Source organism: Physcomitrium patens, chromosome 25 (assembly GCF_059467195.1).
Source record: "Physcomitrium patens ecotype Gransden chromosome 25, ASM5946719v1, whole genome shotgun sequence".
Classification (NCBI taxonomy): Eukaryota; Viridiplantae; Streptophyta; class Bryopsida; order Funariales; family Funariaceae; genus Physcomitrium; species Physcomitrium patens.
This window is the reverse complement of record NC_143434.1, coordinates 9,214,288-9,358,466: the sequence shown is the minus strand read 5'-3', so window position 1 is coordinate 9,358,466 and position 144,179 is coordinate 9,214,288. Positions and strand designations below refer to the sequence as shown.

At 33.0% G+C, this 144,179-nt stretch overlaps 8 protein-coding genes, 2 long non-coding RNA genes, 1 other non-coding gene and 1 pseudogene across 45 annotated transcripts; 3 read left to right on the top strand and 9 right to left on the bottom strand.

Annotated features, from left to right (window-relative positions):
* Positions 1–9,313: 9,313 nt before the first annotated feature.
* Positions 9,314–20,374, top strand: LOC112277226 (uncharacterized). Of its 3 annotated transcripts, none has more exons than XM_024509318.3 (21): positions 9,314–10,050; positions 10,452–10,657; positions 11,047–11,175; positions 11,389–11,460; positions 12,528–12,598; positions 12,964–13,063; positions 13,218–13,316; positions 13,426–13,552; positions 13,855–13,988; positions 14,320–14,379; positions 14,498–14,736; positions 14,850–15,282; positions 15,670–15,993; positions 16,104–16,697; positions 16,818–16,997; positions 17,372–17,596; positions 17,804–18,087; positions 18,279–18,581; positions 18,848–18,970; positions 19,124–19,280; positions 19,780–20,374. In XM_024509318.3, the coding sequence occupies exons 2-20, from the start codon at positions 10,508–10,510 to the stop codon at positions 19,272–19,274; spliced, it is 3,798 nt and encodes a 1,265-aa protein (XP_024365086.1). In that variant the 5' UTR covers positions 9,314–10,050; positions 10,452–10,507; the 3' UTR covers positions 19,275–19,280; positions 19,780–20,374. The 3 variants fall into 3 exon arrangements, 2 of the variants coding, with proteins under 2 accessions (XP_024365086.1, XP_024365087.1); XR_016500803.1 differs by having other exon boundaries at positions 9,320–10,050; positions 19,124–19,415; XM_024509319.3 differs by lacking the exon at positions 9,314–10,050 and adding an exon at positions 10,075–10,216.
* Positions 20,375–30,488: 10,114 nt separating this feature from the next.
* On the bottom strand, positions 30,489–32,633 carry LOC112277482 (uncharacterized). The gene is made up of 2 exons (XM_024509868.3): positions 32,023–32,633; positions 30,489–31,242 (listed from the first exon to the last, which is right to left on the bottom strand). Exons 1-2 carry the CDS (start codon positions 32,557–32,559, stop codon positions 30,760–30,762), a joined length of 1,020 nt encoding a protein of 339 aa, XP_024365636.1. The 5' UTR covers positions 32,560–32,633; the 3' UTR covers positions 30,489–30,759.
* A 2,989-nt stretch (positions 32,634–35,622) lies between these two features.
* On the bottom strand, positions 35,623–42,619 carry LOC112277450 (phosphatidylinositol/phosphatidylcholine transfer protein SFH12). 4 transcript variants are annotated; one of them, XM_090247404.1, is made up of 15 exons: positions 42,197–42,619; positions 41,379–41,548; positions 40,863–41,166; positions 39,820–39,919; positions 39,056–39,322; positions 38,876–38,953; positions 38,672–38,773; positions 38,497–38,546; positions 38,180–38,279; positions 37,868–37,963; positions 37,370–37,474; positions 37,168–37,231; positions 36,687–37,003; positions 36,488–36,562; positions 35,623–36,286 (listed from the first exon to the last, which is right to left on the bottom strand). In XM_090247404.1, exons 2-15 carry the CDS (start codon positions 41,395–41,397, stop codon positions 36,251–36,253), a joined length of 1,713 nt encoding a protein of 570 aa, XP_090103530.1. In that variant the 5' UTR covers positions 41,398–41,548; positions 42,197–42,619; the 3' UTR covers positions 35,623–36,250. The 4 variants fall into 4 exon arrangements, with proteins under 4 accessions (XP_090103530.1, XP_090103529.1, XP_024365554.1 ...); XM_090247403.1 differs by having other exon boundaries at positions 41,311–41,548; positions 42,197–42,581; XM_024509786.3 differs by having other exon boundaries at positions 41,379–41,460; positions 42,197–42,338.
* Positions 42,620–66,618: 23,999 nt separating this feature from the next.
* Positions 66,619–74,676, bottom strand: LOC112277534 (bifunctional aspartokinase/homoserine dehydrogenase 1, chloroplastic). The gene is made up of 20 exons (XM_024509988.3): positions 74,621–74,676; positions 74,436–74,446; positions 73,050–73,641; positions 72,519–72,580; positions 71,934–72,296; positions 71,586–71,674; positions 71,028–71,331; positions 70,709–70,761; positions 70,215–70,429; positions 69,853–69,940; positions 69,585–69,698; positions 69,358–69,456; positions 68,902–69,096; positions 68,654–68,736; positions 68,190–68,412; positions 67,956–68,101; positions 67,618–67,753; positions 67,387–67,470; positions 67,194–67,286; positions 66,619–67,090 (listed from the first exon to the last, which is right to left on the bottom strand). The coding sequence occupies exons 1-20, from the start codon at positions 74,674–74,676 to the stop codon at positions 66,842–66,844; spliced, it is 3,255 nt and encodes a 1,084-aa protein (XP_024365756.2). The 3' UTR covers positions 66,619–66,841.
* Positions 74,677–74,717: 41 nt separating this feature from the next.
* On the bottom strand, positions 74,718–78,020 carry LOC112277099 (fasciclin-like arabinogalactan protein 17; annotated as a pseudogene). The gene is made up of 2 exons (XR_016501028.1): positions 75,993–78,020; positions 74,718–75,398 (listed from the first exon to the last, which is right to left on the bottom strand). The product of XR_016501028.1 is annotated as a fasciclin-like arabinogalactan protein 17 (transcript).
* Positions 78,021–78,153: 133 nt separating this feature from the next.
* Positions 78,154–81,859, top strand: LOC112277098 (bifunctional aspartokinase/homoserine dehydrogenase 1, chloroplastic). 3 transcript variants are annotated; one of them, XM_024509053.3, is made up of 10 exons: positions 78,154–78,410; positions 78,898–78,997; positions 79,279–79,365; positions 79,530–79,612; positions 79,875–80,097; positions 80,277–80,422; positions 80,625–80,760; positions 80,928–81,011; positions 81,102–81,194; positions 81,333–81,859. In XM_024509053.3, the coding sequence occupies exons 2-10, from the start codon at positions 78,980–78,982 to the stop codon at positions 81,576–81,578; spliced, it is 1,116 nt and encodes a 371-aa protein (XP_024364821.1). In that variant the 5' UTR covers positions 78,154–78,410; positions 78,898–78,979; the 3' UTR covers positions 81,579–81,859. The 3 variants fall into 3 exon arrangements, with proteins under 3 accessions (XP_024364821.1, XP_024364820.1, XP_024364822.1); XM_024509052.3 differs by having other exon boundaries at positions 78,169–78,472; XM_024509054.3 differs by lacking the exon at positions 78,154–78,410 and adding an exon at positions 78,461–78,598.
* A 145-nt stretch (positions 81,860–82,004) lies between these two features.
* Positions 82,005–94,082, bottom strand: LOC112277142 (uncharacterized). Of its 20 annotated transcripts, none has more exons than XR_012216756.2 (35): positions 93,727–94,082; positions 93,358–93,430; positions 93,008–93,097; positions 92,594–92,714; positions 92,243–92,396; positions 91,855–92,105; positions 91,584–91,677; positions 91,354–91,481; positions 91,082–91,197; positions 90,674–90,761; positions 90,398–90,529; positions 89,963–90,127; positions 89,742–89,800; positions 89,494–89,592; positions 89,257–89,309; positions 88,950–89,004; positions 88,642–88,780; positions 88,457–88,534; positions 88,221–88,304; positions 87,859–88,086; positions 87,577–87,696; positions 87,294–87,380; positions 86,995–87,135; positions 86,622–86,841; positions 86,324–86,420; positions 85,910–86,194; positions 85,391–85,601; positions 85,036–85,161; positions 84,632–84,936; positions 84,202–84,339; positions 83,864–84,023; positions 83,448–83,672; positions 83,155–83,298; positions 82,519–82,705; positions 82,005–82,328 (listed from the first exon to the last, which is right to left on the bottom strand). XR_012216756.2 is itself a non-coding variant. In XM_073531320.2 (35 exons), the coding sequence occupies exons 1-35, from the start codon at positions 93,779–93,781 to the stop codon at positions 82,259–82,261; spliced, it is 4,770 nt and encodes a 1,589-aa protein (XP_073387421.1). In that variant the 5' UTR covers positions 93,782–94,082; the 3' UTR covers positions 82,005–82,258. The 20 variants fall into 20 exon arrangements, 18 of the variants coding, with proteins under 18 accessions (XP_073387421.1, XP_090103848.1, XP_073387422.1 ...); XM_073531320.2 differs by having other exon boundaries at positions 82,519–82,697; XM_090247722.1 differs by having other exon boundaries at positions 82,519–82,697; positions 83,864–83,966.
* A 15,872-nt stretch (positions 94,083–109,954) lies between these two features.
* Positions 109,955–116,965, top strand: LOC112277256 (uncharacterized). 8 transcript variants are annotated; one of them, XR_002968319.3, is made up of 19 exons: positions 110,032–110,899; positions 111,101–111,253; positions 111,453–111,548; positions 111,927–111,994; positions 112,364–112,448; positions 112,618–112,653; positions 112,874–113,032; positions 113,303–113,344; positions 113,590–113,661; positions 113,827–113,961; positions 114,098–114,163; positions 114,299–114,375; positions 114,493–114,532; positions 114,726–114,818; positions 114,990–115,073; positions 115,302–115,430; positions 115,635–115,745; positions 115,935–116,025; positions 116,268–116,965. XR_002968319.3 is itself a non-coding variant. In XM_024509379.3 (18 exons), exons 1-18 carry the CDS (start codon positions 110,756–110,758, stop codon positions 115,971–115,973), a joined length of 1,629 nt encoding a protein of 542 aa, XP_024365147.1. In that variant the 5' UTR covers positions 110,031–110,755; the 3' UTR covers positions 115,974–116,204. The 8 variants fall into 8 exon arrangements, 5 of the variants coding, with proteins under 5 accessions (XP_024365150.1, XP_024365147.1, XP_024365145.1 ...); XR_002968320.3 differs by lacking the exon at positions 115,302–115,430 and having other exon boundaries at positions 109,955–110,899; XM_024509379.3 differs by lacking the exon at positions 116,268–116,965 and having other exon boundaries at positions 110,031–110,899; positions 115,935–116,204.
* LOC141044927 (uncharacterized) lies at positions 116,140–119,574 on the bottom strand. Its single transcript, XR_012216720.2, has 3 exons — positions 118,362–119,574; positions 116,614–116,693; positions 116,140–116,224 (listed from the first exon to the last, which is right to left on the bottom strand). It is a non-coding gene; the product is annotated as an uncharacterized LOC141044927 (long non-coding RNA).
* TRNAS-AGA (transfer RNA serine (anticodon AGA)) lies at positions 118,948–119,029 on the bottom strand. The gene has a single exon. It is a non-coding gene; the product is annotated as a tRNA-Ser (tRNA).
* Positions 119,575–120,474: 900 nt separating the features above from the next.
* Positions 120,475–122,931, bottom strand: LOC112277185 (transmembrane emp24 domain-containing protein p24beta2). The gene is made up of 4 exons (XM_024509242.3): positions 122,074–122,931; positions 121,598–121,790; positions 121,268–121,375; positions 120,475–120,942 (listed from the first exon to the last, which is right to left on the bottom strand). The coding sequence occupies exons 1-4, from the start codon at positions 122,305–122,307 to the stop codon at positions 120,809–120,811; spliced, it is 669 nt and encodes a 222-aa protein (XP_024365010.1). The 5' UTR covers positions 122,308–122,931; the 3' UTR covers positions 120,475–120,808.
* A 6,441-nt stretch (positions 122,932–129,372) lies between these two features.
* Positions 129,373–130,730, bottom strand: LOC149986298 (uncharacterized). The gene is made up of 2 exons (XR_016501024.1): positions 130,421–130,730; positions 129,373–129,844 (listed from the first exon to the last, which is right to left on the bottom strand). It is a non-coding gene; the product is annotated as an uncharacterized LOC149986298 (long non-coding RNA).
* Between the last annotated feature and the right edge of the window lie 13,449 nt (positions 130,731–144,179).

Below are 144,179 nucleotides of genomic sequence, written 5' to 3'. Positions count from 1 at the left end.
TTCATCCAAGTTTTTTCATTTAATAAAAAAATCCATTCAATTTATAAAATAATTATTCTTTACACAAAATATCCTTGAAAATTTTTCACAAAAAGATAATAGTTATGAAGAATAATCCTTGATGGCTCTTAGACTTGCATTCTCCAATTCTCATCCATTTTATAACTTGATGTGTGAGCCCTCTTTATGTAATAAAACATTTGACATGTTGACTACTAGATTGACCACTTCTTTAGGAGTTTATACTTCAGCTCCTAAAGCTCCAACTACTACCTTGCACAATACTACTTTCCTTGATTGTTGGTAACAACAACAAGTAAGGAGAATCAAAACCAACTACTTGATATAATTGTAACAATAGTATGGAAGAAGGATAGAAAATAAAATAAAAATAAAATAAAAATAAAATAAAAATAAAATAAAAATAAAATAAAAAATAAAAAATAATCTATAGCTGGTAATCCTATAGAGCATTTAAGCATATCAAATATTGCTTACAATCCAATAGAAATTATATGGAGGTAGTATATCTATTAATATCAAAGCAACAAAAAGCTTTACAATTCTTGTGAGTCCTATCAATAGATTTTAATTGGTGTAAATGGTGGAATATAGTTTCAAGTCATTTAAATATAATAATATTAAAAGTAAAATTTCATTTTAATTATAATATAAAAATTATTTTTAAATAAAATTTATAAGAATAGAATCTTAGTAAGTCTTGAAAATAACTATTGTAGTTGGTTTAGTAATTATTTTAATGTTAATTATTATTTTTTATTTATTAAGATAAATATATTTATTAGCCTTATATTTATATGGATTAAATATTAAAAAAATAAAATTATTAAATAATAATTAAAAAGAACATAAAAAAGTACTTTATATTTTTTAATTATTTGTGTAAAAAATAAGATTAATAATTGATTTTAAATATTTTTTATTATAAAAAATAATCAAATTAAGAAAATATAGGTTTAAATTGATAGTATTATTATTATTAATTATTAAAGAATATTTAATAATTTATTTTTTAAAAATTAGGAATTTTTAGAAAAAAATTCAAGATTTTGGTAAAATTGATCTTTATCACATATGGAGCTATTATGAAGATATGGAGTAAGATTGAAGGCTATATAAGGTTTTGAGGCTAATTGGGTGTTTTTAAATACCTTGATGAAGTCAAAAAAAAAATTAAAAATAATTCTACTAGTAGAAAATAGGAAGATTAGCAACTAATGTAGTCTTTGTAGGAAGGAAGGTACTTAAGTTCTACATGGGTTGTAGCACCTTGGATGTAGGTCGAAAGATAAGGCTAAAACCTTGAGGCTTTTTTAAGACATCCATATATACTATATGTAAGCTTTAGAAAGGATCAAATCCTTGATTTATAAGTAAATTATCTTTGAAATAAAATATTTATATTTAACTATTTAATTTTTATTTTTAATCTTTAAATCTTTATAATTTATTTATAGTAAATTAGATTTATATGTTTCTTAAGAAATTGAAAAGATAATAAAATTATATATATATATATAATTATTTCATATAATCCTTATTTAATATGTTTATCCATGATTATTGAATGAAATTATTAGATTTGGTGCTGCTATCCTTCATTTGCAAGACAATTGTTTTTAATAAGGTTTAAATTGTATTCATGGAAGAAGCACCCTAATGTCTCAAATAGATATATGTCCAAGGTATTGTCCACAATGATTTAGTATTCAACCTTAAGCATTGTTATTAAATATATATATATATATATATATATATATATATATATGTTTAAATTTTCCTATCAATTAAATTTAAATATATTAAATAAGTCAACTCTATATTATTATATTACATTATAATTTATAATTGTTAAATTATTTGTTGTAAAAGAATTCATTCATTACCACTATTTTTCTTTTGAATGTAAGTTTTTTCTTAGATTAATATAATTTGGCTCTATACACTCATCCAAACTATATTTATTTTACAAATAAAAAATCCATCTACTACTTCAAAATATCTTTTTTTATTGATTTAAATTTCAATATTTTTTCTATATTTTAAAATACAACAAGCCATTAAATCAGCAATGAAATGATTCTTCCATATAATACTACAAGAATCATATATATATATATATATATATATATACTAAATAAAGATTGTATTTTCAATAATTATAGTTTCAAAAAAAATAACTATATAATTTTTTGTAAGATTCTAAGATTATAATCTGATTTATCATCATTTCTTTAGACAAAAATACTTATTGATATTATAATATATTTTTTATTCTTAAACAACATTTTTCTAATTTAAACCTATTTCTAATTTCTAAAATTTTCCAAACACCTCACTTCCAAGTCTTCTATTAAACTTCAAATCTAAATATTAAACCTATAAGATGATATCCAATCTATTCAAAAATCATTTCCATGTATTTGACTAGATTTGTTCCTACTTCATCCAATTTAACTAAGTGAGATTGATTGGTTTAGTCTTTAATAAATTTCTCTTGATTTTTTTATTTTAATATTTTAATATTTTGGTTTTTAGAAATTTTGTAGCAAATAAATAGTCCATTAATCTGTACAGTGTGTCAATCCATTGTTTCTACAACCATAAAATACACTTCATTAATTTATCTTATTGGCTATGTAATGCCATGTGAATATCATATCTTTTTTGTTTTCTTTTTTCTTTTTTAGCATAAAATACCCAATCTAATTCCCAATTTTTGTAAAAATTTTACAACTAATTTTGAGAAGCATTGGTATTTTAGTTGGTATTATTGTAAATCATTTTAATATAATCTATCATGTTATTTTCATGTAGAAGTGCAAAGATGTTGTTTAGAGTGTCAAATAGAATTTAAAAATATGGGCTCTATAAAATTTTCTAAAATATTTCTATAATGTAGTTCTATGCATAATTTACCAAATAAATGAAGAGTTATTTATTTATTTATTTATTTTAAGTTTAAAATTTTGATATTAATTAAGTAAATTCTACCCAGCCATGCATTTTTGTCAATTGAAACTAGCAATTATAAAGTTGCAAAGAATATGAGTTGTGCATTTAAAAACTTCCAAAACCTATGTAGAATTGTTTCAGTTTCTTCAATTTGACCAATTTATAATTAAAATTTTATATTCATGCACATGATATGTTTTGTGCATTATATACTTACTGCTATTTTTAGTGCTAAATAACCCAAGTAAATGTTAATTTTTGAAAACTTTATATTTTTATGATTATTTTTGTTTTCTTTTTTTAATTAATGAAGTGATACTAAACCTACTAATTTTCCATGAGAATCAAGGATAGCACAAGTGACACTCTGTGTGGGATCTGTTAGTTAAGACAGCAGTGAATAAACCTCACTTGTTTCAAAACAAACAATAAAAGAAACAATGAAAAACAAACAAACAGGAAATTTTCCACAGTAAGATAGGACCAACTCTATAAACAAATTGGTTCTTTTGGGTCACCGTGATAGAGGAGCAATCACTTCACGTGGCGGTGGCGGTGCTTTCCTTGACCACCAACACCGCATGGAAAAGTAAAACTGGTTGAAATGCCGCCGCTGCAGCAGCAGAATCATGGCAAGTACGAGAAACGGTGTCTCGATTAGGTTTCGTCACCGAAGCAAGATCGTGGTGGTATAAACCTGGCTGATGCGGTGCTTTCCGGTCATAGAGATGCAGAGTTCCTTGGCATGACCAGGCTCGAACTGATGAAATTTTGCCATCGTCATCGCCTGCACATCACTTGCGGGGCGGCGCCATTGATGCTGCTATACAGCTCACGAGAGTTGAAGTTGCCGCTGGAGGACTAGAGCACTGAGGACCTATATTCCTGCAGCTTGATGAGGCACCGTTGCATGGACCCCCAGGTAGTTTTTCTACTTTCGAGTCACTGCCTGGTCAAGTGAGTGACGTGCACCGTATCCATGTTCCATGGCAGGAATCGTAAGAACCGTCGCCGACGTCTTCTCGAGGATTCGTCGAGGCGGATCCTCGATAAAAAAGGAGCATATCTGAAAGAGTATATACAGCCTCGTTTTCGGAAGATGCAATATCCCTATATGGGGAAACTACCAGGTCAAGCTGCAGTCGGATGGGGGCGCGAAAAGGGTGCACCGGGTGCACCGGGTGCTTGCGATGAGCTACTTCTTCCGAAGGTCGATGCATGAAAACTTATGAAACTTAAACGAGGTCCAGGAGATGAGTCTGTGTCACGACTGCGCTGCCGATGGGCCCACTCCTTCAGTGAGTTATTACCACCACATGTGTCGATCCAGCGAACAGCAGGTATTACAGTTGCAATGAGCGTCGAAGCTGCGACTAGATCAATCCACCTTGAAACATTCATGAGGTCGATGTTGGTGGTCTAAATCTGCGTACCTTGCTCCATCGACTGTTCCTGACATCTAGATCGATAGCTAGATGGTTCACAGCAAAGTTTAACATTTTACAAAGAACATGAGATTCGGGGATAAGTTCAGCTTGTTTGTTGGCTTCTTACAGGATGCGTGCAAAGTTGATGTCATTGTTGTATACCTCGACGTTTTATGTAATGAAGGTTAGATGGGTCATTTTGTTACGGGTTCAACCGAGCATTAAGACTGAAATCCATGGCAAACGTCACAACACGACACGAAAGCAGAAGAAACAACTCTAATGACGTCGTGTTTGTTGCGAAAACTGAAGTGTTGAAGCCTCTCTCACATTGTCATAGATTTACTAGAAACCAGAAGAAGAATTTGTTGTAATTTTGGTTGATAATCTGTTTTTTTTTTTTTTTTTTTTTTTTTTTTTTCAATACCTGAAGTTTTTATGCTTGAAGTGTTAAGAAATTGGTGGCATCATGCTTTTAGAGTTTTTATGAAACATCCTTTTTTTCGTTTCTGTTGTTTTTAAATTATGAGAAAACAATGGCCATCAATTAACTCCTGTTTTCATCCACCTTTTGGTCTTTCCTTTACTGCACTGTAATTTTTATCACAAAGAAGATTATTCGTAGTACAGTTTAACTAAAGTATGCAAGATAGAAATTGTAAAGCAAAAGCCTTGAAGATTATCTCATTTCACTTGCGAGTTTTAAACTACACAACCAAAAAAAAAATTATATTTATATATGCATGCATGCAACCAAATCATGAAAGATGAATAATTAGTTTTATTTATTTATTTAATTTCTTTCCTTCTTCCTTCCAAGCATCATGTATTTTTCTGTGCTTATTTTGTACTAAACCATTTTGCATCTTATTTTTGGTCTTTGATTTGTACTTTGGTATACAATTTTTTATTTAGTAATATTGTATTTCACAATATTTTGCCGTCTACAAAATTAACTAACTTATTTTGTTTTTAAATTCTTTTCAATTGAATGAGAAGTATTCATCCATCAACCACATTTCATCACATGCTCATTACCAATAGTTCTCCTAAGAAGGAGCATTAACCAACTAATCACAAATTGAAAACAATACTAACAACCAATAAAAAGTATCCGGCCAAACTCCAAGTAGACATTAATGCAGGCTCTTCCGCGATGAAGCACAAACAACCGCAAACATGGTGGCGATGCGACAAACAAGAGCTCGGTGTCTCCAAGGATCGAAACACAGATGCATCGACTTCAGCCCCAGACCACAAATCTCCGCAACAATGTTAGACTAAACAAAATGCTCAGCGTTACGCAAAGTCGATGCTCATACTCGGCCTGAACCAAGAGATGGGAATGATGACAAGACTGGCATGACAAATGAAGGATCATGCAAAACTGATCAATCGATAAAACGTTCGTGGCTAGAATAGAGAGAGAGCATTTCGCGAGATGAGCGACGATGAGAATCTCTCGCTAGTGTGCAGGGAACTGATAGAACAAACTATGCACAGTTCTATGTAAAAACAACCCAACAAAGCAAACAAAAAGCATGTGGAGGAGGAGCATTCACTAGGATTCACTGTGAGAGGTTCTGTTTCGAAGAATCGGCAAAGTCGGAGGCGAAAATTGGAAAGTCGACGGGAAAGATTCCCGGCAGCCTTGAATTGAACCTCTGCTGCGCGGGCGGAGAATGAAATGCGTGAGTGGGGAATGGAAAGGGCATGGTCCTGGGGGGAGAATAGAAAGCTGCGATGATCTCCTACACACCATGCCCCTCCCCGAATCGAGAAAACAGCAATCTTGCCCATCCCCGGCACAGCAATGGAGGGCCTCGCCGATTGTCTCGAGACTCTCCTGACGCCGCCACGTGGGGCTTCAGCCCCCCTCCGCTGTGTGAACGCGTCTTTTTCGAAACCCTCGCAGACTCCGGGACTATCCCCTGAAGCTTCCATTCTTCATTCGTCGATTCGTTGGATGGTGATCTCTACTTTCATCCTTCGCTCTTGCACCTCTCTCCATCAAACTGGTTTGTATCTAAAATGATTTTTGCTTCTTCGTTTACTTTTAAATCAATAACAATTTCTACAATAATAGTAAGCTTTGGAGTATCTGTATGGAGGGTACTGAAAATGATACTTTACACTGAATAAATTATAAATGTAATAGCTCTACAAGTTAATCCGGGTGGCTATACAAATGTAGGCTTTGAAAATTATCACCTCATTAGATTGAATTATGTATTAGGCTCAAACATTTGGAATTCGGTACTTCTTTTTTTTTTTTTTTCAAATGTAGAGAAAAAATTGCTGATTGAGATTTTATGAGAATTCTTTAACACAATGATGTGTGATTGATCTTCTTTAATGTAATCATATAGAAGATGGTTATACAATTGTATTTCTCTCACTTGTTTAGTAGGTTTAGTTAAATCATTCAAATTTGAAATTACACACACACACACACACACACACACATATATATATATATATATATATATGTGTGTGTGTGTGTGTTTGTGTGTGTATTTATAAAAAGTATATATTTTTATTACATACAGATATGACATTATTCTTATTTCGAAATACTTAAGTCAAAATGTTTGCATAAGTCATATTTTTACAACATAATCATTGTAACAATCAAAAGTTACATAAATTTAATAACAAATATATATTATTATAATAACATAAAATATGTGTATATTTGAGTATGTAAGTGCACATAAGTACATGCCAGGGAAAGAAATTAAAACACCTCTTTGGTTCTGTTGTGGGGACACAAACTCCACTTGTTCCTTGACGTTCCCACATTTCAAATGAAATCTTTGGAAAACAAGAACAAAAACTAGATGTTTTAACATATATCATATTGTCACATCCATTTGTAAATGAAACAAAAATATAACAATTAAATTTATTCATCCTTTCTTTATTTATTTAGTTTCTACCAAGGATATAATATTCTTGGGTCTAACAGTGTTCTTTATAAATAAATAAATAAATGGAAGGAAGGAAGGAAGGAAGGATGGAAGGATTGAGCATTAACAATTTAACAAATACATTGATTACTTGTAAAGCCCTTCAAAATATTAAAGAAAGTAATTTATTTTATTAAAAAATTATTCAATATCTAAAAACTACAAAGATTGTGAAGTAAGTGTTCAAATTGTAGAATGCGTCTGTATCCAGATAGTACAATTAAAAAGCTTCTTTGATGTTATCCTTATAGTTTATTTTTCCTAATTTTTATTTACTTAAATGATACAAGTAATTATAAAAATCTCTTCTTTCAAAAAAAATTCTACAAAAATTTCTACAATTTGAGTTACTTTACAATTATTAAAGTCTAAAATAGTTCAAATGATATTTTTTATAAACAATAATGTAGATATGAAAATTGAGAATGTTGAACTGAATGTTATTAATTTACTTGCACAAAATTAATAAAAAGTAATTACACAAAATACCAAAAATCAACTTGTCTCCAATCATTCTCACACTTGCACATACATCCTCGTTTTTATTTTTATTTTTATTTTTTTTCATTTTTTTCTTCTCTCTCTCTCTTTCTCTCTCTCTTATAAATATATATATATATATATATATATATTATAATTTCTTGATTTGAATCATGTTGATTGATTCTATGAGTTAAGACTTGACATCATTTTACTTTTGAAAAATGAAACAACACGTGATGCTCTGAAGGAAGGTTATATTTATGGATGTACGAGACAATATAAATACGAAAATGTAATATACATATCATTAACGTAAAATAATACACTTATGAGTGTATATATACGGAAGGAACTGTGTCTGAATTCGCATGAGACAAGCACAGGATGTTTTGGATGGCTCACACGTTCGCTAGTTCCCACGCGTTTCCAACATCCTGATTCTTGTTCACTTAGAGATCAGGTCGAACCCGAACTCTAGATTCTGACGGTGTGAATGTGCAGCAAAGCGCGTTTGGAGCTATTTTAGGGCTGTTCAGGATGTGCATGAACGATCATCCAATATTTAACGGTGCTGCTGAATAGTTTCATCCATCACTCTAAATAGGCACGTGGAAAGCATCCTTTGAAATGGATGAAGAAGCTTGACTCGACATTTTATAACGGCAGAGAAAAGGATGTAGAAGACCGTGGATATCATTATAAGATGAAAAGCTCGGTTTTCATAAAGGACGTGAATAAAATATGGTGCTGAAAAGTTAAATTTAATTTAATCAGCACAAATTCATTTGCATGTGAGTGTGTAGGCAAGACGAAAATTTTGACACTTTCAGTGAGAACACCACCCGGAAATTATTTGAGACTCGACGAGGGCATAAATTAAGATGTACAGGAGTGAAAGAAAAATGTATTGTGTTCAGTTTGTGTACACATTAAAAGAACACCTAAGAGTATTCAACAAACTCATAGTAAACCATCGAAATACACCACTCTAAATTAATTAAGAGGTTGACTGAATAGTCTATATTCAAACAAGGAGGAGGGGGTCCACCCCCCAAGTCAGGGAAGAAGCCCCGAAGCAGGGGGAAGCGGGGAAGGTTTCCCAGGTCGCAGGTCCATCTTTCCAGTCCTCAACTTCTCGGGACTACTACAGTCCAACGAGCAGCCCCCACAGGGCTTTTACCGGTACCTTATAATGGGTCATTTGATTGGAGGAGCACGGCGAAGAGGGGCACAACTTTGTCACCACCACCACTACCTTATCAGATTCCCCTGGTCCACGTTTTTAGGGTACACTCCTCTGGATAGGGCTTGGAGGTGTGAACACACCACCATTGTGAGTTCCCTCCCGACCCATACACGTGCATACTGGAAAAGTGCCCCCATGGCCACAGGCTTCTTTCTGCCTCTCTTTCCTCTTTCTTGTACAATAGCCCTCCCTCCAGCTCTCAAACCGAGAATTCTGTGGTTTGGCCATAGATCTGCCGTGTCTCTGCGTGGGCTCTGGTTAATCAGAGATGGACTCTGTTGCTTCGAGTTGCGAAGTCTCGGCGCTCGGTTTGAATTGCTGCTGCCTTGGTGCAGCCTGCCAGTGTAGCTGTGTGTTCTGGTGATGTGTCTTGGTGATTTGTTTGCAGTGGCGGGCAAGTCTCCTCTTGATTGGTCGCCTCGTTTCGGTTTTTGCTTGTCGTTAGTTATACTCGCGCTGTGGTTGTAACCTACCACTCCCCTCTGTCTCGGCCACTCTCTGCGTCAGCTTCTTCAGCGTAGTTCTGTGTTTTAGAGCATTTATTTTATTTTATTTTACTTTTTTTTTTGGTTTCTTAGGTCATTCTCATCAACGAGCGCGTCGTCGCCGCCAGCTTTGTCTGATTTTTTGCTTGCAATCAACTTCTGCCGAATGTGGATTCTATCTTCCCTCACAAATCGAGTCTAATTTCTTCTCGTCTCGTAACCCTTGGCATCATGTATGTAAAGTTTTTTCACTACTCAAGTTCATCATCGTCATCAAGCTCCTAATTCTACTTACAGATTTCCTCTTTCTAGCGTTTGCGGAAATTTTAGTTGGCTGAAGTAGCCTTTGGTTTGAAGAACAAGGATTTTATTGGCGTGAAGAGTCTCGAGAGGTAGCGTGTGCCAACGTGATTGGAGAAAGCATCCACTTATCCCCCGGTTTCTGCGGCGAAAGAAGACGCTCGGTACGTAAGGGGTTTAACCAAAGACGCAGACGGATAAGCTAGAGGCTGCATTGGATGCATTGGGAAAGGAATGCAATTTTCTGGTGGAAATCTTCACAGTAGTCGCGAGCTACAGTAAAATGTGTTTGGTGGAGTTCGTAGCAGCGTTGAGGACGGTTAAGATAAGGTGGAAGTTGTGGTACAGCGATGTTTTTTGCTGAATGTAGGATAGCGAAATGTAGCTTACTTTGAAGGTAGTTGAAGCTAGAGGCAGCTGCCAATGTTTCCAGACAGGTTTTTCATAGATTTTCTGTAGTAATTGGAATGGGTGACGAAGAGCTTGGTGCATTTACCCGAGACTTGTTCTGTATCTTCTGGTTTTTCTTCCTTTCTTACAGTTCTACACTTCCGGTTTTTTCCAGTGAACAAGCCCTACTTCAAAATAGCTGGTATTGGATCACTTGTAATTCAATGCAACATGGCCGTATCACGAGAACCAGAGAATGTCATCGTTTCAAGACAAGGTTCAGTGCTTGGCAAGAAAACTATCCTCAAGAGTGATCATTTCCCTGGTTGTCAAAACAAGCGTCTATTGCCTCACGTGGAGGGAGCTCCCAATTACAGACAGGTAGATCCTACTGCTTGTTTAGGTTTTTAGGTGCAGAGAGAGCACAACAGCCTGTTCTAGTCTACTTAAAAATTTACATAATGAAAAATATTATACATGAGCACGTATTTTTCGTCCTCATTGATATGCACATGTTCAGCACCTTCCCTCAAGCTAGAGATAATAAAATTTTGTCATCTTACCGTTTAGACGGCTTTGATAAATCACTACCAGGTCACAGTTATTTGCAAATTTTGTGGTATTTTGCTAACACAACACATAAAGGTGTATTCGAGATAATTGATCTGAAACCTGAAAATTTCCTTGTTAAATGGTGTTCTTGCCTTGTCGGAATGCCTTGATTGGCTGAATTAAGCCGCATCTTTTCGTTTTTCGTACGCTGTTGTCAGGTGGGAAACAAACCTGTATATGGCGTGGCCATTCCAACTGTTGATGGCATACGCAGAGTTTTAGAGCTAATAGGAGCTGGTAAATACGAATCTCAACGTGTTTTGTGGCACAACCTACGGGAGGAACCGGTACGTTCTCCTTCTGGGGATAATAGGGTACTTATTTGGTTTATAGTTAAGTTACATTGCGTGATTGATCGTCGTGGATCACTTTCGCCAGCGTACTATATTGTTGTTTATGATGTACTTGAATGAGAACTTTGTGTACAAGGATTTGTAGAACTTATCCACCTTCTCAATGTATTCGAAGGTTTCTAATTTCGTTTGCCGTCTTTTGTTTAGGTTATTTATGTCAATGGCCGTCCGTTCGTGTTGCGAGAAGTGGAGCGGCCTTTCACAAATCTTGAGTATACTGTAAGCTCTTGAAACACAAATTCCTTTTTGTGAAATGAATTCCATCGGTTTGTACGAGATATCCACAGCAATTTTACTTATGCAGAGCTTGACGTATTTTGGGTTGCATCATTTGATACGGCGAGATAATGAAGGCGTGTGACATATCTAAAAGATCTTTAAGTATGCATGTCATTAACTTTTTAACTTTTTTTTATTCTTGTACTGTTTTGTCTTCGTTATGTTATGGTGGTTTAGGAGTCTGCCTTCAGCATGGTGCAGTTCTACGTCTACATATGACGATTCAGTATGGTCTGAGTTTTTGGGTGTGTCAACCTGAGTTTCAATTTCTTAAATATCAGCAAGCGAGGAAGTTCAAGGGTGTAGTTGGTTTTTATAGTTTAGAAGAAACTCGAATTTTAAACGAATTTTGAACTGCTTTTGTGAAAGAATGTATTCCGGGGGATTGCGATTGGTATTCTTGCTTGAACACGTCTTAGCTTTGGATTCCTTCGTCGAGGATATTGGTAGACTGAACGCGTTTAACGTTAGCGTCTTGTACAAAGTTCGTTAGCCACAGGCGCCGTGGACATGGAATCACTATCATAGTGAGCTTGTGCGGTCCAAACTAATTATCCGTAATGGTGTCTGGACCGGGCATTGCTTCAGGCTTCCCAGGGACAAGAACGCCTTAGGAGTTTCCTGCAATTCTCTATTTTGCGAATGCTCACCCGCGGAACCACTTTGTCTGATGGGAATGATTTATTTTCTTAAAAGTTCACAGTAGCGGTCGTCGTCAAGACAATTCTCGAAAATTGATTGTTTTCTAAGATTCTTCTTGAATGGTGACCATCTAAAGTGGATAACATGACTTGTCATTTTGATATCTATTTTGGGCTTAGTTCATATGTTTCATGTTTGCTGGAGTTTCTCAGTTCAACGCATTTTTTTTGGACCACTGAAAGTGGTTTGTCTCAAGAATCCTGTGACACTACCCTCGTTTGCTAGTTTCACGCAATCTTTTCGATATGGTTGATTGATCCAGTGTTCAGCAGACTACTGACTTTAATTGCTTCTTATGTGCTCAGGGAATCAACAGGCAAAGAGTGGAGCAGATGGAAGCTCGTCTTAAGGTAGATGTTCTCCAGGAAGCTGCCAGGTACATCAGATTATATTTCAAGGCATCCATCTTAGCAATCTGAGTTTCAGATTATGTTTGTGGACACATATTGTTACGTATAATGACGCTTTACAGGCGGAAGGTTTTTCAGTAAACCTGAAAGGTGTTGATTGTGTTCGGATAGTCTCTCATGCGTTTGTCGGTGCGGCTGTGTGGGTGTGGCCGTGTGTGTGTACACACACACACTCTCAAAGAATATTTCGGGGTCGAGATATTAGATAAAAATTTAGAATTCCAAGGGGTTTCATGTCTTTGCCGTCTGTGTAGCAGTATATCAACTGGATCGTAAGCTGCAAGCTGCATTTATTGCCTAAGCTGTATTTTCGTGCTGCTGAACAATGCAGGTATTCTAACAAGATTATGGTCAGTGATGAACTCCCTGATGGCCAAATGATAGACCAATGGGAGCCTGTGGGTCCAGACTCCATTCAAACACCTTTTGAGGTATGTCTGGAGCCGCTCTCTCTCTCTCTCTCTCTCTCTGTTTTTTTTTTTTTTTTTGTTTTTTTTTCCCCTTTCCTTGTGATATCAGAGTTATGACTTTTTCAGTATCGTCAGTATTCATGACGGGGGATTATGGATTTTATGATGTCTGCAGGTTTACGTCAGTCTGCAGGCAGAAGGTTACCCGGTCGATTATGAGCGAATTCCAATCACGGACGAGAAGTCACCAAAAGAGCGTGATTTTGATTCTCTTGTGAGTATTTCTTTGTTTTCCTGCTTCAAGATTGATGATTTCAATGTCAGCCCTGTAACGTGGTTTGAATATTACATAATATTTTCTTGATTGATAATGTTGGATTCAGGTACATCGTTTTTCACAAGTTGATGTAGAGACCAAGTTGGTGTTCAACTGCCAAATGGGCCGCGGTCGAACCACCACGGGCATGGTTATTGCGACTTTGATTCATCTTCAGCGTGTCGGAGCTTCAGGTTTTGCGAAAACCTTGTGGATTATTCAGAACAAGCATCTTCGTCTTGGTTTAGGAATTCGAGCAAAGCATTCTTCACTGAGTTTAAGAGACCTGGCTTTGATACGGACTTGGTCCTAAGGATATCTAAGAAACTTTTGGAATGTCTTTTTGGGTATAGCTACTTGAAATCTGACTGCAGATCTTCATATTTAAGAACATCTTAAACATTTTCATGTAGCATTTTCATGTTCAATAAGAAGAACACAGCGTGTGGAAGATACTGGTTGTTTAGAAATTTCTGGCGAACATTGAACGTTGCAGGGCTACCAAGGTCAAGTTCGATGGGGACAATTCATGAGGCTAGGGATGAAATGCTACATGACGTACCGGACACTGAAGAGGCCCTGAGAAGAGGAGAGTACACAGTAATCCGAAGTCTTATCCGCGTGCTGGAGGTAAGTATGCACGGGATAAGCCGTGTTCTGCACGAACTCATTTCTATGAATCTTCTCCATGGATTTTTTTTGTACCTTTGCTTTAATAGTTATTTAATTAAGTAATTGATGCATTGGTTGATTAGACAGGTCAATCAAGAGGTCTGTGAAATCGATCTGTTCATAGCTTATGTTCCTTGGTTTGAAAGCAAGAAGTAGTGAATGCTTTTTGTAGGTAGTTTCAATTCAAAGTTTTACACATGCACATGATTAAAAGTAATTATCCCTGCAGAATCTTCCTTCATTATTATGAGTTTTGGTTTCTAATTCTCGAAGGCATTCATGTTGGCAGGGCGGTGTGGAAGGTAAACGTCAGGTCGATAAAGTAATCGACAGCTGCTCAGCTATGCAGGTACTTTTGACTTTTGTGAGGTTTGTAGATGGAAATACCCTTCTAAAAGTCAATGGCTTTCACCCAGTCCAGATCTGGTTGTCCTTGTTCTAGGGTACTGAAAAATCCTGAATTGCAGAACTTGCGGGAGGCAATCGCTGGTTATCGGAATAGCATTGTCAGGCAAGCCGATGAAAAAAAGCGTGAAGCTGGACTCTCTTTCTTTGTGGAGTACCTAGAGCGATACTACTTCCTTATCTGCTTCGCTGTTTACATTCACACTGATAAGACTTCTTTGGGCTCCTCGCACCGGTCAGGCGCCGGCGGTTTTGAGCAATGGATGCGTGCACGACCGGAACTTTACAGCATCCTTCGCAGGTCCCCTCTCTTTGAGGATTGCTCCTATCATTTGTTTGAGGATTGAATTCAGTATTGTATTTGTTCATTATGAGATTCTCTACTGGTATGTTAACAATGTATTGTTTTCTCAGGTTGCTGAGACGAGATCCTATGGGTGCGCTGGGTTATAGTAATACCCCCGTGGGTGTCATAAAAATGTCTCCAAAAGCTGCGGATGGTCGTCCGAGTAAGATGGAGTATGTTGTGGCCAGTCGGAACGGTGAGGTTTTAGGACGACGGACAATGTTGAAAAGTGATCATTGTCCTGGTTGTCAAAGCCAGTATCTTCCAGAACTTCTGGACGGAGCTCCTAACTTCAGGGAGGTTGGAGGGTTTCCTGTGTATGGAGTTGCTAATCCAACGATTGATGGCATCCGCGCTGTGCTGCAAAGAGTTGGTGAAGGTAGCAGTGAACGACCGGTATTGTGGCACAACATGAGGGAGGAACCTGTCGTATACATTAATGGGAAGCCATTTGTCTTGCGAGAAGTTGAACGTCCCTACAAGAACATGCTCGAATATGAAGTAAGCGTTCATTTATTTGTATTACATATTTGCTAATTGTTTTGGTTTTTATTGTGTTTCTTTATTCTTTAACATTTCTTGCCAAAGTGAGCTTAAGTATGATTATTGTGTTTGAATTGTCACACTTGTTTTACGAAGATATGCTTTTAAAAAAAGTAACTGGTGCTTTAGACTTATGCTATGAGTTTGATTTATTAAATTTGTTAAATTTGATGTGCTCTGTGTCGTTAAATCTGTACTATAACTCTGGGGAGTTCTATAATTCTGTCTTGTACTGAGCTCATTGAACTCCGAGATCAGATCGACTGGGTTGTATGTGCAAGCTTTTGTGGATTGGATATTATGGGAACTGCGTCTTGTAATCGCTTACAGTAAATTTTCGTGCAGGGCATAGAGAGGGCAAGAGTAGAGCAGATGGAAGCCCGATTGAAAGAGGACATATTACGAGAAGCTGAAAGATATTCAGGTGCTATAATGGTGAATCATGAGATGGATGACGGACAGATTTTTGATTCATGGGAGCCTGTTGGTCCTGGTGCAGTTCAGACACCTCTGGAGGTTTATGAATGTTTGAAAGCTGAAGGCTATCAGGTGGAGTATGCTAGGGTTCCTATTACTGATGGCAAGGCTCCCAAAAGTTCCGACTTTGGTGCTCTTGCTTCTCGCATCGCAACTGCTACAAGAGACACCGCTTTTGTCTTCAACTGTCAGGTTAGCTTCTTTCTTTTTCCAAATCATGTGACTTTTTTCATTTGATATAGTTGAAACGATTATTTTTATTTACTTCATCTGTTATGTTACTGAGATTTCTTGTGACCCAGATGGGACGAGGTCGGACCACCACTGGGATGGTGATAGCGTGTCTGGTTCTTCTGCGATGTGAGTATGGCATTCCACTTCGGATGCCTGACCTAATTCCACATGGGGACGAAGCAGACAGTGGATTAAGTAGTGGAGAGGAGGTTAACGGTGACATGCTTGTGGGTAGTCCTGCAAATAGGGTGCAGGATCAAAATTGTATTGCAGGATTTGTGATGGATGATATCCCCATTGTCCGGAAAATAACGCGCCTGCTTGATAATGGGGCGGAATGCCGGGAGGCCTTAGATAGTGTCATTGATCACTGTGCTGCGATGCAAAATTTACGGCAAGCTGTTCTGCATTACCGACGGGCATTCAACGATCAAAAGCTGGAGCATCATGCTCGTCGTGCAGCTTTGAATCGAGGTATTGAGTATCTTGAACGGTACTTGATGTTGATAGCTTTTGCTGCTTACTTGAACAGCAGTTCTTTCGATGGATACTGCCAAGGTGGCTCTGGAACAACCTTCAAGGCGTGGCTTCATCGTCATCCAGAAGTGAGGCAAATGAAATGGAGCATGCGATTGAGACCGACCCGCGTGTTCACTATCAATGTGAGCAATTTTTCCCTTAGTGGAGAGTCTTTGATGTGATAGTTGGAGATGCCTGCCTATTACAGTGTGTTTTTCTGAAAGTTCTCTAATCTGTTGTTATGTGGCTGGTTGACATTTCAGGAGATAGAGTTCAAAGTACATGGAGAGAATAATCAGGAAGACTCTGTAATGGAAGCGGTTGTGAAGTCACGCACTGGTTCCATATTAGGGAAACACTCTCTCCTTAAGATGTACTTTTTCCCGGGACAGAAAACTACTTCAGACCATGTACCAATTACTGGTGCACCCCATGTTTGTAAGGTAATCGATAGGACTTGTTCTCTTCGTTTCGGATATTTTCAGAGGGTTTTGAAGTCGCTTGAACTTTGCATCTGTTTTATTGCTTTCCTTTTATTTATGAGAAGTAGTTTCTTCTGATTCTACTGCCTTGGAAACCTAATCCCCAACAGACGAAAGTTACTTTGTGTGCCCTAAGAACGATTTGATCTATTCACTCTTTCAAATGAGTTCTGTGTTTGTATTCTCTAATGAGAGTCGTGTTCTCATATAATTTTCTGTTCGGCTATGTATCTATTTTGAAAGAGTTTCATCTGTGAATATTTCTGAAGACCAACTGATATCGATTATGGAAGTCTTAAAACTCAAATCAACATCCTTGCGGCTTACTTTGGCAGGTGGAGGGATTTCCTGTGCATAGTATGGCGACTCCTACTATAGAAGGGGCTAAAGCTGTGTTGACTCATCTGTGTGCCGGTCCATCGTCTGGGATGCAGCGGAAAGCTGTTGTAACAGACCTTCGCGAAGAAGTAGTGGTGTATGTGCATGATAATCCATTTGTCCTTCGCGAGGTTGATCAGCCTGCTAGCACCTTAAAACACGTTGGTGTGAAAGCCCACGTGGTAAGTTCTCACTTGTAATTCAAGGGTCAATTCCAAAGTAGTGTTGTTGGTTGTTGTTTAGGTTTTATTGCAAAACGTAAATAGTGTTAAAGGATCAGGGAAATGGTCGTTAGTTAGAGGGTTCTTACGCTTCGTCCCTGTTGAAGACGATAGGTTGCTTATTACCTGTTAGTGACCAGCGAAGGTATTGTGCATCATGTTGAACAGGTTGAACAAATGGAGAGTAGGCTGAAGGAGGATATTTTGGCTGAAGTAGAGCGCACAGGAGGCCGTATGCTTTTGCACAGGGAAGAGTATAGCGTAATCACTGGTCATTCAGACATAATTGGTTATTGGGAAGTAATCAGTGCTGAGGATGTTCAAACCCCTGCCGAGATGTATGCTAATTTACGAGCAGAAGGATATAACCTTGATTACCAGCGTATTCCTCTTACCAGGGAAAGAGCAGCTGTAACTGCTGACGTCGATGCCATCCATCGACGTTTGGACGAGTACGTTTGCTCAAACAAAGCCAATAATAATGCTCCTTTAGAAACTAAGCAGTTGCAATTTTGTGACACTACCATGTATCTGTATTGTGAATGTAACGAGCAGTGTGCTGGAATGTTTTTTTCGTCGGGCTTGTTTTGTACTACTGTTTGCTAATAGTTGTCTTAACATAGTTCTCGCCTTCTTATTGCAGAGCTGGTTCAGGGGTGGAGTATTGCTTCATATCACATACAGGATTTGGAGGTGTTGCCTACGCAATGGCTATGACGTGCCTTAGGTTGCAAGCTGAACAACAATTGGCCAGCTTGTCTTTGTCATCCTCTACGAAAACGGACATCGTTAATTTTCATTTGATGGCAAATAATAAGATGGTCCAAAGGCCTGCTGATGATACGGAGGCCTTTCGACAGGGTGATTACCGTGATATATTAAGTCTCACTCGAGTTTTGGCAAGTGGACCAGCAAGTAAAGACGAAGTCGATGTCGTGATTGACCGGTTTGTACATCTTATTTTCTCTTTGAACATTGTTATTGGCTTGAATGTTATTCGTCTGAATATATTCATATTTGCATATGAAGTGTCGTAATAAAATTTGAATATTCAATACGTTTATCGATCGCGCTGGTTTACTTAGAAGTGATTAATTGCTATTTAGATGAGAGTTTACGGTTTAGGGCTGAAAAAGGAAGAATCTGTAATCGGATTGGGTTTTATACTTCATATCCTGACCGTTCGGGTTTATATTCGTAATATTGCTACAGGTGCGCTGTGGCCGGACATTTACGTGATGACATCTTTGATTACATGTGTCAGTTGAATCACTTCACCAACTTAGAAGATGAGCGTAGATATAATGTTCTTGACATGGGTGTAAATGCTCTAAGGTTAGTGGCCCTCTTGACGTGTTTATCACACGTTTAATTTCTTTATGACCACGTAAGTATAGTGCATTCTTTACTTTTAGATCATTTTGTGTTAAGGTGGTTTCCCCAAAAAATGGATTATTGATGTTTGAAATGTGTGATTGCCTTTTGCAGAAGGTATTTTTTCTTGATTGCCTTCAGGTCTTATCTTTTCAGCAGAGTTGCTCTTCATGGCAATGCTTGCGCGGGCGAAACCTCGTTCAGTGATTGGATGAAAGCTCGGCCTGAACTTGGTCATCTTTATGATAATCTCAAGCTCAAATGATTATGTGTGAGTTCACACTCATTGCTCTAAACAAAGTAGATTAAAGTTTTGGGCAGCATTTCTCGAGTTGTTCTTGATGATGGAACTTGGCCCGAGTGTACAGCTTTTGTAGCTTGCAATGGCAAAAACCAGATATTTCAGGTACCTCTTGTAAGTAGAGAGTTTCTTCTCGTTCAGATAGAATGTTCTAAAATATGAAGCTACTTCATGTATTCTTTTGAGCACTGATTGCCTACGTCTAGGTGCCTCTTCCAACTCTAGTTGATATTTAGGAGGAAGGTTTGTATGCTTTTGAATTATGTCCTTAAGGAAAAGGCTCATAAATCTGATAAACTAGGCGTGAATAGGTGACTACATTCAATTTTCTACCGCTTTCAATAGCCACCTTAGCTTAGGGAGGTTGAAGGAGTTATTCGAGTTGACTTGACATGGTTGATGAGTGCAACAACAAATCCACTTACTAATAAGTTATCTTTTATGTGATTTCTCTTATGGGTGAGAGCAGATTGGGCTGACAGTGCGCTGGACACATTTTATTATTCAGACCATGTAAAGTATGCGTACGAAGCATATGCGCAGGGCTATGCTTCTAACCCTCAAGTATCTCTAGATGAGTTCCTCAAACGCGGCTGTAGTGGTGTTGAGCCTTTTAGTTTTCGAGATATGCACCGTTGAGAGCTTTCCACGGTTGTCTCAGCAAAGTACATAATTTTCAGGCCCTAGCTCGAATCCTTCTTTTGCACGTAACATTTGAGTATGATAGAGAGGCCTTGGCAACTTGGTTGCTGAAGTCTCGCAGCAGAGATCATGTTGTCATCGGAATTCGTGGAGGTAGCCGGGGCCGACCAGTGCTGGGAGGAAGTCACTAAGGAAGCACGAGGTGGAGGGAGAGCTTGCAGACATGAGGGACGACCAAACGTGGAGGATCACACCAGCAGACGCTGGATATATCGGTGTGAGCCCTATGTTTCTATTGCCAGAATTAGGATAACGAGACTTCTATATAATCTACAGCCTCAACTGCGGATACAATCTTATTCTAAGCAATTTGGTTCCACTCTGATCATACTGGGCCAAGGTGGTACCGTATTGCAATCTAATTTCGTTCCAACTACCGCATGTGACTCATATTTTCATCATTACAAAATGAGGGGGGGAAGAGAGAGAGAAATGGGGACCATGCCCGGACCCCTATCGACAGCAGCTTCGCCCCCGAAGGCGAAGGTCTGCAATACCCGGGCAGTCAATACTTAAGCGCCCGGATGTACCCAGACCGTATATAGTTCCGTATGTAATACCATATACGTATCGTATCACATACTACATACAACACATAGTGTATTGGATATAATACGGTATTAGTATGGTATTCAGAACCATATGATATTAGAATTTTTCAATATCCTAGATTTCTTCTGGATGTTCAAAAGATACTAAAAAGATGCTAAAGTGATGTCCAACAAGATGTCTTCTAAATTTGGAATTTTCTATTAGGTTTTCTATATTAAACTATATTTTATTCACTAATGCTAATTCCCTTTATTTGAAATCCTCTAAACTAATCTTCACCTAACAATTGCAATGTTGGTGCTCGAAATGCATTCTTTTGTTCTAAAACAACCAATGGTTTGATTTGATTAATCACAATGACTTTGTAACAAATGTTGTTAAGCTTGATAGATGTAAAAATTAGAATAGAAATCAAAACATATTTTTTTCAAATCTTAAAATTTTTTTTGTAATGGACCTTGAGAGTTTTGAAATTTTGCAATAATGGGTTTAAAATGACAATTTTTTAAAGTATTGTATAAAAGTCTTTTTCAATACTATCTCCTATTAGTTTCTATTTGATATGAGAAAAACATTTCCTCTCTCCTTGTTGCAAATCTTCGAGTTAGTTCAAAACTATCTAAACTTATTTAAAACAAGGTTTTAGGCCAATGTTTGGAGTATTAGCTAAAAAAGCAACTTGCACCTCATGTAATTGCTCTTGAAGTTCAATATGACATCTGGTCTATATAAATAATTATTCTTTACAAAATAATTTGTAAAATGGTATGAAAGTATCTATATAACAAATGAATAATTTTTTGCTATTATGTTAAGACCATATTTCTTGAATTCATTGAAAAATCTAAGGTTTGCTAAAATAATAATTATTTATTTTAAAATTAAAAGCTCTAGATTTAGATTTTGTGATTGAAGGATAAATTATATTTGAAGGTGGTCAAATAGTGTACATTCACTTTTAATACAATATTAATAAATTTGATTTACTTGAAGAAAAAAGAAAGCTTAAATGAAATCTATTTAGCCCTATAAGGACCCCTATACCATCTTTATTCTATTCTTCTAAAAATATTTGGAGAATATTTGTTTAAATGTGTTTGCTATAAAAATGTAAGAATGAAAAAAATTCTAAGAGTTCTTTTTATTTCTAAATATTAATCTTTTGCTTAAAGAAGATTTGTTCTAAGTCTTTTTAACCATATTTTGATCACCACCAAATATAAGTAGAATGTTAGAAGGTAACATTTAAAAATAATAATCCATAAATAATTACAAAGTTTCAAGAATTTAAGAGGATTATTGAGATGTTTCATATTACAAGATAAAAAATTTAAATTCATAAAACATTAGGAGTAGAAAAGTCATTTTTTAATTCTAACTCTATATTATGTAAATCAAATGGGAGGTAAAGATGGAAGCTTGGTTGTCTAAAAAGAGAGTATTTACTTCTATTATTCTTAATTTTATATAGAAAAAGAAGTTTATTTTGTTCTCTTCTCAAGTCAAACTCTTAAGATTTAGATTTTTTACTATATTGAGAGCCTTCCAATTTATTTCTTGTTGCTAAATGATAAAACTTCTACCAATTGCTTTAATAAGCCTAGAGTATGTATAAATAGCTACATTTGTGAAGAGCTTAGCAATCTAATTTCTATCTATACTTGCATCTATATATACTATTATTATTCTTGGTCGTGAAAAAAAATATTCGTCATATATCAAGTATTTATTATTTTCAAAACATACAAGAGAAGTAAAATGTGGGACTAACAATTGAATTGAATTGACTAAAGCTTAGATTTTTGAGCCATCTTCAGCTAAAGCAACTGTTCTAATATCAATTAATTAGTCTTTTTTGTACCTTGTGTTACCTTAGTACTAATATGGTCATTACTTGCCAAATTGAATTGATTGAAAGATCTAAGTCTAACAATGATATAACATCATTGTCCATGGGTTCATTAATTTTTAACCTTTGGATATTACTTCATATTTTTAAAGAATTAAATTTTCTACCTATCCATTATAAGTCTTTTAACCTTATTTATAAATATTTTGTCAATTTATAATCTTTACACTACATATTGTTACTTGTATATTCCAATCTTTTATGAAATCTATTTCATTATGTTAAATTTCTTCATAAATTACATATACAAATGTAATGTCTTCTAAATTCTTTATACAATATTTAGAAAGTAGATCAATTTTTACATCATAATAAGTTTTTAAGTCTTTCAATAACTTTGTATATATATTTTTGTTCTCTATTTAAAAGTTACTTGCTTTACATTAATATGGTTGTTTACAATCTTTTATTAATATGCATATTTTTAATGTTATACACTCAAATTTACAAAATAATAGTTTATATGTGAATCTTTTATTGCTACAAGTTCTTTTACTTTCAAATACTTTGATAATATAATGAAATGTTTTGCTAAGATTTGAGCATTGATTCTTGTTTATAAAGATTGTTTTCTACAATAAACTTCTTATTTCTTTATTGTAAACTCGGCATTGAAAAAGAAATTCTTCAATGTCAAATTATCTTATTTTAACTTAGTTCTAATATTTTGTATAATCTAGTTAAAATATTTTATTACAATTGAATATTCTAATATATAATAAGAAATAAATAACATTAAAAAATACTTTATGAGAAACTTCAAAAGATATACTATAATAATTAATTGAGTAATGTGTATATTTTGCCTTCAACCACACAATCAAAATCCTATCAAAAACTTTGCTCTACTTTCTATCCATTTAAATGACTAAAGTACTTTTTAAATATAATTCAAGTGTTATTAATATATTTTATAAGATTAAAAAAAAAACCTATAATTATGATTTGAGATTGTTCAAAGTAATTTTCTATTATAAACACTCATATTTATTACAACTAATTTTTATATGCTACAAATAAAATTATGTATAAAAACTAACCATCTACATAGTTCTATCATAATTGATGTTTATATCTTCCAAGACAATTGGTATATAATTCTAATAAATTTCTAAAATTTCTTTGATTTTTATTAGGTATTTGAAATATTGCTTAATTTTTAGAAATTTATACAAAAAAATAATATAATTATTTATAAATCAACTTAAAATATCAATCTATTAATATATATCTTTTTTTGATTATTATATTTTTATTTATATATTTAATACATATCTTATCTAGACTTGATTTTACATATCTTACTAAATTAAGAGTATTTCATCTATTAATTTAAAAAAATTAAAAATTTGATATTTAAAAATAATATATTTATTTAATAAAGATATAAAATTTCAGCACCCTTTTACATTAAAGGTAGTCAAAGATGTGATTATGTCCAATTTAATTAGTAATGGTGTCAAACTTGAGTACTAATCCATATTTAACGTAATTAAAGATGTGATGTTAGCTAATTCATTTGGCAATGATATCAACTTTGAGCAATTACTTGTATCTAAGGTTGTCAAAGATGTGAGAATGTCTAATTCATTTGGCAATGATGTCAAGCTTGACCTTTTACTTATGTCTAAGGTAATCAAAGATGTGGGATTGTCTAATTCATTTGATAATGATGTCAAACTTGAATACTTGCTTATATATAAGGTAGTCCAAGATATAAGTTTATCCAATTAATTTGGAAATGATATCAAACTTAACCACTTGCTTATATCTAAGGTAGTCAAAGGTGTGAGATTGTCAAATTTATTTAGCAATGATGTCAAGCTTGAGTACCAACTTATATCTAAGGGAGCAAAGATTTGAGGTTGCTCAATTAATTTGGCAATGATGTCAACCTTGAATACATGTTCATATCTAAGGTAATTAAAGATTAAGGTTTTCCAATTCATTTAATGATGATATCAAGCTTAAACACCAACTTATATCTAAGGTAGTCAAAGATGTGAGGTTTCTGAATTCATTTGGCAATAATGTCAACCTTAAATATATACTCATTTATTAGATAGTTAAAGATGCGAGATTGCCCAATTCATTTGGCAATGATATCAACCTTAAATATATGCTCATATCTAAGGTAGTTAAAGATATGAGGTTGCCCAATTCATTTGGAAATGATTTCAATCATGAGCAATAATCCATATGTAAGATAGTCAAAGATAAGAAATTGCCCAATTTATTTGGCAATGATGTCAAGCTTGAGTGCCTCCATAATTTAAAGGTAGTCAAAGATGTGAAGTTGCTTAATTCATTTAGCAATGATATCAAGCTTAAGCACAATCTTATATCTAAGGTAGTTAAAGACTTGAAGTTGCCCAATTTATTTGGCAATGATATCAACTTTGAGCAATATTCCATATATAAGGTAGTTAAAGATGTGAGGTTTCTCAATTCATTAGCAATGATGTCAAGCATTAGTATCTCCACAATTTAAAGGTAATCAAAGATGTAAGGTTGCTTAATTGATTTAGCAATGATATCAACCTTGATTAATATTCCATATTTAAGGTAGTTAAAGATGTGAGATTGCTTGATTTATTTGGCAATAATATCAAGCTTCAATACTTCCACAATTTAAAGGTAGTCAAAGATGTGATGTTGCCTAATTCATTTGGCAATGATTTCAAGCTTCAACATGATCTTATATGCAAGGTAGTCAAAGATGTGAGGTTTTTCAATTCATTTGGTAATGATGTGAAGCTTTCGTATCTATTTATATCTAAGTTTTTCAAATAAAGAAGACTTCTTATTGATTTTGACAATGATTTTAATTTTATACAATCTTTTAAATTTAGTATTTTCAAAGAAGTCATATTCTCTATTTTATTTGATAGCATGGTTAAGTTTGAGCATCCTTCTAAATCAAATTCCAATAATGTAGCAATTTTCAAGAATGAATTTAGAAAATTTTCTATAAAAGAATAATTTTTTAATTGCAAAAAATTTAAATTCTCAAATTTTATCTAAACATCTTTCTTATCTAGTATTTGCAATACTTTGTATGCTAGTTCTTCTTCTAATTCATATCCTTCTAGCATACCAAGTAAAAATTATTTTAAACTAAAAAAATGCTTTATCAATACAAAAAATATGCTTAGTGTCTTTGCTATATATTTGGATGCAAAATCACCAATATTACAACATAAAAATTGAAGAGATGAAAAAGAAGTACTTCTTATTTTATTATATTTATGTTGTTATAAAATAATCCTTTTAATTATAAACCAACACAATCAAATACACAAAAAGATTAAAATTTCTATATTAGTGATGTACTTCATTAATATATATATATATATATAATTAAAAAATAAATTAAATTTATATATAATATTACTTTATATCAACACACATCTAAAAACCATAATAAAAAATTATATAATACATAAATTAAAAACTCTAACCTTTAAATATCAATTCTTTTTAATTACTATAAGTTTTTTAGATGTCATTTAGATAAAAATTGAATCAAATTACCTTATTTGAAAATCCATGAAATGGAGCTACATTTGTATGAACTTATACTTCCTTTCTTTTTCAACAATCTTTCTATCAATATCTTGTAGTTGATCATGTATTCTTATAATTCCATCTTTATCTACTTTTATTAATGATTGATAAATCAATGTCTCTAACATAAATTCTACATCTTATTTTGATATATTTTTTTGATTACTAGCCTATATTTGGAATGTTCTTTCTTTTGACATGCCTTGTGGAGATACATCATTACAAAAAAAATAACATATGTCCAAAAACATATTCTTCTCTTTAATTTTTAGATCATCAAAGCATATTTTTAATATCATCCAAATTAGATAGTTTCTATTGTTTTCATCTCTATCTAATTCAAATCTCTTTTTCAACTTTTGTAAAGCTTATTTTCAATATCTTAATCTCTTATTCTCTCTTAAAAATACTCTTATAACTTTTAGACTCAATAGTAGGCCATTGCAAGGTCTTAAAATATTTTTGCCAACATCAATAAGTTTGTTAGGAAAATCTTCTTGGCCATAATAATGAGTGATAAATAACTTCATATTTTTTTCTTCATCAAGTTCTTCAATATTAATTTCATAAACTTTTTCACTCCAATATTTTATTGCTTTTGAATCTTAAGTTGTTGCAATCAACATGCTACTATTGTTAGCAAATATGTCATCTATAGGCATAAAATCTTCAATTCGACTTTGATTCTTCACATTTCTAAAGACTATGATAGTTTTATTTTCTATCAAAAAAAGATTTCAATATTTCTAAAACTTTTTTGATTTTTTTTGAAATTTTGTTAATATTAAATTTCTTTAAAATATTACAAAAAGTTGTATATCAATTACCACCACTTTCAATACACTCAATAAAGCATGAAGCTTTATATATATTCTTCACATTATTTAATGTAACCTTTGATATTGTAGTCTTACCTATTCCACCCATTTCAATAAGATATAATGCCTTTACTTCATTTGTGTACTATTGTTTTATTTACAATAAATATTATACTCTACCAAATATTACTTTCTTAAGTAAACCAACCTACAATAAAGATTAAGAAAGAAATAAGAATCATGTATGTACTATATTTTATCCTAAAATTACTAACTTGGATTCATACTAAGGCATCTAAACATCATTGTAGCATAGAAAATTATGCACAAGTAAAAAAAAATAAAAGAAATGCAATTAATTTATTACATATTTTCTATAATATTTAGTATGAATCTTATCAATGGCAATATATTTTGTATTTCATGAATTTTTATATTTTAATGATAATTATTTTTTGATGCTCCAAAATATAGTGCATTTGCTACATCAATTCCAATTATAAATTTTTTCTTTGAATGGTTCAATCTTTTACAAATATTTGCAAACTTTAGCCAATGCAAAAGATTCAACTTCCAACATTTTTGCATAAGTTCATTCAAATCATTATAATTTGAAGGTAATTTTGGTCTTTTATTTTTTTTAGTTCTTTCTAATATCTTTTCTATTAATGCTTCATAGATCCAATTGATAATCATGTGAGCATATAATAAGGATCAAATATTTCTATAGGTCTAATAGAAATAATTAATAGAAACGCTTCAAAGATCCAACTAAATCTTAGAATTTAGGATATTGCACAGATTATTTTATCTACAAATAGACCATTACTAATAGAAATATAGATGTACATGCTACAGAGTATCAACTGTTAGAACAATTGATATTTAATTGCAATTAAAGAATAATTTAAGAATATTCTTAGTATTAGTCATTATGTATAAAAAACTTCAATTTCTTGTGAAGAGATAAAACAACACATAAGTTTGAACATAATTGTTTCAGCTACTTCAATAAATCTACAATCTAAGTTAATCCTAACCCTTTAAACTAAATTCCATGGAACATATAGAAGTTCCATTGTTACCAGTCTTCTAAACTAGCACATATAGAAACCAAAATTGACTGGCATTTTCTTCATAAAAAAGAAATGACAAGATATATTACATTGTCCTTTAAAATGTATATAAATCTATAGTCATAGGTAGCAACATTATATCACGAAGACTGACAATGGTTACTACCAATCTGTATATACCAAGTAAAGAATACAAATTACCTAGTTCAATATTTTAAAATTTTAAAAATAAAAAAATAATAGAATTATAACAAATAATTTGAAGTAGAGAAGATTCTATTCTTTCAACGACTAGCACAACCATCCAAAGAGACTTGAACATAGAAAGTTTGAAGAATATGCTTCTTTTGAAATTACACACATGATAATCAATGCATATGAATTAAGGATTTAATTAATCACTATGCTCAAGCTCTACAACATCCAATAATGTTTGAGTTAATTAGTAGTCTTAGGACCCACTAGTTTGCATAGTGCTATCAACACATGTCAAGCAAGGTGTCATGAAAGTTAATAAATGATTATGATAATTTTGGTTGCAACAATTATTTGGAAGTAGCTTATAAATATTCAAGAGTAGCTAAAAATATGTAGAGCACATGCTAAGAGAGGGAGGTAAGATTGGCACAATATTATTAAGTTAAAGACCAAAAATAAATCAACAAATTTTCAATAGGCTAATTTATGAAAGTGCATATATATAACTTATCACATTGGATGAAGCACAAAAAACTCCAAATAAGTACATGAACATATATACATATATATGATCACTTCCAAATATTCAAATTCCAGATCTAAGTAGTGAAGATAGTGCTACAATAAGATTGAGTAGAGTTGACTGATGCATGTAGAGGAGGTTTTCATGAAGGAAGAAGAGAGGAATCTGACAACGACAACTATGACAAGGTTTAGGATTTAGGGGTTTAAAGTTTAGTTGTCTCCTCAATAATTAACCCCCCTAAAATTAATAACTCCCATTAATTAATAAAAATATCATTTATTATAGAATTAGAAATTTTAATAATGATATCTCAATGGCATATAACAACAAGACTAGTATTCCATTTAACTCGCAGATGGTATTAATATAGAATGCTACAAAGATTAACATATTATTCAATATTCAATACTAACAATTTCAGACTTTATTTTAATATCGGATAATCGAAAATCTCTTCATTCATTTGTTGTGTTTCCTTGAAAATTGTGATTGGTAGTTCGAATGGCCAGTTCGCGTTGAACAAGGATAAATATCATGTCCAAGGTAAAAAGACAAAAATTCTAACATTTGTGAATTGTTTTGGTCATAGACCGACTGGCTTTTGCGTAATTTCCTCATCGAAGCAAAACTTCAAACAAACGAAGCTGTACAACTGAACAATCACTGAAGCGTTTTTGTATTACTGTCAGAGTAGGCAGTTGGTGCAGAACCTCGCCAGACCTTGTCGGAGGAACTTGCACGATGACCGCAGAAATGTGGATCTTTTCAGCCTAACAAGAGTTGGTGGAGAGTAAAGTTTCTGTCTGTATACAAAGTCTCTAGCTCACAAGCTGCAGACTCCAATGTGTCGGTAGCCGGGGCAGCGATCGACCAGGTGCCCAGTGTAAGAGCTGTCAATTCTAGACATGACAGGTCTCTGCTAACTTGTGGAATCCTCTTCGATCCGTCGTCGCATCGGACACTGTTCCTCATCAGAATTCGGGGCTGTGTTCGATTGCTAGAAGTTTGGGGTCGTTTGATGTTGCGCAGAAAATCGGAGAATAGGGTAGTGGAGTAGAAGAATTTACTTCAGAGTCTGGACCATCGAATAGTTAGACTCGTGCCGACGACAATGAGTTAGCCGTGTGAAAAGAGGTACGTGAACTTGCTGGCAACTGCCGATGCTACCTCTCGCTCCGATGACGTTGCACACAAGTAAACGAGGACTAAACACCCTGCCTCAAGGGAGTATATTTGCAGTTGCAGCTGAAGTATGTTTGGATTGATGGTCACAGGTCGCTAACACTGTCACGAGCAGATGCGGTAGGTACACCGCATCGAACGATTCATGTTCCGAAGGTGCTGGGTACATGGTGTCGGTCTTTGGTGATATCTGTCGTGGTATGGAGCTGGTAATGTAGTGCAAGTGGTGAGACGAGGTTGGTTACCGAACTACAAGCTTGGGCGACGAAGAGATGTCTGCTGTGGGAGTAAGTGATTGCGGAAGCTTGGGATACTCAGGCAGTTCTTTTGTTGGGGCTGTGATATTACATTAAAGATGATATACGTATTATTGTTACATTTGCATTCAGTGCATTTTTTTCATTGTTCATTTTCCTGACATTTAGAAAAATATATCGAACTTTTCATGCCGAGTGAAAAAGTGTTCATAATTTACATATGGCACACAATCAAGGTAAGAATCTTAAAATCTTAACTGAAGTATATTGAACTAGATTATACTAGGATGCAAAACTTCAAATCACAGCTCCAACAAAAAAGAGAACTTCCTACAAAATAAGCTCCAAGTTACAAATAACATTCAGTTGAATAGAAATATGGGGCAGTAGCTTTAGTCAAATCCGACTTAAGACTGGAATTGTACGATACAAAATTTGTCAAAATTCATCAACGCACACAGCTTATCGATGTCCTACTTGTGCAACTCTTGATGAAATGGTAACCATGACACACTTCTTGTAGTAATGTAGGATGATGGTTACAATGCAGAGCGGTCAACCCATATCTCAACAAATGATCAATAATTTACCACTACTCTACATTCAAGTATACAATGTCAAAAACAGGGCAAGAGCAGGCGATCAGAGAATCACCTAGCAAACTAAGCCACGGTTGATTGAATCTGCTCACTGTGTGTACACCGAGTGCCAAGGATCGAGACATGCCCATCCATAAATTCTTGGACAGCCATCTTCTTCATTGCCTTCGGATTTTTCCTAGAAAATATTGGCGACTTCCCCCGTGCCGCAGGCTCCCCCTCAGACCGCGAGAATTCGTCCTCTTTTAAGGACTCCTCTTCTGTCCTCACTGAGTTTCCAGTTCGCGGTCTCTTATTATGCGACTCCTTGCGGTTCTGTTCCTCAGAGCTCCGTTTCAAATGCAACTGCACTTTTCCATCTCTGTTTGATCTCGAAGACTTTTGCACCGATTTACTACTCTTACCAACTTCCGCTTTTTTGGGGTCGCGAAGTTTTGAAGGCTTCTCAGCCTGTACGGTGCCCATAGTGCCCTTCCTGACATTACCAAGGTCTTCCTCCTTAACTCTCTCGGTGGGCTTTACATCCTCCATAGTCTCGGGAGAAGCCTGCAAAAAACAAGAGATGCGTCAGAACCCGCATTAAAGTACACAACTATTTATGCCATCTTGCCATATGTTTCAGTCAAAAAAAATCGAAGCACCGCTTTCAACTAACCCATGTTTGCAGATTTCCGCAATTAGGAATTTCTCCGTTCTTCTAGCCCAATAGTTATTTTTAAAGAGAATCTGAAGAAATTAGGCAGAAATTATATAAGAAGGCAGGAATACTGTCACCATATCCCCCTTTCTTAAAACCAACAAACATATTCAAAGAGAGCTTTAGTGACAGTATCGCTAAGAAAGACAAGTGAAATAGTGGTGTCGGAAATTCTGCCACGAGTGACTCGTTAAGTGAGCTCATGGAAAAATGATAACAGCCCAGGCGTGTGTTCAATAATTAGGGATCTTTCTCCAGCGAGGGAATACTGCGAAAGTTCACAAAAATTTCTTTTACGTTCAGTTTAAAAACAGTCCAACCTGTCCACGTAATTAGAGATCGTGTATGGGAGAACTTTAAATACTTAAACCAGCTAATGTTGCATTCAAATAACCAAATAATATGCAAACGGTATGTGAGTTTCCTTTTGATCACATCTGATACTTCAAGGAACACGCAAAACCGATATCAATTTAGTGAGGAGCAAGACGTCAAGACATGCATCCCTTATTGTGACTTCGCAGATAGAACCAACGACACGGTTGTCAGATTACAGGTCCAGTGAGCGATAAGAAATACAAAACAGGAAGTAAAGAGAGGGCACACAAGAAGTAAAGCAAGGAACATACCTCTTTCCTAGAAGACAATAGCGAGAGAAAGCGCTCGAGGGTGTCATCTATACAGGGCAACGACGGGATGTCCTTGCACTTGGTGTGAAACGCTTTCGGCACGTATCCAGTGTACTTCCACAGCTGCTGAGAGAAAACTTTCGAAACGTTCACAAAGAGACTGGGATCTCCTCCGGGGATCCCTTGAACGTGCACACGGTCAAGGATGGGCACTTCGTTGGGCTTACGAACGAGGTCAGTGGTATGTAAAGTGTCTGCGCCGGAGAAAGGAAGGTCCACAGATGGAGCGGCTTCAGGGATCTCGGGCGCTTCTTCGGACTCTTTCTTCTTTTTGCTCTTGCACTTATCACAGACGTAGGTAGTAAGGCCTTTGGGCACACGGCAACACGCTGTGTGCACCCACACGGCACACTCATCGCATTCCACCATCTCCTCGCCATCGTCGAAGCTCACCCCACAAGGGCAATCCACGGTCCATGACTCGTCACCCCAGTAATCAGATTCTGAACTGGAGGGGGGGTGAGCCTTGCCTCCCATCACATCCCACGACTATCTTCTGAAGTAACGGCGCTGAAAGAAGGATTTCAGCGGGATTGGAACCCAGGAGACGAAAGTCCCTGCTCCCCCGGAACAACTCAAAAGCTCTTTCCTTGAGACCTCTGGAACCACAGACATGAGGTACGCTCGGCGCTTCTAAAAAGCCAAGCTACTTAGTTACTGCAAAACGATGGGCACGTACTCACAGGTAACATGGCTCTCTCTTTCTGCCGTAACTGAACCTCTTCACTAAAAAACTTAAACAGTCCTCTTTCCCTTCAAAACACTCTTACCCACAATTTTCAAACTATGCCAAAATTAGAACGCGACAGCTTAAAACCCCAGACACGCTTTCGCTCAACCCAGAAACGCGAACACCATCACCGTCGACACCACTAAACGAACCCTATACAATTCTCACAAACGCACTCCGCGGTTGCATCCTCACTTCCAAACCCTAAACGCCCCACAATAGGCCATAAACCCTAAATCACTCACAACTCGTGGCAAAGGTCGTATCACAGCTCCACGACTTGCTCTCCTTCCACAAAAGAGAACCCAACAGCGCATAATCTCTCCCGACAACGCACACACAAACACACACAAAATCACCTTCAAATCCTCAGGAGGATCGTCGGCACTGCTCCAGCCCGCGCGCAGCGTGATCCCAGACGGCTCTGCAGTGACAAACTCCGCGAGAAGTGAAGAGTCGCAGGAACAGGCGAATTGGGTAATGAAGGATGGTGCGAGAGTTACGATCGAGGGCATTCAGAGTTGCTATATTTGAGATACAAGCCAGAGCGGCGGCGCGCTGTGGCCGCGGGGGAAGCGCCAGAGGCAGCGCGAGCATGGGCTCGCAACGCAGATTAGGTCTACGTGGCCACAGCCTCGAAGCTTCCCTTGCTTGCTTTTTGCATGCATTGTAAGTTCTGGTCTCTATTCACACCGAGCTTTCTAGAACGAATTAATTTGTTGTATTGTTTGTGCTACATGGGTGCCGTACATACATACCCGGATTTTATCAATCTCCCTGCAAATGCTATATATATATATATATATTTTTTGTGTGTGTGTGTGTGTGTGTGTGGATGATGAACTACTAGTGGAAACCCATGCGGTTGGGCACAAGAAAGTGCCTAATAGCAATTATTTGTTAGTGCTTCATGTAGATTTTGATTTCTGATTGATTTAAAGTTGAGTTATTGTTTCACTTTTGATGAAAATAATGAGGTATGCAGCCAATCAAAGATGGTTTTTTTTTTCCTCTAGTTTATCCTCTAAGTTGTTTGATGTGGATGGCTTGTGGATTATGTATGATAAACTCCATTTTGTTGATCTTTTTGTTTGTGAAATTAGGAAATATTGTTTCACATTCAAATAATAAAAATGAAATAAAAAGAAAACGGAAAATGAAAAAATTGTACATATTGATAGAAGATTTTGTTTCTTTAATTCTAATTTTAATTTAATTTTCCTTCATAATAAAGAAATAGACAACAAACATGTTTACACAATTCAAGCACAAGAAAAAAAGTATTAAAATAGTAGATAAACATTTTTTTAAAAAATGGTTTGTGAAACTCAATCAAATCTATAGAAAACAATGTATATTATATCTGTTGCAATTATAAAACACTGAATAACAACATTTTTTTTTTAACAATACTTCTTTTTTTAGTTTATACTTTTCTTTACTTCAGGGTGGTGCAATCAACAAACTATAATTTTACAAATATGAAAATATCCAAAATACTGTCACAGTGGATTTATCAAGCTAAAAATAAGTAGGAACAAAGAAAAAGCTATTGTACAAACAGATCGATACAGACTTCCATGCTTAAGGATCATCTGTTTTACTTCCAACAGGGTCTAGCAAAGTCGACAAAAATCCAGGTTTCCAAACGATAAAATATGGCTCGAAATTACAAGAATTTGAGAAAGCAATAACCTATTTCTAAAAAAAATTATTGCTTATTTGATTACTTATTAATTCATCAATTCTTTTTTCAGTATCATATAAATATATACACACACACACACACACCTAGTATACCCAACGAAGATCATAGACCAATAAAATTACATGTGTATTTGTTATCAAACTATTACATAAATATGTGTATACATAAATTACCTATAGAGATCCTGTCAGTATATTTTGATTCAATAAAAACATATGAAAAGACATCAAAAGAGTAAAAGAAAAACATTGTGCGTATAATGAGTAAGTCATATCCGTATTGTGATGAAACACCAATGCAGAAGTCAGCAAAACTTAAACAAAACTTAAGTAAGTGACTAAATAATTTAATAATAATATATTTGAATACTAATAAAATATTAAAATAAATATATTAATTATGTAAATAAAAAGATCTCTGCAATGGTTGTGTGATATTATAGTGCAATTGATATGCTTACAGGTTATTTTTAGAATCAAGAATAAAAACACTATTTTTTATACTTTACATTACTGAAGAAAGAATTTGATTACAAATATAAATAATGAAACTACAAAGGCCAATTATCTAAAATATAATCTAAGAATTTCTGGCAGTCGTTTATCTTGAATGAAGTTTAAAAAATATTGTGATTATTTTATTTTATTTTACTTCTACGTTTAATTAAAGTTGGAACATTATCATGCATGGTTCAACAAATTACTATGGATTACTTCCTAATATATATATATATATATATATATATACGTATTTCAACAAAACATAACTTATAAAATACAAGAATGCATCTATAGAACATATATTTGAAAAGCTATGATCACCACCCAACTTATCATGAAGTGGAGGGTGTTTTTGGTTGGCTTCATTCCACCCCAGCAAGTTTTTTCTTAAAAAAATCACTTTGTTAAAAATATTCAAGTCCAAACCAGACTGAGATACTGCAACAAACAATGCCAAGCGTGTAGAATATGCATTGATGAAATTTGGGAAATGCAAAAAAAAGAAAAAAAAAAAGAGACGAAGAATACAAACACCACTATTTTCGTGGAATGTGAATTGCAACTACATCTACTAACATCACAGATACATTTCCATAATCACCTGCGGAAAGATTGATACATTTACATGTACAGAACACCGTGAGTTCATAATACATATCCCACTCCAACATAGACTAAACCAAGGACTACGTTCAGTTCTTCAAAACGTGCCCCTTCTATAAGCAAGTAGACTCCTGCTTGTAAACTGTAAACCATATTCGTGTCAGTAAAAAGTGATCCATGCACAACTAGTAACGCAAAATCAATGCTAAAATACTACAAGAACTACGTTTCTGTCCACCTGTCTGGAATCAGGCTATCTTCTAATAGGAAAGGAGAGCATGCTACCTTATCCAAGTCCACACAGACCAGCAGATGCACTAGCACATAGTGTGGAAGCTAAATGCGATGGCTAAAAACTCATTAAATCCACGACCCTCCAAAGGTTACTGAACAATCGAACCTATTTGTTACTTTAGCACCAGCCATGTCTCCATGTTAAGTAATGCTGGATTATGCTGTAAGCAAAACTTTACTTAGGTTTGAGCACCTGCTGGTATTCAAGACGAACAGGAAAAATTATTGGATTCTCAATAATAGTTGCGAAGGCATGAAGGTTAAGACAAAGTCGAAAGCATGGCCTAACATTAATGCATCCCTTCGAACCTTCACTTCGGACAATCCAAGCGCTCACAACAAAAGCAGCCTGTGATGTCGCTTCTTTTTCTGCAAGGCATCCATTCAATCGTCACCGGAGACGTACATCACCAACGCCCAATCATCATGTATCAAGAAACGTCAGCCACATTGAAATGCAACAAATGCAGAACAGCTGTAAACGAGTGATGAGAGTTTTTCACCGAATTTCCTCCTACACGCCCATCTACAAGTCATACACACTTAATCCAAAGCTTTATAGAACCATACCATCATGCGGTACTCCTTCATTTGCTGCAGTTCGTTCATTAGCTCCTCCTGCTTTGCTAACACCTCTTCAATGTTCTGGTTCACCATTCACACAACCCACCATCAGATTTCTGCTTTCTCTCTGGCTCGCTCGCAATCAAAGAAGGGGCCCACCACGATCTGCCACAACCACTACTACCAACAAATTCAACACACCAACCTTCTTTGCTTCTACTATTTCCGCTTCCAGAGCTTGGAACTTTTCTTCGGAAGGATCCACTGGAGGTGATTTGGCAGCTGAATTACACGTTGAAGACAATGTGCTGAAATCTTCCTCAAGCATTGCCACACGATTCGATATAAGCCCCGTCGTTCTCACATACTCATCTAATCTCATCCGCTCCTTTGCCTCTTTCTCGTGCACATTCCTCATCGCAAGCCTCAACGGTCGGCTTAGCCAATCTACCAACGCCCACAGCAGAGACCACAACATCGATCGAGCCTGCATGCCTGTCGTCCACCGAACCCCCGTCTTCTCTGCGAACCACATGCAACCTCGCATCGGTCAGATCGACTGCTACTAATTTCTCATCACAAAACTTTGACTGCATTACCAGCACCACACCATGACCCATAAAACAACGGAACGCTACCGTGCAAACAGGTGCTCCTCAATACCATGCACCCAGCACCTTCAGTACCTGAAGAGTTCGGAGCGGCGTGTTTACCGCATCCGCTCGTGACATCTTTGTTGCCTACGACGACCTGTGACCATCAGTCCAAACAAACTTCAGCTACCAGAGTACATATACTCCCTTAAGACAGGTGATCGTCCTCGTATATCTGTGTGCAACATAATCGGAGTGAGTGAGTGCATCAGCGGTTGCCAGCACGTTCACGTACCTCTTCTTTCACGGTTAACACATCATCGTCGGCACGAGTCTCGTTTTTCTTTGGTCCAGACTCTGCAGTAGATTCTTCTACTCCACTACCCTGGTCTCCGATTTCCTGCGCAACATCAAACGACCCCAGAGTTCTAGTGGTCGAATACAGTCCCGAAATCAGGTTTGCGCCTCGGCTTTCACACTACACACAGGCTCATCCGTGTAGCTTTGCGATCTCGTATACAAAATGTAGCTAAAGGTCAACAGAGCGGGATAATCATCCAAGGCTTCCTAAAATAGACAGTTTATATGCCAGGCAATGGGGAGATTAAGTGGTTGAAAGTTTCAATGTTGGCCAAAGTTGGACGGTGAAGAACTCCAAGTCGAAGACTCTCTAGAATATTTCACGGCAGAGCATGCAAACGGCCTCTTAACTCTCAACGACCATACCCTTCCCTCTTCCAATGAAACATTGAGACGAATGGAATACAATAAAAGCCTTCTACTGCATTGTTACCCTTTTTATGTCGTCAAAATGAGAAGAAGCCGCGTGCTCCCTTGCAGAGGACACACTCTCTCGGCCAACTTTGCTCTGTTCTGCCGCGTTTAAAACCTGCGGATAGCAAGCATAAAATTACTGAATATGGAGAAAGAGCCTAGCACGTATGTAACGAAAAGTCCTCTATAGGTTAACAAGGACTTTCATGTCTAGCTTTGAAACCCCCCAGACACGCCGTTGCTCAATTGTAGGATTGGTTTAAGTCAAAGTGACGTCTTCCAATTGTGAGCAAGGAGATATTATTATGCAAAACGTTAACTGTCCTTTTACCTTCAATATATCAGAATCCTTCCAGGGGCCCTTGTCAGACTGCAAACATCCTCCTTCTGTTTGGCAATTGCAACCTCCGCCCAGAAATTCTGGCAAATTACTGTGCAGATCACCCAATCCAACAGTGAAAAAAACTGTTCCTTAAGGTTTTACTTCGGTGTGGCAACTGTTTGAAAGCTAACCGGTCATAACACCCAAAGTTCACAAATGTTTGTAATACCTTCCTTGGACATAACGTTGTCCTTGTTACACACAAACTAGCTAGTCAAGCTACCAATTGATTTCAAGAAAGACAACAGATGAATGAAGAGACTCACCTTTCATCGATAATCTCAAGAAGTTTCTTTTGATAGTTGGTACCAATGACCTGCCAACGCAAGTGACTTCAGTATTTGAAATAGGGTTATCAGTACATCAAACTGTCCATGCCCCAGTCGGCCTCAGTAGACCTAAAAAGAACACACAAAATGAAAGTCTAGGGCTGATAATTACGTGTATTTTTGCGGCGGTGTTGGGGTCCAAAAAGCCCTTGACTGTGCTCCAAAGCATTTTGAATCCTGGCCCTGCATTGACAATAAATAACCCTGCCAACGTCTGCATTGCAACAATTTCAATAAACCGCAATTAGTACCATTGCTCGATCATTTAATTTCTTAACCAAATCCCTGCAATGTCCAATCCAATATTGACAAGTACCTCTGGATAATTGTCGTTGTCAACTTTCTGGATGGCAAGAATCAGGTCTCGCGCAGGTTTACTGAAGTTTTTTAAGCCCTGCAATACAAGAACAAAGACATTAGATATGGTAAATATCCATGAAGAACAATATATAGTAGCTATGTCATGTCATGTGAAGAGAAATGGAGAATACATTACCACTCCAGATACATCAAGGATGGTGGTGGTGGTATCAATATGTCTGTTTGCGGCGACAGAGCATGCTGGAAACTTCAAGTTAAGCAGCTTCTCAAACTCTTGTACATGAAATTTTAAATACCGCTCAAGTGTAGTAACTTCCAACAAGCTCTGTGCTTGTATTTTGCCAATTCTTTCAATGTAAACAGGCCTGCCTTCTTTATCCACCCCGTGATGCCCTTGTGGATAAAATCTCCTTACTGTGTCAATCTCTGTAAAAAGAAAATCCTGAGCAGGCAAACAAATAACAAAAGAGTTGTGATATAAAAAAGTTCAGCATATGTCGGACAATAATTCACATTGAAGGATACAGTCGCACAGGAATTCCAAATTTCTGATATATTTGAGCTTGATATTTGAACATGAAAAATTCACTGCCTTGAGCAAAGGTCAGATACGTAAAACTGGGTCGAGACTATCCACAAGAAGATGCAGAGGTATCTCAAAAACATTATGTCATTTGGAATGTAAACAAATTATCTACATTAAGCCAAGACTTTATCAAGTTGCCAATACTCCAAGCATCCGACTCTATAATCTCAGCTGAATTTAAAAACCCCTCAAGAACTCTCGCTAAATAGGTTTTGTTGGAATTGCAAGCCCGATCAGCAGTTTCAATCCGCTTACAGAACATGGAAAGAAAAGAAAAGAAAAAAAGAGAAAGAACGAGAACAAGCAAGGCATCACATTCATAATTCATGGTAAGATTGGAAATTAACAAAAACCTCGATAATTGTATCTGTCCTAAAATCTTTGCGCCACGCTAGCATATTTCTCCACATTTCTATGGTCTTCTTGACGTCATATTTCCTTGCCTTCAAAAACCTACAAAGCACGAAACAAAATTTGAAATGCCATCAAATACTGTCACACCGCAGATGGAAAGAGAATATAGATTAAAATATGAACAACCATTGACATGCATCGATACGTGATCAAATATACCGTGGTCTAATGCTTGGACTGTTCAGCTAAACCGCAAAAAGTAAGTTTTCAATCTTAAACTCAAACGACACCGCAGTAAATAACTACAGCGAATTCTTCATGACAACAGGGGCTCCTCGTTCTCACTACAATAAATCCTTGTTACAAAATCATGCAAACGGCGTAATTTAACACAGCTTCTGCCAAGACTAACTTTAAATGCCGAGGTAAATTCGAATCATTATTACAATATTCAAAAATCACTACACAGAATTGTAGTCTCCTTGCACTCCATTATTATAATTTTTGAATGTATTCAGAAACACCCCTGACCAACAAAGCTATTGTCCTCCGTACTCGGCCACCAGCAGGTGACCTTGAAATATTTCAATTCAGTAATCGTTAAAAGATTGAGATTAAGTAGAAGAGCGACATCCAGTGACATTTCACAACGCTTACCAACATCGAGATTGGTCCAGCCATCAAGAACGGTGGCAGAATATGCCACCTAGCAGGGTAGCAACAAAGCTTCCCTAATATTTGACTCGAAACAAACTCAAACGCACATGTATGACAGAACTCATAAGCTCGATTCCGCCATACAGTCATCCTTTCTATACACAACCGAACACAAATAAACGATAAACAATACAATTGGGTCGCATAAGTGAAACATAGAAGAACACGGGCACCATCTGAAAATCACTCATCAGCAAACATTACGGTTAAGATGAAAGATGAGTTCCCGTAACTAGCATATCCTTCAACCTATAACAACTTGTGCAACACAATTTACATTTAAGTGCAAGTGGACATGCTAAGAACTGAACGGTAGGGTACGGACCTCAGAAGGGCGTGGTAATCATCATGCTGTGGAGGAAGCAGATTTTTGTCGAAAAGTTCCTTGCGAAGTTCTTCAACAGCCTTCTGGTCCTTGTCATCACGAATATCCACAATAGGTAGGGCCAAACTTGTTACACGAGTCAAACTGTTACTGCGCCGCTTTTTCAAAGAATTGCGAAACTTGGAGGTGGTGATTATAGCACGGAAAGCTCCTAATTTTGGTTTGCCGCTGCCTCGTGATTCATCGTCGATACTGTTGGATGATGGCGTGTGGCTTAAATGTTTGCCCCGCTCACCATTTGTTTCTAGCAAACCACGGCAGCAATTATAAAATCACAACTGCGAATAATTATTGGTCTTTGCAAGACAAAAGCTTGCATGCTTCAGAGTTCAACCAAATCACTCCAGCTTGAATATGAAAATTATCAATGTAAGCTGTAAGCCTAGACCTTTTGGAGATTCTAAAGCCACCGCATAGTCGGGCATTATTCACAGCATGAGCAGAAACGCAACCAACCATGACTGTGTAACCCCATGTTGACCGATCACGCATTGATCAATTTACACAATCCTCCGCCCCAGACTCCGGGTTATTTCCGCTGCAATAATTGTCCAAGAAATTGTGGTCACGACGGATACATTTCAAGGACTTGAGAACGCTTTAAACCGGTATCGATGAACCAAACCCTGATCACATCCAACACTCATTCAGTACAAAAGTGCGTCTCTCAATGCATGTTTGTCCACAAATTCCTATCACCATCATTGTAGGTTCTGTGAGGAGAAATCAAATTAGGTTTCTTGTTCTAATCTAATAATCCGTGGACGATACAGACTTCCATGCTTAAGGATCATCTGTTTTACGGCCAACAGGGTCTAGCAAAGTCGACAAAAATCCAGGTTTCCAAACGATAAAATATGGCTCGAAATTACAAGAATTTGAGAAAGCGTTTGCATGGCTGCAGAAAGGGAACACATTTCAGCAAATTCTAAGTAAAAATAACAGGAACAGAACGTGCAATCGTCTAGCGCGCGTTCAATACGAAACGCTAGTCACGTTAGAATTATCACCTACATGCAACATAAACTCTCGCCGCTAGAGAAAAACTTTACTTCAAGAACATCCTACGGAATCAACGATAGAACGAATCTACAAAAGCCCATTTATTCAATGCTTACACGTAGCAATATACCCTAACGGTCCTCAAGACTTTTTCAAAAGCATGATCAAACTATACAACCTCCGGATAACCAAATTTCACATCTACAATAGAGTTCCTCAACTCTCTCTCTCTCTCCCTCTCTCCCCCCAGGCTTGAATCAGGCTCAAGTTACCACTCCTGTAATCCTCAATTTGAGAGAGTCGCAGTCCCTGAACGTCAACACAAACTGAACACCACCGCCGTTCTTGCTACGAAACACAAACTCCGCCAGTCACGAAACTCGCAACACCGCATGGCGAACCCGTCGCCGTCCAAGTGCACATCCGAAATCGGCCAACGCACTCAATTCCCCTCTTAAACCACCGCACTGACCACACCGACATCTGCATGCACACACTCCGAAACAGAGTATCATCTTCTCCGCTCCTTCGTCTTCTTCTTCATCTTCATCTTCTTCTGCTTCTTCTTCTTCTTCTTCTTCACAAGAAAGGACTGCACCACGGCGCACTCCGCCTGACCGTCCACGCAGCCCTCGTCAACACAAAAAGTATGCGATGGACACAATCCATGCGGCTACCGATTTCGAATTCGCGGAGACATAGCCAAGAAAGCAGCCACACTCAATCAGTCCGCAATTGTTCTTCATCCTCCCCCGGGCCTGCCTCCACCTAGGCCTTTTTGCAAGTGACAGGTGGAAGCCTAGCTGGCAGTAACCGCCACGTCAGACTCTTCCGTCTCCGTCATCCATCCCTTCTGTGTTCATACACTCCTTTTCCTGTTCATCCATTTGGAGCTTCTCGTTTGTTGATATATTTGTCACTTGTTGCTGAAATTATACCACTTTCCAGACTCATTTTTCTAAGAACGGCGCTACTGGGTAAGACAAGTGGATTTCGATCCTGCAGCTCCTCTGTCCCCACTCGTGGATGCCATCTCGTGTAATATTACATCTTGACGTTGGTTTTACTGTTTGTTTGGTTTTGTTTTTTGTTTTTTGTATTTTACAAGTAGATTAAAAACAACACAATTATTGATACTATTAGACTGTAAATAACTTTTTATACCATCACCAAACATTATTAAAATTGTAGTCTTTAATTATTTCTTGTGTACAAAAAGCTGCACCAGTTTGCTTAAGTAGAAAACCCTCAGCATCTATTTATTTGTTTATTTATTTTTAAATTGTAAAATATCTGTGACATTAAAAACATCTGTTGCATCTAGAAGCTTGAAGAATTAAAAAAAGGTATACTTGCAATTTTTCCAAAAAAAATTACTTTTTGTTCTACTTACACAATTTTGGAGTTACATTCATTTACTTATATAATCTTGTAATAAAAAAATACATTTTTAATATAATTACACAAGTTGTATTCTTTTTCTACACACTTGTGCAAATGACATAAATATCAATAAAAAAATTATTTAAAATAAATTCAACTTAATTTTTACTTAATTAGAAATATATATATATATATATATATATATATATTTAATTTTTTTAAAGTTAAAATATGATAGCATCTAATTTATAAAAGAATTTAGAATATGTTACCTCATTTTGTAAAATTACATCAAAACCACCATCTATCAAGAAGAATAACTTGAAGAATGTTATTAAACATGTAAGATGTGTTTCAAAGAAAGATGATACAAAAAAATTAAAAAAAAAAAATGTATATTCAAGATAAAATTGGAATGACTATTGCCAAAGATAAGAAAACTATAGATTCTTGAAACTAGACTAGAAGCAAGAATGGAGTTGATAAGAGTGAAGAAAGTTTTATTCTTACTTCTATATATTCTATCTAACTAAAGAATTATATGGTGATATTGTAGAAGTCATTCAACATGTGTTTAACTTGCAAGACAAGTTTTTAATATGTGTTCTACATGGCTAACTTGTATGACAAGTGACATACTAATAAAAACGAGTAGTTAATATGTACAACATATAGTCAACTTAGTGGCCTACTTTTTGACCTATCAATTGTTTATAAATACTTATAAAGTCAAATCTATGTCAATGTAGCTTCTACAAATCTACTCTATGAGATATTATTAAGTTTACTTACTTCTATTTAACTACTTCTATTTAAATAAATACTAATATATGTATAATAAGAACCATAGAAATAAAAGACTTTATTTATTCTCATATAGGTGGTGGTTGAAAAATTCCATAAAATCAATGTTAAGAAATTTTTGATCTTCAACAAATATTACATGATTGTACAAAGTCTATAACTACTTTTTATATTTGAAGCCACCAAAATCTTTTAAGATTAACTTTAAGATCTTATTGTATCTAAAATATCTTATAATTAAAAAAACATGACAAGATTGAAGAGCACATAATTCTTTGAAATAGAGAATATTTTCTTTGAATTTAAATTTAGAAATATGATATTTAAAAGTATTATTCTTGATATCTTGTATAAGAAGATCTAAGCACATATTTAATTCTATTTGATTAAAAAATATGAAATTAAAAATCAATACTAATTTCATTGCTTAAAAATATAAATGCTTTGGCTTCAAAAAAATCATTTGTTATTAATTAAAAGTTGCATCTCTTTCTTTTGGTGCAAGATAAGAACATCTAAAAATGGCATCTAGCAAACCTTGTTATTTTCTTGGCTAATAAGTGAATATTATTGCACCTAATGCAATGTTGTACTTGATGCATTTATTTTTATAAAAAATACCTTTAAAAAGTCAACATAATATAAAATTGGTACTATAGTAAAAATCATCTTTGAAGATTTAAATATTACTTTAATTTCTTTATTCTACTCAAGTTTTTCTTTACAAATCAAACATGTAAGTGGAGTTGCAACTTGAAAAAATTTCTTGATGAAAATTTGATAGTAATTAGCACACTTTTAAAAAAATTAGATATTTTTTAATGATCATAGAATCTTTTAATTTATGATAATTTGAATTTTTTAAAGATCCATATGATGGATCCATATGATGGATCCATATGATGGATCCATATGATGGATTCATATGATGGATCCATATGATGGATTCATATGATGGATCCATATGATGGATTCATATGATGGATCCATATGATGGATTCATATGATGGATCCATATGATGGATTCATATGATGGATCCATATGATGGATTCATATGATGGATCCATATGATGGATTCATATGATGGATATATCGTAATAAAATCAACTTGAATTGTATAAAATATATGCTTTTCTATCTTGATATTTAATCTTACCTCTTTACATTTTCGCAATACAAAAAAACATAATATTTATGCTATTTTTTATTCTTAGATTAGATTAAAATGTCATCCAGATAATAAATGACAAAATCACTTAAAAATTATAAAAAATCATTATCTATCAAATATTGGAAAAAAATTAATATATTTTTTAGTAAAAAAAATATCATATTATATTCAAAATATACTTATTTAATTTGAAATATATTTTTTTATCCATCTTATTTTTTAATATATACTTAATTTTATATTTTTTATTATTTTTTTATAGAACTTTAATTGATTTATTCATAAAAAAGTCTTAATATTAATGATAGAAGATATCTACTCTTGATAGAAATTTTGTTTAACCTTCAATAATCAACACACATCTACAATGATTTGTCTTTTTTCTTTACAAATAAGATAAGAACTTTTATTTGAGGTTTTGAATGGCACATAAAGTGCTTAGCCAAGTTTTCATTGATATATTCCTTGAATAAAACTAACTCATTTTATAATAAACTATACATTGATTCAAATAGTAATTGATCTTTTTGAAGATTAATTATGCAATCATACTAACAATGTTCTTGAAGATCAATTAAACAATCATAATGACAATATTCTTGAAAAATATCTACATTATTCTTTTAAAAGATGTCTTGATAATTCTAATATTACATTTGAATGCTACTTGATATCATGGACATGCATATTTATTCCAATAATTACATATATGATTAAATAAAAGTAGATAAAAGTAGAATTATTTCATAATATTTTCTAAAGAAGCTTTGTAGTTGTTGCTTTGACTTTACACATGTTTGTAGTTAATTGATAAGCTAGAAACTTGGTCAACAAATTAGCCACGCGACACATGTGTTAGTAGCTTGTGGAACAAGCTAACTATGTGGTGTACATATAGATAACTTACCTTGCAAGTTAAATCATTTGTCTAACAAAGTCAATACTTATTGGAGGTTCTATAGAATATTGTCATACAGCTCTTAGTTAGAGAGTATATATAGAGGCAAAAATGAAGCCTTTTTTACTCTTATTAATTCTTTTCTAGTCTTTAATGTTATTTTGAGACTTTCTAATTTTCTTATTTTTAACAATAGCCATTATGGTTTAATATATTATCATCTTTGAGTGATTTTTTAGTCTTTTTAAGTCATACAAGAGTGTATTGAGATTTTCTTTCTTTGAGATTTATGTCTTTGGTACTTTGACAGAGTATTAAATCATTATTCTTGTCTTGTTTTAGAAGTGAGTGAATTATTTTACTTCTATTGTTGTAGTTTGAAGGTTGCAAATTATCCATCTTTAAACAAACTATTTAATTTTTTAACATTATATTTTTTTAAAAAAAGATTGGATTACCTCTTTTTGTAGAAATTTTTATTGGATATTAGAGGTTGCAAATAACCTTCTTTTAAATTGAATTGTAGAATTTTTTAAGTTATTTAAAATGAAAGAAAAAATCATAGATGCTATACTTGAAAAAAATAAGAATAGATTTGTAACTATTGCTAATCTTCACAAATTTGTTAATACTCTTAGAGTAGAAATGTCACACATCACCAACGTCAATTACAAAAATACTAATCTTATACCTATAAAAGAAATTTAAAATCTATATCAAGGAATTATGTAACTGAAAGAAGCAAGTAAATCAACCTCACAACCAAATCTATAAAGTTTTATTTCTACAAGTACAATAAGAAGAAAGATTATTATGCCAAAGAAGTTTGATAGAAGAAGATCAAAATTTCAAGGATTTTTGCAATAAGTTAAGTTCTAACTAAGATTGCATCTCTTCTAATATTCTAATGAATTTACTCAAGTCAGCTTCATAGACATACTTGTATCTCAAACTGCTCTCTCTTAATATCTACCTTTGATAAAAAAAATGATTTAAGTTTTTTTTATGTTTTAAATTCATTCTTACAAGTATTTATGGCCATATTTAGATAAAGTAATAAAAAAAGTAATAGAAACCAAATTCTTATTTTTATAAGAAAGATCACAATTAATCACCATATATGCTACTAAATTCCAAAACCTTTCTTGCAATATGGAGTAGAATGATAAAGCCCTTATCAATCAATTTTAGTATAGATTAAAAGATAATAGCAAAGATGTATTAATGACAATGCCAAAAGCAAAATCTTTGAAATAATTTATTGCTGAAGCCATTCTATGTGGTAATTGATTATTTAAAAGGCGTTAAGAATAAAAACTTGGTTGAAGTAGAATAAGCCAAGTAATGATGGCAGCTTTTAAATTTCAAAAACTTATTCATCAATGTTGGAACTAATGCAAATTGATACTCTACGTTTTAAATTCATCACGAAATAGAAAAAGACTTAATATCATCAAAAAGGTTTATGCTTATATTATAAAGAATCTAAGCATACTATTCAATATTTTTGTAAGAAGCAATGCAATCACAAAATAAAGAATACAATCGCCAAAGAAGATAATATGTCAAAAAACAAGTTTTTTCAACTACAATAGTGATTGAATTGCTGAAATCATGTGTAATACATAATAAAGATCCTATTGTCTTCCTAGATCCGTCACCTTGTTTTACAATAAATATATGTTTATGACCTAAAAATCAAAAAATCTTTATATTATTAGATTTGAAAGCCTTAGCCTATTTTATAAACAAAGATTTTATCAAAAAATAAGAAATATTTTTAGTCAAGTAAACTAAACCAATACATATAGAAATTATAGATGGTCATTTTTTGTCTTTTGGAGATGTTATCCATGGAATTTTTATTTTAGACGTAAAAACTAAAGATCATAATAATATAATAGTATTTAATGTCATAAGATCTCTTTTCAATTTAATTATTATAAAATTATTGTGATTAAAAAAAAAAATCTTCAAATAGATTGGATTTTTTATAATCTTAATTTTTCTTTTAGTTTAATCTAAAATCCTATTAGTTAAGTAGAAATATATAAGTATATTACATCCAAATCCTTACTGATAGATGCAAAAACTTTCATGCATGCTACAAAAGAAGGATTATCTTTTGTTATATATGACATGTTCATTTTTTATAGTAGAAAGATGTCAAGTGGTATTTCTAGCTAGTATCAAGATTTCTAAGATGTTTTTGAAAAAAGAATATAAATATTTTTCCAAAGCATCAACCTTATGATTGTTTAATTGATCTATAAGAATAAGCTGAACTATTTGATAAATTCAATTAAGCAAAGATCTATACAAAAATAGATTTATAAAGAATATACAACCTAATTCATATCAAAGAAGGAGATAAATAGAAGACTACTTTTTGAACTAGGTATGGATATTTTGAATATAATGTCATGTATTTTGGATTCATATATATATTACTCACTTTTCAATATCTTATAAATAATATTTTTTATAAGTTTTTTAATAATTTTATTATTTATTATTTAAATGACATTTTAATCTACTCTAAAAATACAAAAGAATATGAACCTCATGTTTGTTGTATGTTATGAAAACTTAGAGATGCAAGATTATATGCCAAGATAAAAAAAAGTGTATGCTATACTATTCAAGTTGACTTTCTAGGATAGATTATTTCTAATAAAGGTCTAATCATGGATCCAAAGAAGGTCTAGAGTATCATAGATTGGAAGATTCCAAAAATACTAAGATTTATGAAATGATTTTTAGAATTTATTAATTACTATAAAATCTTTATCAAGAATTTTTTATAAGTTACAATTTTTTTATATATATTTGACATATAAAGCTAAACTTGAATAAAATAAAGAAACTAAATCAGCTTTTAAAGCCTTAAAGTTAGCGTTTATTTTTGCACCAATTTTGTATCAAATGTATTTTTTCAAGGCATTCTTCATAGAAATAGATGCATCAAATTTTGCTATATGTATCATTTTTTCATAAATGGGAAGAAATGTCAAACTCCACCTAATAGCTTTCTATTTCAAAAAAAATTCAGTAGCCAAGATTAACTATGATATCCATAATAAAGAGCTTCTTTCAATTGTAGATTCATTTTAAGAATGATGTCATTATCTAGAAGATATCCAAGTCTAGTCACTATATATACAAACCACAAGAATATCAAGTACTTTATGTCAATACATATTTTGAATTATTGCTAAGCCAATTGAATCATGTTTTTATTAAGATTTGATTTTAAGATCACTTATTGACTCAAAAAACAATAAGGTTTATTAGACATTCTTATCTTGTATGAAAAGAAAGAAATGTAGCTTTTGATCAACAAAGAATATTTTTCTTAAAGCCAAAGTATTTTCATCTCTGTGCAATAAAATCAATTGATTATTAATTCAATCTTTATCAAGTAAATTCAATCAAGTATGTCCTTTGATCTTCTTATTCATGATATCAAGAATATATATATTTTTTTATTTTCATATAACTTCTAAGTTTAAATTCAAGAATAATATACTTTATTTTGAAAGATGATTATATATTCTAAAAGGTGAAGCATAATTACATGTTCTTCAAGCTTATCATAATTTTTTAGTATTTGGACATTTTTGATACAATAAGACGTTATAGCTAATATACAAAGATTTTTAGTAGTCTCAAATGTGGAAGGAAATTAAAGACTTTATACAATCATGCAATTTTTTTTTTAAGATAAAAAACTCCTCTTTATTATCTTTATAGACTTCTTCAATCATTACTTATTTTGAAACAACCATAGTTTTTATTTCTATAAATTTAGATATTTTAGTCTCAAATTTATATAATTTTATATTTATAATAATATATTTTTTTACTAAGATGGTAAATTTTATATTATATACAAAATCTATTATAAGTGAAGAAACATGTAAGTTTTTTTTGATAATATCTATTGCTATCATAGATTATTCAAAAATATTATATTGGATAAGAAGACTCAATTTGTATCAAGATTTTAAAGAACCCTTTTTAAAATTCTAAAGATAGATATAAAGCTTTCTTTAGCTTTTCATCCTCAAATTAATTGACAAAAAAATAGGTAAATCAAGTTTTAGAGCACTATTGGACGTGTACCATCAACTATCATTAACATGATTGGATAATTTTTTTGCCATAGGCAAAGTTTGCGTATAATAATTCGATATATTATTCTACTCAATAAACACCATTTTTTTGCCAAGTATGGTTATCACCTATAACTTGATACTTTTAATTTTTCAAAAGCTGATAGATTTGAGATAGAAGATTTGGCAAATCATTTGTCAGAACTATATTTAACAATGAAGGCACAATTAAAGAAAGCTCAAAATTGTCAAAAAATCAATGCAAATGCTTATTGCAAAGAATAACCATAATTCAATATAGATGATACAATATAACTTTTCTTATTTATGAACAAATCAATCATATTGCTTATTGATTATATATACCAGAGTCTATGAATATGTATCCTATATTCCAAATATCTCATTTTGAGCTATATAAGATAATAAATATCTTGAAAAGAAAACAAATTCTACTTCTTCATATTGAAGTGGATAATGATAAAACATTTAAGATAGAAGAAGACTTAGATTGAAAGCAGTTCCAAAATAAATTAGAATATCTTATTCATTGATATAGATATGATATTAGTGAATGTACATAAGAGGCAATAAAGAATCTTATAAATGCAGTAAAGAAGATTGAAACTTTTTATTAACGACATCTATTAAAACTAAAAATAAAGAATAACAAATCTTTGCTATAAAAAAAACAAGATATAAAGAAGATAGTATTCTACCTTCTAGTCTTATTTGTAGCTTTTGTATATTTGTGATGCTATAGAGATGAAGAATCAATAACCAACAAATTCAATTCAAGAGCTAATATTTATTAAGTTATTAGATGAGGCATTGCAATTGTCACAACCTTTAAGACAATACAATCAAGATGAAGATCCTCTAGAATGACATGTCCTTCTTCAAATAGATGGTAAGATATAATGTGTTTGATATCACGACCTTTAAAGAGATTTTTAATGTTTAGAGATTGTATTAAAAGTTGAAACAACTCCTAACAATGTTTTAAATGTTATATTTAATAGAAGTTGTGAAGACATCAACAATGATCAAATAATAAGGTGGTCTTTCTACCTTAGTATGAGACACTATCGATAGCTGAGAAGACCAATCACCATCTTCAAAGAGAATAAAGATTAAGGTATTTGGTAAATATAATTTTTTGCATCTTAGATTTTTTCAATGTATAATGGATGTTCTTTATAGAACTTGCCTTTAAAAAAGACGATAATATCATGGATGTATACAGTGATTCAAAAAATTATTTTAATATTGACATATTTCAGAAAGAATGATGTATTATAGATGAATTATAGTGAATAATGATACATAATTTATATAGTAAATAAAATACTCTTTTATAGCTATTAAATGAGCATATGTTGAAAAAAATCCATCAGATAATTGTAGAACTATGATCAATCTAATTTGAAATAGTATCAAAATATTTTTTTGAGTTTGATATTTAATTACATATTAGTATTTTATAGGACCTCTTTTGGCCTTGATAAGTGCTTTCAACCTCTTAGGCATACTTTCTATTAATTTTTGGCACAAAACTACTTCAATATTATTTTATTCCACAGCTATTCTTTTCTATAATTTTCAAACTTCCTTTGGTTTTAATCTTTCAGGTATTGAGTAAGTCTTTGAAGTGCTCTCAAAGATGCTCAATGGGATTAACATTAAAAGAATAAGTAGGCCAATCCATTACTTTAATCCCATGATAATCAAAGCATTTCTATGCTTGTTTTGAGTTATGTTTGAGATCGTTATCTTGCTAAAAAATCACCTCTTCTTCAAAAATGTCAAATTCTATAATACTAGGAAGTAAGTTTTTTTTAAGAATTTCTACGAATTGTTTATCATCCATCCTCTCTTCAACCTTTGCCATCCTCCCAATGCCATTCTATTCCATAAAACCTCATATCATTATATTTCTACCTCCATACTTAGCTATTTTTTGGATCTTTTTGTCAAGCAAAGACAGATCTTTTTGTTTCCACACCTACTTTTTGCCATCTGACTCAAATCTATTGATTTTTATCTCATCTAACTAAATAATGCTCTTCTAATCATCCACAATCCGTTCCTTGTACTTCAGAGTAAAATCCAAGTATTATTTTCAATAGCGGGTAGAAAGTATTAGCTTTTTCTTCTTCACCACAACTTCTATATTTCATTTTTTGAGAATATTTCAAATATTTCGGATTGACACATGATTATTAATAATATTATTAAGATTTTTAGCAACTTCAATAGCATTTTCGGCCTTCTTAGTATTGATTTGGCAAATGATTATCTTTTCATCTACTATAGTGACATTCTTTGGTCTATCTAATTTAAGATTATTTCTATTAAAACATATCTTTTTTGCTAGCTTAAAAATAATAGCTTTATTGTAGCAAAGTTCAAAAGAAATTTGGCCATAAAATTTTTGAGAATGAAGAAAAGCACAGGTGATGTTGTCTTAGAAAGAGCAAAAAATGAGTCTCATATTTATCCAAAGAATTGTAAAAGACACAAGAATGTGATAAAAAAATATATGAAGATTAAAGACAAAGAATGAAATTGATAGTGAAAGTCATTCCAAAGATTCTTATTTATATTATAACAAAGGTTAGAGAAGTCTATAGTAGCTTCTATAGAAGTTTTTAGAAGTCTAAAGAAGCTTCTAGAAGCCTATAGAATTTTCTAAAAGATTTTCGAAGATTCTATAAGTATCTAGAAGGTTCTAAAAATTTGCAAAAGATTTTAGAAGGTCTTAGAATGTGGTAATTTGGAATGTGTTCATGCTAAGAATTGTGATTAAAGATGGTACTTTTATAGATGCTAGTAAATATTACTAATATCATCAAATTAGTAATAATATTATCATAATAAATTTGATGATGATAGAATGCTATAATATTGAATAATTGATAAAATCCATAATTAGACACTATAATCAAAAAATATTTCAATACTATTCCAAATTAGATTAGTCATAGCTTTGTAATTATCTAATGGATTCTTTTCAACCTAGGCTCATTTGGTAGTTGTAAAGGAATACTTTATCTGCTATATAAACCACATGTCATTATTCAGTATAATTCATCTATAATATACCATCTTTTCTAAAATATGTCAACAATGATATATTTTTTTGAATCATTATATCTTTATTCCAATAATTATCTATATGATTAAATAGAAATGTACAAATATAGATTAATTTTATAATATCTTCTAAAAAAGCTTCTTAGAAGCTTTATAGATATTTTTTGATTTTATATAAATTTGAAGTTAATTAATAGGTTAGAAACTTGGTCAACAAGTTAGTCACATGTTACATATGTTTATAACTTGTGGAACAAGTTAACTATGTGGCACACACATAAAGAACTTGCTTTATAAGTTAAGTCATATATCTAATAAAATTAATACATATTGGAGGTCCTATAGAATATTTCTATGTAACTTCTACTTAGAGAATATATATGGAAGCAAAAATGTAGTTTTTTTCACTCTAGTTAATGCCTTTTTAATCCTTAGTCTTGTTTTAAGACTTTCTAGTTTTTTTGTCTTTGACAATAGCCATTCTAGTTTAATATAATATTATCTTTGAGTAATTTCATAGTCTTTTTAAGTAACACAAGAGGGTACTGAAAATTTCTTTTTTCAAGATTTACGTCCTTAACATTTGAATTCTTTTTTTTTGATTAAAAACAAATGTAATATAAATAATAAAAGATGACATTTCTTTTATAGCATGTATAAAAGTTCTTATATTTTTAAGATTAAGAATTTGATGAAAGCAAATAAATGAATGAGACTTTTTCAAAAAAATAAGAAAGATTAAAAATAGAAAATTATGTATATTAAAAAAAAAAACTAAAATAGATATTGACAAAAGATAAAGAAGCTAGAGACTCTTGACTCTAAACTAGAAGCAAGATGGGAGTTGACAAGAATGAAGAAAGCTTCATTCTTGCTATTATATATATTATCTATATAAGAGCTACTTAGCAATATTCTATAGCACTTTCAAAATAAATTGACTTTATTAAATGTGTATTTTAACTTATAAGATAATTTTTCTATATATGCACCACATAGTTAGCTTGTTTCACAAGCTATCAATACGTGTGACATGTACTTAACTTGTTGAACAAGTTTCTAACCTATCAATCAATTAAAAATACATATAAATTCAAAGTAATATCTATGATGATTTTAAAAAGCTTTCTTAGAAGTTATTATGAAATTAATCTATTTTTATTTAATTTTATTTATTCATATTATTTACATAAAAATTATAATAAATATAGATTTGTGATATTATTCCCTCTTTTAAGAATGAGTTTCATAAAGAGTGGTCATTACATATTGAGGAAGTCTACAATGGAGCAAATTATATTTGCCACGTATTGAGATTTTTGTTTCCTTTGAAGGTAATTGATAGGTTCTCTCAACTATTACTAATATTTCATTCTAAGGTAGAAAGACCACCATGTTATTTGATCATTGTTGAGACCTTCGTAACTTTCTTCAAACAAAATATTTGTAACACCATCAATAGTTTTTCATATTTTTAATAAAATCACCAAATAGTAAGACTTTCTTTTCAAGTTATGATATCAAATGTATTGTATCTTGCTATCTATTTAAAGAAGTATATGCCATTTTTAAAGGTCTTCATCCCTATTATATCATCTTAAAGGCTTTAATAATAGTAAAGTTTTGTCCAATAAGTCAAAAAATGATGGCTTTTTAGTTAAATTTGTTGGTTGTTGGTTTTCCATCTTTTTTATACCATAATTATATAAAAATTAAAAATAAAGATAGAAAGTAGAATATAATCTTTTCTAAATTTTGTTTCTTTTATAGCAAAGATTTGCTATCTTTTATCTTGATTTTGATGTATGTTATTGATAAAAAGCTTTGACATTCTTTGCTTCATTTGTAAGATTTTTTTATTAGCTTCCATTTATGTTTGCTAATATTATATTCACTCCAATAAATAAGAGATTCCAACCTACATTAGTACCATTTTGAGTCTGAAATCACTTCTATCTTGAATTCTTTATTATTACCTACTTTTATAAGAGGTGGTGGTATTTATTTTTTTACTAGGATATTCACGGTCCTATATGGCTTCAAAAACAATACATGAAATATAGAATGGATTTTCATAGATTCCAATAGATGTAATCAATAAGCAATTGTATTAATTTATTTACAAATAAAAAATGATCTAAGTTTATGGTAATCCAACTTGTCACAAAAACAAATAGTTTTATTATTACAACAAAGTAACCATACCTTATCACAAACATAGAAATGAGGTTGTTCTTTGCAATAGGCATCTATATTATTCTTTTTTTATTCTTGAGCCTCTTTTAGTTACACCTTTATTACTATATTTAGCTGAGATAAATAATTTATTAAATCATTTGTTATAAGATTATTAATTTTTTAAAAATAAAAAGTATCAATTTATAGATGATAACCATAATTAATAAAGAAAGTTATTTGTTGTATAGAAAAATGTATCTTGTTATTATAAGAAATTTTTTTCAATGACAAAATAGTTGTTCAATCATCTTGTTGGTGGTTGATGGTACACCTCAAACAATGCTCCAAAACTTAATTTATATGCTCTGTTTATTCATTAATTTGATGATGAAAAGCCAAAGATAATTTTATGTCTATCTTAAAAATCTTCATAAGTGTTCTTCAAAATCTTGATATAAATTGAGTTCCTTCATCCAATATAATATCCCTAAGAAATCTATGAAAATGATAGATGTTATCAAGAAAAAGCTTAGATGTTTCTTTTCTTTTGATAGATTTTTTACATGGTACAAAATGTGCCATTTTGATGAAATAATCAACTATAAAAAATATAGAGTCATAAGAACTTAAGATTGAAAGATTTATGATAAAATCCATAGAAACAAAAGACCATGGTTGTTCTAGAATGGATAATGGCTAAAAAAGTGTGTAAGGTTGATGATGAGGAGTTTTTGATCTTGAGCAAATATTACAAGATTATACAAAATCTTTGATTGCCTTGTATATTTGAAGCTACCAAAAATCCTTAGATATTAGTTTCAAAGTCTTATTATATCTAAAATATACTGTTGCTAAAAAGTCATGAGAATTTTGAAGAATACATAATTAAATTTCACCTTTTGAAATATATAAGCACCCTTTAAAATATAATAGATTGTCCTTGAATTCAAACTTAGAAGTATGATGAGAATTTGAAGGATTTTCTTTAATATCACAAATAAAACAATCAAAAGACATATTTAATTGAACTTGCTTAGTAAAAATTGAATCAATAGTTAAAATTAATTTTATTATTCAAAGATGAAGTTGCTTTGGCTTGAAGAGAATTATTTTTTATTGATCAAAAGTAACATCTCATTCCTTTAATATAAGATAAGATTGTTTAGAGAGTGTGTCTAATAAATCTTATTATTTTTTTAGTTTATAAGTGATTTTGAATTCAAATCTAGACAAGAACATGCTTCAGTAGACTTAGTGATAATTCAAAACATGTGCTAATATAAAATACTCAAGATTCTTATGATTCATGTATATGATGATTGGATCAAGAGTACTTTTTAGATAATGGCGCCATTCTTAAAACAAATCCATAATTTCAAGAAGTTCTTTATTATACATCTCGTAGTTGATCTTTGTTATTGGAAATTTCTTTGAATAAAAAGCTAGTAGTTGAAGTTTATTATCTGTTCCTATTTTTGACAATATAATATTTAAAGCAAAGTCTAATACATTTGTTTCCATATAAAATAGCTAAAAGAATTCAATATAGTATAAGATTGGTGCAAAAACAAAGGCCATCTTCAAAGCTTCAAATATTATTTCTGCTTCTTGATTCTATTGAAGTTTGTCTTTATAAGTCAAACGTGTAAGTGGAGTTGCAACTCAAAAGAAGTCCTTGATGAAGATTCAATAATATTTGATAAATTTTAAAAAATATTAAATAACTTTTATTATTTTTGAAATCTTCTAATTTATAATAATTTGAATTTTTTGTAAGATCCATCATAATCCATCATTTGAAATAATGTATCCTAAAAAATTCACTTGAATAGTATTAAATATATACTTTTTTTTTATTTAGGTATAAAGTCCTTTATTATTTAGTTTTTATAATACATAATAAATATGAAGTTCATATTTTTTTATATTCTTAAAATAATTTAAGATGTCGTCTAAATAATAAATAACAAAAAAATCCAAAAATTATTGAAAGAAATCATTCATTAGATATTACAAAAGTACTGGTATATTTTTAAGTCCAAAAGACATGATATTATATTCAAAATTTTTGTACCTGGTTTGAAATGCAATCTTCTATTTATCTCTTTTTTTGATGTGTACCAAATTATATGTCCTTTATAGATCTATTTTTTTATAGATCTTAGGTAGGTTCAATTGATTGAGAAGCCCAAATATCAAAAGTAGCAGATACTTCTTTTTAATGGTGAACTTTTTGAGTCTTTGATAATTAACATACATCTGTAATGATTCATCTTTTTTTTTTCATAAATAAAATTGGAGCTTCTGTTGGAGATTTTGAATGGAATATAAAGTTCTTATCTAGATTTTCTTTAATATATTTTTTGAGTTCAATTAATTCATTTTTTTATAATATCTAGATTGGTCCAAATGATAGTTGAGCTCTTTTTTGAAGGTTAGTTGAGCATTCATAGGGATGATGATTCGAAAGAGTATCTACATTATTTTTTTCAAATACATCTTAAAAATCTTGATATTGGCAGAGAATGCTATTTGAAGTCTTTTCACCACACCTATATTTAATGAAAAGACTTCAAATAGATATGATATAAATAATAGAAGGTGATCCTTCTTTTGCAATATACAAGAAAGTTCTTATACCTATAAATATAAGTTTTATTATATTAGACTTATGAATTTTTATTTAATTAATTACATCCTTAATTATACTTTTAAAAAATTTAAGATTACAAAAAATCCAATCTATTCAAGGATTGTACTTTTTTAATGACAATAAATCTAAAATGATTGAAATAGAAAGAGATCTGATGATATTAAATACCACAAAACTACTATGACCATTACTTACTACTTCTATAAGAAATATTTCATGAATAATTTCTTTAGAGGACAATGGATGAGCATCTATGACTTTTACATGAATAAGTTTTATTTTCTTTACTAAAGATATGATATGTCTTTTAACAGAGACTTCATTTAAAAAATAAGTTGAGGCTCTTGAATCTAACAAGGCAAAGAGTTTGTGATGTTTAGGTCTTAAATTAATATTTATTATAAAATAAGAAGAGGGTTCTAAGAAGAGAATAGGACCTTTATTAGGTATTGTGCAAGGTTTCAGCTGCATACTCTCTATTGTAGCTAGATAAACTTATTTTTTGACATACAGTCTTCTTTGACAATCCTACTTCATATTTTATGATTGTGCTACTTCTTTTGATGTACCTTGGTTCTCTATAATATAAAAATAATTATTTTTGACAATGAGCACTCTTTCCTTGTTTTGTAAAGAATTTTGAAATATACTACATTAATTTGTATATTTTCTATTTTCAAAAATATGTGTTGAAAAGACATTGGTATTACCATTAAATTGTAATAACATTGAGGTCTATTTATATGATTCTTAGATAAAAATTTAATAAGTCAATTGTAACACTTTATAGCAAATCTAATTACTTGACTTAATATTTGAGGATCAAATAAATTGAGCATCAATTTTTTTATCTCATATTATAATCTATAAATAAATTGACTAATGAATGTAACATCATTCCATTTGATATTAATTGAAATTTTTCAAAATTATAAAGCATACAATGTTATAAATTGATTTTCTTATTGCAAAATATAGATCTTATTTATTGTAATACAAATTACATCATGTTTTCCATATATAGATCAAAATTTTACAAAAAAAGCTTTTAAATTATCTAATATTGGATCATGTTGTTTAAAAAAAGATAAAAACTATGATAATACAAAATTAAAAAGTAGTATTCTAATAAACTTGACTTGTGATCCTAGAATTAGATAGTTTTAGCATTGAAGTTCAATTGTCAATTGTACTTGATTTATGGATCCTCAAAACTTGATCTTATACTACCAAATTGCTCAAGTAATGCAATTCTTAGTTTTTTTGTACTTAAATGGTATTCCATTGTAAGAAAAGTGAGATGATATGGTACAGATATTGAAGCAGCTCCAATCATCTCTATATCTCTACTTTTTATTATTTTTATTCCTTTTGATGGTAGTAAATTGAATTGATACATTACAAAGATAAATTCTCTTAATTATTCTTGTATTTGTGCTATTCTACTCTTCATTTTGATAAGCTTTTGCATAATAATACTTAAAAAAAGAAAATATCTAATATTATTGAAGACTAGTAAAAAAAAGAACTTAAAAATAGAAAAAATAATAAAAATAATATTAATTTAGAAGAAGGTAATCTACAACTTTTAATATGCTTATGTCTTATTAAGAGAAAAGGATAATATATTCTTAATCAAAAAAGACAAAGCTTTGATATTATAAGTATACTCTTATGAATTTGTCAAAGATAAGAACTTGATAAAATTAAATAAATAAGTGAGACTTTTTCAAAGAATTATGACAAAATAGAAATAAGAAAGTATATTAGTATAAATCTTGATAATGCTATAAGAAAAATAAAGAATATAAGAAATTCAATCTTTACAAGAATTATGTTTTTTTAATGACAATGAACCTAAAATAATTAAATTAGATAAAGACCTAATAATATTAAATACTACTAAGCTATTAAAGTTTTTTGTTGCTATACCTACAATAATATTTTTATGTGTAATATCTCTAAAAAAACAAAAGACTATTCATGACTTTTATATATATATGATTAGTTTTTTTTACTAAAGATATTTATATCTTTTAATGAAGTCTTTATTTTAAAAGCAGCTTGAGGCTTCTAAATTCAATAATATACAAGCTTTTTAATTTTTAGATCCTATATAAACATCTATTAAAACAAGGTGATGGTTTTAAAGAAAGAATATGACCTTTTCTAGATATTGTATAAGATTTTAGCCACACAATCTTTATTATAGTTAGACAAACTTTTTTTTTAATACATTATCTTTTTTGATAGCCATGCTCCTCATTTTTGTAATTATACTAATTCTTTAAATAATATTAGACAATAAAATTAGGTTCTTTATAATATAAGTAGAATCCTTCTTGACAATATCAAGTCTTTTCTTATTTATGACATATTTAAAACATACCTTATCAATTTTCATATCTTTTACTTTCAAATATATATATTGAAAAGTAATTGGTGTTGTCATTAAATTATAAAGTCATTGATGTATACTTGTGTAGCCTTTGGATCAAAATACAAAAAATTAATTATCACATTTTATCATGAAATCAATTGCTTAATTTAATGTTTGAGAATTGGATAATTTTAGCATCAATTTTTATTTATTTCATATTACAATCCATAGACATATTGATTGATAAGTAGAAAAATATTTAATATTAATTATAATTTTTTTAAAATATAAAGCATATAGTGATATTAAATAATTAATTTGTTGCAAAATAAAATCTTATTAGTTGCAACACAAATTATATCTTGTTCTTTATACATGGATCAAAAGTCTATCAAAAAAGCCTCTAAATCATTTGATATTCTATCATTTTGTTTAAATTTTTTAAAAAAATCATTGTAAAGCTAAAATTAAAAATATTTTTTTAATAAACTTAACTTATAAAAATGAAGCTGGATAATTTTGAGGTTTAATTTCAATCATTAATGATACTTTATTAGCAAATCTCCAAAATTTTGAACTTCTACCATGAAACTTCTCAAGCAAGTCAATATTTGGTTCTGCAATATTTGAACAATATTCTACCACAAGAAAAGTAATATAATTTGGTATATATGATGAAGCAATCCAAATCATTATCTTCACTTCTAACTATTCTTGTTGTTTCATAAGGTTGCAAATTGAGTTGATGCATGCATGCATTAATCATTTCATTTGCTTTTATATTTGTGCAAAAGTATCATTTATTTCAACAAATTTTGCCATAATAATTCAATATAAATGAAGAAATCTTATAATATTTAAAATAAATTTTAAAAAATAAATTAAGAACAAATAAAATTTTAAGAACCATATCAATTTAAAAGTGGATGATTTATAACTTCTAATATACTTATGTCTCATCAAAAAAAGAGATAATCTTCTCTTAATCAAAAAATGATAAAGTTCTAATATTGTAAAAGTAATCATGTCGATTTGTTAAGAAGATGAACTTGAAGAATGTAATTAAACATGTGAGATGTGTCTCAAAAAAAGATGAAATAAAAAATAATGAAAAAGTATGTATATTCAAGATAAAACTTGAATGGCTATTGTCAAATAGAAAAAAACTAAAAATTCTTAAAATTAAATTAGAAGAAAGAAAAGAATTTATAAGAGTAATGAAGGCCTCATTCTTGCTTCTAGATAAGCTATCTAACTAAAGAACTATGTAGCAAAATTCTATAGGTCATTTAAAATGTATCTAACTTATAAAAAAATGTTTCTAACATGTGTTCTACATAATCAACTTGTATAATAAGTATCTAACTTATAAAGCAAGTGGCCACTATTTGCAACATGTAGCCAATTTGTTAGTCAAGTTTTCAACCTATCAATTACCTGCAAATACTTAGGAAGTCAAATATATGTCTAGAAAGCTTCTATAAAGCTTTTTTACAAGATATTATTAAGTTTATCTATTTCTACATGATTTTTTTGTTTAAGAAAATATTGGTATTAATATGTGTATCTATAAAATCTTCATATTATTAATTAATGTTACATTTGTAATAATAATGTCTAAATAATCTATTATCAATATTTTTTTTTATGAGGTCATATCAATGTGGTTGTAAAAAGGTGCTTAAAAATATTAAGAATAGTAATAATAGATTTTTGAAATAATTTATAATATCATTGTTTGATCATGAAGTCAACCATTAAGAGAAAACACAAGTCTTTAGTAAAGCTATCAAAGAGCTTCGTATTACATTTATAATAGCAAAGTTTAATGGCAATCCTAGTCTTGAATTCAAGGAAATTTTTGTTGATAGAATAAATTTGGTATAATACATTATGTTGGATCAAGGCCTTATAAAGGAATTTGTATGGCACATGTTGACTACTTGCTTTATAAATTGGTTACATGCTGCATACATTAGCTACTTGTCAAATAAGTTGGCCATGTGGCACTTATGCTTTGCAAATTAGACATATGTCCTGCAAGTTGGACATGTTAAATAGCTCTTTAATTAGATTATATATATATATACATATATATATATATAAGAAAAAATGATGCCTTCTTCACTCTTTTAAAGGTCTTTATTATATTCTTGTCTTAACTTAAGAATCTCTAATCTTTTTATATTTAAAATAGCAATTCTAGTTTTTTTCTTATATCTATTATTGATTTTTGATTTTTGATTTTTTTTTTTTTAAGTACCATAAGAATATATTTTTCACTTAGAATTTTATTATGATTTAAATTCTTGGCATTTTTTTCTCTCCAATTTATCTCTTGATTGATTTTAATTACATCTTTTTCCTATTGTAATCTTTGGCTTGTAATACTTATCACATATTTCATTCATTTGTTCTAAGCTCTAAAAACAATTAAATAAATCATTTATTTTATTTTATTTTTAAATGGATATAATTTACTATATTTTTTGGCTTGTACGAACTTCCAAGGTAAGATAAAGAAAACAACACCCTGCAAGGATCACTTTTACTTTATATACATGCAATACTATTACAATCCTCTACAAATTCAGTGATATTATAAGTTCACAAAAATATTTTATTTATTTCCATGAAAAGCCAAAAGATGTATATTTTCAAAATAAAGGACATAAAAAGAATTCAAATAGACTAATGATTATTTCTACTAAAAATTCCAAAGTTCCTTTCACTAGTTCTAATTTTCATTGCTCTCTATCTATGATTTTGTTCTTACACCAAAAAGAACTAGTCATGATTCTCTTTATTTTTCAAGGACATGAATTGAAAGAAGATGCATAAACTTTGAAAATCTATGTTAAAAGAAAAGTGAAAAAATAGCAATAAAATAGTATGTATGTTAAAAAGAAATTGGAATGGCTATTGCCAAAAGACAAGGGAACTAGAGACTCTTAAATCTAGACTAGAAGCAGAAAAGGAATTGAGAAGAGTGAAGAGGACTTTATTCTTGCCTCTATATATACTATCTAACTAAGAGCTACATCGCGATGTTCTATAGGACCTCTAATATGTGTTGACTTTGTAGAATACATGCCTTAGCTTACAAGGCAAGTTTCTACATGTGGACTACATAGTTAGCTTGTTCTTCAAGCTACCAACATGTGTGGCACATGGCAAACTTGTTGACCACGTTTCTAACCTAAAAAGTCAATTAAAGATACCTATAAAGTCAAAGCAATATCTATGAAGCTTCTAGAAAGCTTTTATAGAAGATATTATGGAATTAATCTATTTTTATCTACTTTTATCTAAATCATATAGGTAATTATTGGTTTATATGTATATATCTATGACATTATTCCTATGATATACTATTAGACATCATCATTGTTTGTTTGTTTGTTTTTTTGCTTGTTTTTTTTTTATTGTAACCACTCTCAACTTATAAAACACCACACATTAAAAAACATCCTTCTTTCAATGACAAAAATCTCATCCTTATTGCCATACTTCAATACTTTGCCAACTCTTATCTTTCAACAATCCATCTTTTCTTCTTTCTCTTATTATATATTATTTTTTTATTCAATTCCATCTTTTGTTTTGTTATATTCTTTATCTTCTTTTATTTCTTTTAAATTTTCTTTAAAAAAATTATCTTATTTTGATAAAAAAAAAATTAAAATTAAAATTACCAATTTCCTTCAATCTTTTCTTAAAATTTGTTGTAATGGTATTATCAAAGAAATCTACACTATTTTTTCTAATTGTTTTTAGAATTGTTGTTTTGGTTCAACTTACAAATCACCTACAAATACTTGGAAAGTCAAATTTGAGACCATAAAGCTTCTAAGAAGCTTGTTTATAAGATACTATCAAATTTATTTATTTCTACTTATTTCTATTTAATTCTTCTTAAATTTATTAATATCAATGTGTTGATGACAAGAATTGGAAAAGAAAGAAGAAGATTTAGATAGAAATATAAAAAAATATAAATATTGAATAAAAAAATAGAAAAAAATTTGAATAGAAAAGCAAAGAAGAGGCTCTGAAGTAGATATTGAATTTGAAGGAGCTATCAAGGAGCAACATATAAGGTGACTAAGAATTTAATTGATAAAGTCCTAAGGGTAAAATTTTAATGGCAATTTTTTTAAAAAAGAAGTTAATATTGGAATTTTTGCTTCATTTATTCTAAGAATAAAGAATGTAGTTTGTTCTATAAATCAAAAATGTAAAAAATGAAGCTATTAGTTTGATGTAAATAAATGAATTTTTTAGAAAGAATCCTCTTGCTTCTTTAATGTCAACTAGTTGCAGTGGATTTAATAATAAATAAGAGAAATTAGAAATCATAATAAAAGTTGAAGAATTGTATTAAAGACATGTAAATTGATAGGATCTCAACATGAATATATGTAATGGATGTTGGAGTAGTTAGAGCATTTGAAGAGCAAAGGAGAAATATACTTAAAAGAATCTATATGGGTGTTCAATATAAGTAAATTACACTACTAGGATTAAATTGGTTTATTCTTGATCAACATTGAATATTTTGATCATTTCAATAAATTTGAAAAATCAAGGATGAAGTTTTGAAATATCTTAAAAATATGGAATTGTAACTTCAAAGGAGCAATTACAAGAGCTCAATTATTAGACTACTATAAATGCATTTATTACTAAATCTATAAACCAAATATTACAAATGGATAGAATATGGTGTTTAGTTGATTGTTGTGGATTGAGCTTGATACTTTGTAAGATTAGAGCTGATGATTTCAAAGAGTTATTAGAAATTTGAAAGCATTTATTGGAAGTTGATCATTATTGGAGAAATCTCAATATTAGTCATATAAGTAGGAATACAATTTGTTATTTGTTTATGGCTGTAACTTTATGATTTTTGTTCTATTATAGAAGAAGGAATCACCTTTTTATATTTGGAATCACCTTTTTATATTTATATTTACAAATTTTGCCGTAGGATTGTATCTTGTTAAGTCATAGTTAATATTTCATGGTGCCTTGGCATATTTTATTTTGGTCTAAAAATCTTATGATTGGTTACTTGTGATAGCAAATTTAGGATTTTATATCATATTGCATAAGAGATGATGTTTATGAAATTTGGGTGGTATAATTGAAATTCTAATGTTCTTGGCTAATAGAAATTATTGGAAGCAAGGAAGGATTTGAAGGATTTGTAATGAATAAAGCTAATGTTTTGAATTCTAAAGACTTAATGTTGAACTTAGATGCAATTATATGTTAATTAACAAAGGTGAATTATTTTAACAAAATCAAAGTAGATAAGTCATGTTTAGTGTGGATTACACCTAATTAGTGAGCTTGCAATAACTATGACTTAACAAGATGCAATCCTATGGCAAAATTTGTAAGACTTTTAGATTCTATTGGATTCTTATTTGTATCCAATTTATTACAAGCAATTTTATTCTTGTGCCTAATTTGATTGTGCAAAGAGACTTTGTGATTACTTGAGGCAAATTCTTGCCATGACAGGAATTGGATCAAAAGTATCTACATAACAAAACTTTATGGCAATGTTGGCACCAAAGCATAGTTTGCTTGACAAAAAATTAGATCAAACAAATTGAGCCAAATAATTATCAATTGAGCAAACAAGCCAAAAATTACATTTCTTATATTTTAATGAACTTCTTATACCTTGGATTTTTGCCCAATTTCAAGTGGAGTTGTCCAAGGTCCACTCAACCAAACAGCCATAGTGTAGAGTGGCCCTACCAATAATTCAAATGAGATATCACGCTCCTGCAGTGGTTAAACAAGGCAACACTAGTACTAGTATCATAGGAAGCTGTTTTATCTCCAATACCCGCAACTTTGTAAGCATTCACACATCAAACTCACTCATCAAGCTACTTGCAGCTTTGTCAGGTAAATCTCTTCAATATGTAGAGCTAGGATTGTGTCAAGTTCACACTTTGAATCTCAAATGAAGGTCACACTCATTGACGATGACAGATATAGAAAACACGTAGGTGAAGGACCTCCCTCTTTTAAATATTTCAAACTCGGTGCATGAACGCAAGTGGCACAATCCTGCGAAGTGCTATGTGTAGGTAGTCAACTAACCAGAAGTGCCAAAAATGACCTACTGTATCACTTCTGCATCCTGAAAAACGCACTGATTAACTGCACTTTGATGACAAGTCCCGAAAAGGCCATTGAGGCTCTTTCAATTTACAATCTATGAAGGGGCGCCCAAGTAAGAAGCGAGGCGCAACAAATCGCTGAACACGCCAGCCGCAGTGACTTCAGCACCAGCTCCTGGACCTCGCACAATGAGGCGTTGAAGCTTGGAATATCTCGCCGATGTAAAGGCAATAATGTTATCAGTTCCAGAGAGTTGAGCAAATGGATCAGACTTTGAGCGCCTAACCAACTTTACTGCTCCCTTGTTGGCTGTTACGTCCACTATGCCTATAAATCGCAAGACCTGTATAGAGGAATAAATACCATCAGTCTATGCACCAGGTAAATATGGAATGATATATTCGGAGAATACTGATGAGGTATTGGAGAGAAAGAACAGCACGTACCTCCCCTGCCGCATCGGCCTCTTTCCTCCGAGCTTCGATATCTGCGTCAAAGCTTGGAAGTTTCTCCAAGAACTCTTCAACAGAATCTATTGCCTGATAAACAATTGACATTTAAGAACATAATTGGTCATGTTTTAAATCACATTAAGTCTCATCAAACGAGATGATGTTCACAAACGAGTGGAAAACTTACCGAAAGGGATTCTGGAAGCAGCTTGTCTATTTCAATATCACCCAATTCCAACTGCAAGCCACACTCCCGCGCCAGGATAATGACCTGAGACAATCACACAAACATGCTGTGACTTTCTTTAAATATAATTAGAAAGTTGAACTTTTGCTGAGACACATCAGGGCACTTCATTTGCATTAGCTGGTTTTCAAATTGAATTTATCTAATGAAACGTGCTCCTCAGTTCCATACCTTGCGGGCAACGTCCATGCCAGAGAGATCATCCCTAGGATCAGGTTCCGTGTAACCCGAAGCTTTTGCCTCTTTCACGATTTCACTAAACGTTTTCGTTCCGTTGAAGCTATTGAATATGTAGCTCAATGTTCCGCTGCACCAAGACATCTAACTTTCAGAAAAATTTCCATATCATTTGAAATTGTAAAGAATCGTCTTAAAAGTGAACAGAAACAAGCTTTATGCCAATAACCAAGCTCATCATATGAGACTGATGGATATACAACAAGAGACATTAAGAGAATTGCAACGGAATACAACTAATTAAACTAAAAGTCTAGCAAAATCTTACTAACCTGAAAATGCCCTCCACTTTCACAATCTTGTCGCCAGTTTCCACGAGTCCACGTAGAGTGCTGACAATTGGGAGCCCCGCTCCAACAGTAGCTTCGTAGAAATAATGTGTGTATGATTGGCGTTGGAGCTCCTTCAATTTAGCATACTGCAACACAATATTCATATATTCAGGTTGGTGCGGTAAGCACTGGAAGAACTAAGTCATCAACTGAACCACGGCAATGAATCCGCACCTGATCATATGGACCCGAATTGGCTTTTTTATTTGGGGTTATAATGTGCATGCCTTTCTCCATCCATTGATAATAGTTTTCAGCAACTTTCGCACTAGCAGTGCAGTCTATGATGACAGTATTCGGCAAGGAGTGACTTTGCAGATGTGCTGTGAATTTGGACATGTCCGCTGGAACTCCCTTGGTTTCAATCAACTCCCTCCAGTTTGCCAAATCGATACCACTGCAAAACAGAGCAGTGCCTGATTGATTATTATATGTTTACTAGCAAACACACTTTAGGCGGATTTAAGTTCTGACACATGCAGCGGAACATACGAAAAAAATGTTTTTCACTTACAAAGTTCAACAATCTAGCATCACTAATGAGTGTTCAACAAAAGGTCTTCAGTTGATGTGGTACTATAAAAATAACAAACAACTTCTCATAATGAGCATTAATAGAGGATCCAATGTATCCTTACGTGTCATCTAAGTACATGGTATTTGAGTCTGTGATACCCATCACACGCAGGTCAATGTGAAATTCCTCCTTCAAAGACGCAGCCTGGTATCAACAAATCAACCACCTCAACGACTATGATTTGGATACTCCGATATCACGTTCACAATTTGCCCATCTGATGAACCAAGCTGAGGAACTACAACCAATTGTAACTAAACACATTAGATCTTGAGAGGGTCGAAGCAACCATATTTATAAAACACTAACCTGATCCTTGAATTGGTCAAGAAGGGTCTTTCCGATGAGACCAGGGCCAACAAGCCCAACAGCTAAAGGAGTCCTTGAAAGATAAAATCTTGAATGGACAGCCTTGAGAGCCCTGATAGAATCGTTCTGATCCACTACCACTGTAATGTTGTACTCGGAGCATCCTTGAGCGATTGCCCTTACATTGATGTTTGCCTGAAGCGTGTACGCACAAAAACTCAATCAAGATGAGCTGATGTAGTGCAAGACTTAACAGTTGAGCCAATTCAAGGCAAACACGCATAAGTAGAATCCACCAATATAAAAAAGCTTCAAATTGTGATGAGAAACCTGACGTCAACGTTTTACGTACAAGCCCCACAGCCAGTCCAAAGTGTTCCTTAAGAACACCAAATAATTAACTTGATCAATAATAGAAAAATATCCGATATCTCATTTGGATTTGAGTATACGTACTTTAGCAAGTGCAGTAAAAAGAGTTGCACTAACTCCAGGAGTGCTAGCCATTCGCTGCCCGACTGCCGCGAGTATACAACAGTTTTTTACCACCTCCACCTGCGTAGCAAAAGCCCCCATTAATATTTATCAACCTTAACTTCTACCTTGATCTGTTGCGAATAAATACTGCAACAAGATGTCCGTGTCCGCAAACACATTCGGTCATGTTGAAGGACATTCGTTACCTTTGATATGCGTCCGGCGTCAAGGTCTCTGCGGAACCTCGTCAACAATGCTAGACGAACAGTATCCACTTCTTTTTCAGGGACCGCAAAGCACACCGAGTGTTCACTACTAGCCTGTATGACCATATGTTGTCAGTTCGACTTCAACATCTACACTTAAATCTATATGCTAATAGAAACTTTCTTCACATGAAGACTTAAATGACAAATTTCTTCAGCGCAAGCTCTTCACTCAAGAAAAGATATACAGACAAGAGAATGATTTGACCTGCGAGATCATGACCACATTCGCCCCCACACCTTTCACAGTGTCAAAAATGTCACTTGCTGTTCCTGGAACTCCCGCCATGCCTGTTCTGCAGCATTGCCAAGCACATTTTGATACCAGAGTAAGACCAATACGATAGCAAGTGCAGAAAATAACTGACTCAAGTCAGCAGAATCACGCGACCAGCCACGAGCTACAAATTTTAAGAGTATTCTTTGGGACACGTTTAGACAATGATGCTCAAAAGGTCTCGGAGTACAGCACAAATAACTAGTCTTCAGGAATCCTGGCTATCTTTGTGTAAAAGATAGTATAATCCCTCACACTCATAACTCATAAAGGACAACAGATTAGTCATGTACCCCTCCACGTTCACCAGAGCAATATTGTCCACAGTTGTAAATCCCTTGACGAAGTCCATTGTAGCGATAGATTCAAGAGGTTTCGATTCTGAAACCCCTCGAATTTCAGTCCCTGGAGCAGCAACATTAAAAACGTTGCGAATCGTCACAGGAATATTGTGCTTCATTACAGGTATTGTTGTCCGCGGGTGAAGCACGTTAGCTCCAAAGTATGACTGTCAAACGCAATGCATTAAGTTGTGTATAAGTTCCAAAAGTCTCCTAAAATCAGAACTGACGAAGCTGTACCAGTAACCACTTGGTAACAACGACCACAACCAAGACAATACATAGATGTGATTTTTTCTACTAACTTGAAATGGAAACAGCCTCTAATCGCCATAATATCACACACGCCAAAAGGTGCCCGAGGAAATTATGAAGTGGATTGCGGGAAGCGAGCTTCCACAGAGTCGCTAGACGACAATCACAGATTGCTAAACCAAGACACTTACCATCTCCCAGGCCTCTTGATAAGACAAGGATTTAAGGATCACTGCTTCGCTAACTACATGCACAGGAAGAAAAAAGTATTAAGCGTGTTCAGTAACCAGAGAATTTCCAAATTATCCTACAAAAAATATCATGGGAACTCGCACTAGAGAAACAGAACCGATGAATCAAAATGTTAAGATGAAACTTGATGGCAATAGCAGAGTAACATTTTGATTTCAAAACCAGGAATGAGTCCAGCACATGCATGACTTGAATAAGGAATCATTGCTCTGGAAACGTAATGAAATTAACATGACATACAAACAGCGAGCACATTACCTTTCCTTGGGTCAGCACTATAGACGCCATCCACATCAGTCCAGATAGTGACTTTAGAGGCCTTCAAGAGTGCCCCCATTATCGCTGCTGATAAGTCACTGCCATCTCGTTTCAACGTTGTAGGAATGTTGTCCGGAGTGCTAGCGATAAATCCAGTAACGATGACTGTATCAGATGGAAATCGTGAGTACCACTTGTCAAGTTTCTCTTCCGAGGCTTCGAAGTCAGGGTCCACTTGCTGCTTTCCCGTAGGCGTGACCACTATCACATCTCTAGCATCCATCCAGACACACGGCAGGCCCATCTGCAATGCACACATGACACAGGAGATTGAAATTTTGATACGCATCTCCTTAAAAACGTGAACATTCACCACTAATGCCGTCTAAACTCTCATAATGATTCTATAGTCTCCATGGCCACCACAGCCATCACAGGCTCAGCTGCTACGCTTAATAGAATGTTGATAAAATGAAGATCGAAACTCTTCGCCTTCCGCGATAATAGCACACATGTGAGAAGAAAACCATCTATTAATTCCTTCCAAGTTCTTCATACCTTTCGAACTGTTGCAGCAAGCAACTGTGCAGACCACAACTCTCCGTGGCCGACCACCCAATCCTCGAAAGGTTCTGTAGCGTGACCAGCTGTACCCCAATTCATGTAGCGTCAGCGAGGCCAAACCTTAAACAAATATCTTGCACAACTACTTCTGCGATGCTTTTCCTACACCATACTACATGTTCCGGGGGGAAAACAATTATACTGGATATAATTGAACGACACGGCAATGGCATCACCATCAACCAGTGCAGGAGGACATCACATGATAGGAGCGATGAGTAACTAACAAACATTAAAAATCCCGCAGCGTTTTTAACTGAAAGTACAGAGCGTTGAATATACCAATAAAAATAGCCCGAAGCATAGCCCGCAGGTTATTAATGTCTGCTTCCAAGACACCAAGAAACTTATTGAGATCCTGCCCATCCTCAAGAAGAGTAATGGCGGTTTCCTTATGGTTCTTATAAAGTGTATCTAGAGTGGCACTGTAAGAATCATCACGAGCCTGGGCTTTCTGAAGCAGATCATACATCATGTCGGTAACCTTGGACATGGCTGACACAACTGCAACCTTGCGTACTGAAGAATCCTCAACAATGATCTTTGCCACGTTTTGAATGCGCTCGGCATTGCCGACACAAGTGCCACCGAATTTATGAACAGTCCATGACGCCCCACGAGGTAAAACCTGTTCCGTGCTTTTCTCTGTTGACGGCAAATCAACACCGTATGACATTGCGCAAGGCCTCTCAGTTAGCAATTCACGAGACGACAACCGCGTCCTAAACATGGCCCCGTCTATTTCATAATACTACTCTTTAGGGGCAGATGAACCATGTTTTACAGTTCGTTACGCAATCATAAGGAGGGGAGGAGAGAGAGAGCGAGAGAGATAGAAGAAAGAGAAAAAAGTTGGCTGAGGCAAACCTGCGGATGCTGCGACAACGGTTCTTTTGCTTCTTTCCCTCCCAATGCTCTGGCATTGCGATCTGTATCACAGCACATTATTCGAAATTGCGGCAATGCAAGCCACCAAGCCTCCAATACAACCAAAAACAGTTACGAAGGCCACTAGGCATCAAAAAACAATTTCTGCACTCAAAAACTACCCACTAACACACACAACGACAACCATCTCATTCAAACACCTAGAAGGTCAACAGAGATTCCATCCAACCCAAAATTCGAATTCCTTGCCAAATGCGCGCAGAACTCTCTTCAACGCATCTCATCAACAAAATAACATGAATTTCTCACATTCTCTGCCACTCACATTCCCTCTAGAACACGTAAAAGTAAATAAATACACAAAAAATAATTTAAATTTAAAAATTTAAAAAACTTGTAAATAACCCAGAAATCAGAATCCGATAGGAAACTAACGCAACGCTACATCACCAACCCGCAGTGGCAGAGAGAGAGAGAGAGAGAGAGAGAGAGAAGTGAGGATCTGCTTACTTGCAAGGCGAGGGGCGGGGCAAGCGAGTGAAGGACCCAGAAGTGGAAGCTGCCAAAGAGTCGGCTCTGCCCTTAAGAGAAACCAAATGCGGGGACCCCAACACAGAGCGAGTGGGAGTAGAGGCGGCGGAGGAGGAGGAAGAAGAAGGAGAAGAGGAGGAAGGGAGAGAGAGCGACATGGACATCGCCATCGCCATTGCGATACACAGCAATTCCAAAAGAGCAGCAGCAGCAGCAGCCGGGGAAGTGGAAGAGCAGGAGGAGGAGCCCGCAATGAAGAAGACCCCGAAACCCAAAACCCAAAATTCCAAATCCCGGTTGCAGGAGCAAATGCCACAGCCTCGTATCCTCGTAGAGGAGGATGGATTCTTCGTCTCAGAAGGGGAGGGTTTATGGCGTTCGGATAAACCCCCGAGTCGCCGACCCCTCTCGCGTGTTCCCCTCTCGCCCTTCTGTTCCCCTCTAGCCCTTCTGTTCCCACGTTCCCTAACTTGTTCCCACGTTCTTATGTTCCCTATTGCTCCCTTCGATTTCCCTGAGCTTCTGAGTTCCCCTAAGGTTCCCTGTGTCGTGAGCCCGTGAAACTGGGTTTCTGGGAGTGTTCACTACCAGAACATTGGATCTCAGTTGAGGATTGATTCCTTTGCCTTTCTCGTAGCCTTTATTTCTATGCTCCATTGCTATTGTCATGATTTAAAATTTTTAAATTTGTCACTGATGTAGCATCGTTGTTCTGTACATGTATGTATGTATGTATGTATGTATACTTATGTGTGTATAAATGATTTCAGCAAGTAGGGAAAAATTGTTAGCCTTTAAGTGTTAGTTAAAAAGGTGCATTAATTTGTTCAATTGTAAAAAGTTCAATGCTATTTTTATTCTTCTTTTTCTATTTCAATTTCACAAATAAATTCACTGTGTGATTATTGTGTGCACAGTTGTATTACCAAACATGTGCATCTTCTATGTCTAAAAAATATCTAGATGAATTGGACATTTAACAAGTCCAAATACAAATCATTCTTGATTATTATTATTTAACCATCTTCTTAACATTTTTTTGGTGCAAACAACACCAAAGGCAAAATTGATTGTACATCATAATCTAAGAAACTCAAACAATCATGGTATAATTATTGCATTTATTCCAACATGCAAACTTGAATCAAAGCTCATGGGCACATGCCCATTCACAATTACAGCATTTATGCTGCCACTTATTTACTGCATTCATGTATCCATCCATGTATTCTCCAAGCTCTTCTTCAAGGTTTGCAACAATGAAACTTACCGACACGATGATTTATACCAATATTATTATTATTATTATTATTATTTTAACAGCGATGAATATTTCAGGCCCTTCTAAGTTGGTGTGTGGGTGACCAGGAACAAGGCTACACATGGAACATCAAGAGTAAAAAAACAAGAACACATAGGTATGTTTCACAGTATAATCTATGTGAATACTTATTTTATAAAAGCATTGAAAAAAGCAAGAGAGGAAGAAGAAAAAGGAGATGCAGAAGAAGAAGAAGAAGAACCCATAACAAGGATGGCAAAAGAAATACACAAACTCCCAGTGCAAAGCAAAAATGAGAAACTCCCAGTCGTGCTTCAGCGCCATGCACAACAAAACTCAGACATTTACATATCTACATAGATAGATTGATAGATAGGCAGAGAATGCTTCAAAACTTGCACCAGTTACTATTTAAACACCATCACATTCAAAGCTTCTACAAGGCAGACTTGACATGGGGGCTCATGCTGGGATCTCACAGAAAAAAGAGAAAGAAACAAAAAACACAAAAATAAAAACAACAGGGGAATTCCTGTACCTTAGCAAGCTTCCACCGCTACAGATGGGAAGCACTGTAACCGAGATAAGGTGAACAATAAAGCAATTCGCAACATCACACACACACACACTGTACCAAAGGAGCTTTATTCTTCCGCAGCAGACCCTGGGATATGAAACACTCGCTGAGCCTCTACCCGTGGTTTTCTTTGTCGGTGGAGGACCTGGTTTTTATGCGCTGCTGCCGGTATGTGTCTGTGCGGGGGTGCTGGAGCTAGCGATGGTTTCGTCTTTATTGCAGAAGTGAGTGGGTGGGTGGGTGGGTGATATTCCGAATAGCAAGTGATATAAATCTCGCGTAGGGCTGGATTGGTGTCTTGATTGACTGGTGCTCCAGCATGTTTGGTCGTCTGGATCACGCGGATGGACGTTGTACACGGCTGTGGCACGCTGCTAGATTTTGAAGTTGCGCCTCGAATGTAGAGTGGATGATTGATCGTATGCAGGGACGTAATTATCTGTCTCGAGAAGATTTTCTGGAGGATGCTCTGCGACCCGCACAAATCAACACAACGACCACTGTCAGGTACTCTTGTGACTCAACCTACCCAGAAAAAGGCACCGTGATCCAGACTGTGATCTACGAGAGACAGAACAATTGTGATCAGTCCCCACCACGCTCGTAGCTCCACCCAGCCACTCAACTCCAAGCTCACACAATTAGCGTAAGCGTTTGGGTACGTCGAGTTAACACACAGTTCCTTTCCTACTCCTCATTCCCACTGGAGGTAAACAATCTGATGAACGGTCTAAGCATGACAAGAGTAACATTCTTAAGGTTCCGTGGATAGGGCTAAAGTGGCCGCCCTTGTTTCTGTGTCACAAGTTCCGTCACATCACTTAATCGACGGACTCTATGGAACTGACAACCTCAACTGTGTTGCACAATGCTCAAGTGTGTATGATAATTTTCATCAGTCACGAGGTTCACATCGGGTATCGATGATTTTGACTCTTAAAACTGACCTTGTGCAATAGTTTTAAATATGATGTTGAATCCACACAATGCCACGATCCTTATTGTGCAGTTTCACAGCTCTTACGAGCGTTCTGATTTGAAATGGCGTGATCGAAGAACATACCTAAAAAAAGAAAAAAAACGCCGTTGCTCTGCAGTCACGAAGATTCGGTATTGCCTCCCTTAAGGTGGAGGACTGAGCACCCTATTAATTCCTTGAACCGAGATGTGACCTTCGACGTAGATATCGTGATCGCATATATGCGCCGCGCCGTCTCCGTCACCGAATTTCACCGTTCCATCGGACTCCGACGCGATCACCTTGTGCGGGTGCCGAAGAGTGCTGTAGGACTGCTTGCCCAAGCGCTTCACGGCGTTGTACATGCTCTCGTCGGTTTGGTATTCCGACAGGAAGTGGTAGTACAGCAGCGGCTCCATGGGCATGTCCAGCTGCTCGATTGTGAGCTGCTGCATCGCCTGGTCGTTGGGAGCGAGGATAGTGATCTTGTATCCCATGCGCGCTAGCTTGCCTATCTCGATCCCAAGTGTGGTGGCGTTCACCAGTAGCTCCGCCATGTCGTTGTATCCTCCGTAGTTTGTAAGCGCCATCACAAACTGCAGCGTCTCCTCGTCGTCATCCCAGGTAAACCCCGCAATGCCGGGACCGGGAGCGGGCGCAATGGACGGGCCTAGGGATGGACCCAAGGAGGGGGCAGTAACGCTGGTCGTGGGGGGCATCACAGCGCGAAGCAGAGCGTCTGGCACAACGGGTGCATTTTTCTCCAACATGTAGCGCGTCGTGGAAGCGCTCTTGGTTCCTGAGCGAGATTTCCTGGAGACCTTCCTTGAAACAGGGGAGCCACGAGGCTTCTCGTCTGACTGTCCATCACGCTTCAACTCTTGGAACGCCAATGCAACTCCAGGGGGGGATCATGAACCCATCCAGCCCGTGCACAATGCCGTCTTTGCGCACAATCGAGTTCGGCGAGAACACACGCGCAGATTCCACGTACCGTTTCAGGCCATGACTCCTCAACCCCACGACATTCCCGCTCGCCAGCGTCTCCACCGTCCTGTTCTGAAAATCTGCGCCTTCAACTCGCCCAGGAATCACATGGTGCTTCAACAACGTCCGCAGATACGCTTCGTGCCCAGGCCGCATCAAAAACCTCCACAAGTCCGCGTCCACCTGCTGTTCCAAGTAGCTGTTCTTCGGCGCAAACACCGTGATTGCGCCTCGCCGCAGAACCTCCCGCTCCAGCTCCTCCAACATATCTGCCTTGTCCAAGTACAGCACCATCTCTGAGTACTGTGAATCTAGCAGCGCCTGCAGCACGGAGCCTGTCCCCAACCGCACCTCTCGCAATCCTATCACCCTCTTGCTCTCCAGGGGATCAAACCCCTCCACTCCCAATCCCCAACTCACCACCATCGCCGTCATCATCACCTCCATCGTCCACAATCCTACTCCCATCGTCCGCCATCGCCACCCCATGGCTTCCTCACCACGCCGCCCCCTTCACTTACACCTCAGTGGTTCTCCCATGAGAGGTACATCCAGCCGTGCTCTGCATTCGCTGCGAAACGTGGTCGTAGAAACTGGAGGCATCGAGCATCACACAGCTACAGCGTTGAAAGAGGCGGTGTCAAAAGCAAATCAGGGTCCTCAAGTCACAACGGCTGATTGCTTTCACTGGGGGCTTCACTCGTGTTAGTCTTGTGATGGATGACGGTGAAGTCTTCCCAATCATGCACCTAGTTTTCCACACTACGCCTCTCAGTCTCTCGAGCTGGGTGCCGCTACTCCCGTCTTCTGCGATGCTGGCTTCAAGTTTAAAATACCGTATAATCAATTAGCATCGCATCTTCATGGCCGGTTTGGGTATGGGCTGCGCATAACATCCTTCGATGCCCACACTATCAACTATGAGCAAACACAGTGATAGACACCTTTCATGGACTTCTGCTAGTAGAGAAATAACTCGTCGCTTGTAGTCCAATCTTTATTGAATGTATGTAAGTTTTTTAAGTATGCCGAACGATTTTGGTGCCTTAATTGATAGGAACATTCCTACTGGTCACGGCTTTGTATTCCACCATCATGTCTCCTTAATCACACTTTTGATCGAGGAAACGAGACCAATAATGAATATACACAGATTCGAATCCGTTTGAATGGTGCAGTATTCATAATAAGAAAAAATACGTGAATATAAGAAAAAAGGTTTTTGTTGCTTTTGTGAAATACCCATGTGAAGGAATGAAAACGCAACATGTCACAATTCACATGTAGAAACTCGAAGGTGTGACTCTCGGACAGATTCCTCACAGGAATCAATCATTCGTGTTGTTCATTCATCTGGCAACTCCATGCTTGCAACTTTTCAAGCCAACTCCTAGACTAATGAAATCTATGAATTTTCTTATTATCGGGGATTGGACATTGTCACCGTGAGCAGCCAAGTGGTTCTGTGGTAACGTCCAGTTCGACGGCAGGAATCTTTCGGAGTTTTGAAAGCTCAATTCGATTCTTCAACTCGAGGTTGGCTCTGAATTCGTAGCCGTAGTAGCATTGTTGGAGTGTTCAAAGTCTGTTGCTCCGCGGTAAGTGGGTTCGCTCTGGGAGGAAATGGTTTTTGAGGTAGGAAGTGTTAGGGTTTCGTGTCTGTCCAGCGGGATCGAGCTTACGGTGACTTCCGAAAGGTCGAATACAGGGAGTTGTTTCATGAGGTTGTAAATCAGATGATGAATTCATTTATTGTAACTCATGCCTTACTTTTGGTGATCGAGTGAGAATGTTCTGTGTGTTTTTCGATGAAGGAGCATTTGTCTTGTTTCGAGGGGAAATCTGTTGTCTCAATACGTTGTGGTTCTAATGTGCATGTTCTTCATTGTCGGGTGTGTCGAAGGGTTTGTACTGGTGTTTGTGTTGGCGTAATTGTCTCTTCTTTGCTAAGCTAGAGGCTTCACAGTGTACATTGGTCCATTCCGCAGAAGGCAGCTGGAATAATGTGGTGACGTGCTGGCAGGTGAAGTTTTGTGCATTGATTGCGGCGTACTTGCATTTGTCTTGAATCTGTGGGTGGCATTGATTTAACGGAGCTTGTTCCTATGGCGGGATCTTTTGAGGTGAGTCTGAAATAAACTTTGAGATGGAAATGTCCGCGTGAAAATTTAGTTTAGGTGGCCTAATCGGTTAGTTTCTGGGATGTTGAATCTGTTGCTTCTGGCGTGTATCACAGCGGTAAGAAATTTAGATGCAATGCAATTGTGGGTTTCTTCTAAACTCGTTGCAGGGGCGTTTATAAATCTGATGCTCTACTGAGCCTGTAAAATATTGATCGGATGCTAGTGTTGTTGATCCGAATGACTACCAGACTTTGACTAACTATTTGATTGTGTGGAATTAGGGTAATGTTTCGAATACACCATTGGCGATTGGCATTGTTGGTCCCGGCCTGATTGGGAAGACTCTTCTAGACCAATTCGTTAATCAGGTATCACTACCCCTTCGTCCATTAGTACGTTGCTTTAAATCCGTCATTTCGTCCCTCATCGTCTACAGCTCCGGAAATGGACGTCACAGATGAGTCAATGTACCCTGAACACGTTGTCCTCCGTTGGTTTACTGTGAGTGACCTAGTCCGTCGGTTATTCTTAGGTGGCAACGCTGAAGAAGGAGTTCGAAATCGACCTGCGCGTCATGGGAATTATGAACTCGAAGAAGATGTATCTTGATCACACGTGAGTATGCTGTAGTATTTGTCACGATGTATTGGTTTTGAATTGATGCCTACACTGTTCCACTATCCCTCAAGTTTGAATATAGAGAAATAACCCATATGAAACTGAAGAAATGTAATGCAATGACATACTTGTTGAGTCGAGGCTCAAACGTGAGAACTTGGCATACATTCAATCTGCTTGTTTCAGTACTCTGAGCTTCCATAGTAGATTTTGTCAGCACTTTATCCAAGTGTTTTGCTGAGATACCAAGTCTTTGCAGAGGTCTAGAATTGTCAAAATGGGAAGAGTTGCTTCACACGCATGCGGTAGCATCAGACATGTCAAAGTTCACAGCACATTTTGAGAGCCAGGATTTCCCTAATCCTGTAATTATAGATTGCACCGCAAGTGCTCAAGTTTCTCAGATGTACTATGAGTGGATCAACAAGGGTATCCATGTCGTGACTCCTAACAAAAAAGCTAATTCAGGTGCTTTTGATCAGGTGCATCCTCGTCTGTATTCAGCAAGTTCACTGTTTTCGCTAGTATGTAAAGACCTAGTTTATTGTTTGGATAAGTTAGTTCCTCACTCATAAATTATGAGCGGTTGCTTATTGGCTGTATTATGCTGCAATCCCAGCGAGTTGACAATAGACATTATGCATGGTATGTGTTGTCGCAGTATAAGCGAATAAGAGAGCTGCAGCGAAAATCACGCATACATTATTTCTACGAGGCCACTGTAGGGGCGGGGCTGCCCATTATCAGCACCCTGCGTAGTCTCGTTGAAACTGGGGACAAAATTGTGAAGGTGGAAGGTGTTTTCAGGTTAGTGATCAGGCGCGCTAGAACATTTGTCATCCTGAATTCACAACTAGAAATGAAAAAGTTTCAGGTTTCAGGTTGCAGCTCTCTCGTAATCAAAACATCGAAGATGTAATGTGTTAAGTCCTGGGTTATTCGTTTTTCTTCTCTCTTTACTTTTTTCCGTGGACTGCTTGGGGACTTATTGTGGATTCTGTTAATGCAGCGGCACACTGAGCTATATCTTCAACAACTTCAACGGTGAAAAGTCTTTCAGTCAGATTGTATCTGAAGCTAAGGCATCTGGATACACTGAGCCTGATCCTAGAGATGACCTCTCTGGCATGGACGTTGCTCGAAAGGTACGTTTATAATGTTACTATTGCTCGAGTGTATTTACTTTGCAGATCATGCATTTAGAATGTTCAGGCGAGTACATCAGCTGCAATGCCATTCAGTATTGCTCATTGAAAACGATATAATTCTTTGCTTCCTATTGAAGTGACCTAATCATGTTTGAACGATTCAGGTTGTCATTCTTGCTCGAGAGTGCGGGCTGCAGTTGGAGCTTGATGATGTCAAGGTTCAAAGCCTGGTCCCAGAACCACTTCAGGTAATTGTACTCTTTACAAATTCTTTCAAATTAAGCTTGCCCTTTGTCATGCACATGTGACAATACATGTCTTTTGTGTGTGTCTGCCAGGGGTTAACGTCTAGTGACGAATTCTTGAATGAGCTTCCAAACTTTGACGAGGAGATGGAGTTGCGAAGAAAAGGTGCTGAAGTATCTGGAGAGGTGGGTCGAGCTTCTACGTTTTATTTATTTATTTATTTATTTTTATGCTTGTTTAAACAGGATGCAGTTATGTGTTGTGATTGTGTAGAAGATCTAGATTTTTCATTTTGGTGCTTGATACCTTCGGCCTCCTTGCAGGTTTTGCGGTATGTTGGTGTAGTCGACGTGAAGACCAATGAAGGAAGAGTAGAGCTGCAAAGCTTCCCAAAATCGAATGCTTTGGCTCAACTCTCTGGTTCTGACAACCTGGTCTCCTTCACGACGTCAAGATACTTGAGACAACCTCTTATTGTGAGGGGTCCAGGTGCTGGTCCAGAAGTTACGGCCGCTGGTGTATTCAGCGATCTTCTAAGGGTCGCTTTCTACTTGGGTGCGCCTTCGTAGGTAGCATCCACGTCAATTTTGTACGAGTTTGAGTGCAGTTCTGATTTCGCGAGTTCTTACCTATATTTTTTTGTTTTTTCGTGTTTGGCATCAATTACCAAGGAGTGCAGGCTCTCTAGTTATCACATGGGAGATATCTTTACGGTGCCTACTATGTTTTAGGTTATGGGAACCTTCGCTGAGCTTGTGTGAGCAGCTCAAAGTGTTAGTTTATCTTCTTGTGGGAATTATTATACTTCGTTGCTATTGCTGGTGGCAACTTTCTCATGCCAGCACATGCACATTATCTTTGTATGTTGATTACGATTACTCATGTGATGAAACGAGTAAACATATTATTTGTAATAACTTTGTATTATTAAATTATCTTTATTGAATGAGAGGACAGTGTGAAATACTCTTGAGAAATTTCAAAGGACCACAGAATTGTCACCATGTGCCCATGCACACAATCAACATAACAAAAAAATTATGCTCAACACGGTTAGTACAAAAACGTTCACATGTTTACTTCGGGTACAACTGAAGTCTTGAAAATTTCGAAAAGTCTTTCTCAGAAGCTCAGTTATGGCAATCTATCAAAATTGGGCACTTTATTCATGCAATATGCAAGTAAAAAAAAAGGCCATTTAGTAATCCTTTCAGTCAGATTCTTTCCTCCAATTTTTTTGTGATAACAATTAATCTTCTGATGTGTAAAGGTCAGCGAGACGTTCATCATTCTTCAACTTCTCATTCATCTCGGCATACCTGGAAATTTTAAGAACAAATTCAAATGAGTTACACTTTCTTCTTTCACACTTTCTCCATAATTTAAATTTGGATATTCTATTTTTTTATTTATTTATTTTCAAATATTTTGATGAATTTCTGCACATATATTTTAATGCAAGTAAGCATGATTGATAGGAAATGTTTTTTTTAAAGCAATAATCTTTACCTTTTCAGTGATTGTTCTTCATGATAAGCATGGCGTTCTTCTAAGATGCGGATACGAAATATGGCTTGTTCACAAGACTTCTCATATTCTTCTTCTTCGGCAACTGTCATACCTTCTCTATCTCGTTCATAATTTGCTCGTGCCTTTGCAAGTGCTGATGTTTCTTCTTCATAGCGTGCCTGCAATTCTTTTGATGGTTTTTAAAATAAAAATTGAAACAAGCCATCGGTTTACAGTGGATATATATATAAAGCATATTTCATAAGTAATCGGAGTGGTTCTTTCGAAGTTTTGAAAGATAAAACCATAATAATGTATATAATCAGGATGTTTCTTTTCAAAAAGCTTACATGCTCAATTCACTTGTTAATTCTTGGTACTAAGACACTTATTAAATAATTTTATTATATAATTATTTTAACATCCAAAGAAACCCACTTTTTGAATTGGTTCAATCAATTGCAGATTTTGGTTTTGTGATAAATAAAAAAAATACACCAAAAGAATCACACACACACACACCCTTATTTTTATATATATATATATATATATATATTTGTGCTTACTTGGATAATAGCTGACACACACACACACCCTTATTTATATATATATATATATATATATATTTGTGCTTACTTGGATAATAGCTGCACGTGCTACATGTTTATCCCTCAATGCACGTATGCAATTTTCTCTAACAATCAACATTTGTGGACGAGATAGATGCTGCCTTGGTTTAATACCAACAGGGAAATGTGGTGATAAATAATCTGTTTCAACCTATCATTAAAAACAACAACAACATTTAAAATTAATCATTAGAATATCAAATGACAATAGATAATAAGCTAATTGGGAAGGAATGAATTGCAATTCCACATGATAGGAAATTATAATTTTTAATGAGTGGGATTTATGCTAAAAAGTACTTTGGATACTTCTTCAACTAGATCGTCTTTCTTCATTTGGGCAATGTCCGAGAAAGGTGTCATTAGTACAATGCATTGTTCTTCTCGAGCTCGTTGTTCCAATAATTCTATCACATCTTGCTCCGCTTCTCGTACTCCTTGGATGCTTTCCTTTTCAGCTATTTGAAGGTGATGGTACTCATCAATTTGTGCAAAACCTCCCATCTTTTCTAAAAATGGATCAACCTACAAATATTTTTTAAGAGTAAATCATGTATGTATATATATATATATATATATATATATATGTTTATGTTTTAGAAATTATTAACATATTTTAGAGTGATTTTTATTTTGGAATATGAATGAAGCAATAATTTCGTTTGTAATAATCAAATATTATTGTACGTGCATTGAAAAATGAACATATTGCATACATGCATTGATGAATATGAACCATCTTTTTCATAAACTTTGGTGTTATTGGTGATACGGCCATGCACAAAATGGTAATCTACTCTAATCTGCTGTAGAGAGATCCTGAAGACTTTCTTTGCAATATTGTCAGAAGGATTTACATCATTTCTAAATCCATATCTGAGAAATGAAATGGAATGTGGTTAATGTCTACAAATATTTACATGATTAATTTATTTTTTACTTATTTTAGAAAATATATGCACTCCTATTATGATCTTCAAAAATTTTGGCAACAACATGCACAAAATCTTGAAAACAAACATGTTTACATGTCTGTTTTGAAGTTATTTATTACTTTTGAGTTATTTTCACGATTGGTAGCAATTGATCTGATACAATTCCGCAACAAACACTGGAAGCTTGGTTGTTTTTTTTCTCTTGAAGTCTTTGAAGCCTTTCTGCAATTGAAGGCTGTGCTTTGCCTCGTTTCACACTTTCCATCCACAAAAGAAAAAGAATGCTTTATAATTCAAATGTTGATCCAAAATACCACATGAATTGACATTCATGTATGTATTTTGTATTTTGGATTTTATTCATACAACAATTTGGATAAGCCATCCTCCACCCTTATATATCAAATGTAAGTGATTTTTCACCAATTTTTCTATCAACCTTTAAAAAACCTTTAGACCAACATTGGTTGCATTTTCTTTATATATATATATATGTATGTAGTATGACTAGGTGGATGGAAGGATACGTATTATGAAATATATAAGTACCAAATTTTTGATTTGCTTGTCCTTCGCTTGGTAGGAGTGGCTTGAGTGGACTTGCGGTCTTGCATACTTGACCGCTTGCTAACCACACTTCCACGACACACACTCCCCTGGGTCATGCTACCTCTCTCCACCGAGTCACTTCCCTTGGTTGTTCTATCTACAAGTGATGGATCAAAGCTTTGTGTGGTAGAATCCGGCAAGCTTTCATTTGCAATGGGTAGTGATGGTAGAGCGTACACCACACTTCGATACACCATGCCACTTTCCTTGTGCTCAAATGTCTCCTTCACCATCCTTCCTACCACCTACACTCATCTTAATTACCATTTTTTTTATTTTGCTTATTTGATTTAGAAAAGAAAAATACCAAAGAATTTAGAGGTTTGAGAATGGATAATGTTCACCTCTTCTCGTGTTTGAAGCCCGTCAATGCGAGCTTGTGGATAATATTCAAAGCTACGAGATGTCCCTTCAATGATATTTATTATTTTTATGCCGGATGTTGTTCCGGGTCCAAAGACCTCCATAACCTTAACATGAAGAAAGGTGCTATCAAAATTGGATTTGAGAATGTGTATATATAAAATTTTAAAGTTCAATTTGTATATATATATATATGCATGTGTGTATGAAGGAATATAAAACCATGTTGAAAGCAAATTACTTTCATAAAGGAATTGGTGATTGAAAATTAAAATTAAAATAAAAAAATAGAAAAATTTTAAAAAAGAGATATGTTGTTGAATCGAAATATATTACTTTCATTTGTTTGATGAAGTATACTCTCTTTTTGAGCATATCTTTTCGACGTTCATAGAAATCATGACATTCAATTAAGTCTTTGTAGTTGTGGTCTTCATAGTAGACTAAGCGTTCTATGAGTCCATCCCAACGCATGTAATTTCCATAAAAAGCAAACATGATGTGTGCGCAATGGTCATATAATGTCTTTTTGCAACCTTTTGGACACCTTTTGATTTAAGGTTTTGGATTGTTTAAAGATGATTTATAATAAAAAAAAATTCACTCTATGTACATGTATAAATATTTATGTTAAAAATATATGGTTTTCTTATTAGTATCCTATTGTAAAAACAAAAATAAAAATGTAATACATTCATAATTAAAGAAAAAAAGAAAACATAAAAAAACATAAAAATGAAATAGAGATTAATCTTAAACTTAATCACCAAGTTATATAACACTTTTAGATTATTAGATTTTTAGTAAATCAATTCCAAAAAAAGAAGTACACATAAATGAGTAAAAGTATCCAACCTCTTTACATAATTGTCTACCGGAATTTCAAGTTTAGGAATCCATGAAACACCATGAAACCAATGATAACTAGCAATGTCACCATATATATTCTTTTTGATTATGAAATCCTTAGTTTTTTTGGAAGGGGTACTTTGTTCTATTTCATGCTCTTCCTCTGATTTTTTTCCAAAAGCAATAGTAGGATCTATTGCAGGATCTTCAACATACTGTGTTGCCTCATCTAATACCGGCTCCCATAAGTTTATATTCTTCAAATCCCATGATATATCTCCAATGCCTTTTCTAAAACCAACAAACCATGTGTTGCATAAAATCTAAATTACTTATCCATGATGGTTTTTAAAATTTATTTATGTTTTAGATAGTTTTGAATCAAATAATAGAAATTTATTACAAAGACTTGAAAGCCACCTTGTTGAACTAATTTGCATATTTGCCCACAAGTTGGTATGATTCCATGCAAATTCAACACCTTGATATGGTGACTTGTCTAAAGCATATTTTCTACCTAATAACAGTTCAGTACAAATCTTCATAAATATGACTTATTCAATTAAAAATAAGAATAAACACACTTTGACATACTTCTTTTATTTATTTTGTATATATATATGTATAAAGATGCACACATACACATACGCATATAAATATATATATATATATATATATATATTGAAAACAAAAACACAAATTATCTTCATCACAATACCAGTTGTGGGCTCCAAATAAAAGGTATCTGCCATTTCTCGGTCACCCTTAAATATTATGATCCAACAATGCAATCGTTGGGTATCCAAAGGATCCAAAAGTGGAGCATGGACCACTGGATTCGTCTCGTTGATCTCATTTTCTTTGATTGGCAAGTATGCATTCTTTTCTAAGAAGCTTATTAGCAAATCCCCATTATCCGTTTGTCCATCAATCAATGGCTATATTCATTACAATATCAATAGTAAATTCTTGAAATTCAACTTTCTGAACCATATAATAAAATAATAATAAGAAGAAGAAGAATAATAATTGCAATATTCTAACATTAAGAACAGTGAAAAAAAACTAATCTATGATGTTTTAAGAATCACCTCCAAATTAGTGTCATTAAAATCAGCTACAAATTTTTGTCTCAGTAAATTTTGCTCCATTCTTTTCTTTTCCAAGTACATTGCATTGAAAATGGGTTGTACGATAATGTCGTACTTTTTGGGTACATCAGCCAAAGAGACCTGTATACAGAACAAAAAATGTTGAGAAGTTTTCATATTTATACTCTTGAGTTTAAAAAATAGAAAAAAAAATATTATATCAAATTTCATGTACAGCATATTTTTTGCTGAAGAAACACCACATCCAGCACGTATTTGCACAAGTAAAATGATTTTACATGTTTATCATGGTGACCAAGTTTTGTGATTGCTTCAATTTTCTTTGGGGGTGGAGCTAATTTGCTAATATCAAACTTGGTATTTTTCTATAATCAACAGGTACACACAAAAGCTTAAAAACGATGTCAATTCTTAATTTATATGATAATTTAAATTAATTAATTAATTTTTAATTACCATTTTGAATGACATCAATCATATCTGACATTATGAAGAACACAATAAATTACTAAATAAATATATCTAGAAAGATTAAGTATGTGGATTCGATCAATTTCTAACCTCATTGCATGTGGTGATATCTATGGGTGCATAACCACACACACACATTGCATTATACCCAACGCCCAGAAGTAATGAAACCATCACTGTTGCGAAGTCAAATGAATCTGCCTTTGCCCACTGTCATATCAAAAGCACAAGCACAAACTTAACTGAGTATTCCAGAATGAACAAGACAAAGAATTATTACTGCAAAAATCTACACAAAGTTCTGCAATCAAACATTACTAGTATTGCAATTGTTTGTTAGTTTTAACCTAGACATCGAAGATTGCAACTTACTTGGAGAATAGTTGAAGGAGACGGCAAATATTTGGGAAAATCAAGTGGATTCTCCAAAGGCTCGTACTTCAGGAAACCTGGGAGGAAATCGCAAAGGCCCTCCCAGTAGAAGAATTCAGGGTATTTCAATTGCGATGGTCTAATTACGCTGCTGAGGAACTTAGGAATTCCTGCTTCATTCTGGATCACAATCCTCCATGCTCTCCTGTCTCTATAAAGTTGCTCAAACTGTTCATAATTGTTGCCAAAGACTTTTACCATGTCATCACATTGTTTATGATATTCAGATCCGAGGCTCAGTGGATTTCAATCAAACAGAAAAACCGCATCAAATATGGGTACCTTTTTGAAGAGAAACGTACCCGTTTCTGCCACTTTTGCACATGGTCTTGAAGGCGTATATCAGCATCGGTTAGGAATTGGTATGATCTTGGAAGTCCACGAAGCTTTACACAAGCCAAGCAGAAGACGAGGTGTGTTGAGTCATATTCTCTTCCAAGGGTACTCAGAGACTTAAAAAAGCGTGACTGAACAAGAAATCGTAGTCAAAGGCAAATAAAATGTCCAGAATCTTCAAATCGAAAGGCTTACCATGTACCTTAGTTTCATCTGCCAATAATTCTGCCACACGACTTGACTTTGTGTCTGGTGGTTTGGATTTTTTTGGTGGAAGTACCTTTTTTTTTTTTGCACATTCAAAACAAACGCAGCAATTTGGTGAATAAGAATTATAAAAACATAGTGGACCATAATGGTTGTAGGTGTAAATGAGCAATGTCATACTTTTGGCTTAAGAGTTGCAGCATCAGTCTCCAAATAAACGTCCCAAACAGCTGAATCTGCAAAGCCTTCGACCGTGACTTGTTCCTCTGAATCATCACGGTTTTGTAACACCAGAAGCAAGTCCTTATGAAAACAAAAACTGCATAATTAAGAAACACCTTTGTCATTTTAACACTTCAATTTCAAATCCATTTGGTGTACGTGCTATTTGAACTTTAGAACACCTTCAAGGGCTGATGTTAACGATCTAAAATGGTTTGTACTGTACATTCAGAGTCCAATAAATGATACAAACGCCACTAATTTACCTAGATGCGGGTTTTGGTGAGAGCTCGGTGTCTATTTCGATCCAGCTATGTGTCTCTGCACAATCAGTGACAGCACCTCATTTAGATAAAATCTTAACTTGACTTTTATTGAGAAAATTGCAACGTTACGAAGTCGACGTTTGATTGAATAGTTAACTCAAGAGACTAACACATTTACAAGAATAGAGAAACTGTTTAAGTGTCCGCACGAATGAGAACTTGGACAAGAGATCAGGTCAATGCTAACTTACGCAATGTAAGATAAGAATGCAAGGACCGTAGTGTACAAATGAATGGCGCATGTTACCATGGTATGCAAGTTGCATTCTCTCAACAAGCGGTAATAACATTGCCTGCTGGCTGCATATGTCATATGTGACTAAATTAGTATGGAAGTTTAGACAAGAATACGTGACTGGAAGTGCCAGCTGAATCCATGCAGACATGGTTATACAAGATTGAGGTGCTCTTCCAAATCCAAACAATCTCATACATAGAAGTGGAATAAGAGAATGAAACGCAAAAAATTGGAAGTTTTATGTACCTGGTTATCTCCTCGAGATTGTCTACAGGTGGTAATCCCATAAAGAACATACTTGTCTTTGCTGCACCACTTTTACTCATACCTCCCACAATATAGAACCTGTCGAACAGTCAATTGTTGAAATTCCCTCACGCACAGAATTATGTCCTTCCGAATTTTCACGAATACAGCTCGACACCGCACATGTATTTTTCGAATGACTCCAGAACTTATACATGCATTTACTGTAATCAACGAGAAGATCTTACTTATTGTTCATTATTTTGGCAGTGTGTCCATATCTTGGTTCTAATCCTGTTTGATTGACCTGCGAGCATACGGATGAATCATTAAAATCTGATAAAGATCACCATTTGAAAACATGAGAATTCAAACAAACTTGACGTATTAGAACTCGATCCAGTCTTCAAGAGCAAGTGTTTGCAACACGTCAATTATTTGAAAAGAAATCATTGGAAAGGAAGACCACCTTGATCCAAATGAAGTTAACAGTGCTCATGACATACATATCATCAAAAATTAAGTCGGATCTTCCTCCATGAATGTATAAAATGTTATCTTTCACTACCATTGCTGCGTTTTGACGCGGGTTTGGCCTCGATCCTCTTGTTGTCTGAGGGTTCCACGTCCATGTCTATTTACACGCACAACCACTAATTAATAAATAACCTCAAAATGCTTTCACTCGAAATCATATGAAGATTAATAAGGAGTGAGTCGCTAGCTACTGTACTGTTTTATCCATTCGCATATCAGACGAGCTTCATATGAACAATCGTGGTGGTCACCTTCACTTGAAAGCAACGCGGACGTTAGTTCGAGAATCCACTTTCATATAATTAGCAACAAAACACTTTCGTGCAATGCTGCAATTTCTGTCAACGGCTATAAAAGAGAAATTGACCTTAGCATCAAGAATGTGGAGATCATTGAATCTTTGCTTGGCACCACGTCCTCCGAAGATCATAATCTTATCTCCAACTGCTACCATACTCGCACCTTCTCTCGCATGTAGCGACGCTCCTTCCAGTAACGGCTACCACGATAACAGAAGTATTATATAGCATTGATCATAATTAAGGAGCAAGCGATTATTGCATATTGTAAAATTAATTAAACCAATGCTGCGGTCTCATAGAAATATTCTTGGCATCTAAGCTGTTGTGGCAGAAGTAATTACCTTGACCCACGACATACACCGAAGGTCGAGATAATAAAAATCATTCAACAGTTTCTGTTCCTCACTTCTTCCTCCAAAGAAGAATAGTCTGATTGATTAAAAAATAAAAAATCGAAAGTCAATGTCGTGAGCATGGAAAAAATCCCACATTCTGATGAATTTAACTTTCTCTCCAATAGCATTGAATGGAAGGTTTAGATGTCGAGGTCGTGCTTAAAAGGCCACATCCAAAATGTTGAGAAAAAAGCACGAACTGAATCATCTTTAACATCAAAAAGTAATAGGACGTTTCAGGAACTTTACATAACCGAAACTTCTAAAAAATGCAAAGGATCAAATTCAATGATGAAATATTCCATAACGTAGAACGGCCATGATTGAGATATTCGTTATACATTTTGCTATTACCGATGTGTACCATCAAAAGCAGCTGCATGCCCATCGCGACAAGATGGTGGGTCTCCGTTGGTCACAGGTCGTCCCCATATCAGAGTTAAATAATTGATACCATACAGCTCATCAACCTGCCAATCCACACATACATACAGTCAGAAATCAAGCACATATCATCTGCTAGCAAGTACGCTGCTTCTCTTTTCAACGTCAAATTACGAGCATTACTATAAAGTGGTTAAGCAGCTTAGATGTGTCCAAGCTATGACACCAAATTAATGCATTACCCTCCCATATTTGTTGATGAATCCTCCAAACATGTAAGTGACATTAAGGGCTTGAGTGACAGAATGTCCTGTCCTTGCTACTGGCCAGTTATTGAGCTCACTTTTTGTGTAGTATCGCTTGTATGAACCTGATCAATGAAAAAGTTATGTAGATGATCACGCGTATTATGTTCGTACCGGAGGCGTCAAATTTTAAACAAGCAAAACAATAGAAGCAATCTTCCTAGTACCAACAGATTGAGCGCCAGGTCTCTCTATAGCTTTGGACTCAAGTTGCTCTTCTTGAAATTGCGTTCGAAGGTACCCCATGTATGAAAAGAAACCCTGCTTCAAGAGCAAGGAAAGGGGAGAGGGGGGGATGCAGAATCAACATTAAACTGAGTCCAGCAAAACATAATTTAACGTATATATCATATAATGAATGATATCATGGGTACGTAATCAGTCTAGTCAACTCTGGATCATAAGAACAATCGCTACACCTTTATCACAATAACCAACCTGTAGGTAGAGCTGCAAACCAGGCTCGGTCAATGGATTATCCATGCATTCCAAACTCTGCATGTTCTTGAGGTGTCCCAAGGTTGACGGCAAAGCTGTCATCCGGTTCATGTGAACGTCCAGTTCCACCAACTCGCTCAACTTTCCAAGTGATGCTGGCAAACTCGTTAGGTCGTTCTCACTAACATTCAGCTTCATAAGCGATTTTGCCAATTCAATTGAAGCTGGAATCGCAGTTAACTTGTTTTTTGCTGCTCAAGACAAAGATTGGTGAAACTGCAATATTAAAATTATACCTTTGATTACGATACTGAAACTTCTAACGCATAGCAAACAATTACGTACCTATGCTATCATTCACTACGACATCATTAGTGGCAGCACTTACAAACATTGATGCTGATAAGAAATGGCATATTAGACCAGAAGCACGGTAGTGATCCAACAAGAAGATTGTTCGTAAAATCGATTTCTTTAATGTTTGATAAAGAACTCAGCGTCATGTCAATATCTTTGATGAAATTATCTGATGCGTCCAGAACCTACCATTTGCAAAAAAATTCAAAACAATGAACAAAAAAACGACTACAAAAATTACGTTCATAAGTTAAGGTTGTAAACGTCACTGATAATAGAGCGCAAACTGCGTTCAAAACATGAACGGTCAGGACTGATGGTTCTTTTAGTTTAGAAAAGTCGTAAACAACATGTCATTAAAAAGTTACAATAAAAGAATTACCTGTAGTTTATTAAATGTAAAGGCAATGCGAGGAATCTCCGCGAAGCGATTGTTCTTCAAGATCAGAACTCTCATATGCTTCGTCTCTGCCATGTCTAAGGGTAATACTTGGAAATGATTTCTGCAAATTTATCAATAATTCAGAATGTAAAATGAACTCGTAAATCAGATCAGTGGCAATCCATCTTACAATTCTGAGGTTCAGACGGCCTGGGCATTTAAAATAGATAATAGTGATAGACAACCAGCGGTGATCGATTCCTTCTTCAGAGCTAAGCTTTAAACTAGATTATAACCAATAACAGCAATGGTCCACCATCACCATTTCATAGTTTATCCACCAATACATAAATGAGCGTACAATCAAGAGGGAATGAAGAGATTTAAGGCAAATGGATGAGGCTGAGGACGTACTTGGTAAGATTGATTTCGTTTATGAGTGTAATACCAATGTGCTTGGCCATGTGAACGAATTTCAGTGGAATTTCCCACATATTCATGTTACTGCAATGTGCACATTGGATCAAGTCAAACGACGGCATTTTGTTACAGACTCACCACAGGTATTATACACAATTGTTGACACACAACCAAATTGTTTGATTCAGAGCTGAAGCCCTAGATTCTTAGTATCTGGTGCTTGAACATGTATAAGCATGAATAGGTTGATAGGTTCGAAGATTCAAGGCACTTAAAAAATTTGAAGAAAAATTGACTTAACATGCAAAAATCAGCAGAATCATGAGTTCAGACTGAGGATAGACCTGAAATTGAGCTTGAAACTGCGACGGCACTCCACCATCCGCGCTTTTATCTTCTCCATGCTTGGTTTTTTCACTGAGATGTGATCACAAACACATTTTTAAACTAAAAAGTAAGGATAATAAAATAAAATAAAATAAAAGTCTCACTTCCATGTCGTCAACATTGTGCATACGAAATGCACTGATCAGGGCTACACCCACCTGATTCGAACTAGTTCTTTCTCGTCAGACCACTCGATTTCGACCAAGTATGAACACCACAAATCAAAGTAAAACTCCACATGGGAATCGTCGCACAGGTAACAGAAAAACTCAAATTGGTAAACCAATTGCTTAAACCCAAGTGCATGTAACACGCAATTAACTCACATTGTGGAGAACCAGGTCTGCCTGCCAAAGCAGGCGACGGGGGCTTGTTCGACATGCTGATAATTCAACGCCTCCTTTTTCCTCTCACGATGAATGTCCACGCACACAATCCCCCTACCCATGCATCGATTGCGGTTGCGCCGGGCTTGCATGCAGAGGCGTGTTCTACTCTGGCGCCTGTAAAGTGAAATCGACGAATGAGTGTGGCACACCAACCTGCAAGGCTGACAATCACCGAGCGCTGCTTGTGCGCTTCAATTCCTGGGACAGCAAAAAAACACCAGCCGAAGCGCATTGAGCGGCATGCGCTTCTCCGGAACGCGGACCCTTAATTTCACCGACAGAACGACATGCTTTCATCGGGAGATACAGTGCAACAACCGAACTCCTCGCCGAGACGGTTTCGGCCGACACTTCTTCATTCGTCTTCTGGATGGATAGCGTTCGTCGGTCCGTATCTTTCTCATCCCCTCGTCACTGCGTGTCTCTAGAACCCCTAAAAGAGTGGCCGGGAACTGTGGCCCCCTTGATAGTATTTGTTTCTACAAATTGAGTGGGATAGCTTTCTAAAACATTTTAAAGCCCTCTACTAAAATACTTTAATTTTGCATTAATTTTTTTTTTTTTTTTTTTTTTTGTTTTGTTTTGTTTGTTTTTTTTTTCTCTTCTCTTCTCTTCCTTCCATAGTGTAGTCAAACTTTTCCTTGGTTTGAATGAAGAAGACAAAAAATCTTCATATAATAATATATATAGGGGAATGTTAAATAGACCCAGGTTTTTATTAAATTAACCTACCAATGATGAAGAATATGATAATCTTATTGAATGTGGTTGGTTTTCATTGGTTTTGGATCCGATAGTGGAGAAATGAATCTAGATGTCTTTTCTTTTTCTTTTTCTTTTCATGATGGTTAGGATGGATGAGTCAATTTAATAAAAGCTTGAATCTATTCAACATTTTTTTTTTCTCTCTCTCTCTCTCTCTCTCTATATATATATATATATATATATATATATTTGTTTACAACAATATGTCATATATATATATATTATTATTATTATTATTATATTATATATCATATTATTATTATATATTATTATATCTGTTCACAACAATATGTCATATTATTTAAATATTAAACTTATAAATTGATACTTAACAAAGAAATTGAGCATAAGTAAATTATTAAACTCTTATTTTCTTCTTGTTATATTTGATGCATTTTCTATTCTTTTGCAAAATAAATATATATTGTGGTTTAAGTATATAATAAATAATTTTTTTAATCATTTTTTTAATATAGTTTAATAGTAAGGGAATAAAACCTCCAAATATCGTGCGTAACTTATGCTTTGAGCAACCTAAGCAAGGAGTATACACATTCTATAGTCTCTTGTATTAGTGTAATTTGACAAACAATTCAATTCTCTAGTGTATAACCACTTCTAACTAAAAAGATCAATAAAATTATTATTTCAATAAATAAATTTTTACATAATTTATTTGAATTAATTAAATCTTATTTATTTAATTTAATCATGGATTTTAATTCATTGAGAAGAATTAGTAATAATATTAAATCATCTATTTTGATATTATATTTATTTGAAAAAGTTACTTAGCTGATTTTATGTATTTGGACCAATTTTTATTTCATTAATTGAAATACATTGCTTAAGTATGTTTTCAACCTACTTGCCCTCTAACTTGCCATCTTTGTTTGTTCTCTTATATTCTCTTCTATTTTCAAATATCAAATCAATACTTATGATTAAATCTTAGTGGCAGTTACAATCTAATGATCCATGATAATAGAGCTACTGGATTGAGTTGAGAGGTTTTAGAGGCATGTAGTGATAAAAAATGTTAAGGTGATTTGTACTTTGAAAAGATGTAGTTTGGATCAATAATTTGTTTTATTAGATTGCATGTGTCCATAAAGACTTTAATAAGTTTATTTGGATTAAAAATTGATTTTAATAGATTTCATGTATTAATAAAGACTTTGATAAGTTTGCTTCGATCAATAGTTGGTTTTACTAGATTTCATATATTGGTAAGATATTTGATAATTTTTATTGGATTAACAATTGGTTTTATTGGATTATATGTATTGATAAGAATTTTGATAAATATTCTAAAATAATTTGAATTAAGTTAACTTATTTTTAGAAATTATGGCCAAAAAATAAAGATGTCAAAAGAGAGAGAGAAAAAAAAAAAAATAGAGAGAAAGAGAAAAAAAAAAAATAGAGAGAGCTAGACATGTTGTTAGGGCCAATTAGAATTGATAAAGATAGAAATAAAGATATAAAGTAGTATTTCATCTAAGCTTCTATTTTTAATTTCTAAGATCCTATTTGAATTTTAATTATATTTGATTTGATCCTCTAATTAAATTCAATTACACAATATACATCCAAAAAAAATATTTTTACAAATCTACAAATTTTAACTTAAAGATTTGTTGCAAAACTCATTTAATTTAACAAAACATAAGTTTTTTTTATTCAACAAAAAATAAAGTCATCCAAAAAAAACTTAACTTTATAAAGTTCTTATAAATTTATTATAAAATAAAATTACTCAAACTATGCTAAAAGAATCCTATTGTATTTTTTTTCTAATTATGCTCTTCATTGTACAATAAGAAATACAAATTTGCTACAGATATGTATTTTTGTGCCTTAGGATCTGATTTTGATCCTAATTTTGAATTGTTTTCTTTTAACTATCAATTTATGGTTTTTTTAGATAATACTTGCTGAAAGCTATTCTTTACTTTTACCTCAAGTTGTATATAATAATATTTTTTCTAATCTACTTTATTTTTTCTTTTATATTATCAAAAAAATAAATAAAAGTTATTTTATTAAAAAATAGTATTATTACTAAATTATTTAAACTACTATCTCTTTAGGTAATAATAATTTTTTAAAGTAATTTTCTACTATATTTTTAATTAAATACCTCTTTAAGTTATATAATTTTTTTTCTTTCACCAAATAATTTTATAATACTAAAAAATAGATTTTATCATATATAATTTTAATACTAATAAAAAAATATCTATAAACAGATTTTTTATTGACAAATTATATATAATTAATTAAAATCAGAAAAAAATAGAAAGTATATTAATTATATAATAATTTAAAAATTAAAGAATTAACATAAAATTAATATCATGGACAAAAACTCGATGAAAAAGCAATTCAGACAAGTGAGCCTTCACTCAAAGAAAGGTAACAAAATATAAATAAACAAGTATGTATATTGAAAGAGAAACTGGAATGGCTATTGCCAAAAGATAAGAAAACTAGAGACCCTTCAAACTAGACTGGAAGCAAGAAAGGAGTTGACAAGAGTGAAGAAGGCTTCACTCTTGTCTCTATATATACTATCTAATTAGGGGCTACGTGGTGACGTTCTATAAGACCTCCAATATGTATTGACTTTGTAGGATACATGCCTTGACTTACAAGGCAAGTTTTTCTACGTGTGGGCCACATACTTAGTTTGATCTTCAAGCTAATAACATGTGTGGCACATGGCCAACTTGTTGACCACGTTTCTAATCCAAAAAGTCAATTAAAGACACCTATGAATTCAAAGGAGCGTCTATAAAGCTTCTAAGAAGCTTCCATATTAAATACTATAGAATTAACTAACTTTTACCTACTTTTACTTACTTCCACCTATTTCTATATGTAATTAGTAGCTTACATGAGTATGTCCGTGACAGTTAGACTTTTAAAGATTTTTTTTAACTAAGAAATTTGAATAAGAATATATTTTTTCTTTCAAAAAAATCAAATAGAAGTGAAGTGATAGCTCCAACGTTATTAAAACCTATAAAATTATGTCATGTTTTTGAAAACACTTAATTTATTTTTATTTTTAAAAAAATTAAAAAAAAATATATATATATATATATATGATATATAAATCTAATATTAATAGATTAATAATGAATACATATAAAAATATATTTACATAATATAATATAATATGTACTTAATAGAATTTAAATTCTATAATTGTTTTATTTATCATAATAAGATATAATGATTTAAATATCAAATTAATATTATAAATAATTAAATTTAATTGTATAAACTTTAGAATTAGTATAGAATTTTAAAATATATATTTGAATTTTTTATTAATAATATATTGATTTTATAAAAATTGGTATTAAATTATAATTAAAATAATGAAATTGTGGCAAAGATCTTCAATTCGAAATTAAAAGAAGTTAATTTTATTAAATATTAGAATTGCATATATTTATAAAAATATTTTTTATCATTATTATTTTTACAAAGAAGCTTAATGAATAATAAAATTAGATTATTATAAAAAACCTAATTTTTTTGAATAATTAAAATAAGATATTTAACATCAAGAACTTTTCAAAGTTAAAGAAGTTTTTAGTAATTTTAGATTTTGAGTAATTAAAAGAAATTTTTAAATTTTTAAAAAAATTATAAATATTATAGTAGATAGATGAGTGAAATTTTTTGAATTTGTAACTATGTTGGTCTTAAATGTGATTTGAGAATTTAAGATTAATTGAATGATTAGAATAAAGACTATTGGAATTTGATTAGATTAAGGTCTCAAGTATTTTATTTTTAAAATTTATAAAAGTTTTGTGATTTTAAACAATCTACTAATTTGATTGAAGAAAAATTTTGTGAGAGTATATAAATCTTAGTTTTCAATTTTTTTGTTAACTTGGAAAACAATGTAACTTGTCAATAAGAAGGTATTGTTGCTAAAAGATCAACATCAAGACTTAAGAAGAAAGATAATTGACATCCAAAGAAATGAAGAACTTTTTTTATCTAATTATTTAGTTTAATTTTTTTCAAACTTTATATGCTTAATATTTGCTTGAAAATTGAACTTTGAAAAAAAATATTAGCCAAGGTCAATGGTTCAATTAGTAGTTATTAAAATTTTAAGATTATTATAGGAATTTAATTAGGATTTATTTAGGACTTAATTAATTCTTATTTATGATCTAATTAGGAATTTTTAAATTTTCTTTTGGAATTTATTTAGGATTTACTTACGATCATTTAATATTTTTAAAGTTTTTTATTTTTTTATTTTTTTAAAAAATATTTTTCTATAATTTATAATTTCTAGTTTTAATAGTTTTTTATAGTTTATTTAATTTTTTATAATTTATTTAGAATTAATTAAGAATTAATTAGGATTTTTATGTTTTAATTGAGATTTATTTAGAATTATTTTATAGTTTTTAAGACCTTTATTTTTTTCAATTTCCAGATTATCTTCCTCAATCAAGTGATTGATACATTTTCAATCAAAACAACATATTATATAATATTTTTAAATAATAAGAAATGAATTTTTATTATATTTTTTATTATATTATTATAAAGATATAATCTAATACATATAGTCTTATGATATTAAAAAAATGACTCTATAAATTACAAATACATTTATATTCATTGAATTTTTATATAATAGCTTAAGTATTTTATTTAAAAAAAATATAAGATCTTGTATTAAATTTATCAAAAAGATCTATTTTTTTAAACTAATCTTTTTAAATTTAATAATGCATCATAATATCTTATTTTATTTTTTTAACTTTATTTAAATATGAATTTCTTTTATATATTATAAATATATTATTTTCTTGCATATTTTATATTAAAGTTTTTAGAAAGTACTTTATATAATATTTTATTAATTTTTGAAATTTATTATTATTGATATGAAATAAATATCATAGTAATAATTGATAATATAAGCATACAAAAGATTACATATTAAAATATTATATATATATATATATATATATATATATATATATATTTAAAGAATTTTAAACCACATCTTAAACTTTTAATACATGATATTATGTAAACAAAGGTCATTATACACAACATATCAAGTGCTATGTATCAATTACAAAGTATTTAATCTAACTCAAATATGAATATACAATCAACTCACTGCCAAGGAAAGATTAGAAATCTATACCAAACTAAGTCAAGCTATCTCTCACACCACAAAAAGAAAATCTAAAAGTACAAGTATGGAGATAAAAAAAAAATAATAATAATAATAATAATAATAATAATAATAATAATAATAAAAACATTAAAACTTAAATAAATGACTAAATCACCATAGCTAAGCAAATCTTTATAACAAGTTTTTTCTCTCTCAAAAATTACTCATAAGACTTGACTTGAGAAGAATGTTAAGTCAAGGGTTTTTCTTTATTTAAGTATTAAAATCATAGTTGATATGAACAAAGTCAATTAATGGAAAAACTATCAATGGATGAAAAACCACTAATCAAACTAAGTGACATAGATTTGATGGAATTTGGCAACCGATGCCATATCATGTGATAGTTGTTATGTAAACAAAGATCGTTACATACAACACATTTAGTGTTATAAATCAATTACAAAATATGTAGTCTATTTCAAATACAAATATATAATGAAGACACTTTTAAATGCCCCTCCCTAATTGATTAGGAGCCCCTTAAGTTAGCTAAGACTACAAAACATACATCATTGAAGATGAATGCGACAATGATATTATTGCTGAATTGTACTCGGGTACACCATTATTTTAGGAACTAGAATAGTGAAGTGTGTGATAAATATAGTAGAAGAAATCTTCAATTCTTATCAATAGATGAGGCATGGCTAGAAGATTTCCTACAATAAAGACAAATCCAATTTCTTGAAATGGAAGTTGTAAGAGGTAGTATCAAATATGCCATATACTACCCACATTGGCATTAATCAATAAAAAAAAAATGGTAGCAGCTCTTTTTTTCTCACCACATACAAAACAAGAAAGTTCAATCAATACAATTATCAATTCAAGATATATATAATCATCAATAGGAAGATAACAATGAATATAATTTTTTGAATGCTCCTAACACTCTTGATCATCCTTGCCTTATAATAATAAAATACCACTAGATAATACATCAAATATTATAGATACTTCACATTGTAAATACACATAATTTCTTTTGAAGAATCTTTGCAACTAAGATTGATAAGGTCTATTATGAATGTAAGCATATCGTAAAGTATCACAATGTTGAGTAATAGATAAGTTCTTTACAGCCATAAGCATGGTTTTTTTGAAAAGCTCTACTTTATTGTATAGACATTGAGTCCAAATATTTGGAACATCTAAGTCTATAATTAGAATTAGTTTCCCAGATAATGAATTGAATAAGATTGGTTCATATCCATATAATAAAAATTATAAGATGCTAAAGATACTTTTATATTAAAGTAATAATCTATTACAATCCAAGGCAATATCAAATTCCAATCATAATGGTTGCTATGAAGTAATCCATACTTCCATAATTGATGCTTAATAGACTGAACAATCCATTCAATTAAGCCATTTGTCTCAAGATGATTTTTAAAGGTGGTACAATGAGCTATTAAAGCTTTAGCAGGTGCTCTAAAACATGCTAGTATACCATTAAGAAAAGCCATAGCATCTAATTTTGAAGAGTTTTATAATAAAGCTATAAATTTAATATACTTGCTAAAATTCTCTACTATCATCAACATATATTTAGCTCAATATGAAAAAATATCAAATGGTGTGATAAAGTCCATGATAAGTAAAAGCTTCAATTGAGGTAATAAAGTATTAAAGTTGGATCTAATTGAATCACACTTCACACCAAAAAACATGTATAGTCACTTGTTGATACATATTATTCTACCAATATTAATTGCATAATATAAAATATATCATATGTATCTCAAAATATCTAAGCTTCTTATGCACTTGCTGTACTAAAGAGGTTCTTTGATTTGGCCTTAGAACAATGTTCCTAACTCCATCAGGCAACACACAAAATAACACATTTTTCTTTAAAAAAAACCTTGTTATTTGGTGACTAATTCCATTTCTTTTCATGTTAGAGATAGCTAAAAAAATATTCCTTATTGGAGCTTATGCAAGATTACAAGATCCTCTCATATCTTATTAATCACTTAATTCTTGCCTAATTTTTTATTTAAATTTTGATCAAGAACTACAATTGTAGAATCTGATATTAAAGTCAAGTATTCGATTACATGCAATTTTGAAACTGCCTTTCTATTATACTTTCTATACCATAAAGAACTAATTAATTTTTTTTTGAAAGTCTTGGATTACAAGAAAATCCTTTAGCATTCAAATTAATAATTCCTACGCAATAGACAACATTGAAGTTCTATTCTTAAAGCAACAAAGCTCATTTTTTAAGCTTATTAGTAAGCTTCTTTGGCTCTATAAGCCACTTCAAAGGTTGATGGTTAATTACTAATATAAATCATTGATCATACAAATAAGCTTAGAAGTTAGCAATGGTCCAAATTCTTACTAAAGCTTCTTCTTTATAAGATGAGTAATTGGACTTTATATTGTTATTACTTCTAAAAGTAAATGCAATGATATACTCTTAGCCTACATCATTCTTTTATATTTAAGATTACTCCCAATCCTATTACACTCCACTTCGTGTATAATTAAAAAGATATAATGGAATCTAGACATCAAAGCACTAGAGTTAAATCTAACTTTTGCTTCCACATCTCAAATGCATATTATTGCTAATAATTTCAACTCCATAATTGATCATTTTCCATAAGAATAGCTAAAGGCTTGGCAATCAAGCTAAAGTTTTTAACAAAGCTTTGGTCATAGTTTGTCAATTCTAAAAAAGCTTGAAGTCAAGAAATATCACTTGATGCTAAGATTTTCTACAAGGCATCTACCTTTGCTTGCAATACATCAAGACCTCTTGAAATAATCATGTAATTTCAATATGGTAATTATTTATAGAAGAATTTATACTTGCCATGATGCATATTTAATCTTTCTTGCCATAATTGCTCAAACATTGTTTATAAATGCTTCACATAATCTTATAGACTACTACTAAAAATAATAGTATCATCAATATAGCATCTAACAAATGATAAATAAAAATAATACTTAGTCCATCATACATTAAAACTCAGTTGGTGCATTTTTAAGACCAAATAGAAAAAAATTCTAGTAATAGAGTTGATTTTTGCTATCTTAATCAACTTTCAAAAATAACATCTTCATCCAGTCTTCAATAAGTAATAGTAATTGATAATAATCAGTTCTTAAATCCAAAATACTGAATACTTGAAAAAATCTTATTACATCAAATAATTCTTCTAGCATTGGCATTAGATATTAATTAGACTTAGACTTATAATTAATTAAATAATAATTTTTATACATCTACTTCTTTGTCTAGTTGCCAAAAATATCTTTTTTTAAAGACATGACTATTATATAAATATATACACTATCGAAAAGCTTAATTAAGTGTACAACCAATAATTCTTAATAATAAGCCTATACATTAGTTTTTTTTAAGAAACTAAGCTTATAAGATCATCAAAAGATTGGATGATCATCTTCTAATTAGATATGAATATGTTTTCCTCTATAATCTATAAGATCTTTATGACTAAAGATAAAATAATTATAATATAAGTAAGTAAAAGTCCACGTACTTCATGCTTTGGTATTAAAAAGATGTGGTCCTAATTCCAATGGCTAATCATCAAACTTTATGGTTTCTTTTTTCACCAATAGAGCACTATTACATATTGTCATGGCCTTTAATTCCTAATCTATTGAAAAATAATTTCTATGTGTCCAATATCATTGCTTGTGTCCAAATAAAGGGCTTTATTACTACAATGTTTGTATGAATTAGCAAGGTTGGTAGAACATGTATTGCCTTCTAAAAACAAATCTTGTGAAAGAATCACTTCAGCATTTGTTTTTTCCAAGTCTTTGGCAAAAGTAGCAAAGATATGTTAAGCTTATAATTCATCAATTACATGCCACTTTAAGCAAAAAAATGACTCAAATTCTTCAACCTTAATAATTTTAAGATCTACTATCCCTTGACCATTGTTTTTTGACTTCAAAGTACTAAAATGGTCATAAAAATCCTTTTGAACACCAAAGTATATGCCAAAATTTTATGCTAAAGTATTGAGGTCTATATATTGACCAAAGAAAAAATAATGTTGTCTTTTAGTGATATCATAAGTAGTTGTAGTGCTAATTAAAAAGCCCATAATATGTTCTTTTTTTATTGACATTAGATTTTTCATAAGTTTGAAAATTAACATTCCAAACCATTTTAGGGCCACATGTTCAAAATCCAAATGATTCTAAAAATATTACAAAGATAGGAAATGCACCATAAAGTGCCTCTACCTTATTAACTAAGATAAGAGGAGATTCATCAGCCTTAGTCACAACTAAAGAAACTTGATTATCATCCAAGATATCATCAATATGGCATCTAAAAAGTCATTTAATTCTAAAAAATACTTTTATAAGTAGATGAGATAAACTCAGGTTAATTCCAATCAAATAAAGTCAATAGATATAGGAGTCTAAAGCCGCACCATTTAGAAAGATTGAAGTACAAAAGAGTTGATTAATATATTAACTTGACTCCAACACTTATATTCAAGTATCATCTAATGGAGGTATATTTTTAAAAATGTACCTAAGTAAAGTGATTTGATGGATAAACTACTATTTTTTAAGCCACATCAAATCAATAAGTAAATTAGATCAAAGACCATTTAATCCTTGATGTGCTCTAATACATGAATGTCCTTAATAAAGCCATCCAACAATCAATAAATCAATTTTGTCTAATCTCCTTAAATCCTTATTATTAATAAAAGTAATATCTTGAGAGAGTTAGCTAAAACAACCAAGAATGGAAAAAAATTATAATTGCTGAAGGTACCAAATTAATAACCTTTAGAGCTAATGTCTAACTACTTGGTTAGATATAATTTCAATATCCACATGAATGTATTATCTAACAGTAAGCCTAGCCTCTAATATTGTTGCCAAACCTATATCAATGCCTACAAAGAGCTCTATAAAGATGATACCTTTATTTGGTAGATACCAATGAATAGATTGAATAAAGATAGGTAAGAAAGAAGAATTTTATACCTTCAATGTATTCAATAAAGATACAATCTTTTCATAGTGGCAAAAAAATCATGCACATATATTCTATAGAAGAGATGGATCCTTGTAATGTCTTGCATGAACTTTTAAACTTAGTAGTTTATTTGATTTTGTAGGATTGAATATAAATGCTAATATTTCTTTAATAGAACTATTCTATAAGAAAAATCAAATACCAATGCACTACAATCAAATAAGATTTCCACCAATATAATCATAACAATTGCTAGAAATATAAATAAAATGAATTCTTTTCTTCTATCACGAGTAGACTATCTCAATCTAATTCATTTTTCTTCATTTCAATTATCTAGATCAAAACCAAATAGATAAAAAGCTTATTGACCAATTAAAATATCATAGTTGATAGTAGTAATTACTACCTACTTTAGAGATAAGTATGAGTAAAGTGGTCTAGATCTAGTATAAAATATTAATTGTAATGGTTGTTTGATATAGCCAATAGCTCATTCTATACCTCCTATTGAAGTGACAATAACAAAAAGACAATGCTTCAAGTCTATAGGAGTAAAATCTAATTTTTAAGTAAGTTACTTATCAATTATAATTGGTTGGGTTTCAAAATCCATCATGACATATAAAATATGGCATTAGTGGTATTACCACCAATATGGCTAATAACAAGCTTGTTGTTATTATTAACTAATTATAAAATTTTTAGACATAAATTTCAATATTCTTGAATAGATCTAGTTATAATATTAAACAAAAATATTATCTTTGTAGCCAATAGCACCTTACTTGAAAGATTTATGTTTATTTCCTTTAAGTGGCTTTTATCAAATATGGTAATGTTTTCATCTGAAACTTTGCTTATAATTTAGCCAAATCTTCTTTTATTGAAGGCTTTATGACTACTTCAACCACCTGTAATGATGGCATAGATTCTTTGCCTTTTAACATTTTACTAGGTGTTTGAAAGATTCTTATTAATTTAAATTAAGAAGCCAATAAATCAATACTTAAAAACATAGGTATATTCAATACTTTTAAGCCAAAGTATGTGTTGTGTCTTTAATACTAGTATTTCCATCTTATATTGAAGTTGAATTAAAAGGCTTTGCTATAGAAATAATATCTACAAGGCCAAATGATAAAGGCAATTGCACATCAATGTAAGGATCTCCACAATTTCTTAGATGATAAGACTATTTAAAGACTAAAAGAGCAACTTGTGACTATAAACATTATTAAGCTTTATTGTTCATTGGTCATCACCTTCAGATAACTATAAGTCCAAGATATCTATGAATAAAAAGATCTTATCAGCCATCAATTCATGAATTTCATGTAAATTCTAGAAATAAATCAAATTCTTCTTTTTTGGACAATTATTTATTTGGCACATTACAATGATAGTTGTTATTGCCACACATGCACAAACAACAGTAAAAAATAAGGCACCTATAATAAGTGAAGCATAAAAAACTATCAATGGATGAAAAACCACGAATTAAACTAAATTACATACATTTGATAGAATTTGGTACTTGATGCCATATCATGTAATAATGAATAGATTTCGAATTTTTATAAAATAAAAAAATTAATGTTTGATATAATAAAAAAAATTCTAAAATATGAAATTCAATCATAATAGAAGAAGAATCAAAAACTTATCTTCTAAAATTGCTTATATTTGATAATATATATATATATATATATATATATCTATCTATCTATATATATATCTATATATATATTTTGTAGTTCATTGTTTAATATCAAAGGTATAAGCTTCAAATTATAATGTCATAGTCACAATTATATTTCATATTAATTTTTCGCTATATTTTCTTGTAGAATTATAATTCTATCACTCATTTCGTAGAAGTTCTAAATTCCATTTAGTATCTACAATTGATATTTTTGTCAAAAACTATCTGATATTATCAAATCTTTGATATTTAATATAAAAAACTACTTCAATTTGTTAGAAAATCAATATCATTGATTCAAAACTTATGAAGCAATCAATAATGTAGTCAATTTATATTTATATAAAATCAATTTTTTATAACAAAAATATATATATTTGAGAGCATAGATTAAGAATGGAAACTGAGAATAAAAGGATTTGAAATGAGAGCTAGAAACAAGAGAAAGGAAAAGTTGAGATGAGAGTTGAGAAGGGAGAAGAGGGAGGAGGAGGCTGGGAATAAAGAAAGTTAAGATGAAGGCTAGAAATAGAGAGAGTAGGAGCTAAGAATGGGAGAAGTAAGGGCCAAAAACAATAGAGGTTTGGATGAAGGTTAAAAAAAAAAGAGTGGAGGTTGAAAACGAGGGAAGTTGGAATGAAGGTTAGGAATAGAAGGGAATGGGGACTAAAAACAAAGGAGGTTGGAATAAAAATTGAGAATGGAAGGAGCAAGGATTAAGAACAAGGGGGAGTCAAGATAAAGGCTATAATTCTAATAATAGTTTTAAAAAATGATATATTTTATTGATGATAGTTAAGATAGGATGGCTTAATTTAATAAATAGATGGATCAATTTAATATTTTTTTTATATATAAAGGAATGTTAAAGTGATTCATCTATTTGATAAATTGACCCATTTTATTTTAACTAACATTACTCTTATTTCCATTCCTTCGTTTCAAGCCACTGCTTCTATTGTTCTCCACTTCTATTCTAATCCTTCTCAAATCTCTTTGTTTTGTATGTTTTCAATGTTCATCTAATTGCAAGACAAAGCTCAAAGAATCAATATCAATTTGCTAAGCTAAATCAATAAACTAATTATATTCTTGCTCAGTGAGTTGATTGTAGCTTCTCTCACCAACTATAGATGTCATTGTTGAAATAGAGAGAATTTGCCTCAAGAAAGTGTTTGGCTTTTGGCTGTCATTAATTACTCAACCAAGTCTCAAGATTAAAAAAAAAATACCAAGTTTATATATAAATTTTTTCCTATAGGGGCAATTACATCAATACATAAGCCGTAAGTACCAAAGATCACCAAAAATGTAATAAAAATATTATAAAACCATATATATCCTTAAGGTAAATTTTTCTTAACTTTAACAATTCATAGCTCATGATCAGATTGTCCAAACAAAACAAAGCTTTATAAAAAGTACTAATATACTTTTAACAACTACCACAACAAATTTCAATTGTAATTTTTTTATAGATCTTAAGATATTGCCAAAAGCCTAATAGTAGCTTTAAACCCTTGCTTACATACACCCATTTTTAATTTTCTTCATATCTCACAAACCAAGTATTCAAATACCATAAAATTTTGATACATAACTTTTAAACCTAATAACACACACTTTTAAAAATTTTAAGTTAAAAATTTTTCCAAAACTCAAGATATGGCTTCAACCATTACTATCAATAATATGATTTACTTACTACCTTTGAATTACATGTTTTGTCTTCAACACTCTATAACTCCTTCATGCAAACTCCAAATGCAGAAATTCTTTACAAAAAAAGTAGGTCTCAAAATCAGCCTTGTAGCCACACCTCTTGATCTTCAAAAGCTAATGTAAAATTCCTTGTATTCTCAAAAGAGCACAATATATCTTAAAAAGACACCTTAACTTCAAATGGCTATAACTTCATCATCCTAACTCCAAATCCTCTAAAATTTTTATACAAATTGTAGTCCAAATACTAAACCTTATAATTCTTCCTTTTGATTTTCAAATCGTCTTCTTGAAGTTGCTAAAATCCTTTTTATGGTTGCAAACAACCTTCTAAATGCCTATTGGACATGGCCTTTGATCAATAGAGATAAAGATCTTCACCTTTTGCCTTCATGTATCCATACCTTGTTTTCATCCTTCCAAATAAGTTTTTTAGAGGTTTGAATCTTCATCTTTGAGATCCAATCTTTTTCTTAAATTTTATATTGAATATTTAAATCTTATATAATTTAAACATTATAATCAATATTGGTAAATTTCAAAATAAATTTTCTTATATCAACTCTCTTTAAATTAATCTACTAATTACTCTAATATACATCAACACTTTTAAATATATTATATGTTTTAGTTAATTTTTACATATTATAAAATTACAATATTGCTAATTCCAGCCAATTGATAATTTCTTCTTCTTCCAAAGTACTTGCCTTGCAACTTATTGTAAATCAATTGTATTATAAGAATTCAACCGATTGTCCCAAAAAGAATCTTTTCAGTAGTCTACTAGCTTACAATTATGGTCTATCAAGCGATGCAAATCAAAAGTAAGTTTCTACACGTAATTGTGTAAGAACATTATATTATTTAGCTATCTCTTCTTCTATTCCTTTGGCACCACACCTATATAGCAATTCAGTTCAAAGTCCAAATGGGGCTAGCTCCAAAATAATGGCAACAATTCAACTATTTGTAGATGGTAGCACAACCACCTTATCTATACTGTACAAGATAAAGAGGTCATTGATCTTCTTTAGTAGTTCCTTCATCTTCTTGTTCTATGTAGCTACTCAAGAAGTATTGCTCTTGATGTGAGGTCTAATATTAAAACTCACAAGCCCATTTTTAGCTCCTATTGCCTTCACCTTTTTTTTCGAAAGCTAAAAACAAATTTATAATTGTTAGACTCTTAAATACTATCACCTCTATTTTAAACCTAGCCCATGTATGCACCTTCCAATAGCATTGTGTACAACCATTGAAGTTGATGGCATTCTTGCATTGATAGCATACAAATATCAGCCTCTTATACAATTTGAGATATAAGGAAATTGTAGTTTTTGGCACAACTATAGCATTTATGTGAATTTTCAAGGATGCTACAATATGTAGACTTAGAGATCGTATACAAGATCTTGTATGTAATCTTGGCAACTGATTCTTTCCAAAGAGCAAGGACTTGGATAGCAAATAGCTTAAGATAAATAACAATTGCAACAAAGATTTGAATAAAGACTAGACAATAATGCAAATTTACATAAGGCTCAATGTGTATATGAAGATTCAATTACAAGCTTTGCATAAGTCTCATTAGTGAAAATAGAAATGGATAGTGAGTGTAAATAAAAAGTGTCACCTCTCTTCTTTTTGTCCGATCTAACTTGATCAATTTCATGTTGCAATGTAAGGCATTTAGAAAAAGATCAAGTTTAATTGTTCACTTTTTTCTGGTTTTTCACAGGTACAGAAAATGTGTTGTGTGATCAATGGAGCAAGAAGGTAATCATCTATAGTAACGTGATGGCTGACAGCTTGCTACAACACTAGATTCGGGCATATTAGACCTCCATGGATTTTTGAACATCTCGTCTACACCTCGGAAGCTCCGAATGGGGGCTAGGAACGAGGGAAGTTGAGATGAAAGCTGGGAACAGAGGGAACAAGGATTGGGAGCATGGAATGGTTAATGTAGAATGGGTCGATTTTGTAAATGGGTGGATCACTTTAACATTAATATATGTATATACCACATTCACCATGGAGACTTTGAAAAAAGAAAAACATTCACATATTCAATCAGTTAAGAAGCTCAACGGAAGAATTGCTTAACGACCTCCATCACTAAGAAACAAAAAGGGAAACCAAAAAAAAAAACAAAACAAAACAAAACAAACAAAAAAACAAACAAAGAGAAAAAGCAAAAAAGAACAAAATGACAAAAAAAACTCACTCCGTTTCCCGTCAGTTCTGTTTATGCACTGACTGGCAAACCAGTTCCTGAAACTGGTGCTGCAATATCCGGAGCTGCTGAAGCTCTTCTGTGTGATGTTGCCTCACTGTTTCTCAATGTAATTGTGCACAGCTTCTCGTTCATATTCGATTGCAAGAACAGTAGAATTTTGGTTTGTACCCATTGCACTGAAAAGTGCAAAAACCCTCTTGCAACGTGATGAAGACGAAGACGAAGAAGGAGGAGAAGGAGATAGTGTTGTGCGATTGAAGTCGGAGATTGCTGCAAAGACGACGTTGTTGTGCAGCAACAATGGCGAGTCCAGTGGAGGTTATCCCAGGCTGGTCCGATATGAACGATCGCCTGCACAATACTCTTGTTCAACTCAATCGCCTCATGGAACATTACGCAGACGGGCCTCCATCTGATGACCTGCGACACGCCGACGTCGACAAGGTTGTGAGACTGGCCTTGTGAAGTGTATGGAAAATGTGGGTTAACGTTTGTTAGGTTTCTTCGATTATAACGCATGTGGGTTATCTCCTTGCATGATCTGTGATATGGTGTCGCGCTTGTCATTGTGCGGTTACGTAGCACATTGTGTTGCCATTATGTTTGAAGCTGCGCTGAGGTTCAAGTGTTTTGGGTCTTTATCAGCCTGGGTGTGTGTCGGAAGAATGCCTGGAGACTGATATTCAAGACATATTGAAAGAAGCCAAGCAGCGGTTGAAGGACTTCACGGAAGCTATGGGTTCCACGAACGGGATTTCTCTTGGCACGAGCAGACGTGAACGTCAGGAGGCAGAGGAGGTACTAATTCTACAGTATCACCAACGTCTGTGCAAAATTAACATAACTTTCCAACTGTGTCAAAACGTTAATCAGTGTTCGGCACCAGCGATCATAAATGAAAGGATCCAACTCTTTACCTTCCTTCCTTCCTTCCTCTGTTGCTGATCGTCAGTGGATAACCTGAAGAAGGTGAAGGGTGGGATGGGTTTCATTGTAGAAGTCTCAAAGAATTTTGGCAGAATCAGAACACCAGAAAAATTTTCTGAAAGAGGAGCTGGCTCGAGCGCAGCATGAAGTAATCAACCTCCACCAGGTTGGTAATCATCTTTCAGTCTACTGAATCGCAGGTCGTGGTTGTCGAGGATTGTGAATCGTGGCATTCCCTGGCGAGCTTTTTTTTTTTTATTCTATTTTCTTTTGTATGATTTCTGCATACAAACATGGCTACATTAAGTCACTATGCATCTGACAATATTCCAAAAATTCTGTTCCATTTTTGCGAACTTGCAACAAGCCAGTTGTACTCTACATTTCGTTTCAAGCAAAAACTGGAAAATTTAATTACAAGAAACTGGTTCTAGGGTTCCATAGTTGTCACTGCTGCAATTTCGATTCACTGACTACCTCTTGAATGATGATTGCTCGTCCGAAGTATGGATAATGAACCGTAATTGATCGTGTATTATTTCAGAAAATGAGAGGATACGAAGACAGGTTTGCTTGCGAGCAGGCCGGTTTATCTAACGCGAAATTCTCGAGGTACTTCTAACCTTATCAATTTCTGTGATGCTATATTTTTTACTTCTTGGTCTTTGCATGAAAGACCTCCAATTTCGTGGTCTCAGGATCAGTAAACTTCCAAGACAACTCCCTCTTCACCTTTATTCAGTTTTCCAAGTGAACAATACAAGACAAGTAAATTGCAGTACTTTTATATGGGTTACACTTGATCCTCGCCTTAATAGCTCACATCATTTTAGGGTTTTGTGGAGGTTTCCAACCTCATGCCAGCAGATACTTTTTAAATCTACAGCAGGCCAAAAGGTGGGCAGCTGTGACTTCTTCTACTTTGCCTACCTTCAGCATCTTTGTTTACGCTGTTTGTTTTATTCTACTTTTATGATGTAGGGAACTGGAGAGAACCAAGATTGAATTGCTTGAGAAGTCAACAAGGCTCGAGAGTCTTCAAGCTGCAAAAGAGGCTGTTGAAAAGGTAAGTTTCTGGAATTGTTAACGCTAACAAAATCATGCTAACAAAATATTTAAACACCATCAACAATAATAAAACCTCACAGTAATAAATTCTGTGACATAACGAATCAACCAGAATTGCTTCTTGTTGGAGAAATGGGAAAGCTAAAAATGGAGTGGGTACGATGCAGGAATTCTCCGACTACAGAAAAACTCGGAAACAGGAGGTGAGAGCAACCTTGATAACGACCATGATTAATGTTTAGAATCAACCTCGTTCAAGCTTAGAACTAGCACAGTGCTGAAGTTCAAAACTTAAGTCACCTTCTTTTGAGGGCCTCTCTATTCTAAGTTTAAGATTTTAAGCAACTTCATGGTGTTCCACATCGCTTAATCACGACGGAGATCTTCGAAAAACCCACTTCCTGATTGTGGAACTGATCGCAGCTTGAAAGGGAGAAGACGCAGAAACTATTTGAAACAAGACAAATGAAGGAGAATTTCCAGAAGGAAGTGATGAGCGCTACTCAGCAACACCTGGACAGGGAGGTAGAATTGCAAGAATTCTGTCAAAACGAAAGGGACGCACACACGAAAACTGTCGAGGTAGTCAAAACAATCCATTACAACTGCAGATATTTCTGTATGATATGCTTCTCCTTATCAAAGCAAACCTAAAAGACAATATTTAAGGAATAAAATAAAATAAAATGAAAAAAAAAAAAGAGCTATTACTGCTTCTAAATTGAAAGCTGCTATAGGTGCTGGAATTGAAAGCTAGACCACCAAGCACATTCTTTTCAAAAAATAGTAGTTACTCTCAATTTGTTAAAATCCGTTGTGTGGCCCAATTCATGTTTTTATCCTTGAAAATAGGACATGACAACGCTTCATGCCGAGGAAATCAAGAAATTGAAGGTATTTTGGGTGTCATGACCAGTGGTGATTTTAGAAGGTTATCTCTCCTTATCAATGTGTATTCACACATCCACCGAAGCTCTTCGTTAGGAGGGAGAGCAATGCATGTAGATTTGAGTAGTAAAATTTTATCTCTATATTCTCAGGGTCAATTAACTTCATGCTTGTGTTACATCATCATCTAAAAAGGTGGTTTTAATCATCCTGTGCAAGACTTTGTTCTGAACACAGTGGTAAATGCGCAGGCAGAGCATGCAATGAAACTCGAAGAATGTTGTCACAATCACGCTTTCCTTGAGTCGGAATGGTTAGAAAAGGTTTGCCGTTTCGTGAATATACATTTCTCCTGAAATTTGGTTTCTGTTTCCCTTCTGATATTGTGGCTTATATTCACGAAACAAACAGGTCTTATACCGAGGCCACTGTGGCGATGTTCAGTTTAACCCACAAGCTCTAGTATCCTTGTCTTTTCCTACGTTCAGGAGTTTGGGCTCCACAAGCAGATCTCCGGAGCAGTTCAGGAGAAGTCACGCCACATCCAACTGTTGTTTGAGGAGCACCTGAAGCTGCAAAGCCTGGAGACCCAGTTAGCTGCAGCACAGTCAGAGCTCGCCAATGTACGCTTCTCCTCCACACACCCACAGCCATTGCAGAGTACCAACTCTGTGAATCCTTGCAACACTTCTTACCAGTAGCTCTTCTTCTCTTCCTTCTGCATCTTGTTCCTCATCATCTGATTTGTTGGGCATTCAGGAGAAACTGGAGAGAAGCCAAATCGAGAGCGAGCTTAAGTTTGCGAAGGTGGATGTATCGCTTGCGGTAAGAGAATGAATCTCCGAGCTCGATGCTTATAGACAATGACCCAGAGACAACGTCTGTGTACAGATACACTTGTGTAATGTTGACGTTGCTAGTTAAGATTTTGCTTGGCCGCATGGTTTCCCTCCCTTTCAGAATGAGAAAGTGAAGATGGGACTGGAATCGCATGAGCACACTCTCTCCAATCTCACAAATCTCCAAGACGAGATGACGTAATGTTACTCTTCTTATCATCCCATTCTTTCATTGAAGTGTTTTTTAATTGTGCTGCACCTGGTATCACTGACATCGCTCTTTTCCTGATATGCTGGGTTTTTCTTCTGAACCAGGAACTTGAGGCGCACATGTGCTGCTAATATTGCTAAACTGGTACTCTTTATATTTATGTATATATGTAAATATTTTTTTAGTGTGTGTAAATGAATTTGACAACTTGTTATCCATATTGTGGTAATTAGTGAGGAGATAGGCTTAGGAGTGGAAATCAATATTTTCAATGAAATTAACACAAGCATAGAATATAGTGAAAGGGGGAAATGAGAGATGTGTGGAGAATATGCAGGAAGAGAAAGCGTTTGCATTGCAGAAAAATCTGTCATGTGTGACCAACACATGTGTGCAAAATGAACATGAGCTTCACTGCCAGTCAAGGAGGGTATGCTTGCTTGCTTTGTTGTGTCTTTTCCAGGCTCTAGAAAATAAGAAATAGAAAAATATTGTGTTCATGTAGAAGAAAAGAAAAGAAAATAAAATGATGTTATAAAGGGACAAAAATAGATAGGAAAAATAAATAACAGGGTTGTGGTTCTGATCATTTCTCCATCAGGTTGAAGAACTACAAAAGAACATCCACATCAAGCAGAAGGAGCTCATGGCTTCAACCACTGAAGTACAAAGACTACAACAAGAGGTTTTTTTTTTTTTTTTTTTTTTTTTTTTTTTCTCTTCCCTTAATGTCTATCTAACAAAAACTAAATTTACAACAAAAGAATTATTAATCTCTTTCTTTTATCATTGAGATATAGCTTTATTTATTCCTTTATGTATTTGTTTATAATTGGAGGGGAGGGGTTTAGTTGTAACTATTCTTTTAGTCCTTGGTAATAAATTTTTCACATCATGGGGAGTGCATTATCAGATCAAATGTATGCAAAGTGAACTGAACGCCAAAGAAGAGGAAAAACGGGCCATACAGCAAAATTATGATGCTCAATGCCATCAGCTGCAAACACAAATCTTCAAATTACAAATAGATGAAAAACAAAAGGTGGTAGCCAGCACCACAACTCATTGAGAAATAGGGTTTAGGATTTGAGAGCATTTTTATTAATCATGCGAAATGACAAACACCTTAACAATTGCAAATTTAGAAACAAATTAAAACAAGATTCATATACAACTTTTATATTATATTTGAAAAATAATAATAAATTAAATTTAAATTTAAAAAATCCCTTCCTTTCTTGTGCAGTGTGAAGATATGGTAAACAAGACAAAAGACAATCTGGAGACCCAGTTGCTGAGGCAAGCTCAACAGCATACGAAAATTGTGCAGAAACTGCAGAAGCAATTCCGTGCCCAAGTGAAAAAAACTGCCCTTCCTTCATGGATTGATTTTTACTCATCTTTTATCAGTTTTCCGGCACTTTATTTTCTAAAAAAAAAAGGAAAATAAATGTATCAATATATATATATACACACACACACACACACACACACACACATGTATAGTTCATTTAATTTAATTTTTACTTTTGTTGAATGTGAGAAGTGGGAAGAATACACAAAGACTGGAGGACCCTGTTTTTGATGGACCTAGCTGACAGCAAGTGCGGAGGAATTGAAAGAGAGAAGAACTGGAAGTACTAAGTGTTATTGATTAGAAACATGTTTCATATTTTGTTTTATTTTGTATAATTATATTTTTAGTTAGAATTATCACTTTCTTATTCATTTTAAGAGGAACTTATACCTTTAGTTACTATAAACTTAACAATAAGTTTCGGATTTTAAATTGTAAATTGCTCAATCTCATTCTCCATCCCAACTCTACATCAACGCCTGTAATACCACATGTTAACATTCCTATGTCAAATCACTGCAGACCTCAAGATCAGAACGCCGCTACAACAGCTTGCATGTTCATCAAACTCGACAAAACACTCTCTATTTATGGTCTTCTTCGGAAACAGTAGTTTCACACTTCCACGAACCCATGTTCTTGAATTTGCAAGTGGAAAAGAAAGTCACAGTGACAGTGGCATCCTTTGCAATTCCAACACACTGCAAGCAAGCAATGAATAAATGAAGAAATGAATGAAGCCTACTCGGAACAATGAATGTACTGTAATGTAAATTAAAACGTGAAATTTGAAGCACTGCAATGTAAATTAAAATCAAAACGAAAAGAAAATCAGAAGAAAAAAGTAATAACAATAAACAAAAAATACCTCTTGCAAAAAGGTGTTGGAAATTTGCACCGATGGACATCATCAGGTGCCAGCCGTTCCAAAGCATAGTGCCTCCTATTCTGTAAAATTGACGATGCTAAAATCAAAATATAAATTTGAAGCAAACTTTGAAGTAGAAGACCTTCGATTTAAAAGGCATGCATGTGATGTTAAATCGCAAATCAGGAGACAGTGAGAACTTGATAAGTTCAAGAGTTTTAAAATATTTGACAATTCATGCTCAATTACCATATTTGTCATACTTGAATGCTGTAGTTGCTTGTTGAAATGCAAGGTACAGACAACCATCACTACAATGAATATAAATCACTTCAATTTAGAAGTGATTTTTTCATGGGACTTGTAAGGAATGAATATATCTATCTGTATAAAAAAAAAATGAAAAATGCCATTGGCTGGAGTAGGGTGGTAAAACCCAATTATTGCTAAGTTACTTAGTTATTGGAATGGGACGAACTAATTCGAGATGAGACGGCAACAATGGTGGTAGCAGAAGCACATATGAACCCAACCCAGACCTAGCTGACGTGGCGCCAATTTTTGTTTTTTTAATTACAATAAGGGACATTGATTGGTATAATTTGTTTTTCTTATTTTTTTTATTGGCTACCAAAAACGTACTTGATGTTGACAAAGCCAATGGTTTAACCACTAGTATATATATATATATATATATATTAGTTTTTTTAATATTGATTTTGAGAGCTAAAAAGTCATAAAAAAGAAATTGGTAGATAGAGTTTGGAATAGACATCACTTAATTTTGATCAAGACAATGCTTCTAGCCAAATCCACACATTTTATTTTTATAATAATAATAATTTATTGAACATTTTATTGTTTAAACAACTTGATTGCCTCCAGGGTTATTTTTAAATTTTTTGTTTATTTTTTGAACCCTACTAAGTATGAATCAACTCCTAAAGAAGCATTAGTAAGATTTCATCTAAACTGTCTTCCAATGAATATAACATATTTTAGAATATGAGAGAGAAAATTGAAATATGGAAAATAAATAAATAAATAAATAAATAACACACACACACAAAACACAAATAAATAAATAAATAAAACAACAAAAACAAGAACAACAATAAATAAATAGATATAGAACAGAAGACAATATGAGAAAAACAAATATAGATTTATAATGATACAATACTTTGACTCAATTTTTTGTTTGATTTAGATTCTAACATTATATAAAAAGAGACCTGGGTATTCGTTACATTAAATTCAACAATTCTATAAAACATGTATGTGATTTTTAAAACCACATACATTAGATTGACCTGTAGAAAGTTCAAGAAATTCTTCATGACTTTTTAATACTTTCATCTTTAAACTCAGTTTGTCGAAGAGTTTTATTTCCTGATACTACATTTTTTGCATATTTTAAATAAACACACTTCACTTTCATGTGTGTCAACTGTATGTTGTGGCGGATGAATAGGCAATATTGTTTATGTGATAATTTATTTTTGTTTTAAAAATTTTATAATTTGACTAATTCTGACACTAATGTTACTATTTCAATTTAAAAATTAGGTATTTTCTTGATTTAATTGATTTTTGAAATACTGTTTTCAACTACACATTCACCCAAGTGCAATTTCCCAATATACATTCAATCTCAGAGGAAGATTGAGATATGTTTGATGTTATTGTTATAATTAGAATTTAACATTGTTACATTACAAAAATGGAATGAAAATAAAATGTATTACCTTATTTTGGTATTTGATCATTGTAATCTTGTGCATGATTAGCATTGAGTTATTTTATACAATATTGTTTTCAACAAAAATGTAGACCAGAATTGTAATATAAAGATATTGTTAATAATATTTTCATGCCTTTTTTTTTCTTCATTTTTTTATTATCAATACTAGAAAAATTCTTTGAGGTTTTGATTGTAAGTTCTAAGAATAGACTAATATATTAATTATCCAAATATTCTTTGATTGAATATATTAATTGTTTGACAATTATAGAGGACAACATGAAGTTTCTTAGGTTTGTACCTACAGTTGAAATGAATTTAATTAATTTCACTAACTAAAATAATCAAACTAAATACCAAACCAATTCAAATTTAGTCCTAAATTTTTGGTTTAAAGCATGGTTTTGATTTGATTTTCAAATCAAGAAACATATTTTGGAGCAATTGCATGTAACTATAATATTAAATCAAGATAACGCAAATCATTAATCTCTTCTATGGCAAAAAAAATGGCATCTCTGCACGTGCGATTAATTGATGCTATTTTATCAATGCTTACGAAAATCTTAGAATCAACTCAGGGTCGACTTCGTGCTCAGCAGGATTCGAACCTGCGCGGGCAGAGCCCACATGATTTCTAGTCATGCCCGATAACCACTCCGGCATGAGCACGGCGATAGGAGACTCTTCTAAACAGAAAGCTTATACAATATTTATATTGTAATACATATTAGACAAATGTCGTTAGGTGGATGAAAATATCGTTGATCCTTGGACTTCTACTTGATTTGTTGCATGATATGGATTTTGTTTTACATTCGTATCAGATAAATTTATTTAGATAAAAAAAATGTTTTATAATTTTAATAATCTTTTGTTTGTGTGTGTGTGTGTGTGTATATATATATATAGAACAAGGTTGGTTTACAAAAGAAAACCATTTGTTTATAGAAAATTTTGCTACAGGATCTGGCATGGAATTTCTGGTCATGTAATATATTATTTAAAGATGTTCATGCTTATTGTAAAGTAAAAGACAAATGGAGTTTAAAATTTTTATACAGTCTTTTAATTGGAATTTTAAAAACAAAGGTGTCTTTGTGACATTATCGAATTAATTATTTATTAAAAAAATTAAATGTAGCTTATATTATATAGAATTGAAAACGTTGATTTTGGAAGTTTTAAATTGGAGCTTTAATGTCACAAACTTTATCTTATTTTATACATAAATCGTATTTTAGATAAATTAAAAATGTGTATAAAATTATAATTACTTTTGATGTAGTGAATGATTTTAGAATCTCAATATCATAAGGTGTTAATATTTGGTTCAATAGAATTTAACTTGGAAATTCGAATAAAGACTCCTTGATATACAAATATATTTATATATTTATATTAAATTTTTCTTATTCTTCTTAAGTTTTAAATTCTGCATATGATTTTTAAAATCATTATGTTACATGCAATAAATTACTATTTAAACGTTATATATGAATTAGATTATAATTAAATCAACTATACATTCGAAATATGTGTATGTAAGCATCTACCTTTGCTTGGACAAAAACTATGTGGAAATAAATGCAAAACAGACAAATATCAAGAACAATTTAGAAATTTGTGGGTGGTAGTTGCATGCAACAAGGGATTAAAGGTTTATCTGGTGAACATATGTAACGCAGTATGTACTGCAACAGACAACATATACAATAAATACTTTGATGGGTTACTTTTCTGAAGCCCATTCAATGTGGTTGAGTAAATGTTTTGTACATTGTCATTCTATGTGAAAGTTTTTTAAGCACTTTCAGGCACTTTTGAGCACTATAATGGATGTGGTACGTCTATTGCTAAGTCTTGTTACGCCATCCATGACCACAGTTGAATGCCACAGCAAGTTCGACTTCTAGACAAATGAACAGTGAGCACATTGAAATTGTATTATTCACCGAGACTTTTTGCACTATTTATATTGCTACTGATTACACATACTAATGAAGATGAAATTTGTCTCGGTAATGAACACGGATGTAACAAGTTTAGCATGTGACATTAAGTAGATAGAAGCTAACATCGCCAGATCAGAAACAGTTCGAAAATCACTTCAAAAATGGAGCATAAAAGTAGGTGTATATATATATACATATGTTCTGAGAGGAAACAGAAAAAAAATTTCGAATGAACGTATCAACAGACCTCAAGCTGTCCGAAGTTTCGATATTTTAACAAAAAATTGGAAACCAGTTCTGTCACAGGATGATCTCACAAACTCAAGACAGATTGATTGTCCATGCTGGTAGACATGGAAAGATGAACATCCCTTGTGACATCTCATCTGATTGTACTCTATGGGTTCTGCTTCACAGGGAAATTGTAAAATGAGAAATGAAACAAGGAAATGATTTACTAAAATGTTTGATGTACAGCAGGAAGCTGAATCTATATTTAAACTCGTGACTGCCCAAGCTTTTTCTCGAAAAGCCGCCGTAGCAACACAACTTGAAGCACACTGCATCCCATTAAAGCTAGTGCCTCGAGCATCGCCTTGTAGACAACTCGCCTGCTCATTGCTTTGTTAACTGCACCAGATACAAACGCCAAACTCGTAAAGCAACAGAATTTAACGACTTATAGGAAACAAGGCTTGAATAAAGATGTGAAAAAATTAGCATTGTAAGTAGTGCAAAGCTTTACCATCAAGCTCCATTCTATCTATTTTGTGAATTCTCATAAAATATTTGTTTCATGAACGACGATGGTCCATCACCGAAGTTAATCACCGTCGATACAATCTGATGTACTGCATTAATCCTCCAAAGAAGACAATTCAAACCGCAGGTTCATTGCTATTTAGGTACTCTCATCTCCAATTAAAAAGAAAGGAAAAGACTGTAGCAAGCTTACCAATCTCTTGCTGGTCAGTTTGTGCGAGGAGCCAGTGTTGCTCAAACTGGATCGAGTACAGCGATTCCTCTAGGCTCTCAATTTGCATCATCAATGGCTCAATATGCTCTGCAATTCAACCACCTCATTCCAGTTACAACTTTCTACACTGAACTGACCCTGGATTAGCCACTAAACCTATACTTTGCTAAGAATAGGTGGGAATAGAAACAGCATGAACACCTCATAGACGCGAAACTCAAATTTACATATTGAATATTTTTTAAGTGCTGTTAAAAAAATCTTTATCCGTGTCGGCATCAAGGATGCATAGTCAACGAGCACACATACCATCCTTCACATGTTCTTCGTCTGCATTTAAAATGTGGTAGCCAACATGAACATCGAAATCAACGGTTTCATGCATCGAATTCCGGTTGAAGAAGCAAAATTTATACAGTCCTTTGCGCGCTGCTGTGAAGTCGAATTTGTCTTCCACTAGAGCTTTCGAGCTGTGCACCTGGTGACCTGCAGGCCCTTCAACCTGCACATCCCCCTTAGTTTCAGTGCAGTACTGCGAGCGCATACCCGAGGCCCGACTCGATCTCATGCAGCAAGAGCAAGAGACACACACACACCCTTTTCCTAACACTTCGAATTTCCTAAAATCTTCTCTCAGTAAGCACTTGTAAGTTTTGTGACTAAGCACTCTGCTAGCTTCTTCGATTATCTGTTACTTCTAAACTAAACTTGCTTGAAATCACTGAAAACGCAAAAATTTGCCGATCAGGGGCGGTAACAGAGGTGAAAAGAGAGAAGAAACGCACAATCAGATCCAATCCAACCGGGGTGTGCTCGAAGCTCCATGAACTCTCAGACTTGATAACTACGTAAGAAACGCGAACATGATCTCCATCGAAGGGCACTTCGTGCTGAAAGCATTCTTTCTTATCGATCACAAAACGAATCCCCTGCGCCCTCCTCGCCAGTACCAGCCACATCCCAACTATCAAAAGCACTTGACGCCACCACCCACACCTTCTACGACCCATCCCCTCCATTCCCTCCAACCTGCAATCTCTCCTCGTCCCCTCAACTCCCTCTTTTCCTCTTTCTTTTCTTACCCTAAATACCCAAAAAACAAACAGATGCGTTCCTCTTCTTCCTCCCACCTTTGAAAGTTTACCCACGTTCCACCAGCTCTACCTTTCTCTAACCTCACCTGTTACACGAACGCAGTGCTCAATCCAGGTGAGGTAGCACAAAAGCTAGTCAACCGCATGGGAACAATGTTATGAGAGTGAGGGCCATATGAGGGGGAACATATTCGGTGTCAAAGTGCCGATCGATGATGCTTCGTGATGCCACATGCTGCTGCTATAGGGTATGAAGCAGTCCTTGTGCACTTTTCATTAAGCTGCAAATAATGGGTGTCGTCAACCTGGCTTCGCCTAATCACAATTCGGCACCAGCCTCATTAATTGTCCTAAAGACATCACGGTGCCCAATTGTCAAGCGCCGGTTGGTGACGCTACGTATTGCAACCAGTCAGCTTCCGAGCTGACAACGAGTGCCCTGCAAAAGATGAGAGCCCATGTTGGGTTAATCCAAGTCATGCTAGACTTTAAAATAGCCATCTCGTTCTGCTTGACCAAACGACCCTTGATGAATTGAACCCCGATCTTCTCACCATCGAATGCAAGGCCTCCAAGATCCCTCACCCTATTTTTGGAGATTCAGACGTCAAACCAGGTGAGAGGGTGTTCATGAATTCGTACATACGAATTCAGGACGGATTTTCGTTATCCAGATTCACACGACACTGTTAGTTTATGGAGCGTGTGGATTAGTTTCGCAAGGTCGACCAAACAAGTGATTGGAATGGTCAGTTCACTGCCGACGACCACTGAGGGCCCAGTTCCAGCACGCACTGATATTCGGAATCGTTTTTTTTTTTTTTTTTTTTTTTTTTTTTGCGATATTTGAGAGTCTAATAGTAGAGAGTGGAATTACATGCGTGTTCAGTCGCTGCTGCAAAAGATACTATACAACAGAAATGGAAAAATAGTGAGCAACTTTCAAACTTGGAATATCATTTTCAACCGCGGCGTCTCCACCCTGATCACAACAACAGTTTCCAACAAACCTGTTGTTAGTATCTATTTGGAAATCGTATGACGGTGATTTAGGATTCTAGGGTTCCCATTGATTCGGACCAACACGGACTTCTTACCTTTAATTTCGAACACCACCACGTTCGGTGTGTATTGCGAACAAGTTCTTCAGAAGAGCACAACGAGATCACTCTCCCGTGGTCACAGACACGACAATGCACGATTTCGGGCTTGAGGAACTAATGCATGGAGCTACTGGTTCTTAGCAGACCGAGACAAAAATGTTTGTATATAATCTGTGCTGATTTTCCCGTTGCCAACCCGGGAGAGTAGCTCTAATGGTAGAGCAGTGGTAGAGCAGGGCAGAGCGGCGGCGAGGCTCCGTATTTCATGGAACAGCACCCTGACAATCCGAAATTACCAGAACGCTTGTTTTTTGAGTGATTTGTGAGCGGAATAGTTTGAAACAGTCGGAGAAGCACTGCAACACTCTATGAGATTGCAAAGCAGCAATTTGCTGATAGATAATAAATTCGGAGGAAAGACGCTCCAAAGGGAGCTTTGAATTCAGCCTTTCCATTTTCTAATGGAGAGAGTGTTGGCCGACACCACTACAATACGAGCAACATATATTACTGCAAAAAGACAATAGAAATACATTTACTGTCATATTGTATGAAGTCTACTTGAGAATGTACTGGATACCTAGTTGTGGAAGGAAAAATGGAACTTGCAATAGGTTAATCTTAGCAATTCTAATAGAATCCTAAACAAATTCCAATTATATTATAATAATGCTAATTAATCTTTAATTAAATCCAAAAGAAGTCTCAAGAACTTACAAAAGAAACATAAAGAAATCATAAATTAGCCTTAATGAAATATATATAATAAAAAAAACTTAAAGAAATATCAAAAATAGAAATCTTAATTAAATCCTAATCAAATCTTAATCAAATCCTAAATTTTAAACCTAGACCAAACTCTAATGAAATCCTAAATTCTAATCAAATCTTAAATAAATCTTTATCAAATTCTAATCAAATCCTAAATAAATCCTAAACAAATCCTAATGGAACCCTAGACCCTAAACCAACTCTAATCAATCCTTAATCAAATCTTAAATCTTAAACAAATTCTTAACAAATCCTATAGTAGATTGAAAATTCAATAACAAATGCTCAAACTATTGATTTTGATTCAAAATTTGTAAACTTTGCAACAACTAAGCTACCAACAAGCATAAAAAAATTGAAGAAGATTGCACATATCAAATAGATGATACTCTCTAAACTCCACTTGGATGTTGGCTAACCTCCTTTTTCAACATTGATGTTGACATTCTCAAACCACGATCTCTTAATTTCACCATTCAATTGATTCCAAACTTTATACAATTATTTGAAGTCAAGTTAAACACCTTTGAAAAAAATTGTATTTCAATCCAATTAGTGGATTAACAGATATCTTAGAAATTTTCATCAATCTTCTAAATTCCAATTTATAAGACTATAATCTACAAAAACTCTTCTATGCTTCAATCTAACTACTCAATTGATATCAAATTTCTAACACACATTTATAACAAGTACAACAACAAATTGCCAAATTTTTATCTATAAATATGCTATAAAACTCACAAAATCCTCAAATTTTCAAACTGATTTTTATTTCTTAAAATCTAAATCCACCAAATACATCACTAAATTTGAAAATCCATCAAAACTTTAATATTAATCCAAATGATATAGAACTAATTCTCAAAAATCTCTTTTCAAGTTTGCTCTCAAATTCAATTCTTTAATTTGAAAAAGAAAACTGAAAATGGCATATATGCACGGTTTTGTACCTATAGATCTAATTTCAAGCTTGTTTGGCAATTGTTCCTCTCCAAATATCAATACTTGTTTTTTTGAGGTAATTTTTATTAAAATCAACTCCTTACTTCCTTCTACAAATGCTTATATCTTTTATTTTTCTAATCTACCTTATTTTTCTTTATTAATGGCCATATAAAGTAAATAGAATCTATTTTTATAAAAGGCTATTATAATATTATAAGATTTTATTACTTGCCTATCTTTTATCTATATTTTTTTATTATATATTTTTAATTAGGATCCTCTATAATAAAAAAAAAAATCTTTTTTATTTCACCTAATAGCCGTTTTATCATATAACACCACAATAGAGACAAAAATGAACCATCTCATCAATCAACAAGATATTGGAACCACATTAGTTGTTCACACCTTATTCTAGAACCAAAACTCCAACTAGCCAAAAAGGATAGGTAATCCAAGCCATACCAAGGGAAAAAATTCAATACATTATACGATGGATGATCCAATGATTGGAGAAGAGACAACATTATTACATAAGACATTAAAATTGACCCATTATACAATGGAAACTTTCAAGACATTCATAAAATAAACTAAAATAAAATAAAATAAATAAAATTCTACAAAAGACTTTATTTGATCTAATTTTCAATTAAGATTATCATACTAGTACATAATAGAAGAGGAGCTCCTAAAACTCATAGAACAAGTGAAATCGGAAGCAAAGATGTTGATATAAGCATTTAAAATTGACATAGTGATCCTTTATATTCCAAACACATCCATATGAGTAGAACCAAAGATATTACAATTACACCTTGCACACAACACAATCAATATCAATTTTATCCCAAATACAATGTAATAATTGTAGGTATAAATCACACATGAAGAGAGACATATCTTAATAGGGTACTTGAAAAATAATCCAAAAATAAGGATATTCTATGAATGGACCACTTACATCCTTTATAACTCATATTCTTAAACCATAATGCTTAGAGGAGGTTACTTTGAAGTACAATTTACTAACAAATAAGGCACAAAAAAAATATTATTCATACAATACAAATTCAATAACTAAGAATTTTTTTTCACTATGCGGCAAGTTGATTTGGATCCCAAATCTGCGTCAGCCTCTCATCTCACTATATACTCAATCTAGATTCAACTTAGGAGACTAAGCCGTCTATTTTGTATCTCTCAATTTTTCATGAAAGAATTAATAGCATTAAAGAAGTGATTGCTAGGACCCCTCTAAAACTTATAGAAGCAAAGTTGCAAGATTTAGAGTCTACATCTTAGTCAATGACATTACAAAACTCTTCTACTTAGTGGTATTATCCAATTCTTTAGGAAGCAAAAAAGAACATACTATAAAGTACAATGGCTTATCAAAAAAATGCAATAGATGCCAAAGTATCAAGCATCATGCAAAGCATTGTATACTCAATTGAAAAGAAGATAAAAAAACGACTACATAGCAAACCTATCAACTTAAAGAATTTACTAAAAACTAATCGTAATTCATTTAAATTAAATAGAGGAGATAAAGAAATTTCAATAATAATAGGCATAACCATTGCAAAAGATCCACATGAACACTTCAAAAAATAAAATTTATATGGATAAAAACGAAACCAACAAAATAGTTTCAAATAACAAAAAATCTTAATCAACTAAAAGGAATCTTTTCTTATAACTCCATCTTAATACATCCTTGATTTTTGCATACACTAAAAATTGAATATCTATAAGAAAAACCATTGCAAAGGTACATTTTTCTAATGGTGATAAGAATCAAGTTTGATTTCTTTTTTAAAACTTTTGTGCATAAGATTAGAAATGCTTCCTTGCATATGTTGTAGTTGCAATATGCGCTCAATGAACAAGACTAAATAATAACCACAACACAAACATACATGGTCAATTCCACAATGCAAAGACTACGGATTGAAATCACTTATAAAAACAACAAATTTAACTCCTTGAGGCTTTGGATAGATGTACTTTGGCAATTGAGATAGACAATCACAGATACTATTCTAATTTGTGATTAGATGGCCAAAATCTTATTTGACAATCAACTTACAAATACATCCACAACAAGTATTAAAAGCCATTATCCTTCTTAGTAGGCAACCATCAAGATTCCATATTAAAACATATAAATGAAATAACATACTTAGCTTAAAGAGTAGCATTTGACAATTCATACCAAAAAGATCTTAATATAATATTATACTTGACTCTCCTTCTTTGCTTTGAATAAAAACTATAGATAGAAAAAATGAATACAATATATGATTGACATTCTAATTGTGGCATTGTATAATATCCAATGTTTGAGAAAAGAATTAAAAGGTATAAGAAATGTTGAGAATTATGATTTCTCATACAAAAATTGCACCTACAACGAGATATCATTTTGTTACAAGAATATAGATTCACTTAGATTGATTGCCTCAAAAGATTTGCACAACTTGAATTTATAAAAAGACCCTTCTTTTCAAATATAGTAATATATTCAATATTCAATGATAGTATTATAGGTAGACCTATTATACTAACTTCCTCCAAGTTAACAACAAATATATAAGAATATAAAATAATCTTCAAAAGTAGAGTTCAATATGCTATCTTTGAATTTACATTGACTATGAAAGTAGAAAGAATAAATATATAGAACTATAATCACACCAAGCCTAACCTTGAATGTAGCAAAGGATTGCCAATCACCTTCTTTTAATTGCTATCATAGATAGACATATTTACCTAGATAAGCAGTATTAGATAGAAGATAAATATATATATATATATATATATATATATATATATATATATAGATTTGATATTATTTTGTAGCAAAGCTTTTTAGAAGCTTTATAGATTTACATTTGACTTCATAGTAGATTGATAGGTTAGAAACTTAGCCAATAAATTAGCCATGTGCCATATGTATGGATAGCTTGTAGTACAAGCTATTAATGTGGCATGTATAGAAGAAATTTGTTTTATAAGTTATAATATGTGTCTCACAAATTGGATACGTGTTGGAGGTCCTATAAAACGTCGCCACATAACTCTTAGTTAGATAGTATATAGGGAGGGAAGAGTGAAGTCTTCTTCACTCTTATCAACACCTTTCTAATCATTAGTCTTATTTTAAGACCTTTTACTTTTTTTTGTTTTTGGCAATAGCCATTCTAATTTAATATTATTCCATCTTTCAATGATTTTTTAGTTTGTTTGAATGATACAAAAATTTATTGATTATTTAATTTTTTGAAATTTATGTCCCTAAGACTTTGATAAGAGTGCTAACTTGTTGTTCTTGTTTTATTTTAAAAGTGAGTGAATTACCTCACTTCTATTATTATGTTTTGAAGGTTGTAGACTATCTACCTTTAAACTAACTTTTAATTTTCTAAACATTGATTTTTTTTTCTTTAAAGAGAGTAGACTATGCCTTCTTTGTAGAAAATTTTATTTGGTATTAGAAGTTACAGATTACTTTCTTCTAATTTGACTTGTGAATTTATTTGAGTCATCTATAGAAGGAAAAATTATGGATACTACTCACATAGAAGTGAGAATAGATTTGCAACTATTGCAGATCTTCACAAGCTTGTCAAAACTCTTAAGATACAAATCTCATGTATTTCTAATATAAACCATGGAAATACTATTTTTATGCATATGGAAGAAGTCAACAATGAGGTTCAAACTTGTGAGCTAAAATAAACCTCCACTAGTTGGAAGTTTATTCTAGTTCATAACAAATAAATTAACTATGAAAATTTTAGAAATTTTAGCTCTTTTTTAGATCTTAATCAATTCATTCTTAACCTCTTTAAATCACCAAGTGTGAAATAAACAATCTCCTACTAATTAGAAGTTTATTTTAGTTCATAATAAGTGAATTAACTATGCAAGTTTAATAAGCTCTAGCTCTTCTTTAAATTCTAATTAAATCACTTTTTAATCTTTTTAAAACACCTAAAATATTCAACAAAACCTCAACCTTTAACTCACATTCATAATAGCAAATTACTCACCAAATGCATGCCTAAAGAAATTCCTTCTCTTAATTCTTAATTTAATATTTTGTTTGTTTATTTTATTTTATTTTATTAAAATTCATCCATTAACAAAAATCATCCAAGTATAAATTATCATCTACAAATAACTTCTCATCCATGAATAACTTATCATCTATGCTTGGAATTCATCCATGCCAAAACTTCATCCTTGACTAAATCTTCATCCAATTTATTAATTCTTTCATCTATACACAAATCATCCATTTTAACCTAAAATTCTTCTAACCTAATTTTTTCAACCCTATCCTACTCACGACGTCACTGTTCTGGAGTCCTTACCAAGCTGGAGGAATTTGCCGCATAGTTTGACTTGCTGTGAGTCGAGCTCCACCACCTCAGGTTGCTCACCTGCTTGCTCACCTGATTACTGGATGAGCCGCCACTATAATCTGCAGGCTCTTCCCACGATCAGACACCCGAGCTGTAGCACGCACAGCGTCGTTGAAGGCACGGAATAACCAAATTTTTTTCACTGTGCAAACAATAACCACGAACTGCCTTCTTCAACTTGAATTCTATAGCTCCACTTTATGCCCACTGCGCCACCGAACCCAACAGTTGAATTCACTTGCGATTGCAGATTATAATGTGAGTTCCCCCTCCACAATGAAATCCAATGTTGTGAACACACAGAGCCAAAACCTGATGGAAGCCACTTAAACTGGGATTTACTCCTCCATCAAGACAAATATGTGAAAGATGGTGAGCCAACTCTGCTCCACCATTTGCAAAGGGGCATCTAGCGCAAACAAGCCTCCGTTCTTACTGTTTTTTTTTGGCTACTAGAACCTTGCACCAAGCAGCGACTCAAATTCGGATGTTAGAGAGGAGGTAAACACCACCACCACGTGGAAAATGACAGCAGCAATAATACCCCACTACCGGTTCAAAATTGCTGACTCATATGTCAGTGCACGAGACAAACGAATCAACGCCCGATTCACAAATTCAATAATTGTGACCACAATCACGCGCCAAGAATTCAGCAACAATTAAGTAAACCGTGGGTAGCTGATCTATTTGGCCAAAGCCTGATCGTTCAGTTTGAACACTACAGCAACGACCCCAATGCTAATAAATTCCACTGGCCAACAACTGGGTCACTAATCTTACACTCTAATTGTGAAGATGGGAACATTGCATTAGCTTGTTCTGAGTTCACCGATTTACAGGTGGATCAAGGAACCTCGTTGTGTTATCAACCAATGCAATGCGCTTCCCAGCACGAAGATTGTTGCTGTAGCACGAAGCACTCCAACACACCGCACCATGCCTTTCAACAACCGCCATTGCAAGTGAAATGATTCCTGAGCCGCTTCACACTGGTGTCCCATCGTAGACAAAAGAAATCGTAACAGCACCGCCAACTTCAAATTCAGCAACCGCACAAAGAGAATGGAACAAAAACCACAAGAAAATAAGGAAAGGAAGCTTTCGAAATAATTCCACAGATCAGACGTCAATGATGACGCCTCCACCAAGTCGCCACGCCAACAACTTGCTTGATCTGCGGGTCTTCCTATGCACACAATGGAAAAGAGGAACCAGCAACTTTGTTTTTTCACCGCGGCACTGCCACGGTCATACACACTAACAAGAAAGAAAAGAAAAGAAAAAAGAAAAAAGACACCTGGAAACACAGGATCTTTTCTTTTTTTAATATTTATCTCTCTTTTTCTTTTCTCCACATTTGCTTTTCTCTCTCTACTAATTCTTCTCTTTCTCTCATTTTTTCTTTTTCTATTCAATGGGTATAGCTTATTTTATTTGTAAAAATTATTATTATTATTACTATTATTTTTTCTTTTTCTTTTTGGATTGTTTTCATCTAAATTCTTTCTTGATTTCTACCCTAATAAAAATCAATGACAATAAACTATCTTTATTAGACTGATATCTAATATTAGCTAAATTAATAATAATAATAATAATAATAACTTTTCTATCTTAGGAATCCATATCAAAAACTTCTTCTATAGATTGTAATTTGTACTAGTATTTATATATTTTTTTCTAATTGTTTAAGAATTCCTCAAATAACTTTTAAAATGTATGATTTAATAGACAACAAGTGCATTTTTGTACTAAATACCTAAGTGAGTCAATTTTGTGATTTATATATGGCAACTATTGAGAATAACTTAAAGAGGCAAAGAATCCAAAATTCTTGCTCTTGCCAAGGTCTTATCTATATTTAGTCACTTTGGTTTTAATATTCTATTAAGACTAGGAAGAATAGTGCTAAAGGACCAAAATAAATTGTTCATATAAAAGATTGAGATTAGTATTAAGTTCACTTCTACCATGCTACTTCTAATTCCTTTGAGATAGAAGAAGTATTGAAGGAACTAATCGATTTAGTAAAGTAAAGTAATATAATTCTATAATAGAAGAAGAAAGAAAAAGTAAAAAAGGAAGAAAACTAGAAAAGGGAAGAAAAATAAAATATTAGGAGTCAAAAGGTCAAAAAATTAGTATTATGGAATCTTCTTCAAAGGAGAAGGAATTAGCTTAGAAGCCATATAAGCCTACATATCTTCTACATTGCACAAGTTGACCACTTTCCTATTCTAACTCTAACTCATAGAGATAGTATATTATGTGATGTTGATTCAAATCCAAATCACCTTATACATAATGACTTTTGTGGCCAACTACCCAATAATCCAAAGATACTAAACTACTTTAAGTTATCTCTAAATTTTATAATTATTATTCATTTATTTTTTTTATTTTTGTAATATATCTTTTTCTTTACATTGGATTTTATTCATCTCCTAGTAAGTAGAAGAGATAATATTCTAATGGAACCAAGAACCATTTATAGAATTATTTTTACCTCTCTAATGAGTCAAGATCCAATTTTCTTGATAAAAATCAAGTTTAATTAGGTTATATGGCTACATTCCACTCAACTTGAGTAATAAGAGTGTAAATTGGTTTTTTACACTATGTGATGATTTTTTAACGTTTTACACTCCTTAAATTTATTCTTGAATATTTTAGTTGGAAATACTTCACCATTTAATGTTTTTATCTACAAAAAATTGTTGTTATACACTTCCCATATGAAACAAGAATCTAACCAAAGAGCATCAAATTTGCTAGAAAAATTCATTTTCCTAGCATCTTATAATAATATTAGTATTCCGTGTTGTAAGACTCTCTTTGTGTGTTTTTTTTATCAAAAGCAATTTTCTTTCTTCTTTAAATTCTTTCTATATGCTAAGTCCTAGTCCTTCAAATTTCATCCATGCCTTTCAATTATTTTATTCTATCTCTCAAGGATTTTTAGATAGTTAATCCATCATCTATTGCTAATATAATAGAATTCACTTCAAACTCTATTAGTAATATTATTTCTATTCCATATGGATTGGCCTTTGTTGTAACAATAAGCCCACAAAGTTATTAATAATTTTGTATTTCAATCCTTCTAAGAGTCTTATATTGTTTTTTTTAAGTTATTAACCAAGGTTTGGTTTACTATTCCTATATGTTCATTGGTTTGTGGATAGTAAAGAGTAGTCATATGATGGTTTATATTAAATTTATTAGTTATTTCTTCAATCATGTTATTCAAGAAGTATGTACTTCAATTATTAATCCAGTGTTTAAGACAATCAAATCTAAAATATTTTTTTCATATATAAAATTAACCACATAGATAGCATTATTGATTTTGACAACACTTGCTTTACCTCATTTTGTTAAATATTCTATAGCCACCACAACATGCTTCATTTCTCTTAAAGAATTGCAATAAACATCCCTTTTGTAATCAAATTCCTCATTTTTTGTATATTCTTACTAATTGTAGTATGCTTTCAATATGGTTGGTATTTCATTAGCCACCATACATTGTCTAAGTAGACCATTTTTTTTAATGATATAATTATTTTTTCAATAATAATTAAATAAACTTGATTAATTCTAATTTTATACTATTTATATTTAGATAATTATTTAAGTAACTATTAAAAATTTAAAAATTCTATGAAGTAGTTGTATCAAGTAGAATAGGTGAAGATGATAAAAAAAGAAAAAAAGAAAAAAAAATCTATCAAATTGTCGTCAATAAGAATAAGGCTTAATTTCTCTTCTAATCTTGATAAGTGATTGGTTTGATTATATAATTTTTTAAATTTATATTCTATCTTGTAATTAAATTCTTCCAATAATGAAATCTATTGTACTATACAGCTACTCAAATCTGCCTTGTTGACTAAATATTTGATGGCCAAATGATTAACAAAAAATACTACAAGATTTAATAGAAAGTAATGACAAAATTTCTTCAGAAAAAAGACTATGGCTAAGCATTCTCTTCTTGTAGTATTATAATTTTGTCTTTCTGCATTTAATTTTTTGCTAGAAAATACTATAAGATAATTTTTTTGTCCACCTTTCATAGCTTGATGTAATGCACTATCTACTCCTATGAATAAAGTATCACAATAGATATAGAAAGAGAGATCTCAATTAGGTGGTTTTAACATTAGGTAGGAATTCAATGTTGCCTTTATTCAATCAAAGGCTTCTTGATACTCCTTTGTCTACTCAAACTTGTCCAACTTCTTTTTAGGGTTAATAATGAATAAAGTTTTTGTGGCATAATTGGAAATTAATTCTCAATACTATCAAAGGTGTCTCAAGATTTGTTCTACTCTTTTATCATTCATAGTTGGTTACATTTTAGATATAACTTCTATTTTTTTAGATCAAGTTTTCTTTCTTCTTTGGATACTACATAATCCAATAAAACCCTCTTTTATAAAATCAAATATATTTTATTAAGATTTAAAGTAATTTTTGTTTTTCTATGTTTTTTTAAGGTTTCTTCCATATGGTTTATATAGTCCTTAGCATTTTATTGGGTACCAAAAACATCTATGAATACCATCATAGATTTGTGTAGCAAATCCAAAAAAGCAAGATCATGGCTCTTTGGAAGGCATAAAGAGCATTACAAAATCCAAAAGACATGACAGAAAAAATGAATGTGCCCCAGGGAGTAGTAAAAACCATTTTAGGGCGATCTTCAAATACTATGGTAATTTGATTATAATCCAAATAGCCATCCATGAAAGTATAAGTTTTTTGATTTGCAACTTCATCTTAAACTTTATTAATGGAGGAAAGAAAAAATTAGTCTTTTCAAGTGTTTTTGTTGAATTTTTTATAACCTATGTACATTCTTAATTTATTATTTTTTTCTTTACAAGAACCACAAAAAAGAATTAATTTTTTATTTCTACTAGTGTAATAAAATTGTCTTGTAATAATTTTTCTAATATTCTTTTAACAATCAATTAGAGTTGGAGGTTCATACATCTTTTCTTTTGTCTAATTGCCTTAGCACCAAGAATAAGGAAAATATGGTATTAAGCCACTTTAGGTGGTATATCTTTTAATTATTTATATGATCAGGCCAAAATTTCTTAATATTTTATAATCAAATTACAATATCTAAACACCTCCTCTTGATTTAAATGAGCTCTAATTTTAATGTTTTTGGGCTCTTCTCTTTTTTGAAATATATTTATGAGTTTTTATTTAAATTTTCATATTGGAGATTGTCTCGAAGAATTTTTATACTAATTTCTAAATATAAAAAGATAGTTAGTAATTTCATTGCCAATCATAATTTTTGATGAAGTGTTTTGAAATTAAAGAAGTAGAATTAAGTTTTCATTTCTTTAAAGAACTTCAATCTCTTCTTCTAAGGTCCCATCCTTCTTAATGCTAAGGACTTGAATTTCTTCAACTTTTGTAATTTTCAACATCTTATTTGAAAAATTAACTAATTCAAAACAATAAAAATTAGAGTCGAAATGATCACCTAGCCATTGTTTAAATTCTTCATTATCCTTCCAATGATAAATTTTGGAACCTAAGCATCCTATTTTCTTTAAATCTAAATCAATTGCATTGACCACATTTGTTGCTTTGCCTTATATTTTAGATTGTTGCTTTTCTTCTAAAAAATTGATGGAATTATTTTTTCCATGATCTAAGATAGGTTATATAGAAATTTCGATTTTATTCTCTCAAAGATCAAAGCTGATGTGGCACTTTTCTTCTCTATAATTAACTATGGCTTTAGATTTTCTTAAGTATGGTCTATCTAATATCAAAGAGAAAGAATCCTTTGATGTATGTATTTGAATGACATAATATATTAAGGTGTATTTCTTTCTTTTAATTTAAATTTTATAATTTTGAATCTGGCATATTAATATAGATAGGCTTTGATTTGCCATCTTAATAACAAAAGAAGACAAACTAATGACATTTAATCCTAATTTGTTTTATAGTTTGAAAGGGCATAATATTCAAATCACATCTACCATCTATAATAGTATAGGAAATTATTTTTTTTATAATAAAAACTTCAATTTTTATTAAGTTTATATTATTTTATTTATTGTAGACATGTATATTTGCTACTATCCTAATTTTTGGTCTTTTTTGAATTTTCATTACAATTTGGATTTTGAATGTCTTCTTAACAATTGAAGAAATTTTTAATAGTTGAACAAAAGTTATATTAGCCTTCAATTTGCTAAAGTCATTTCATAAATTATATTCTTATAGAATTTATTCTTCTAAATTATTGTTGCAAAATTTTAAATATAAAATTTTTTCGACCCTCTCAACTATGGTTATTAGGATTAATACTTGACTCAAGTTCAACCTCAAGTTTTGAAATGGTAATTCTTCTATTAAAGAGTTAAACCTTATAGATTTGGCAACATTATTATAAGTAGCTTTAATTGTATCTCTTGTAACTTGTTCTAAATCTAAGAAGTAAGGTAGACTATCTAAAGTACTAGTCTCTTCTATTTGATGGATAAATAAAGACACAATTCTATATCTAGTCATCTCTACAAAAGTTAGTATTATATGTAGGTTTTTTTTGTCTTTGATTGATTTTTCTCAAAAACTATTAAATTTAATTCTAAAAAAAAGGCTTCACTGACAATTAGTTGTGATAGATTTTAACTTTCTTCCAACTCTGTTATGGCTTAAAACACAAATCTCACATCTTGAGATCTTTTACCATATCTTACTTAATTAGAAGGATTTTATCCTTGATTTTGGTTCAAATTAGGATTTAGTGGCATATATTAAGAATTGGTTTAAAGTCCACTAGGTGTACTTTGATTTTGTCTATTATTTTTATAATTACAGAAAAAAATTGAAAGACTCAAGTTATTATCCATTAGAAGTTACCTTGCTTTCCTATGATTGTCATATGATTATTGAATATAATTATCAAGTAAAGGTTATAAAGGAACTATTCTATCTAATTTTTGACAAGGTTTTGTGAAATATTTATTTATAAAATTCTATTATTTCACTTAGTTTTTAATCCAACATTGATCTAATGGATGTTTTTTTCTAAAAAAATGCATAAAAATCCATTCATTAACTTGCTTTATCTCTAGAACCTTGATTATTAGAATTAAATCTTTTTTTCTTTGAATTGTACCTTTGAAAAGATTGATTTTTATATGGAGGCATATATGGTTAGAAATATTGATTTTTTTGAGGTATAGGATTACAAAATTGAATCAAATGTCTTGATTTTTCACAATAAGTGCACCATAGGCCTGTAGTATGTCTTTCTAATTCAATAAGAGATAGAAGAGGATTTGAATCCAATTTAGCTAATTTTTTTATCATCAATTTATTTTATAAGAGATTTGATTTTGAAACTTTAATTGAGATGCCATCATTTTTTTTTGTAAATCCTCTTTTTACCTATTATTCAATAAGATAGGTCAAAGCCTAGTAATTATTGATAAAGAATAGGCTCCTAAGTTTGTAAGAACTAATAGAGGTTATTCATGCACCTCGGAACTTGATGCATATAAATTCCTAGCATGTATATGTATAAAATCAGGAATATTTTGATCTTCTTTATGCAAAAACCCTCTATGCACTTTAATAATTTGTTCTAATTTTCTTGTATTTTTTTTTGCTATCAATTCTCTAATATGTGCATAGATGATTTCTTTAATGGCTTATTTTTAATAAATCCATGAATAAAAAAATAATTTAAGGTGTCATTTGTGAATAAGCTTTCTATAAACTTTGTCACTACTAATTCAAAACAATGAATATAGGAAATAATGACTTCATCCTTGTCTTATTTAAAGGAGGATACAACAATTAGGACCGTATTTTGTCCTACTTCAAGGCAAAAGAGCTCTAGAAAGACACATTATATCATATTCCAATTTAAGAAGGTATTAGATAAGTGGTTGCAACACCATTTGTATGCCCATCTTTTAATGTGGTTAAAAACCATATTAAATAATAATAGCCATTCATTATCAAACATATCATAAGTATTTCTATGAAATACTCTGCATAGATCAAGGGATCTTCATCTTTTATACTTTTAAAGATATAAAGATTAAGAAGCATAAAGGCGGTACTAAGTTTTATATATATATATATATATATATATATATATATTTATTCTTTCCTCTAATTTTTTTTCTTTCTATTAAATAGAACTATTTTATTTTATTTTTAAGAATAATAATTATTATTATTTTTGAATTTTTTTGAATCTAAGATTTTTCTCTGATTCCTATTTTAATAAAAATCAATAACAATAAATTATCTTTATCAAATTATAATATAGTATTAATTAAATTAATAATAATAATAATAATATTATTATTATTAATTTTTTCTATCTTGAGAATTTGTATGAAAAACTTATATCATAGATTATAATTTATACTAGTATTTCTATTTTTTTCTAATTTTCTAAGAATTCTTCTATTAACTTACAAAATCTAAGATTTAATGCATAATAAGTGCAATCTTTTACTAAATATTCAAATAAGTTAATTTTGTGATACACAAGACTCTACACTAAGAAGTTGTGCAATTAAAAGAGGTAAGTAGATCAAATTCATAATTGAATGTAAAAAGCCTTATTTCTACAAATATGAAGGAGGCAAGGATAAATATACTAGAGAAGTTTGGTAGAAAAAGATTAAGTTTTTGAAGATTTTTACAATAAGTAAAGTTCTTTCTAAAGTTACATCCTTCTCAATATCTTTATGGATTTATTCAAGTTAAATTCATATATACACTTCTATCCAAAGAACTCTATCTTGATTTGTCTCTTTGATGGAAAAGAATTTAGGAATATTTTATAATGTAAATTTATTTTTAATAATCTATATGGCCACATTTGAATAAAGTAATCAAGAAAAGATAGCAAAAACCATATTCTTATCTTTACAATAAGAATTATATTTAGCCACTATATATGTTACAGAATTTCAAAATCTTGTTACATGGATTAAAAAGACAAAGCCCTTATCAATCAATTTTTATATGGATTAAAATATAATATCAAAGATTTATTGTTGATAATATCGAGAATAGATTCATTGAAGCAATTTATTGCTTAAGCCATTGCATACAACAATTGACTCTTTAAAAGATACTAAGAATAAAGGTTTGATTGGAGAAGTACAAGTCAAGTCATAGCAACAACTTCTAAGTTTTTAAAAGTTATTCTTCAAGACCAAATCCTATGCAAATTAAAACAATATATTTGAAACTTAACATTGACCAAAAAAAGAGTCAATGTTGATAGGGCTAAAATAAATCTTTGCTAGTTGGAAGTTTATTCTAATTCACAATAAGTGAATTAATTATTTAATTTAAAAAAAATTAGATCATATTTAATTTTTAATCTATTTATTCTTAACTTACTTAAATCATCAAATGTCAAATGATCAAACTTCTACCAATTGAAAATTATCCTAGTTTATTATAAGTAAATTAATTATACAAGTTTATTGAGTTATAGCTTTTAATTTAATTCTGATTAAATCATCATTTGAATTCAAAATGCCTAAGATATTAAGCAAACTTCTACTATTATCTCACTCTTGCAATTTACTCTCAAAATGCATGCTAAAAAAAATCTTCTTTTGGCTCTTAATTTGAATTAATGAATTGATTATTTTTTATTTTAAAATTTTATTTTATTTTTTTTCATTTTATTATTTTATGTTAATTTATATTTGATTAAAATTCATCCATTTATAATTTTTTATCTTTGAATAATAATTCATCCAAGTACAATATATCATTCAATTTAAATTTTTATATTCAACTTCAATTGTATATGTAAACTAATTTAATTCAATCATAATCTAACTTCATTAAAATTCAATCTTGATTTGTCTAATATAAAAGTTTAAAATTTGTCCAGCTTCATCCATATATAAAATACACCCATTGAATGGACTTAGAGGTTCTGTGTCAAGGACAAAGACTCGATGAAGGAAAATATACACAAAAAGGCTATCTTGATATAATAAGTCAAAATATAAATAAATAGGTATATTAAAAGGAAACTGAAATGGCTATTGCCACAAGACAAGAAACTAAAGACTCTTGAACCTGGACTAGAAGCAAGAAAGGAGTTGACAAGAGTGAAGAAGCCTTCACTCTTGTCTCTATATATACTATCTAACTAGGGGCTACGTGGCGACGTTCTATAGGACCTCCAATATGTGTTGACTTTGTAGGACACATGCCTTGACTTACAAGGTAAGTATTTCTACGTGTGGGCCACATAGTTAGCTTGATCTTCAAGCTAACAACATGTGTGGCACATGGCCAACTTGTTGACCACGTTTCTAATCCAAAAAGTCAATTAAAGACACCTATGAAGTCAAAGCAGCGTCTAGGAAGTTTCTAGGAAGCTTCTATATTAAATATTATAGAATTAACTTACTTTTATCTACTTTTACTTACTTCTACCTATTTCTATATATAATTATTAGCTTACATGATTATGGCCGTGACATTACCCCCCCTTCTAGAGACGAGTTCCACGAGGAGCGGTCATCATATGTTGAGGAAATCTATGATGCGACGAATTGTATTCGCCACATACTCTGATCTCTGTTCTCTTCGAAGATGATTGATAGGGCCTCTCAACCATCGGTAGTGTCCCATACCAGGGCGGGAAGACCACCCAGTTATTTGATCATTGTTGAGGCCTTCGTAACTTCCTTCGAATAGAATATTTGGAACACCATCAGGAGTTGTTCCTACCTCTAACAAAATCACCAAACATCGGGAGTCCCTTCCCAAATCGTGATACCAAACGCGTTGTATCTCACCATCTATTCGAGGAAGAACATGTCGTTCTTGAAGATGTTCATCTCGATTGCGTCGTCTTGAAGGTTGTGACAATCGTAATGTCTCGTCCGGCAGGTCAGCAAACGAAGGTTCTTGAGTTGAATCCGCTGGTTGTTGGCTCTCCATCTAATTAGCGTCACAAATGCAAAGAAGTTACAAACAAGGATAGGAAATTGAATGTTATCTTGCCTCAATCTTGTCTCTTTTATAAGAGAGATTTTCATCTTGGTTTCGATGGATGTCGTTGATGAAAAATTTTGACTTTAGCTGATGCATTTGCTAGATTCCTGGATGGCTCCCATGTGCGTTCACTAATATCATATCCGCGCCAATGAACAAGATATTCCAGCTTATTTCGGCGCCGCCTTGAGTCTAATATCTCTTCCACCTCAAATTCTTCATTATTATCTACTTCTATAGGAGGCGGTGGCATTTGTCTTCTTCCTTATATATCCACTGTCTTATATGGTTCAAGAAGAGACACGTGGAATACAGGATGGATCTTCATTGACTCCGGTAGATGTAACCGATATGCAACTGGGTTGATCTGTTCAGAAACAGAAAAGGGGCTAAGCCTACGATAGTCCAACTTGTCACAAGGTCGAGTAGTCTTGATATTGCGACGAAGTAGCCATACCTTATCACCCACGTTGAGTTGTCGTTGCTCCTTACGATATAAATCTGCGTTTATCTTTTGTCGTTCTTGAGCTTCCTTCAATTGTGTCTTCATTATTGCATGTAACTCTGACAACCGATTTGCCATATCTTCTGCTGCAGGATTATCAACTTTTGAAAAATCAAAAGTATCAAGTCGTGGATGATAGCCATAATTGGCAAAGAAAGGTGTTTGTTGCGTGGAAGAATGTATCGTATTATTATAAGCAAACTTTGCCAATAGCAGAATGGTTATCCAATCATCTTGTTGGTAGTTGATAGTACACCTTAAATACTGCTCCAAGACTTGGTTTACATGCTCTGTTTGTCCATCAGTTTGAGGATGGAAAGCCGAAGATAGCTTTATGTCCACTTTTAAAATCTTGAAAAAGGTCCTCCAGAATCTTGACACAAATTGAGTTCCCCTATCCGATATAATATCTTTAGGTAATCCATGATAGCGATAGATATTATCAATGAAAAGCTTAGCTGTTTCTTCACCTGTGATAGATTTTGTACATGGCACAAAGTGTGCCATCTTGGTGAAACGATCTACTATCACAAATATAGAATCATAAGATCTTGAGCTTAGAAGATCTGTGATGAAATCCATAGAAACAGAAGACCATGGTTGTTCTGGTATAGGTAATGGCTGAAGAAGTCCGTAAGGTCGATGACGAGGAATTTTTGATCTTGAACAAATATCACATGATTGTACAAAGTCTTTGACTGACTTCCACATTTGTGGCCACCAAAAATCTCTTGATATGAGTTCCAAAGTCTTATTATATCCAAAGTGTCCTGCTGCTGGAAAGTCATGACGTGCTTGAAGAACACGTAAACGTGCTTCTCTTTTTGGAACATATAGGCGTCCTTCTAAATATAATAGATTATTCTTGAACTCGAACTTAGAAGGATCATGGGACTTGAAAGAATTATTCTCGATATCATGAACAAGAGGGTCTGAGGACATATTGGACTGGATTTGCTTGAGAAAAGTTGAATCAACAGTCAATGTTGATTTCATTGCTCGGAGATGAAATTGCTCCGATTTCAAGAAGACCGTTCTTTATTGCTCAAAAGCTGCATCTCCTTCTTTTGGTGTAAAATAAGAACGTCTAGATAGGGCATTGGACAAACCTTGTTGTTTTCTTGGCCGATAAGTGATAATGAACTCGAATCTTGACAAAGACATACTCCATCGAGCTTGACGACGATTCAATATGCGTGCTGACATCAAATACTCGAGGTTCTTGTGATCTGTATATACAGTGACTGGACTAGAAGCGCCTTCTAGATAATGATGTCATTCTTGAAAGGAATCCACGATCGCAAGAAGTTCTTTATCGTGGATCTCATAATTGATCTCGGCTGCTGAGAATTTTTTTGAATGAAAAGCTATTGGATGAAGTTTGTCATCTCATCCCATTTGTGATAAAACTACACCTAATGCAAAATCTGATGCATCTGTTTCCATAAAAAATGCCTTGGAAAAGTCAACACGATATAAGACTGGTGCAGAGACAAACGATGTCTTCAAAGCTTCAAATGCTGCTTCCGCTTCTTGATTCCATTGAAATTTATCTTTACTAGTCAAGCGTGTAAGTGGAGCTGCAACTCGTGAGAAATCTTTGATGAAGATCCGATAGTAATTGGCAAATCCCAAGAAACATTAGACATCTCTTACTGTCCTTGGAATCTTCCAATCCATGATTGTTTGGACTTTCTTAGAATCCATCATGAGACCATCATTTGAAATGATGTATCCTAAAAAATCAACTTGAGTAGTGTGAAATACACACTTTTCCATCTTAGCGTACAATCCTGCAACTCTAAGTTTTTGTAATACTTGACGAACATATATTTCATGTTCTTCGACGTTCTTAGAATAGATCAGAATATCGTCTAGATAGCAGACGACAAAATTGTCTAAGAATTCACGAAATACATCATTCATGAGATGTTGAAAAGTAGTTGGTGCATTCGTGAGTCCAAAGGGCATGACATTATATTCGAAATGTCCATACCTGGTTCGAAACGCAGTCTTCCATTCATCTCCTTCTTTGATCCGTACTAGATTATATGCTCCTCTTAGATCTATTCTTGTATAGATCTTAGCTTGATTCAACTGGTCAAGGAGTCCTGATATCAAAGGTAATGGATACCTGTTCTTGATTGTGATCTTGTTGAGTCCTCAATAATCAACACACATTTGTAAAGATCCATCTTTTTTCTTTACGAATAGAATTGGAGCTCCTGCTGGAGATTTTGAATGGCGTATGAAATTCTTCGCTAAATTCTCATCAATATATGTCTTGAGTTCAGCCATCTCATCTTGCGATAAACTGTAAATTGGTCCAAATAGTGGCTGAGTTCCTTCCTTGAGGTCGATTGAACAATCATATGGACGATGCTCAGGAAGAATATCTGCATTCTTTTTCTCAAAAACGTCTTGATACTCCTGATATTGACTTGGAATGCCACTTGAAGTCTTTACATTTTCAGAAATAGGTGCAGCATAAATAGCAAAAGTTGATCATTCTTTTGCTGCGTGTATAAATGCTTTTGCACCTATCAGTATGGGTTTTACTATACTAGACTTATAATTTTTTACTTGGTTGGTAGAACTATTAATAACGCTCTAGGAAAAGTCGAGTTTATGCGAATTCCAATCTATTCGAGGGTTATATTTTTCTAGCCAGGATAAACCTAAAATAACTAGATTGGACGGGGATTTAATTATGTTAAAAGCTATGTAACTATCATGACCATCTATTGCTACTTTTATAGGATGAGTTTCATGAGTGACATCTCCAGAAGACAAGGGACGACCATCTATGACTTCTACATGTACTGATTTAGGTTTCTGTATAAAAGTATTTTATGACTTTTAATAAATTGTTCATCTAAAAAACATGTTGAGGCTTCCGAATCTAATAAAGCAGAGGCTTTGTAATTCTTAGGTCCTAAATATAAGTCTATTATAAAACAAGGAGAAGGTTTTGAGGAGAGGATAGGACCTTCA

Excerpts from the sequence above, each read along its gene's own strand:
- LOC112277226 (XM_024509318.3), top strand. The coding sequence starts at position 10,508 with ATGGCCGTATCACGAGAACCAGAGAATGTCATCGTTTCAAGACAAGGT. Across the intron at positions 13,553-13,854 it reads TCAGCGTGTCGGAGCTTCAG|GGCTACCAAGGTCAAGTTCG; the intron begins GTTTTGCGAAAA and ends TGAACGTTGCAG. Across the intron at positions 14,380-14,497 it reads ACAGCTGCTCAGCTATGCAG|AACTTGCGGGAGGCAATCGC; the intron begins GTACTTTTGACT and ends CCTGAATTGCAG.
- LOC112277482 (XM_024509868.3), bottom strand. The coding sequence starts at position 32,559 with ATGGGAGGCAAGGCTCACCCCCCCTCCAGTTCAGAATCTGATTACTGG. Across the intron at positions 31,243-32,022 it reads TATTGTCTTCTAGGAAAGAG|GCTTCTCCCGAGACTATGGA; the intron begins GTATGTTCCTTG and ends TGTTTTTTGCAG.
- LOC112277450 (XM_090247403.1), bottom strand. The coding sequence starts at position 41,347 with ATGCCCGACTATGCGGTGGCTTTAGAATCTCCAAAAG. Across the intron at positions 37,475-37,867 it reads ATTTTGACGACATAAAAAGG|GAAATCGGAGACCAGGGTAG; the intron begins GTAACAATGCAG and ends GATGTTGCGCAG. Across the intron at positions 37,232-37,369 it reads TGTTAACCGTGAAAGAAGAG|GTCGTCGTAGGCAACAAAGA; the intron begins GTACGTGAACGT and ends TGATGGTCACAG.
- LOC112277534 (XM_024509988.3), bottom strand. The coding sequence starts at position 74,676 with ATGGCGCTGAAGCACGACTGGGAGTTTCTCATTTTTGCTTTGCACTGG. Across the intron at positions 70,762-71,027 it reads TAGTGCTGACCCAAGGAAAG|TTAGCGAAGCAGTGATCCTT; the intron begins GTAATGTGCTCG and ends CTGTGCATGTAG. Across the intron at positions 67,091-67,193 it reads AGGCCGATGCGGCAGGGGAG|GTCTTGCGATTTATAGGCAT; the intron begins GTACGTGCTGTT and ends TCCTCTATACAG.
- LOC112277098 (XM_024509053.3), top strand. Across the intron at positions 79,613-79,874 it reads AAGATGTATCTTGATCACAC|AGGTCTAGAATTGTCAAAAT; the intron begins GTGAGTATGCTG and ends AAGTCTTTGCAG. Across the intron at positions 81,012-81,101 it reads TGGTCCCAGAACCACTTCAG|GGGTTAACGTCTAGTGACGA; the intron begins GTAATTGTACTC and ends TGTGTCTGCCAG.
- LOC112277142 (XM_073531320.2), bottom strand. The coding sequence starts at position 93,781 with ATGTCGAACAAGCCCCCGTCGCCTGCTTTGGCAGGCAGACCTGGTTCT. Across the intron at positions 87,697-87,858 it reads CTCCTTCAACTATTCTCCAA|TGGGCAAAGGCAGATTCATT; the intron begins GTAAGTTGCAAT and ends TTGATATGACAG. Across the intron at positions 84,340-84,631 it reads ACAAGCAAATCAAAAATTTG|TGTGAAACGAGGCAAAGCAC; the intron begins GTACTTATATAT and ends GTGGATGGAAAG.
- LOC112277256 (XM_024509376.3), top strand. The coding sequence starts at position 110,756 with ATGGCGAGTCCAGTGGAGGTTATCCCAGGCTGGTCCGATATGAACGAT. Across the intron at positions 111,254-111,452 it reads AACGTCAGGAGGCAGAGGAG|AAGTCTCAAAGAATTTTGGC; the intron begins GTACTAATTCTA and ends GTTTCATTGTAG. Across the intron at positions 113,662-113,826 it reads AGTCGGAATGGTTAGAAAAG|GAGTTTGGGCTCCACAAGCA; the intron begins GTTTGCCGTTTC and ends TCCTACGTTCAG.
- LOC112277185 (XM_024509242.3), bottom strand. The coding sequence starts at position 122,307 with ATGGAGGGGATGGGTCGTAGAAGGTGTGGGTGGTGGCGTCAAGTGCTT. Across the intron at positions 121,791-122,073 it reads CGGTTGGATTGGATCTGATT|GTTGAAGGGCCTGCAGGTCA; the intron begins GTGCGTTTCTTC and ends GGGGATGTGCAG. Across the intron at positions 121,376-121,597 it reads CGAAGAACATGTGAAGGATG|AGCATATTGAGCCATTGATG; the intron begins GTATGTGTGCTC and ends GTTGAATTGCAG.